Raw genomic sequence first — 143,297 nt, forward strand, 5'->3', positions numbered from 1 at the left:
TCTTGCCTGGAGAATCCCATGGAAGAGCCTGGCAGGGGTAGAGCCTGCAGTCCATAGGGTTGCACAGAGTTGCACACGACTGAAGTGAGTTAGCACTCACGCATGCACCCAGGCCACAGCTCAGATCAATTAAATCAGAATCCCCAGGGTAGATCCAGGCTTCGGGGTTTTCTAAACCTCACCTGGTGATTCTAACGTGTGGTCAGCCTTGAGGAAGAGTGAGGCAACTTGTTGAAAATGCAGCTTCACCTTCAGTAGATCCAGGATAGGGCTGAAAGTCTGCATTTTTAATAAATGTCCAGGTGTTGCTCATGCTGCTGGTCCATGGACCATACTTGGAGAAGCAAAGTCCAGAGGAGAGAAAGAACCTGTTACTATCATCTCTGAGGCTGGGCACATTCAGGATGTTTTAACTAGGCAGTTAATGGTTCATCCTCAGGTTTGCATCCTCCCTCTCTGTTACCAGTGTTACCAGCAGGTCATCCTGAATAAAGCACTGTTCTCATCATCTCTGCTGCCATGCCTGTGGGCATCCAGGGACCACTGCAGTGCTCATTGCCAAGTGTAGCCCCTGCAGGCCCCAAGCTGCTTTGTCAGGCAGGAGCCAAGCACACCATCCGCCACCCCTCATTTCCTTCATCTCCATTCTGGTCTTTAGCAAATAGCGTCAGATATGATAGATTTTTGTTTGCAAAACCAGCCTCAAGGCTGGAAATTGACATCTCCATTTCTCTGTTGCATCCTTTATATCTTACTGCCTTTTTGCCCATGATTTTCCCTTGTCAGTTGGCCGCATGGTGTTTCAATCAATTCATGCATTGACTGAGAACCTACTGTGTGCAAAGAGGATGAGAGTTTGCTCTATGATGTTGAGCAAGTCTTTTACTCACTCTAACTGTGCAGCTTATGGGTCAGGACATTTTTTTAGTCACTTAGTGTCCTCAGATCCTAGCACAGTGCCTGGCAAGTAGACTGCTCAACCAGCATTTGGTAAATGGATGCTGCTGAATGAATGAAGTCAGGACCTCTGAGAGCCTCAGTTTCTTTGCCTATAGAATGGGAGTGGTAAGGCCTGTTTCATAAGGGTGTAGTGAGGCTCATTATTAGTGGGGAGGCCTCCCACTTTGGCCACCTGATGTGAAGAGCTGACTCATTGGGAAAGAGCCTGATGCTGAGGAAAATTGAAGGCCAAAGGAGAAGGGGGTGGCAGAGGATGAGATGGTTAGATAGCACCGTCAACTCAATGGACATGAATTTGAGCATACTCTGGGAGATAGTGGAGGACAGAGGAGCCCGGCACGCTATAGTCCTTGGAGTTGCAAAGAGTTGGACATGACCTAGTGACTGAACAGCAACAAACTGACCCAAAGATATAGAAGCAAGTCACTGGAGAAGTGAAGCTAGAACCCAGGTCTATTACACCCAGAAAACTCCATTCAGTGCAAGAGAACCATTTGCTCTCAAGGAACACTGGCCAGACTGGAAGTGAGCCTGGATCCAGAAGTCATGGCTAGGAGAAGGGCCTGTGAGTTGGAGAGGAAAAGAGCCAGGGGCAGCTTCAGATCTGGCAAAGGGATGTAGCCCAGGAGCCAGGTCAGCGTTGGCATCTTTGAAAATTGTCTTAGCAGGTAGGGAAGCCAGAGTGAGGTGTGAGCCTTCCTTTCCTTTCCTGAAGTATCTGCTCAGAAAGGTTAGCCAGCAAAAGTGGGCACTGATGCCAAGCTAGAGGTTGGCACACTGGGGCCAGGTCCCTGGCACAGAGGAATCCAGTCTGGGGCAGACTTCTCTGCTGGCCAAGTGCAACTCTTCCAAGGGCCATCCACATCATCCACCTTTGCATCTGAGCATCCTTTGTGCTTTTCAGACCCTTGTCTGTGGCAACCTTTCCTAGCATCACTGTCCCAGGCCAGCTCAAACTCCATCTTCTGCTTGGGTGAAGGGGTGAGAGGGTGTCTTGTAGGAGCACAGCCATGAAAGGCTACAGGTTGATGTCATCGCCGAGACCAGGAAGCTGGGATTATGCATCTCATTGCAACCAGCCCTCCCGGGGCCAACCTACAGTCTAGTGCCTGGTGTTGCAGGAAGTCCTGGTATAGGATAAATGTGCTAACACCAATGCAGGTGCATAAAGACATGTTAGTTCTTCCCCTTCTACACACCCATAGCTGTGGAACCCTTTCCTCATTGCTCTAAGTTGTGCTTAATGTCTAAGGACTTTAACTTCCTGAGATTCAACGGATTTATGATTCTAAGCATTCTTAGTTCCAGGTGTCCAAAATTTTATGATTAATGGGTCCCAAGTTTACTTAAACCCTTTCAGTTCAAGTGACAGAAAATCTCTTCCACCTGATCTCCTAGAAGAAAAGTCCAAAAGTAGACTAGGACTTAAGGCATAGTTTGATCTAGGAGCTCAAGTCAAATCTCTCTCTGTCCCCCAGTTCATGGTGACATTGAAACACTTTATTCTTGGAATTGACATGGTGGCATTGTGGCTGCTAGTAACACAAAGCCTGTAGTTTCTTAGTTCCAAGTCCTGCAGGAAAAGCAGTCTCTTCCGGGCTTCCTCTAACTTCTCATATCAGACCCAGCAATTTGACAAAAAGCCCAGGACTGAAATCTCACAAGGCTGGATTTGCCACGAGTCTATCCTTGAATAAATCCCTGTAGCCAAGAGGATGATGGAATACCCTGATTGGCTTAGGCCTGGGTCACATGTATGTTGCTCTCACCCAAATCACGTGGCCTGAAGGGGAATGGTGGTTCTCCGTTGGAAACCAGTGGGCAGCTAGCAAAAGAATGGTGAACAGATGCAGGAAGGCAGAAATTAAAAAGTGTCCCCACACTGAGACTCTGAGGCTATGGAGATGAGTGATCCCATGAGAACTTGATACAAAGATTCAGGGGATCCCTAAAGCTCGCCTCTCAGATTTGAGACAATGGGTGGGACTGGAAGGTGGGGGTGAAGGTAACTCTTCAGTCTCCCAGGTTAAATGAATTCCATGTCCCTTTATTCTTCTTTACATTCAATTCGTGGAACCTGAGTATTCTTACATCTCTTCTCCGCTGTTATTTTGAAAATAGCATGGCTATGTCTCCTATGGGGAAGATGGAGAGTGAGCTGAAGGCTCTGTGATTAGTGGCTGTGGGGAAGGAAGCTGGGGAGCCTGTCTGGCGGCTTCAGGGGGTAGTCAGTTATCAGTTTGAATCTGTAAGAGGAAAGGTAGAGTCTTAAGCACAGCATAGAGGATTGAATCAACTCAATCCTCAATCAGCATTGAGGATTGGCCTCAACTCCTCACTCTCCGGATTAGTATTTCACATTTCACACCCTTGCCAGGGCTACATGAGTCTACTTCCTTACCACGTGACCCTGAGCTTGGCCAGGTGACCTGCTCTGGCCAATGGGATGGCAGCAGATACAATGAGGAGAAGAGGCTTGGGGTGTGTTTATGTGGCTGTGCTTGTCCTTTTTGCACTCCTGCAGTTGCTGGAAAAGGAACTTCACTGTGGTACCTACAGCCTCCTTCATAACACATGGAGATGTGAGCTGGCTCACGACCTGAAGCAGAGCTCTCCAGCCAGTGTCTAGACCCATGAGTAACATGTGAGTGTTAATGTTAAGTGCCACTGAGACTTTTTTCCGCTGTGCTGGGTCTTCGTTGCTGTGCACGTGGGCTCTCTCTAGATGCAGTGAGAAGGGGCCACTCTCTAGTTGTGGTGCACGGGCTTCTCATCAAGGCAGCTTCTCTTGTCGCAGAACATGGGATCTGGGTGCTCAAGCCTAGTAGTCATGGCGCACGGACTTAGTGCCCTACAGCAGGCGGAATCTTCTGGGACCAGGGATTGAACCTGTGTCCCCTGCATTGGCAGGTGGCTTTTAAACCACTGGACCACCAGGGAAGTCCACCACTGAGATTTTGGAGTGGTTTGTCATGCAGTATTATTATGGCGATAGCTGCCTAATCAAGGTGGCAAGGAGGACAGAGAGCTCTGGGTGCAGAGAGAGTGTGTGTGCAAAGCCCAGCCCTAAACTGGGACCTTGGGGACTCCCAGGATTAGGAATTGGGAGCCCAAGATCTACAGTCTTTCTATAAAGTGTCATATGATCATGGGAAAGTCAGCCTTCAATGAGTCTTTGTTGTTGTTCAGTCGCTATGTCGTGTCCGACTCTGCAGCCCCATGGACTGCAGCACACCATGCTTTCCTGTCCTACACTATCTCCTGGAGTTTGCTCAAACTCATGTCCATTGAGTCCATGAGCCTCAATTGCCTCATTCCTAAAATGAAAAGAATGTCTGCCTCTGACTTCTGAGCTCAGTGTCCAGGTCCTGGAGCAGATGGTCCTAGAACTCCAGGCTCCACAGCTGCTCATGATCTGTCCCTCCCCGCCCCCAGCCTCTTCCTGGGAAGTGCCCACCTCCACCCCTCACAGAGTCTTCACACAACCTCGCACCCTATGCACACTCACACAACAGACTTTATATAGAAAACAAGTCAGACTGTGACAAATGCAGAAATAGATGTGCGAAATCATTCTAGGAGCAAAGAGGAGAGAGAGTTGAAGACTCTCTGTGGGAAAGGGTGGGGTGGGCTGGGGGTGGCTCCATCATGGAAGGCCTGAGTTGTGCTTCGAGGATGAGAGATATTTCAGCTGCTGCAGAAGAAGAGAAAGAGGATTTCAGGCAGATGGAAGGTTGTGAGTAAAGGCTGAGAGGCACGAAGGAGCCTGGTGTGCTTGAGAGATGACAGGTTAACTCTTCAACTAGGACCAGTTCAGGGCTTCTGGGGGTGAGGAAGGGGGCTGCTGGATGACAGGGTTGGGGAGAGGCCATTGAGGAGAAAGGCCATATGCAGGGTCAGGACTGCGTCCTGCAGGCAATGGGATGGGGTGGGGGCATGGAAAGATTGGAGCAGCAGACCCTCTTTCAGGGAATATCAAGCATCATCAGGGCTTCCTGTGAGCTTGAGAGCTCTTCTGGCTTCCTCTAGACCCCCATATAAGGTCCAGTAGAAGGCAAGGCTTAGATTCAGGGCTTTTGTAGGCTGACCTTGGGCTGCCCATATGCTACTGCTGCTGCTGCTAAGTCGCTTCAGTTGTGTCCGACTCTGTGCGACCCCATAGACGGCAGCCCACTAGGCTTCCCCATCCCTGGGATTCTCCAGGCAAGAACACTGGAGTGGGTTGCCATTTCCTTCTCCAGTGCATGAAAGTAAAAAGTGAAAGTGAAGTTGCTCAGCATGTCCGACTCTTAGCAACCCCATGGACTGCAGCCCACCAGGCTCCTCCATCCATGGATTTTCCAGGCAAGAGTACTGGAATAGGGGGGCTGCCTATATACACAAAGGGAATAGAAGGATGAGAAGGTACGGAGAATGTGACAATTCAGGGAGGGAGATAAAAATCAGCTCCGAGTTTTACAGGAAAAACAAAGAGGAAAAGCATTTGCCAGTCAATCCACCCAAAGCCAAAGCCAAAGCCAAAAGAGAACAGACCACACCACCTCTGGCCCTCTTGCCTTACATGTGATGAGGTGCTACTGTCCCCAGCAGGAAGGAGAGTGTGGGCTCAGAAGTCAGTTGGGCCTTACAAACTCTGATCTCTCTGAGTCATATTTTCCTCAAAAAGGAGATGATTACTCTCCAAGGGCTATTGTGACGATTAAAGAAGATGGTGCATGTAAAACACTTGGCATGGGCTTGTCACACAGTAAGTGCTCAATCAATGTTTACTGTGGCCATTATCAAGGGAAGGAAGACGTGTAAAGGAGGGAGGGGGGGATTTGGGGATGTCAGGGAAGAGATAGACAGGAAACAAGGAGGAGGAAGGGAGGCGGGGAGGGTAAGGACATGCCATCAGCCTGCATCCCCAGGCACAGCCAACTCTGCTGGCCTGGCCCCCAGCTACTCCCATGCGGCCGTTAAGACTACTCACACATTCCTTTTGCATCCTTCCTCCACATCTGTCACATGGCCCTGGATGCCAGCAAGAACAGCTGTCCCCAGACGTGCAGCTGCAAAATGAGGACCCGGCGGTGTCGTGAAGGACATAGAGGCCACGGAGGGGTGCCCCAGAGGAAGCAAATACACCACTGCAATCCCTGTGCTGGATGGGCCTCAGTCTCCCCATGGGAAATGAGAAGCTAGGAGATGACGTGGCATTTTGTATTGGGGATGCCAGTCCCATGATGTGTCTGTAGCCAGAGGCCTTGGCCCCTATATTTTGTCCTGGAAGGTACAGGTAGGACCCTGCCCTCCTGGGTCCCGGGACCTGTCCCACTATTTTTGTGGGATGGCCCTTCTAGTTGGCATGAGTGAATCTCATCAGACAAAGCAGTTCTCAGACTGGAACGCGAGCTCTGTCTTAGGATCTCTCCTTGGGTAGACTGGGCTCCAAGAGAGAGGCAGTAACTTCCCTAAGGATGAACAGGGAGATGAGTGTAGTTGTTTTAGACCTAGAATGTGACTTAAGTGCCACTGTTAGGGGCTCTGAGAGTGGGCACTCAACAGGGACCAAGTTCACCAGGGAGCAGTAAACTAGATAAATGTGGCATCTTTGACATCAGGCAAATCTTGGTTCAAATCCTCTTCATCACTCTTTCTGTGACCTTAACCAAGTCTTTTATCCTCCCCAGCCCACCAGATGTGAAGAGTCAACTCATTGGAAAAGACCCTGATGCTGGGAAAAATTGAAGGCAGGAGGAGAAGGGGGTAACAGAGGATGAGATGGTTGGATGGCATCATCAGCTCAATGGACATGAGTCTGAGCAAACTCCGGAAGACAATGAAGAACAGAGGAGTTGGAGTGCTGCAGTCCATGGGGCTGCAAAGAGTCGGACATGACTCAGTGACCGAACAACAACGAAAGATCAGAATAAGAATGTGGTAAGGAACTCAGGCTATGGAATCTAACTGCTAGGGGTTGAGTCCTCAGTACTTACCTGCTATGTGATCTAAAGGAGCTTATTCTCTGAGCCTCACCTGGAAATGAGGATAAGAGGATTCTTATCCCATGAGGATTCACCTCATGGGGTGAGTTTAAATGAAGTAATGCATGTACGAGGCCTGGCACTCAATAAATGGTTCAGTTCAGTTCAGTTCAGTCGCTCAGTCGTGTCTGACTCTTTGCGACCCCATGAATTACGGCACACCAGGCCTCCCTGTCCATCACCAACTCCTGGAGTTCACTCAGACTTACGTCCATTGAGTCCGTGATGCCATCCAGCCATTCATTATTATTAGTGCTGATGTTGTTAGCAAAATCCCTTGGTGCCTAAAAGGTATTTTAACTGCCTGGGCACTAAAGATCTGTCCACTAGCCTTTCCTTCCAGCTCAAGGACCCTGGCCACCAAGTTCTCTGGTACAGATTGTTCCTCGCCCTGCCCACAGTGGATGTGCTAGAATAGGAGCTGGCACTGGGGCAGCCCATCAGAGCTGCACAGATTCCTGACTGGGAAAATGCCAGAAAAGCTCTTTCTTGCTGTCACTGCAGAGGCTAAGATGGAACCTAGTGGTCAGGGTTATTAAAGTTGGCCTGCCTCCTGGCGCCAGAGGGCCAGCCATCCTGGCAGGGGGAGAGGGAGCTGCTGGCCAACTTGTGCCAGGAAGCCGAGACCAGAGGAAACAAAGGAGCCAGGAAGGGTGGGAAGACAGGGTTGGCACTGCATGCTGAGTCATAAAAGAGCTCACACACAAAGAGGTGCATCAGAAGCTTGGGCAGCCCCATTGGACACTCAGAAATCCTCACCAGGTGTAACTGAGTTGCTCTTGAGCCTCAGCATTCCTCACATTGCACATCACACCGCCTCCAAGTGGCCAAAATGTCCCTCATCCCTTGGCCCTTGCCTCAACAGTGGCTCAGGTGTTTGGAAGAATGGCACCAGCTACTGTCCATGGTCCTGAAACACCCTTCAAAGAAAAGGACTGCACTTGGGGACTTCTATTCAGCCTCTCCCAGGAGCTCTGAATCAGGCAATGATCTTTTTTTCCTGTGTTTGTGGTTTCTTTTACTGATGAAGAACCAGCAGACTCTAGGCTTAACTATGTAACTGGTTTCATATTCTTTCAGCAGTTAAACTTGGGGATTCTATATTTCCTACCCACTCTACACTCATTCCCTCCACCCCTATTCTCCTGGAGGATCACAGTTAGAGGGGCTCTAGAGTTCATCTAGGCTCATGCCCTCACTTGGAACGAGAGGCCAGAATGAAAAGTGCAGCAAGACCACAGTATAAGTTATAGCGAATTTGGGGTCAGCCTCCAGGTCTCCTAACTAGCCACCTACTTCGTTCCCCATTTCCCCACATTTCCACTCCACTGCCAAGGGAAAGAGGACCCACAAAAGCATGGAACCTCTTTCTAGGGCTCTTTCTATACAGAACACAATAGTGACCATGTATTTCCAGCTCACGCTGTGCTGTTAGCTGGGCTAATGTGCGCTTCTGTGTAGCAACTCCCTCCTTGGGGAGGTGTGGCTGCTGTTGCCAGTTTACAGGTAAAGAAATGAGCTCAGAGACATGAAAGGATTTTCCCAAAGCCACAGCGCTAGTATGTGACTGAGCCGGGATTAAAACCAGAACTTTTGGGGGTATTTCTGACCTCTCCCTTTCAAGCCAGTTCTAACAAAAAACCTGCAGGGAATCTACTTAAAACCGTCAACCTGGAGGTTATACTTTTTCCTTCCACAAAATGAGACAGTCTCTGGCTAATGCCACACTGTACATATCTTTGGCAGGGTCCTGCTCTTCCCTGCCAGTGCTTCAGCCCTGCTTTGTGCACTGCCCCTCGGGATCTCAGCCCTCACTGACTTTCACTTCTGAAGGCCTCTACTTGGTCTTCTCCAGATGCTGAAGTCAGAGCAAAGGCCCCTAGAAACATGGATGGGGAATGAGGGGACCATCGTGTTGGGAGAGGATTATGTGGCAGTGTGAATACTGATGATGCTGTAATTGGTTCCTTCTTTCAGAGCTGGGGTGTCTGCAAGCCCAGGCTCTGGGACTAATTGTTGCAGGCAATTAATAACTTGGATTGTATTCACTCTGGCACAGGCTCCTCCTTGGAGGAGGCAGGCAAGGCTGGGAAAGGAGTGCTAAGCCTGCTGCTTGCAGGATTCTGGAGGAGGCAGGAGGGATGGGCTGCCATCTGTCTAGACTCCCCAGGCCCTTTCTGCAGCACCCCCACCCTAGTCTGGCCCTATCACCTTTCTCCAGACCCCTTTTTCGTCTCTTGAATTATTGGCCCCTATATCCTCTTCTCCCATAAACTCATACTCACCTCTTGAATAGAACTTCAGGGAGAAGGGCACTGGTGAGTGGAAAGGGTGTCTTGGAAGAAGCTCGAGACTGAACCCTGGAGGCCTGGGTCCAACCCAAGCTCTTCCACTGACTTGCTACGTGACCTTGAGTCAGAAATTCATTCACTATGAACTTGGGCATGTTTCCTGAGCTCTTTTGCATCCATTTCGTCACATGATGTGCAATCAACCTTGAAAGTCATGGAAACAGGGATTGATCATTCTATCTAGCATATGGCTCTCTAACTATATATAACTATATATATATATATGACTAATTATCAAATTGTTACCTATAAATCTGTGCTCCATCTCTGCTGAAAAGATAACTGCAGGCATATTATAGGCAGAATTCACTATTACTCCCACTTTACAGTTGAGGAAACTAGTCTCAGAGAAGTGAAATGACCTGTCAAAGGCCATACAATTAATAAAAGACTCATAGGAAAATCAAACTCAGATTCCTAAATCTAGACCTCTTTACAGCACAGCCCAGTTCACTTACCTCTACCCAGTGGCTCCCTGGAGAAGGTGAGATTAGAGGGAAATCTCTAATTTCTTTGGATTGGGGCCAAACTTGGTGTGTTAGCAGATTGAAGAGAGAAACACGTACAAATGTAGTTACTCTATTCCTTGATGTGGGAACAAAGGAGAAATTGCCTTAATCTACCGCAGTTTTTAGAATAAACACCCCCATCCCTCTGAATACACTCTTCTTAGCTGCTCAGCCATCTAGTGGGAGGACTTAATCTGTACGTATTGCCCCCTCGCCAGGGTCAGGGTGAAGAAGTAAGAGGTATTATGCTCATCTGTAGGTCACTCTCCCCCAACAGGTAATAAGAAGGAGAAGAAACAGCAGGAGGTCGAGACAGAGGGGGAGGGAGGAAGAAGCAGCAGCTAATATTTAGAGCTTAGATTGTGCCATGCACTGTGCTAAGTACTATTTTTGCACTGAGATGATCTCATTTAGTAAAACTTTTTAGCCACTGCTGTGAGATAGGTACTTTTATCATCTTCATTTTATAGATGAGATGATTAAGGCTCAGCAAGGTGAAGCGACTTTCCCAAGGTCACAGAGCTGGTAAGGGATAGAACAGAAATATGGCTTTACTGAGGGTAGTAGTATCAGAGGCTGGGCTCAGAGGCCCTGCTTCAGATACGGTTGGAGAGAAAATAGAAATAAAGGGATCAGAGCTAAGGACAAAGCAGCCCTTTATGGCCCCATCTCCTAACAAAAGAAGGCTTTTCAATTAGTCGTGAAGACAGAGAATAGGGGAAGCAGCTTATCAGCACCAAGAGGCATTTAAATCAGACCTGGAAGAACTTTCAACAGCCAGGGCTGGGGGTGGGGGCGGGGCAGAGGAACATCAACCCTCATTCTCTGCAGCCTTGAGGTTGGGTGGGTCATTTGACTACTGGAGTCATCTTTAAGTAATACCTGAGTGAAAGAGGGCTTCAGGGAGTTGCCCTGACGCTGGGCAGGGATCTTTGGGTCCAGCATTCCTAGGCTCCTATAAAGAAGCATCCTCTCCTGGAATAGAGGGAAGGGAGTCTGAGGATGAGGTGCCAGGAGGGAATTCTCATGACTTTCCACACCAGCGCCAGCTCCTGCTGCCACCACCAGTTCCACTTTATGGCAGGCATATTTCAAAGGCCCGGTTCCATTTGCATTTTTAAAACCCCGCTGATGGCCTGAGAAAATTGCATCCTTCCAGTGTTCCTGGGTACTGCACTCCCCACCTCCTCCTCCACTCCACTGAGTCTCTGCCTCTGTACCTTCTGTTTGTAGAGGATCCCCCATCAAGGGCTTAGCAAACCCAGCTGCCACTGCAGATCACCTGGAGGTCCTAGAATGCCAGGGAGGACTCTGAGGAGGGTGTGACCGAGGTGGCCACAGCTGTGCCCACATAGACAGCATGAAGGTAGGACCCAAATCTGCTAAAATTAGTTCCCAGGGAAGTGAGGGCTGTGTCCCCAGGCATGGGCTGAGGGTGGCACATGGGGCGCATCAATGTCACTCCCTGTGGACTAGTCCGACTGGGAGGAACAACAGTGCCACAGGCTTGGAGAACTTTGAGGAGATTCCTGGAAGCAGCTTTCAAACCAGTGGAAAAGAGTAAGCCATTCACCCAGCAAAGAAAACCCTTTGCTCTCAGCTGGGCTTGGGAACACACTTTGTGTCTCCCGTAGTGCTCCCTTAAAAACAAATCTTTTCCTTGTTCTCCTTCCTCCCACCCTCTCCCATGGCACCGGGTTCTTTGCCTTCCCTCGGATGTGGCTAGAGGGGCCAGAGGTTTGCGTGGCCATGCTGAGTCTGTTCTTCTGTGCTCATGTGTCAGATTTGGCCTCTGATCTGGGGGCTGTAATACACACACACTCTCCACTTCTCCGGAGAGGTCTCCTGTCTCTCCCTGCTCACAGCTCAGCGTGGTACCCTTAAAACAGGAACTTTCCTAAACCCTAATGTCTTCAAGGCCAGATGGGACCACTGTGAGTTCCCTGATAGCCTTGGCCAGCCTGGCAATGACTCCCTCGACGATCCTGAGTACATAGGGAGTGAGTGCTGGGGTAGGGACACCGGCTCGGGCCATTTGCTTTTGCATAGATGAGCTCTCAGGGCATCCAGAATCATAAATACCAATGTGTCCAGTTGGCAGTCAGCCAGTGGGTACAGCTAGGAGGCTGCACACCAGAGAGACAGAGCAGGGGTGGCAGATGAGGAACAAACAGAAGCTCCACTCAGCCCTGTGGCATTAGAGGTGCTCCCAGTTTGGTTTTCTTCTTTTAAAAAGAAGGGCTGTGGAATGGACATGGGTTGAGCTCCCTGGTGCTTCATTTTAGAATTCAACCCTGTTTCTATCTGCCCCATAAGCTAGGAACTTCCTAGAGGCAGCCTGGGTTGGGAAGATCCCCTGGAGAAGGAAATGGCAACCCAGTCCAGTATTCTTGCCTGGAGAATTCCATGGACAGAGGAGCCTGGCAGGCTATACAGTCTATGGGGTCGCAAGAGTCCAACACGACTTAGCGAATAAACGACCACCACTTTCTAGAGGCAGGGGTTGCCTTTCTCCCACCTCTGCATTTCCTGTTTTGCTCTCAGCATACACTCGGAGGATGTATGATAAACACCTGGCTCACCCCTCACACAACAGAAACAATGGCTTCCCTTCTTTCGAGCTTCAATAAGTAAAACCCCTCCAGCCCACCGCTGGGGGCTGGCAGCGGGTCCTGTTTTGAGGCATCTCCCCGCCTTGGTTCTCCCTGGGTGGCCCCAATGTCAATGTCCGCTGAGTATTTCTCTACTGATGCAGAGAAATGAGCCAGGCAATAGGTCTGGCCCCTTCTCCTTATGGCCGGTGAACGAGGGGATACAGGCAGATCGTGAACTAAAGCTGGAGGGAAGCCCGGTCCGGGAGCTGGCATGGCTCTGGGCTCTAGTGCCAGAGAGGTGAATGGAGGAGAGAGGAGGGGACGGTGCCAGGAGCCTGGGTTTGGCAGCTCCCTCCGGAGAGGACCTGGGGATGCCCTCGAATGTCCAGGAGGCTGGTGACCTGCCAAGACTGGGCGGACGGGGAGAAGAGTGCAGGCGGGGAGAGAGGTGGGAACCTAGGAAAAGGGGCAGCGGCCGGGTAGGGGCCGGGTCTGGGCCCTTTGCAGAGTCGAGGGTTGACCCACAGGGGTCGCTGCGCCGCTCGCAGCCCCCTCCTGCGGGTTTTGGGAGCCCGGTTGTACCATCGCGCGGCTCTCGCAGGGGGAGCGGCGGCCACGGCGGCGCCTGGCGGCGGGCTTCGGAGACAGCAGCACGCGGCGGAGCGCAGGCCCTCGTCGGCTACTGACGCAAAGCCCGGCGGCGTGGAGGCCGGCGGCGCCAGGGTCTGGGGGGCGGCGCGGCACCAGAGCCTACCCTTCACACCCCCGCGCCCGGTGGTAGGAGCCCGGACCCAAACAAAGGCGGGCGGCGAATAAAAGGCGGCGGCAGCAAGCTGAGCTCCGGATTGCGCGCTGGGGAATGAGACACACACCCGGCAGTGCACCGTCTGTGCGCTCTGGAGCGGAGCGGGGAACCCTGGCCTCTCGCAGCTCTTAAGAGCTTCTCTCTGCGACTCCCGCGACGGGACAAGTCCGCACGGCAAGGTGGCCGCAGCCCTGGGCCCCTCCGGTGCGTCTCCCTCCCGCGCCCGCGGCTCAACCAGCTCAGCTTGGCCAGCCGAGGTGAGTGCGACGGCCGCTGGGCACCATCCGTCTCGGAGCTGGGGAGTGCATGGCTCGGAGGGGGGCGGTGTCATCCGCGCCGCCCCCACCCTGGCCTGCGCGGGTCTGTATGTGAAGTTCTCCCGCTGTCCAGCCAGCCCGGCAGGAGGGCCTTGGACCCTCCGGGAAAGCCAGTTGGTAGGGGGCAGAGCCCAGAGCTAGCCCTCGCCCCCCGCGGCCGAGCTCCAGCTCCGCACCAACTCCCCGCGGGACCCTAGCACCAGCCAGGTTAATGTCCACAAACAGCGAGGCTTCCGACCTCTAGTCCCCTGCAAGTCCCCGCGGGAGTACAACTGATTCCAAAAGTTGAGCATCAGCCTGAAGCCGCCAGGGATCAGGCTCTCACCCAGTTGGAGCTCACGAAGGGGGTTGGGAAAGGTTAATGACCTCCTCTCCAGCCACTTTCTGCCAGAGCACACTCATGCTCTCGGCGGGACATTCTCGGAGTCCTCGGGCCCAATTAACCTGGCCACAGGTCCAGTCCGGAGCGCGGGAGCTCTGGGGCACACCTGATGGGCGTTGGAAGCTGAGCGCGAGAGGGTTTGCGGGCTCTGCGGAGAGCGCTAATGAGGGTGGAGATGGGGTGGGCAGCCGGGCTGTGGTGGTGGAGCTGAGGGCCTGGGAAAGATTCTCGGCGCGAGTGGCGCCCACTCTTGTGAGCCAACCCCGCCGTGGGAGAACTTTTCCCAACTCCCCGGGAGGCCCGCAGCTGGGCTAGGAAGGCGCCTCCGAGGAGCCGTCCTTTCCTCGCCTCCTCTCTGCTGCACGGTTTGGCCCTACGTTCCTCTTGAGACTGGGCGCAGGTCCCGCCCGTAGAGGCCCGGGGTCAGTACCGCGGACAGCGCCTGGAGGCGGCCTTGGAGACTCACAACCCCGTCTCGCGCGCCCACGTGCCACGGACCCAGGCACACACCAACGCAGAGTCCATGCACACACGCACACCGATCTACCCGCAAACCACACACCTATAAACAATCCCCGCACAGATTCATAGTCCACTCACGCAATGTACATCCACCCACACTCCACACAGTCCGCACACACAGGGAAGATTCACCAGCACGTGGACACACACATTTTCTCACAAGCACCAGCAAGCAGAGAAATGTCTTCACTCAGGTCCTGCTGTTTCCGGACATCTAAGCCTCGGACTCCAGATCTCATCTCTGGCTACTCACAGGGATGCCCAGTGATCGCCCCCTCCTGCAGACACAGCCCCCCACCCCTACCCCACAAATGCACACACACCCTTTGGGGGAAAGCAGCAGGTCACAAAGCAAGCCCTCCCCTCCCCCTTCTCCAATGCAGACCTGGTCAGGAACCAGGGTGTCTGCTGAATGGAGGGCGTAACCTGGCCCAGTGGAAGCTGCAGACAGAAGCCCAGCCTTACAGAATCTTGGTACTGGGCTCAGAGTCCATTTTGCTCAGCTCACCACCTTCATGCCTGCTCCCCTTTCTTACTCCAGACAAAGCTCCTGCAACCAAGGTCCACACCCCGTCTCTCTGCATCATTCTTTGTTTGCACTTTCTGTCTCTTTGTTTCCCTGTTCTCTTCCCCTTCCCTATGTTTATCTCCCCCCTCCCCCCACCACTGCCCTCTTTGTCTTTCCCAATTCTTCTTTCCCAGCTGCCTTCACTCTCTCCTTAACTTTCCTGCAGCCTGGGCCTGATCCAGTCAGTCTTTGCTCCAATGCGGAACGGCTGACCCTTAGGGGGAGCTGACTCCATTCTCTAAGTGGACTCCATGCCCCCATACCTCTGACCCTCCTCCCCATGGGGAGTTCTGCTCCCTCCCTGAGGAAATCCCCAGAGCCAGACACCCCAGATCCCTCTCAGTCTTCGAGGGGCCAGGATTCTTCAGTTCTGGAATCACAGCAAGTCCCTTAAAATCCAGAAACTGAGCTGAGAGAGGAAGAATCCAAGTGAAGTGGTAGAAGGAGTAGAAATAGGGGGCCAGTCCTAAACTCAGCTTGGCCACAGGCTCCCAGTGCGTCCTTGTGCAAATGCCCTTCTCTGAGCCTTAGGCTTTCCCGTCTATACAAGGATAGGCTGGTTGAGGTGACCTTCAAGCATCCCAGTTTGGCCCTAATAATGTGGGACACTGGTGTTTCTTTGAGTCTCTTGAGTGTGAGTGGGACTGAAAATTATGATTCTAACCCCAGAGTTTATGGTAGTTTTCCCTTTCTTCAGAGCATTCACCACCAGTGAAGGCATCCTGTCCCCTGAGCAACAGATGTTCAGATGACTTCCTTTGTAGGACCAGAGATGTCAAGTAATATTCATGAGGTCACAATATTCAAATGGTCACTGAAGTGCTATTTCCACTGGGCCAGGCATTGCTTCTATGTCACTTTATCCTCTGCATAAACCCCTGGTTCTGCTGGTGGAAGATTAGTGAATGAACGAATAAATGAGTAGAAAAGTCAGGACTAAAACCTGGATTGCCTGACCCTCAGGATCTTGGAATTTTGGTTTAAGCCCTTTTCCCTGATAGTTTTGGAGAAGGAAATGGCAACCCACTCCAATATTCTTGCTCGGGAAATCACATAGACAGAGGAGCCTGGTGGGGCTACAGTCCTTCGGGCCACAAAAGAGTCGGATACAACTTAGTAACTAAACGACAGCCCTCATCCCCTCTTTTCCACTGCCACTCACCTGGTCATTCAAAGGCAGATGGAATTGTCTAAGAGCCTTCCTCCCTTAAGGCAGACTCTAGGCTGGTTGCAAATGACCACAGAGACGTGACTGCCTTGCTGAGAGCAGCTTTAGAGGCTGTTCCTGGTGGGTAGAGGCTTGGCCATCAGCTCCAAGTCCCAAAGACGCTACCAAGTAGGCTGGCTGTGGGCAGCTGGCCAGGATCTGCAGCCGGGAGGGAAGATAGTCATCGCTACCATTTGGCTGAGCAACCCTTTCTCACAGCCCCATAAGCTGGGGACTGCAAAAATCACCTTTACAGATGAGCAAAGCAAGATGCTAAAAGATGAGGTGGTTTCCCTAAGGGCAATCAGTAAGCCCACTCTTAGTCATAAAAATAGGCACCCCAAAATGGTGGTGGTGGTGGCAGTCATTGATACTGATGTTATTGGTATTGATAATGTTGTTAGCTCTATGATGACTAGAAACTCTGATTTGGTTATTTGGTCCCTTTTCCCCCTCTCCCCTCTTTTCTCCCACCGGAACCTCTTACACTCTTCCCCCACCCGCGTATGGAGAAGCTGAGGGCTGGGACAGTGAGGCAGGGGTGTCTGATTGCCTGTTACTCTTAGTCAAGGCAGAGGGCTCATTATTTGAAATCTTCCTCCTCTTGCCCACCCTCCCCCAACCTGAGCGTGTCTCCTGCCAGAGAAGCCTGGAGCGGTGTCAGAGTCTGTCAAAACACCCTTCCAAGCTGGGTTCTAAACGCAAAGCCCAGGGAAAATAAATAAAGAGGGCAGTGTTGGCCCAAAATAGAAACACGCACCAACTCACAAATACGCATGTTTTCCAAAAGTCGCATTTCACAGGCAAGACAGTGCGATGCTCGCTCCAGCTGCTCGACTAAGGCTGGAGGCAGGGATGCTGCCAGAACTGGTCCAGGAAAGGTGGCAGAACCTCCCGCAGTGAGCTCAACTCTCTGCCTGGCCATGGGGGAGACCAGACGGCTGCTCCCGCTCCACACCAGCTGGAAGGTAGAAGGGTGGGAGGACTGTGATGGATGTGTCTGGTAGTCAGGACTCTGGAAATGAGCACCAAACAGGACTGATGGCCTTGCTTCCTCTGCTTTACAGTGGGTGCAGCAGGCTTGTAATAGCAGTCCCGATAATAACTGCCTTTCATTGAGTATCTACTGTGTGCCACATGCTAAGTGTTATACTCGATCTGTCTCAACCTCACAATCATCTCATGGCATATGGATTGTTATCCCCATTTAATATGTGGGGAAACCAAGGTTCAGAGAAGTGAAGAGGTTTGCTTAAGGCCACACAGCTAGAAGGGGCCAACTTGGGGTCAGATTTTCATCTGCGTGAACCAAGAACCCTTATTTTGTCCAGTACCCTGCATTGTTTTAGGGCTTCCCTGGTAGCTCAGCTGGTAAAGAATCCGCCTGCAATGCAGGAGACCCAGTTTGATTCCTGGGTCGAGAAGATCTGCTGGAGAAGGGATAGGCTACCCACTCCAGTATTCTTGGACTTCCCTGGTGGCTCAGCTGGTAAAGAATCTGCCTGCAGTGCAGGAGACCTGTGTTTGATCCCTGGGTTGGAAGATCTCCTGGAGAAGGGAACGACTACCCACTCCAGTATTCTGGCCAGGAAAATGCCATGGATCATATAGTCCATGGGGTTATAAAGAGTCGGACATGACTGAGCAACTTTGACTTTCTTCCTGCATAGTTTCTGCTATTCATTCAGTATATATTTTTTGTCAAGAAACCCATGAATGTGATGATTTTCAAAAGAGTGTAAATTCCTCTGCCGGTTGGGTCAGGTGTAAGGGTGGAGTTTAGCTTTGGCCATCCTAGGCTTGGTATTCAGGGCTTCTGGACTGGGGCTGGGACTGGGTCTTAACCTTTACATCTTGGATTCTGTCCCCAACCATGAGAACCCAGACCTGTCTGCCTGGGGGATAGGCTCAGGCAGGAGCCCCACTGTGAAGCCTGGACTATGAAAAATGATTTAACTCAAGAGATTAGGGCTGCAAGAGGTGTCTGTAGACAGGAAGTTATTTCAGAGAGGGTTAGTGAATTGCCCAGCATCACACAGCATGTTGGTGGCAGAGCCTGAATCTCAGAATCCCAGGCTTGTGTGCCATGTGGCCAGGCTAGACTCCTTGAGTGTATGGGAAGCACCCAATGAAGGGGGTTGAACAGGTGCAGGCAGTTAACATAACATTCCCTTCCAAGCACAGAGGTGAGATGTAGCCGGTTTTCACTGCCAAGTCTTCTGCTCCACATACCCCTGATATCAGGACTAACCCTGCTGATTTGCGCAGGTGCCTGCATTCATCCACGTGAACAATGGCACGGGAAGGTACAGAATATTTGCCACAAGTTAGGCACTCTGCTGAAAGCTTTGTTGTTGTTTAGTCACTAAGTCATGTCTGACTTTTGCAACCCCATGGACTGTAGCCCTACAGGCTCCTCTGTCCATAGGATTTCCCAGGAAAAAATACTGGAGTAGGTTGCCATTTCCATCTCCAGGGCATCTTCCCAATCCAGGAACTGAACCTGAGGCTTCTGCATTGGCAGGCGGATTCTTTACCTCTGAACCACCAGGGAAACTTATCATGGGCTAATTGATGTAATCCCCACAACAACCCTGGAGGTAGGTATGCTTATTCTGCTTTGCAATTGAAGGACCCAGGCTTGAGAGGTTGACTTACTTGCCCAAAGCGACACAGCTAGGAAAGAGGCAGATGGAGCCCTGCAGAGGCTGCACTAGCTGGTTTATTCTGGTGGTTAGAGGGAGAAGGTTTGAAATCAAAGCCATGGGGAAGGAGAAGCTGATGGGCAGCAGCAGGCTATTTATGTTATACCTCCAGGCCTTGTCATGCTTGCTGGCATTAGTGCTGGCAGAAGCTGCTGCTGCTGCTAAGTCGCTTCAGTCGTGTCCGACTCTATGTGGCCTCATAGACAGCAGCCCACCAGGCTCCCCCATCCCTGGGATTCTCCAGACAAGAACACTGGAGTGGGTTGCCATTTCCTTCTCCAATGCATGAAAGTGAAGTCGCTCAGTTGTGTCCGACTCTTAGCGACCCCATGGACGGCAGCTTACCAGGCTCCTCCGTCCATGGGATTTTCCAGGTAAGAGTACTGGAGTGGGTTGCCATTGCCTTCTGCGGCAGAAGCTGAGCCTCTACCAAAACCTGGAAGGAAGAAGCCCAGCAGAGGGTCCTGGGCCCAGCTCCTGGTATGTTAGTGAAGCGGAGGGTCTGGATATGTTTCTCCTTGAACTCAAGGGAAAGAGCCTGCTAGGCTTGTGGAACCCCTGTAGACACCCTTCGTTCTGGCATCCTGCTTTCTCTCCTTGCTCCTCCGAGGGAAGTAGACTGAGAACCTGGGAAATTTGGAAAGGGCCATGGGGTGGAGATTAGAGTCTTGCTGTATCAGTGAACTTGACCATTGGGAATGAGGAGGTGGTGGGGACAATGGGAAGGATTGGCTTGAATTTAGATGCCAGCAGGTACCATCCAAGTCTCTTATAGGGAGCATTCCTTGGAATTGGGAAATGACGACCTGGGAGACAATGTCCAGAGGCTTAAATCTCCTCTACCAGAAAAAGCCTTCTCCTTAATCCCCCACCCCACAAATGTCTACCTGAGCACCCCACTGTGTGCTAGGCATGCAGAAGTGGAAAAACTTCAGTCTCTGTCCTTGCAGAGCCCACCAGAGTCTCCCAGGCCTGCCCCACACCCCCTGCCTCGACCAGAGGTGATGGGTAAGTGAGAGGTCACTCAGGTTCCCCAGCAGAAGTGGAAGAGGGACCCAAGTGTCCTCTGGGGCTCAGAGAACATGATCCAGGCAAGTGGTCACTTCATAGTGAGAAGGAAATTTCCTCTGAGTGGCATCTGGGTGCCCTCCCCGGCTTGATGTCTTGGTGGGAGAGGGGGCGTGGTAGCGAAAGCTCATTCCCACCCAGCCATCTGCTCGAGGCATCCAGCACACACACTGGCACCTGGATGATGTGTCCTTTGCCAAACCTTGTTAATAGAGGAGACATGACTGCCAGCTGGAAGCCACTCCTGTCATGAAGGAGAATGTGGTGATCTTGTTGTCTCGGGGGAAGGCAGCTTAAATGGGGCTCGGAGTTGGAACGGTTGTAGCAGACTAGTGTTCCTAGGATGTTTGGGGGAGGAGTGTTTCATCCCTGTCTCCCCACGGTATCGGCCTTTGCACTGTCCTGGAGGATTTCTCCTGTTCTTAGTTGGGAGAGTTCTGCAGGGTGATCACCTGGTGATAATGACAATTATAATAATGGCTGACATATTTTGACTGTTTACTGCCTGCCAGGCTTTGGGCTTTGTAGGTATTATCTTAGTGCATCCTCACACCTGCTCTATGAGATGCAGGGCTGCTGCGGCTGCTAAGTCGCTTCAGTTGTGTCTGACTCTGTTCGACCCCATAGACGCCAGCCCACTAGGCTCCTCTGTCCCTGGGATTTTCCAGGCAAGAGTACTGGAGTGGGTTGCCATTGCCTTCTCTGGATGCAGGGCTAGGTCTCTTCGATTGTGTCCTACTCTTTGCCACTCTATGGACTGTAACCTGCCAGGCTCCCTTGTCCATGGGATTCTCCAGGCAAGAATACTGGAGAGGGTTGCTGTGCCCTCTTCCCAGGGGATCTTCCCAACCCAGAGATCAAACCCAAGTCTCTTAGGTCTCCTGCATTGGCAGGCGGGTTCTTTACCACTAGTGCCACCTGGGAAGCCCTGCTCTATGAGATAGCTACCATTATTATTCTATTTTAAGGATGAGAACTGTGAAGCATAGAGAGACTAAAGAGATTGCCAGTAAGCCTCAGAGACAGGACTCAAACTGAGGCAAGCTGGACTCAGTACCACGATCATGACCGCCATAAAATGACTGAGGCTCACACTTTGGCCTTGATTTGGGTCCTTGCAGATGAACAGGACTGAAATCAAACTACCTTTTGGATCCTTCAGTAATCTGGGTAGTTTGTACCTGTGGGCTCGGGCTGAGTCCTGGTTGACAGGGTGACATGGATTGACCATTTGCTCCTTGACAGCCAACTCACTGAACGGATCACTTTTCAGAGATCCAGATGCAGGCAACATCTGGCAGACTGGCAGGGTTATTCTGGCTTTCATCCAGAAGTTTCCCCTTTTCATCCCATGTCGATACAGCTGGGACTTGCATCCCTCTGGACATAATCATATGTGCGAACTTTCTGTTTGAAATACTGTTTGCTGGTTTTTAAAACATCATCTTGTGACTTCACAAAGGCAGGATGTTGGTTTTGGTTCTTCTCTGCAATCTGGGCCTGAGAGACATTCAGCTAAGCTAGAGAGAAATCAGGCTTTGATTTCTCAGCAGCCAGAGTTGGGGGGGGAACCCTTCCTTTCTCCAACCGGAGAAGCTGGGAAGAGGCTGGCTGCAGAAGGGTGTTACAGGTTAGTAGCTGCTGCATGTTCCCTGCAAGGGTTCCTGACTTGGTGACCTGCTCTTCCAGAGGCTTCGAGTGGGTGATTTCAGAGTAACGGAGTTAGGAATTTGTGATGAAGAGGGCTGTGTCAGCTGAGGGCACTCTTGGGCATTAATGAGAGTGAAAATAAATCTGTGGTGGGAAAGTTCCTGGAGCCTTGGGGAGGAAAGGAGTTCAAGACGTCCCAGAGTGAAGATAATGATGGTTTAACAGAAAGTCCTTAGCAAGTACCAATAAGTGAGCAAATGAGGATGACAAGTGAATGAATGAATGAGTATGTAAATGTGTTCATGATGAGTGGGGCTGATGGACTTTGACTTCAGCCTGGATTTGGCAGGATCTGACCCCAAGTACTGACAAGGCAAAGAATACTGTTCTTGTCCACTGGAAGACCCTTCAGCTCAGGATTAGGCAGAGGTAGTCTGGCTGAATTCTTGAACCTTGCCCTCTCACTACACACCCCTCCCCCACCCTGTCCTGCAGGACCCTCTGACCCCTGGGCTCCTCTAGTTCCCGGCTGTGGCAAGGCCTGGAACTCAGGAGACTGCAAAGCTGATGCAGGCTGCAGCCCCAGCACCCCCAAAAGTCTGCAGCTCTCTTCACCTTCCCAACTGCTCCCCCAGCCCTGAGCCACCCCCTCTTCTCTGTTATCACAGTTCTGTGTCCTGGCTTTTTGAGGACTCCAAAGTAAGAGAACTAGGAAATAACTGAAATCTCATTTAGTCCAGCCCTCCCATTTTACAGAAAGGCAAACTGAGGCTCTCGAAGGAATAAAGACTAGCCCCAGGTCACGAGTAAATAGGAGACTGAGCCCTATTATTGTGGGAGGATTTGGAAGGTTCCTGTGAGAGCTGGGATAACACTGCACCATTGAGTGGGGTTGGAGGGGGACAGAAGGGGCTGGAGATTCTGGGGCTTGGGTGGTTTTGTCAGGTTTTTCCTGGCTCCTGGTGCCAGGAGCAGCAGTTATGAGTTCCTGGGACCTTGAGTCTCCCAAATGTTTCATGGGAGAGGCAGCAGAGTTGGGGAGAGGTGCTACTTGGGGGTCTGCTCTCCTCTTGGACCTTCTGCTCTAGCAGCTTATCTCCAGCCCTCCATTCCTGTCTCCACAGGCAGCTGCACCATCATGGCAGGTGGGCTGAGGGCCAGCGTCAGACCCTCCCTTCCCACACTGCCAGGGCCTCTGTTCTGGTCCCAGGTGTGGAGGGTACCAAGTGTACCTCCCTCTCCACTATATGCACTTGAGCTGTCAATCAGCAGGATAGCCAGGAAGCCCTTCCCCTGTGCAGGCACTGAAGGTATGTTTCCATCTGGACACCCGAGATGGACACATGGACAGAGGAGCCTGGGGCTACAGCCCCTCGGGTTGCAAATAGTCAGACACATCTAAAGTGACAGCACACGCACCCAAGGTGGTGAAGTTGGGAGTCAGACCTGGGTGCTTTTTCTCTCCTCCCTTCCCTGGAGCCAGGGTTGTGCCTGTGGCCAGAATGACTCCTGGGGACAGACACTGGGGTGGAAGGTGGGGGGATATGCCCCTGCACCAGTGGAGATTGGGAAGGCTGACTCTAGAACTCTTGAGAGTTTCCAACATGTGAGACTCAAAACCTAAGATAGTGAGATTGGGACTGAGCTTATCAGAAATCAGATTCAAATAACTCCCTTTACTTCTTTTAGCCTTAGTTTTCTTGTTTGCAAATTGGAAATAGTTCCTGAGACGAGAAAACCTGTGTGAAAATCATCTACAAGCTCTAAGTTGCTGCAGAGATGCAGCATCATTCAATCCCTCAGGATGAGAGGATCAAGGTCAGGATCAAGGCTGGGAATGTGAGCGCCCCGGCGGTTGCCAGCATCTCCTTGATGTGCGCTTTCATTGGGTGCTGGCCTCCTGGGCTTTCCTCTAGCCCTGGCAGCAGGGGCTAGGGGTGCCCCCAGTGCTCAGAAGGGGAGGTTCCTCCTAAGGTTCCTCACTTTCTTTCTGAGCAATGAGTCTGGGGGTAGAGCCCCTTCCTAGAACTCCATCCCTAACTAGTTGTAGTGTCCCGCATTCCCTGCCATGGGTTTGAGCACTTTGCAGTGTCTGCTTTCTTTCAGGTTTCAATTTACCCTTAAGCTTTTCTTTCATGGTATGGGGCCAAGAAGAGTCTTTGCAGTGTCCCCAGATCCACAGATGAGTTCTGGGTGTGTATGGTGAGGGGAAGACGGGGCAGTGGTCTCTGGAGCTTTCCCCAGAGCTAAGAACTGGCAGGTTACCACCTACTATGTCCCAGCGAAGCTGACGGCATCCACCCTGCATATGTTATTTGGCCTTTCCTGCTTCTAGGCTTGATGTTTTATCAGGACCCCACAGTGTGCCCCCACCCAGTTATACATTAACTTCTGAATAGGGATGAAGGGGACCCCCTTCTCCTTTCCCCGTCTCCCCATCTTGGGCAACAGCTAAGAATCAGAGGGTTTAGAGAGCATTTCTCCCTACCCACCATCTGACAGATGGGGGACCACCCAGAGATGTTCAGTGACTTGTTCTAGGTAACGCAGCAGGCTGGTGGCAGGGCAGGTCCCACTGCTGCCCCAGGACCCATCCCCTGCTGATGCCTCCTCCCTTGTCCCTGAGCTTCAGCTCGCAGGAAGCGCTGGCTGGAGCTGGAGAGGAGACACAAGGGGAATTGTTTTACATTTTTGTTAATCGGGTCTCAGAGAGAGAGAAGGGCTCTGAGCTCATCAGCCAGGAAGGAATCCAATTTGGCTTTTATGGCCATGGTTATTGGTTGTATTTTGTGGGGATCTTTTTATTTTTTATTAATCCAGCATTCTGGAGGCTGGGGAGTGGATTGGTTGCTGGGCCCCTTGGGCCCTCCTGCTTTCTTGGAGTTCCAGGCAGCAGCCAGGGGGAGAGGTGGTGGAAGAAGCAACCTGGACAGTTGGGTCCAGGCATGCAGTGGGGGGTTTTCAGGAACCTTCTGATCCTTCAGGTGAGGGGTGTCTGGGGGCCTGGCTGTATTTCACAGATTCTGTAAATATTGCTGGTTTTATTAAGCTTTTGTGTCTTGTTCTCAGAGATGCAAGACTGCTTGGTGGGTCTGGGCCTTAAAGCCTGAGTTGTGCAGGCAGAACAGAGTGGGGAGGGAGGGACAAGAGTGGGTCAGTGGGTGAGATACTCTGAACAGTGGAGCTCAGTGGCTAAAAGGACAGGCTCTGACTTGGGCCAGCAGAGGCTCAGGTCTCAGCCCGCTCCTGAAAACTGCCTTATAGAGCTGAGGCTGGGTCAGATGAGTCCACAAGCAAAGCACCGGTGCCAGCACACAGCAGCTTGGTGCTGTGCCAGCCCCTTGCACAGGGTCTTCTCTTTTCTTTTGCTGCCTGGCCCCACCAGGAAGAGCTGGATGGCAGACCTGAATGTCATCATTTCTTCCCTCCCAGGGCCAGAGGAAGGGGCACTTGGTTGGAGGACTGAGTCCTGGCCAGAGATCCAGAAGCCTGAGTCCATCCTCAGAGTCAGGGGCAGGCAGGACTAGCCTGAGGAGAGGCTAGTGTGAGCACCAGCAGGGGGAAGGCCAAAGGCAAAGTCATCTGATGGAGGAAGACACTGGGAACTGGGAGGGTGGCCAAGGCAGCAGGGTATTGCACAGAATAGTCCTGAACCACCTCCAAAAGAATCACATGGGAGGTGGTATAAATGCAGGTTCCTAGGTACCACCCCCGAGCATGATTGATGGGATCTAGTGCCTGGCCCAGGAGTTTGCATTTTAACAAGCCTGCCCGGCTTCTGATCCATATTAAAGCCTGAGGCTGATGTGTGTGTGTGTGCGTGTTAAGACACTTTAGTCGTGTCCAACTCTTTGCAACCCTATGGACCATAGCCCGCCAGGCTCCTCTGTCCATGGGATTCTCCAGGCAAGAATACTAGAGTGGGTTTCCATTTCCTCCTCCAGGGGATCTTCATAATCCAGGCAGGGATTGAACCCTCCTGTTTAGGCAGGCAGATTCTTACCCACTAGCGTCACCTAGGAAGGAGAGCTGATGTAGCAAAGAATAAGAGTCAGTTCTAGCTGACTTGCCAACCTGCCTATGCACATGGGCCGGGTTTGGGGCACTTCTCATCTTTGAGGCTTTTCATGACCGTGACTCAGCAAGCAGGGTGTCACCACCCCATTTTACAGATGAAGAAACTGAGACTTGCCCAAGCCACCCAGCTAGTAGCAGAGGCAGAGTTTGAACTCAGGACTGCTGCTGCCCTTTTTCCCCAAAACCAGGCCCTGGTGCTCTTAGTTCCAGACATCCCTCCTTCTGTTGGGGGACCAGTTCTGTTCCACTGAGCCCACCAGAGAGAGAACATGTGGAATGGGGGAAACCTAGGCTGTTGTGACAATTAATGTTGGTTTCTCTGGTGCTGCTATGTTTCCCTGGGTGATATATAGATGAGATCAAAGCTTGTTTGCCTGATATATATCGAGCTGTTGGGCTTACGAGTCAGTGCCCGCAGTTTCCTCACCAGCTGTCAGCCTGGGGAGCCCAGCCGTCCTTCATGTGCTCCATCTTTGCAGCCTGGTCTCTGAGAAATGAGGGGTCTGGACAGGCTCCCACGTAGAGCCCCCCTCCCAACCCTCTTCCCTCTCCCACCCCTACCTGGGCTTACAATAAATAAGCCCAGATTTTCTTTGGGGAAGAAGGGGTCACTCTAAGTTTCCTGCCCTCTGCTGGCACATTTAGCCAATGAGGATGGTGTTTCTTGGGGGGCAGGAGGTCTGATGGGGAGTAAGTAGGTACACGTGTTTTCTTCAGCTGCAGCTGCAAAGCCAGACTTCCTCAGGGCTGGGGCAGGGAGGATGGGAGTAGTAGATTTAAGGTCTTCTTGGGGGAGAGGCTCAGAAAGTCACCCAGCCACACTCTTCTGTGGATTTGGAGAGCTCTGGAGAACAGAGCTTCTTTGCTAGCTCTGTTCCCATTTTTGTCTGAGATTCTGGGTAGGACTTGGGGCTTCTTGAGAGAAGTTTCTAGGAGGGTTGTAGGATGCAGATGCTACAGTGGGGCTCCCTGCTTCACTCACACTTACCCTCTAGGGAAATTATATTAGTGAGTGCTCTTCCAGAGAAGCAGAACCAATAGGATGTAGATTAAGTAATTAGGTAGGTAGGTAGTATTAGTTGCTTAGTCATATCCGACTCTTTGCGACCCCATGGACAACAGCCTGCCAGACTCCTCTGTCCATGGAGTTTTCCAGGCAGGAATACTGGCATGGGTTGCCATTCCCTTCTCCAGGGAATCTTCCCTACCTAGGGATTGAACGTGGGTCTCCTGCATTGCAGGCAGATTCTTTAACATCTGAGCCACCAGGGAAGCCCCGGTAGGTAGGTAGGTAGGTAGATATAGGGATAGAGAAGTTGAGACTTCAAGGTCTGCAGTTGGCAAGCTGGGACCCAGGAGAGCTGATGCTGTAGTTCCAGTCTGTGTCCAAAGGTCTGAGAGCTAGGACAGCTGGTGATGTAACCTCCCATCTGAAAGCCAACAGACTAGAGACCCAGGAGGAGCCAGTGTTTCAGTCTGAGTCTGAAGGCTGGAAAAGATCAATGTCCCAGCTCAGGCAGTCAGCAGGGAGCATTCCCTTTCACTTAGCCCTTTTGTTCCATTCAGGTCTTCAACTGATTGGATATGGCCCACCTGTGTTAGGATCATCTGCTTTACACAGTCTGTACATTCAGAATCATGTTTGGTCAGATGCATGGCATCCCATGGGGTTTCCCAGGTGGTGCTAGTGGTAAAGAACCTGCCTGCCAATGCAGGAGACATAAGAGACATGGGTTTGATTGCTGGGTCGGGAGGATCCCCTGGAGGAGGGCATAGCAACACACTCCAGTATTCATGCCTGGAGAATCCCATGGACAGAGGAGCCTGGTGGGCTACAGCCCATGGGGTCTCAAAGGACTTGAAGCAACACGGCTGAAGCGACTTAGCACGGACGCGCTGGCATCCCATGGCCCAGTCAAGCTGACATACAAAATTAACTGTCACACCCATGCTTTCCTTGAAGGGAAGGCCAGGCTTCCAAGACTGCTGGAGCCTTCCTTTGCATCATGCCCTGAGCTGCCTGAAACCTACCAAAGGGTGAATTGCTGAGACCTGTGTGATTTCAGGTCTTATGGGGATGCTGCTGCTGCTGCTACTGCTGCTAAGTCGCTTCAGTCATGTCTGACTCTGTGCGGCCCCATAGATGGCAGCCCACCAGGCTCCCCCATCCCTGGGATTCTCCAGGCAAGAATACTGGAGTGGGTTGCCATTTCCTTCTCCAATGCATGAAAGTGAAAAGTGAAAGTGAAGTCGCTCAGTTGTGTCCAACTCTTAGCGACCCCATGGACTGCAGCCTACCAGGCTCCTCCGTCCATGGGATTTTCCAGGCAAGAGTACTGGAGTGGGGTGCCATTGCCTTCTCCGGGGATGCTGCAGTCTTACTAAAAGGCAATGGGTTTCTTCAGTGAGAACCGACACCTCGGTTCTCAAGGAACTGCAAGAATGCTTGGAATGGTAAACAGAACACAGGCTTTAGGATTGGTAGACCTGAGGTTCAAATGCTAGTTCCACCCCTTATTAAGCTGTGTGACCACAAGACAGTCGCTTAACCTCTATGATTGTTTATTACTCTGTAAAATGGGGAACTTATAAAGCCTCCCCTGCGGGGCTGATATATGAGAGGGTGTTTGCACACAGTAGATGCACAGCTAATTATGTTAGGCTTCTCTTCCTGGATGTCAGTTTCTGTATTGAGCTAGTTGGACTTTCAGCTTCACCCCATCTGTGTGATTCTGGTGCAGTTCTGCCACCGTGTCTGCAGTGTATCTGCAGCCTCCCTGCCTGAGATGGAGTATCCTGGTCTCCGAGAAGAATTTGGAATTCTGGATGGCAGGCACATAGCTGGGGCACATAGAAGGTGGCAGACTCTCAGAAGCTGGGGTATTAGGATTTAGGATAGTGGCACCAAGGAGGGACCAAGTCCTCCTCTTTCCTTTCATCTCTTTCCCACCCAGATGAGCTGAATTCACCAAAGGGGAGATCCATAACCAGGGAGTGGAGAAGGGTACAATATCCCCACTCCAGCACATCAGGAGAAAATGGAGCTGTTCGACTCAAAATACCTCATTTTGAATTTCTGCCTGAATCTCTCAGCCCAAGAGTAAGAGAATCAAAGACCCCAAGATGTTTTCAAGGACCAGGGAGGCAAAACACCCTGAGACAAGAAGAAAAAGCTGATTAGCTCCTAATTGCCGTTAAATTATATATACATATATGTGTTTTAAGCCGAATCTGCATGGCTAATGTGATTTTTTGATTACATTTTAATAGTCTGGCTGGGATGGGGGAATGAAGAAGGAAGGGTTCTGTCACCCTTCGCCATAAGGAGGGAAGTTGTAAACAGGGATACAGGAAGGCTCGGGGGTGGGTCCACATCCCTGGGATCCTTTCTGGAGAATAGCAGGGCCCAGTATGGGGCTGGGGGTGTCTTTGAGGCAATACTGCTTCCCACCCTAAGTCCCATTCTGTCCGAATGGGGAAGTCCATCTGCCTTGTGACTTGACAAATGCCTCTTTCCTAGACCTTAAAAATAGCTTCCCTGTATTGGCTCTGTGGGTCCCCATGTCATCTTCCCCAGGCCTAGTTGTTCCCTCGGACTGCCCAGTAATGACTTTTAAAATCTTAAAAGAAAAAGAAATATAACCTTGGATAAGACTGTTTGCTGGGCTTCATTTCTAAGCTGTGAAATGAAGTAGTTGGACCAGTGCTCTGAAGCCTTCTGGGTCTGATAAGCCAGGATCTCCTTCCTGGTCATTTTAAAGACCCCCCAACCCCCACCGCCCCCCCCGCCCCCCCCCCCCCCCCGCCCCCCGTCCATCTCAGGGGAACAGAAGACTCCACAGTGACTCACTCACTGGGCATTTACCACCTCCCGCTCTCCCTAGGTCCTTCTGCTTTCTAACCAGGGTCTCTCTTGCTGCAATACTCCCTGTTTCTTTTTGGAGGACAGAGCCCCACCTCCTCCGATGCCTATTATAGTAACTCCTCAAAGAGTTGAAGGCTGTTAGCAAAATCCCTTCTACACACATACATACATGTCCTATTTTAAACATGTTTTTAAATAACATTTATAATTCTAAAAGGCAGGCTGTACCTGATCATTGTAGAAATATTGGAAAGAGACAAGTATAAAGAAGAAAATAAAAATCACTCATAATTCTCCTAGTCAGAGATAATCACTATTAATGGGTTCTTTAAAATGCATATATATGTAGTTTTTTTTTTTTTTCCTGTTATAAAATTGGGATTAGGCTGCAAATGTGGCCTGGGCTTGCCTCAGGCTTGGCCCTTGAAACTGGGCCAGGTTCTTTTTCTCCTAGGCCCCACCCAGCCACCCCCACCCCGCCACTAGTGTCTGCTGTTCCCCTTTAGGTGGCTGTCTCATTTGCCTTTCCCAAGAGGAGGGAGACCATGTTCCATGGATGTGTCCACCTTGGTTCATGAGATCCCAGGAGTCCCAGAATTTAATTCTGACTATCTCTGAGTGTGTGTAAGTGTGTGTGACAGACACAGATGGAAAGGGAGGGAGAAAGCACACACGCAGGTCGCTGAGCAGGAACACCCTAATGGGAGATCATACAGGCTGGATCACAGTCCCCGGTGATCACAGTCCGACTTCGGGCTCTTTGTCTGAGCCAGTGACAAATATCAAAGAAGCCATCCTTATCTCCTTTCCACGGAGCAGCTGGAGCTCTTCACTAAGCTAATCAATTCCCATCATTTGAAAAAGGAAAACAAATTTGTGATTTGTTGCCCATCCTGGGAGCGGGTGCTGAGAACAGGGTTGTCAGCTGAGGCATTAGTGTCAGACCCCAGCTGCTAGCTGGGTTGGTGGAGACTCTCAGATTGTACCCATCCCCCCTTGGCCTGCAGACTCGGGCTTCTCAAAGAGTCTGGGGGTGTCACAGCTGGAGGGACCTGGGCTTTTACCATTCCACTGCCAGATGGGGGAGACAATATCTCCCATATCCCAGATGGGGGAGACAGGGCACCAAGAGGTGGCCGGGACCAGGGCCACATGGAAAGTTGGAGGCTGAGCTGGGTCTGGAGCCATGTGTGGTATCCCACATGGCAGTTTTTCTTTTCAGGAGTAGACTGGGAAGGAGGGCATGGAAGTGGATGGGGGGAGGGGAGTGACAGTAAAAGAAGCCGTCAGGTCTACTTCCTGCTCATCTGTCTCATCCTCTCCAGGATCCTTCACACCCAAGACAGAAGAAACCACACTCTCTGGCCTATGTTTATATTATTTGGTATCTGACTGTCCTCTGTCCAAGGAGAATCCAGGCGGTATTTCTACCTAATATCTAACCCAGATGCTTCTGCTGCTTCTGAGATTCGCTTTCCTTCTTTCATTTAACAAATACCCGCGAACTACTGACACACACCCCGGCCCCCAGGCAGGAATATTTTAGACCATGGGAACCCAGCAGGGAACACGACAGTCAAGTCCCTGCTCCCTTGGAATTTATGTCTACTGGGCTATGGGGCTCTCACTGGGAGACCAAATGGCTGTGCTTAATTTTCTGATCACTTAAATCTAGCAAGCACAGACTGCAGGACACAAAGTCATGTGGGACAGATTTCCATTGCAATTGTTCACTTATTATTGCTATGGAACAGCTAACCCAAAACCTAGTGATGTATGGCAGCTGACATACTATGTTCATGGATACTGTGGGCCAGAATAGAGCACAGGAGAGGGTGGCTTAGCTCAACTCCACAGTTCCCAAGTCTCAACTGGGACAACTAGAAGGTTGGGTATTACTTGGTGGCTAGGGGCCCAGAATCACTGAAGACATTTTCACTCATATCTGGTAGTTGATGATGGCTGTCAACTAGGTTGTCCGCAGGAGCTCCTATGTGTAGTCTCTGCATGGGCTAGTTTGGGTTTCCTTACAGCATGGTGGCTAGGTTCCAGGGATGAATGTCCCAAGAAAGCCAGGTGGAAGCTGCATCTTCATTTTAACCCAGCCTCAGAAGTCACAGAGCATCTAGATTCAAGGGAAGGAATGAAGATATAACTTCTTGGTGGGAGAAGTCTTATTACAGTCACATCATGAGAACATTGAGATGGGAGACATTGTCGTGGCCATCTTTGGCAAATACAATGGGCCACATGGATGTTTTAGGAGTCCAAAGCCTTTTGTGAGGAAGCAGAGTGTAAAAGAACAGTGGCTATCATTTCTCAAGCACTTATACCTCCTAGGCACTATGGTCAGCCTGCTGTTTATATCATCAAGCAACCTCTGTGGTGAGTACTGTTAGCCTTGTCTTGCAGATGGAAAAACTGAAGCTCAGAAGTATACTGCCTGCCTTAAGTCATACAACTGGGATTTGCATCCAAGTCTGTGTGCCTCCCAAATCATGACCTTTACCACTGCTACAGTGCCTCTCCCTGCCTGTCCTTGAGTAAATTTTTATCCCAGAAGTGTGGTGAGAAGCTTGAACACATATCTTGGAAGGGGTTGGGGTGGCTAGTGTTCAGATCTGGGAAGTCTTCTTGGCAGAGGTGACACTTGAACAAGGTCTTGAAAGATGTTTTAAACTTGGACTTCTGGGGCAGAAAGCAGCATTCCTGGTGAGGTAACAATGGGCTAGCAGGATCATTCAGGGAGTGCTGACATGACCCAGAATCCTGGTCTTAGACCTACTTATATGCCAACACATTGAAAACTGTACCCTGGGTAAGGGTCTGGGGGCCAGTGGATGGATTTAGTCCCCAGAAAAAATGCAAGCATCCAGTGTCCCTCTCTACTATACTACCATCAACTTCCTCCTTCAGCAGTTAGGGATGGAGTGGAGGCTCCCACACACAACCCCCACCTCCATGTGCAGATTTGCGTTTGCCCTTTGGAGATAGGGTGAGCCTGAGCTGCCTCTGGTTTACTCCCACGAGTTTCTGCTGGTGCAAACTGAGCCTCAGAGCAGGTACCATCCCCTCAGGAGGCTAGGTTTAGGGTGTCAGAAATGAGAAATTTAATTATTGCATCCGTAGGAATCTCTAATATTTCTGGAGCAGTTCCTGCCCCTTCCAGTCTCTCTCCCTTTCAAGTCTTCCTCTCTCATCCACACTTGGCACCCTCTCCCTCACTCTTCTGTTTTTCTCTTCCTTTATTTCCCTATTTGCATCTATCTCCAACCCCTGCCCCCTAACTCCACTCTCCTGTCTCCTGTTTTCAATTTTCTCTGTCTCTCATCTCTCCCAGGTCCTGTCTGTCTTTCTCTCTCTGTTTCCCTCCTTCCCCTTGCCCTCTCTTCTCCACTTTCTTTGGGATGATGGCAGCCTGTTCTCTTCCCGGACAGACCGTCTAATTGAAATGGAGCATTCTAGAGAATGTTAATAGGAAAAGCAGCATTAATTAGCCAATGCTGGCATAATTAGCTTCCTTCTCTCACTGCCTGGCGTCTAACTAGATAATGAGTCTCTTTCCGTCCAAACAGAGGGCAGGCAGGACAAGGGGGCAGGCCATACCTGAGGATACCGGGGGGGCCTCCTGCCTTTGGGCCACCCTGCTGGAGTCCTCAGACTGCCCTCTCCTGCCAGGCCCTCCTGCTGCTTGTGCCCACATCTTGGGGAGACAGATGCCCGGCCTCTGTCTGTGCCCAAAGTTTTGACGTCCCTGGAGTTGCATATTAAGTGGTCTGAGCCCGACAAACAGTGGCTGCAGCTGCAGCATCCCAAAGAGGGGGTGGGGAGTATTGAGAGTTCTTGAGGACTATGACAGGCATCTAGTGCTGTCAGAGCCACGTGGGCAATGGCTGAGCACATTACAGTCCCCAGAGAGGAGCAAAGAAATGTATTCATGTGGTATATGATAACAAACAAACCACACAGACTGCAGGGTGCTTCCTCCCTAGACCTTCCCCACAATCGTGTGAGGCAGAAGCGGCCACCTGTGCTTAATAGACAAAAACTCTGAGGCTCACTCCCTTGCCAGTGTTCACACTACCAGGACCCAAACAAGGGTCCAGTTCCAGAGAGCGTGTTCTTTCCCTTCTACCCTGATACTTTTGGACAACTTTGTAGTTGCTCGTTAAATAAAAGTGATTGCGACAAAGTCACATCTCACATTGGCTTTGAGTTCTAAAATCAGAGAATGCAGCAAAAATTGGGAAATGATGCATAATCAAAATTCCCCTCGAATATCCCTTTCTTGTGGAGGAATATCTCTTCTGTTTGCAACTGGGCACTGATTCTCCTTTTTCAGTGGCCTTGAAAGCCCTATCTAGTTGGGAGCTGTGACGGGCAAAGAAAAAGGATTTTTTCTTTCTGTTTTGTACACATGTGGTTGAATTCAGTTAAGTGCAGCTAAGTGCCTGTTTGATGCGATTCCATTGTAGGATCTGTCTTGGTTATGAGTGGGCAAGGTTAACACTCGGGGTGGGCGACTGCAGCTATGGGAGCACCATCCTCTCCTTCTCTGTAGCCTGCTCACCCTCTCCCTCTCCTGTAGGCTATGGACTCAGAGGATGACCCCTTGCTGCAAGATGTGTGGCTAGAGGAGGAGCAGGAAGAGGAGGAGGAAACAATGGGTGAGGCCTTTAGGAGGGGCCAGAAGAAGCTGGGGCCCCACGCTGGAGCAGGGAGGCAGTGTTGCTGGCGGCGCTGGACCTTGCCGTCCCGGCCCCCAGCCTTGGGCTTCTGGAGTACCCTGGGCTGGGCCTTCACCAATCCGTGCTGTGCAGGGCTGGTGCTCTTTCTGGGCTGCAGCATCCCCATGGCCTTGTCAGCCTTCATGTTCCTCTACTACCCGCCACTGGACATTGACATCTCCTACAATGCCTTTGAGATCCGCAACCATGAGGCCTCCCAGCGTTTTGACGCCCTCGCGCTGGCGCTCAAATCCCAGTTTGGGTCCTGGGGGCGCAACCGACGCGACCTGGCCGACTTCACTTCTGAGACACTTCAGCGCCTCATCACAGAGCAGTTGCAGCAGCTACATCTAGGGAACCGCTCGCGGCCGGCCGCCCGCGGCCCACACACGGTGGTCGCTGTAGCTACACAGAACGGCTTGTTGTGGGACACCGCCACCGCCCAGAAGCCAACAGCCAATCGAAGCGGGCGTCTACGGCGAGAGGCTCCACCCCTGGAGAGGCCGGCAGCCAACCAGAGTGAAGCCCCGATAAACCTGGGGCCAGACACGAGTGGGCGACGTCCACCCAGTTCCCCGCCCCCCACAGCAGCCACGGCCAATCAGAGCCGTGCCCGCCGTGGCGCCTCGCGCTGGGACTACTCACGCTCCTATGTGAGCGCCAACACCCAGACGCATGCGCACTGGCGCATCGAGCTCATCTTCCTGGCACGTGGTGACGCCGAGCGCAACATTTTCACGAGTGAGCGGCTGGTCACAATCCACGAGATTGAGCGCAAGATCATGGATCACCCGGGCTTCCGGGAGTTCTGCTGGAAGCCCCATGAAGTGCTCAAGGACCTGCCGCTCGGCTCCTACTCTTACTGCTCCCCGCCCAGCTCACTCATGACCTACTTCTTCCCCACTGAGAGGGGTGGCAAGATTTACTATGATGGCATGGGCCAGGACCTGGCCGACATCCGGGGTGAGCAGCCCTAGGTGGGCTGGGGTGGGGCCTATAGGGACCTGGTCTGAAGGACCCTGGAGGCGGGGCTTGTGAGGGGTGGAGACTGAGAATAGGTGGGGCTTGGGATGAAGTGGCATGGTTAATGAGGTGGGGGCGGGGCTTGGAGGTTAAAGAAGGCTTGACTCTGCAGTACTCTCCAGGTTGGTAAGAGGATGGAGTTGGAATTGGCTGTGAAGTGGAGTCAGGCTGGAGCTGAGTGCTGGGCAGGCCTGCAGGCCATTTATTGAAGAAGGGCAGGGAGAGGGTTGGGTGTGAGATGGGATCTGAGGGAGGCAAGGAAGGAGGTGCATACCTAGATTGATGGAGATTGGGAGTTACACTATGCCCAGAGTTAGATAAAGCTTGGGCTGGGGCTGGGGCATGACGTTGGTTAGAGGGGAGCTGGCATGTGGTTACAGAGCACTGGGCATTTGGAGAGAGGCTGAGGTTGCAGGAAGATCAAGGTGGATTCGTTTGAGGTACATTAGGGATGAGAGTTGAGAAAGGATGGGGAGGGGACAGAGGCTGGCTGTGGGGGCAGAGCTTCGGTATGTCTTTTAAGGGGGACATGGCAGGGTTCTAAGTAGATGAAGGTGGGACTGGGATGGGAAGGAGTTACAGGACTGCAGAGACTGAGCCTTGGTATTAGGTGAAGTTCAAGCTGAAATGAAGGTGTAAACTTAGTGGGAGCCGCCTGAGCAGATCTTGGGGGGCTGCTCTTTTTGGGCAGCAGTGATTTCTCTAAACCATCCCTCTGTCCTGTTAGAGACAGTTGGAGGCAGCCCAAGCTGGGACAGTTTTCCATTTCCTTAAAAAGGGGGTGAGATGTTCAGGACGGCAGGATGACCCTGATGGAAGGTTTGTGGGAGCTGACTTACTGAGCTCCTTGGACCTCTTGACCCCTGCCCCTGCAGGCTCCCTAGAGCTGGCCATGACTCACCCAGAGTTCTACTGGTACGTGGACGAGGGCCTCTCCGCAGAAAACCTCAAGAGCTCCCTTCTACGCAGCGAGATCCTCTTTGGAGCACCCCTGCCCAACTACTACTCTGTGGACGATCGCTGGGAGGAGCAGCGGGCTAAGTTTCAGAGCTTTGTGGTCACCTATGTGGCCATGCTGGCCAAGCAGTCCACTAGGTAGGCAGTCCAGCTGCATCTGATGTGTGCCTGTCCTTGTTTGAACCAGGAAAGGGCTGTATTAAGGTAGGGAATTGGTTTCCAGGTGGTTCTTTCTCATACATCCCAGATCCCCTTCTGCAACCTTTTCCCTGGAAGTCTTTCTTTTCAAATCAGAGGCAGAGCCAGATACATCCTCATCATCACTCTGACAGATGAAAGGACGCTTTTCTTGATCAGTGCTAATGGTTAGTGAACATGACAGCTTTGGAGAACTTCTGCCCTGGAGGTCTTGGGTGTTGATTTTCTCCTGCAATGGTGCTAGAAGGCTTTCTGGAAAGAGTATTAACCAGGGAGTAAGGAGTTCCTCTCTGCCTTTACTATCCAAGGAGATAGTGGGCAAGTCACTTCACTTCTCTGGGCCTCTGTTACTGCTAAAATGGGAATGATGAGTCCTGCTACCCTTCTGCGGTCATTAGAAGGAGATGAGTTAAGAGATGTGACAGAGATTTTGGGCAGTAGGTGCTCTGATTGTCTTCCAGTCCTTGGGATGTGTGTCTGAGAAACAACTGGGCCCCTCCCCACCAGGTAAAATCATTTGATAGTTCATCTGTCAGTCCTGCGGGGTAATAACTCCAATGCCTTTCAGTCTCTTGCCCTGACAAGTCAACCCCTGGCACAGGAGGAATCATTCTGTCTGAAAGACCCTCGTTCCTTTATTGAACAGCTACTGTAATAATCAAAGCTAACATTTATTGTGCTTGCCCCGTGCCACATACTGTCCTAAGCCATTTATACACACCATCTAACTTAATTCTTACACCAGCCTGACGAGAGAGGAGCTGTTAGGATTTTCTCCATCCTATAGATGAGGAAACTGAGGCACAGTACAATTAAGTAAACTGTCAAAAGTTTTGAGGCTCATCAGTGGTGGAATGGGATTAAAATCCAGGGTTTCTAATGCAGTGCCCTAGCGCTATGTGTTTTTACAGCAGTTGCTGTACTGAGTCTTCTTGCAGCTGTGCTTCATTGCCAGGCAAACCCCTGTTCATCTACTAAGATCCAACCTGGCTATTTTTTTACTTGAGATTGCATTAAATTATCACCATACCCATTTCCACAGACTCTTTGCTTCTCCATAAGACAGGCACAGGCTTTGTAGTAAGATATATCTGGGGTCAGATCCCAGTTACTCCACCTGGATGGGAGTTTCAACGGGCTGTTTCACCTCTCTGAGCCTCAATTTCGTCATAGTGCTTGTCACTCTGTATTTTACTTTTTTAATTCCTTGTCATTCAAAGTGCAAGTCGAATTAGCATTAACATCACCTGGAGACTTGTTAAAAATGTAGAATATCAAGGCTTTTCCCAGACCTATAGAGTTTGCAGGTGACTTATTTGGATATATAAGTCTGAAAAAGTTCTGGTTTAATTATTTCTCAGTAGAGTGTGAGTTTGTTGAGGACTGGGATTGTTACTGCTTCCTTTTCTGTAGGCGTAGCCCCTAGCACAGTACCTCTTTGTCTGAGGAATGAATGGGTGGCTGGCTGGATGGAGGTACCTTAGGGAATGGTCCTTGGCTGGGTTGGGAATCTGGGAAGGGCTGGCAGTTAACTTCTGCTTAATACATTCAGCTGCTGAGACAAAACCCCTGTCCTGGGTTAAAAAAAAACAATTCTCTTTCCCTTACCATCCCCCTAGAGCTTCATAGGAATGGTGATAACCAGGGCCTCTGTAGTCTTAACGTTAATGCCTTTAGATCAATAAAATCTTTTTTTTTTTTTTAATCAGTCTATTACTTGTTACCTGAGAAATGACAACATACATCTTGACTTATTACAAAGAATACTACAAATTATCACTTTTACTGCTTCTCTGATAATACCAGAATCTTAGAACTCATTCATTGCATTTATACCCCTTCAGTCTTTTGCCTTATTGTTACATGCATTTTAATTCTATATACATTTTAAACCTCATAAGACATTACATTTTTATTTTACTCAGTCAGAATCCATATTTACTCACATATTTATGTTTTCTGTTGCTCTTCATTACTTTCTACAATTTCATGTTTCCCTCTGGGATCATTTTTCTTGTATCTGAAGAATTCTCTTTAGTATTTTTTTTTAGTGCAGGTTTGCTAGTGATAAATTCTCTGTTTGTCTAGAAGGCATCTTTATTTTACTTTCATTTTTGAAATATATTTCTTCTGGTATAGAATTTACAGTTATTTTCTTTAATACTTTAAAAGATATCAGTCCATTGTGTTTTGACTTTCATCATTTTGGAGGGGGGGAGTCAGCTGTAAATCTTTTTGTTGCCCCTTTGAACAATTGTCTTTTTTTTCCCCTGGCTACTTTTAAGATTTCTCTTTGTTTTTGGTTTCAACAATCTTACTACTGTATTTTGATACGGTTTTCTTTGTATTTGTTCTGCTTGAGGTGCACAGACCTTGAATCTGCTGGTATATAACTCATCACTTTTAGGAATTTCTGGGCTATTATGACTTCAAATATTGCTTCTACCCCATTCTCTGTCCTATCTCCTTTAAGGATTCTAACTACATAAATGTTAGATATTTTCAAAGTCTCATGTGTTTTCTTTTATTTATGACTATGATAATAAAATATGGGAGCTGGAAAGATAAGCTGAAGAGTCTGGGTAATCAGCATGCTGCTCTCTTCATTTTAAAAATTTAATTAAAAATTTTTAATATAATTTTAAAAGTTACACTCCATGTACAGTTATTGCAAAATATTGGCTATATTACCCATGCTGTACAATACATTCCTATAGCTTATCTTATATGAGTCCCATATGTTCTCAGGTTTTTCTTTGCTTTGCATGTTTTGGTTTAGATATTCCAATTCACTGATCCTGTCTTCCGTTGTATCTAATTTGATGTTTAATATCTCTTGAGATTTCAAAGTTAATGTTTTTCTGTTGAGGATTTCCAGTAATTCTTTATTATAGATCTAAATCCTTGGTGAAATTTTTCACCATTTAATTTATTTGGTGCATATTCTCCTCTGTGTTCTGAAGCATATTAAGTTAGATTATTATGGATGAAAGTAAAAGTAGCTCAGTCACGTCCAACTCTTTGCAACCCCATGGACTATACAGTCCATGGAATTCTCCAGGCCAGAATACTGGAGTATTCCCTTCTCTGGGGGATCTTCCCAACCCAGGGATTGAACCCAGGTCTCCCACATTGCAGACCAATTCTTTACCAGCTTAGGTTATTATGGATATCTTTTGGTTTTTTCCCTGTGGTCTGTTCTTTCACTTGGTTTTTGGTCATGTGGTCTTGCCTGTGGGTATGCCTGGTAATTTTTACTGAGTAATGAATATTGTATGTAAAAACATAGAGGTCCAGATGATGTTATTTCTTCCAGAGAAAGTTTATCTTTCCCTCCACTAGGCAGATGGTGTTGTGGCTGATCACCTTAAACAAACAGCAGATACACAGAGTTGAGGCTGGTTTGTAGTCCTGAAAAGTCACAGCCTACCTCTAGTTTGCCCTTGGTTCTCTAGGATTTTCACCTGAGAGCCTAGTGTATTCTGCAGAGCCCATTTCCCCTGACATGTTCCAAACCCTAAGCTTTGTCTCTCAAAAGAGCTAAAAATATCTCTTCTCTGGTTTTTCTGAGGCTTTCTGCTTAAGTTTGTAGCCTCATACTCTAGACTGCCCCAGTATTTGGCAGAAGTGCTGCAGAAGAAACTGGTTTTATGCTTTGCTGGTCTGCAAGTCTCTACCCACAGCTCTGCTAGTTTTTCTGACTCCCTGCTTAGATTTTCAGCCTCCTGCCTGTGTTCAGAATTAGCAGATACCTCCAGGGTAAACACAGCTGTAGAAAGGAAGCTTATCTTTTGTAGGTTCTTCCCTTTCTAGAGTCTCAGCTCTCTAGTTTCATTGCTTCAGGAAATCTCTAATATCATCAAATAGATGATTTCTCAGTTTTATTTGATTTCTTAGTAGTTCTAAGCAGGAATATTGGTCTTGCATGAGCTATTCCTTTCTACTCAAGAGTAGAAGTTTGGGCCTATGTCTTTTTATAGCTGGAAACTAAAAGAGGACCTAGAACCTAGAAAGTGTTCTATAAATGCTATACAAATGAATGAATGAATGAACAATTGACCAAACTTTCAGTTTTCTATTCTAATGAAAGCTCAATTAACCCTTTGTTGAATTTAATTCAAAAAAGTAGTCAATCCAAAGATCTTTTCTACATTTTTTTAAGTGTCCTGTTTGACTTTTTAAAACAGCTTTGAGTTGATATTCACTAGCTGCATATATTTAAAGTTTACAATTTGATTAGTTTTGACCCATGTATACACTATGAAACCTTTATCACAATCAAGTTAATGAATGGATCCATCACCCTCAGAAGTTTACTCATGTTCCTTTGACAGTCACTCCATCCTGCCTCACCTTCCTTCCCATTCCACCCCAGGACCACTTTCTCTTTTCTATCACTATATATTGGTTTTCATTTTCTGATTTTGTATATATGGCATCATATAGAATGCACAGTTTTGACTGATCTCATTCACTCAGCCTAATTGTTTTGAACTGTATCCATGTTGTTGCATGTATTGACAGTTTATTCTTTTTAAGTGCTAAGTAGTATCACTGTGTGGAGATGCCACCTTTTGTTCATCCACTCACTTGTTTATGGGTATTTGGGTTATTTCCAGGTTTGGCTATTGTAGATAGAGATGCTACAAAGCCTTTGTGTGAACAAATGCCTTCATTTGTCTCAGATAAATATCTGGGAGTGGTATGACTAGATCATATGATAGGTGTATATTTAACTTTAAAAAAAAAAAAACATGAATGTATTTTTTTTTTAAGATTTTTTTATGTGGATCATTTGTTTAAAATCTTTTTTGAATTTGTTACAATACTCCTTCTGTTTTATGCTTTGGTTTGTTGGCCGCATGGTCTGTGAGATTTGAGCTCCCCCACCAGGGCTTGAACCTACACCCCCTGCACTGGAAGGCAAAGTCTTAACCAATGAACTTCAGGGAAGTCCCCATGTGAGTTTAACTTTTTAAGAAACTGTCAGATTGTTTTCCAAATTAATTGTACCATTTTACATTCTCACCCAGTGTATAAGAATTCCAGTTCCTCCACAAACTCTCTAACACTTGATATGGTCAGTTTGAAAGTGAAAGTGTTAGTCACTCAGTTCTGTCCAACTCTTTGTGACCCCATGGACCATAGCCCACCAGACTCCTCTCCAAGGGGTTCTTCCTGACCCAGGGATTGAACCTGGGTCTCCTGCACTACAGGCATATTCTTTACCATCTAAGCCACCAGGGAAGTCCATGGTCATTTTAAAAAGTCTAAATTAGCCATTCTGTGTAGTGATATCTCATTGTGATTTTAACTTGGATTTCCGTACTTCCTAGTGATGTTCACATGCTTATTTGACATCCATTTGTCTTTGTTGGTGAACAATTTAGATCTTTTGACTATTTTAATACTGGCTTTACATTTAGTTCTGTGATATTCCATTTTTAGTTCATCTTTGTATATGGTGTAAGACATACACTACATATACTTTATATATAGCATAACATGCTGATATTTATTATTTTGTATGGATAGCCAGTTGTTCCAGCATCATTTGTTTAAAAGATCATTCTTTCTTCACTGAATTGGCTTAGAATCTTGGACAAAAGTCTTTTGTCTATATATATGTGGGTCTATTTCTGGACTCTGTTCTATTCCATCAACCAATTTTTTTACATTTTATTTACACATTGGTATTACACTGTCTTGATTATGGTAGCTTTATGCCATGTCTTGTCCAAGTGTTGGTCTTCCAACTTTTTGTTCTTTTTCAAAGTTATTTTAGTTATTCTGGGGCCTTTACATTTCCCTATGAATTTTATTTTGTGTTATTTATTTATTATTTCTTAATGGTTGGTTCTCTTTTTTGGGGGGGGGCCATACCATGTGGCATGCAGGAGCTTAACTCCCTGACCAGGTTGGAACCCATGCCCCGTGCAATGGAAGTACAGAAAACTAACCACTGGACTTCCAGGGAATCCCCTTCCAGTGAATTTCAGAAGCAGCTTATCCATTTCTCCAAATAAAAGTCCACTGGGATCCTGATTATGTTTATGTCAAATACTTGGATCAGTTTGAGGAGAAATGACATCTTAACAGTATTGAGTCTTATGACCAATTAACCTGGTGAATCTGATATCTTTTGTCAGATTTGTCCCTATTTCACATTCTTATTCTATTGTAAATGATATTTTTAAAAATTTCCTTGTTAGTTGAAAGTATATCAGTTGTTAGTTGCTTGTATTGGGTTGACCAAAAAGTTTTTTTGGGTTTTTCTATACCATGTATGGATGTGAGGGTTGGACCATAAAGAAAGCTGAGTGCTGAAGAATTTATGCTTTTGAATTGTGATGCTAGAGAAGACTCTTGAGAGTCCCTTGGACTGCAAGGAGATCAAATCAATAAATCCTAAAAAAAAATCAATCTTGTATATTCATTGGAATGACTGATGCTGAAACTGAAGCTCCAATATTTTGGCCACCTGATGCAAAGAACCAACTCATTGGAAAAGACCCTGATATTGGAAGGATTGAGGGCAGAAGGAGAAGAGGGCGGCAGAGGATAAGATGGTTAGATAGCATCACCAACTCAATGGACATAAATTTGAATAAACTCTAGGAGATAGCGAAGGACAGGGAAGCCTGGTGTGCTACAGTCCATGGGTTCACAAAGAGTCAAACAAGACTTTGTGACTGAACAACAACAATACCATGGAAAGCCCAGATGAACATTTTGGCCAACTCAATATATAGAAATATAATTGACTTTGGGTCCTGCGACCTTGATAAGCTCCCTTATAAGTTCTAGAAATTTTTTCATAGGTTCTATTTAATTTTCTACATAATCAATCATGTCTTTTGCTAATAAAGATAGTTTTACTTCTTCCTTTCCAATTTGGATTTCTTTTACTTCTTTCTCTTGCCTGAATGCACTGGCTAGAACCTCCAATACAATGTTGAATGAAAGTGATGAGAATGGACAACCTTTCATTATCCCTGACTGAAGTCTGTAGGTGTTTTTGTAGATGTCTCTTATCAGGTTACAGAGAAGGCAATGGCACCCCATTCCAGTATTCTTGCCTGGAAAATCCCATGGATGGAGGAGCCTGGTAGGCTGCAGTCCATGGGGTCGCTAAGAGTCGGACATGACTGAGCTACTTCACTTTCACTTTTCACTTCCATGCATTGGAGAAGGAAATGGCAGCCCACTCCAATGTTCTTGCCTGGAGAATTCCAGGGACGGGGGAGCCTGGTGGGCTGCCGTCTATGGGGTCACACAGAGTCGAACACGACTGAAGTGACTTATCAGGTTAAGGAAGCTCCCTTCTATTCCTAATTTGCTGATAAGTTATTTTTTTAAATCGGTAATGAATATTGGACTTATCTCAAATATTTTTCTGCATCTAGAGAGAGAACATACATTTTTCATTTTTAGTTTAATATGATGAATTATATTAATTGAGTTTTAAAGTTTAAACCATCCTTGCATTCTTGGGGCAGATCGCCCTTGGGATTATCCTTTTTATATAGTGTTAGATTCTATTCGTATTCTTTGTTCATTGGCATGTTAATGATGGATACTGGGCTGTAGTTTTCTTGTAGTATCTTTGTTTGATTTTGATATCAAAATGTCTTCAAGAATGAGGTAGGAAATATTCTCTTCAGTTTTCTGGAAGGTTTGTATGGAACTGGTATTATTCTTCCTTAAATGTTTGGTAGAATTTATCAATGCAACTGTCTGAATTTGGAGTTTTCTTTAGGGGAAGGTTTTAACTATAAATTCAATTCTTTTTGATTAAAAAAATGTTTGGGGCCATGCCATGTAGCATGCAGGGTATTAGTTCCCAACCAGGGATCAAATCTGTGCCCCCTGCAATGAAAGTACAGAATCTTAACCACTGGATTGCCAGGAAAGTCCCTACAAACTCAATTTTTAAATATACATATAGAGCTTCCCTAGTGGCTCAGACGGTAAACAATCTGCCCATAATGTGGGAGACCCGGATTTGATCCTGGGGTCAGGAAGATCCCCTGGAGAAGGGAATGGCTACCCACTCCAGTATTCTTGCCTGGAGAATTCCATGGACAGAGGGGCCTGGCGGGTTGCAGTCCATGGGGTTGCAAAGAGTCAGACACAACTGAGCAACTAACACTTTTGTAGGGCTATTAAAGTTATTTCTATATTCTTACACAAGCTTTGGTAGTATATTTCATGAAATTTGTCCATTTCATTTAAATGGTAAAAATTTGTTGGTGCAAGGTCAGTTCAGTCGTTCAGTCGTGTCCGACTCTTTGCAACCCCATAAATCGCAGCACGCCAGGCCTCCCTGTCCCTCACCATCTCCCAGAGTTCACTCAATCTCATGTCCATCAAGTCGGTGATGCCATCCATCCATCTCATCCTCTGTCGTCCCCTTTTCCTCCTGCCCCCAATCCCTCCCAGCATCAGAGTCTTTTCCAATGAGTCAACTCTTAGAATGAGGTGGCCAAAGTACTGGAGTTTCAGCTTTAGCATCATTCCTTCCAAAGAACACCCAGGGCTGATCTCCTTCAGAATGGACTGGTTGGATCTCCTTGCAGTCCAAGGGACTCTCAAGAGTCTTCTCCAACACCACAGTTCAAAAGCATCAATTCTTCAGCACTCGGCTGTCTTCATGGTCCAACTCTTGCATCCATACATGACCACTGGAAAAACCATAGCCTTGACTAGTCGGACCTTTGTTGGTGCAAGGTAATTCATAATAAATATTCCCTTATGAGTGGTATCACCTCCTTCGTGTGTGTCTTATCTCCTTTTTTCATGATCAGTCTGGCTAGAAATTTATCAATCTTATTGGTCCTCTCAAAGAGCTAGATTTTGGTTTCTTTGATATTTATTGTCTTTCTGTTTGTTTATATACTTATACTCTGATCTACATTATTTCCCTTCTTCCATTTACATTATGTATAATTTTCTCTTGTTTTGCTTTCTTGCAGCAGAAGCTGAGGTCATTGATTCGAAAACTGTATTCTTTTCTAATACAGGTGTTTATTGCTATAAAATTCCCCTTAAGCGTCATTTTAGCACATCTCACACATTTTGACATGTGCTTTCATTTTCACTCAGTTCAAATACTCTCAATTTTCCCTTTTGATCTCTTCTTTGATCCCTATATTATTTAAAAGTTTGTTAGTCTCCAAATGTTTAGGAATTTCCCAGATAGTGTTTTGTCACTAATTTTTAATTTAATTCCATTGTGGTCATAGAACATACTTTTTACGACTTAAGTTATTCTAAATTTTCTGAGTCTTATTTATGGTCTAGAGTGTGGTTTGTCCTGATGAATGTTGCCTATGCACTTAAATGTATTCTGCTGTTATTGGGTGGAGTGTTCTATAAATGTCAATTAAGTCAGGTTGGTTGATTGTGTTGTTAAAGTCTTCTGTATCCATACTGATCTTCTGTCTAATTGTTCTAGCAGTTATTGAGAAAGGGATTTTGAAATGGCCAACTATGATTGCAGGTTTGTCTATTTCTTTCTTAATTTCTGTCAGTTTTTGCTTCATGTATTTTAAAACTCTGTTATTAGGTCCAAAGCAATTAGTATTGTTGCATTCTTTTAACGAACTGAGCCCTTTATAATTTTTAAATGACTTTCTTTATTTATAGTAATATTCTTTGCTCTGAAATTTATTTCATTTATTATTAATTTAACCACTCCAGCTTTCTTTTGATTCATGTCAGCATGGTACTTTTTTCTGTACTTTTATTTTTAACCTATTTGTGTCAACATTGAATGTGAGTTTCTTATAGGCAGCTGGGTCTTGATTTTTTAATCTAATCTGACTGCCTCTGCCTTTTATTTGGGATATTTAGACCTTTTGCAAGAGGCAGTGATTAAGACCATCCCCAAGAAAAAGAAATGCAAAAAGGCAAAATGGTTGTCTGAGGAGGCCTTACAAATAGCTGAGAAAAGAAGAGAAGCTAAAGGCAAAGGAGAAAAGGAAAGATATACCCATTTGAATGCAGAGTTCCAAAGAATAGTAAGGAGAGATAAGAAAGCCTTCCTCAGTGATCAATGCAGAGAATAGAGGAAAATAATAGAATGGGAACGACTAGAGATTTCTTCAAGAAAATTGCTTTTTCCAGTGGTCATGTATGGATGTGAGAGTTGGACTATGAAGAAAGCTTAGCCCCAAAGAATTGATGCTTTTGAACTGTGGTGTTAGATAAGACTCTTGAGAGTCCCTTGGACTGCAAGGAGATCCAACCAGTCCGCCCTAAAGGAAATCAGTTCTGAATATTCATTGAAAGGACTGATGCTGAAGCTGAAACTCCCATACTTTGGCCACCTGATGCGAAGAACCGACTCATTGGAAAAGACCTTGATGCTGGGAAAGATTGAAGGCAGGAGGAGAAGGGGATGACAGAGGATGAGATGGTTGGATGGCATCACCAACTCTGTGGACATGAGTTTGAGTAAGCTCTGGGATGGACAGGGAAGCCTGGCGTACTGCAGTCCATGGAGTCTCAAAGAGTCGGACATGACTGAGGGGCTGAACTAAACTGAGACCTTTTACAGTTAGTATGTTGTTAACATGGTTAGACTTAAGACAATTTTATTTTATTCTCTTTGCCCCATATATTCTTAGTTCCTTTTTCCTCTCTCTGCCTTCTTTTGGACTGAGAATTTTTTATTATTCCATTTTATTTCCTTTGGTTTTTTTTAGCTATAAATATTTAATTTAGGAAATGGCAACCCACTCCAGTATTCTTGCCTGGAGAATCCCATGGACGGAGGAGCTTGGTGGGCTACAGTCCACGGGTCACAAAGAGCTGGAAAACAACTGAGCGACTTAACTCATTTTCAGGGTTTATAGTACACATCCTTAAGTTATCAGTGTACCTTCAAATGATGTTAAACCACTTCATGTATCAGTTAAGTTTAGTTCAGTCACTCAGTTGTGTCCGACTCTTTGTGACCCTATGAATTGCAGCATGCCAGGCCTCCCTGTCCATCACCAGCTCCCGGAATTTACTCAGACTCATGTCCATCGAGTCAGTGATGCCATCCAGCCATCTCATCCTCTGTCATCCCCTTCTCCTCCTGCCCCCAATCCCTCCCAGCATCAGGGTCTTTTCAAATGAGTCAGCTCTTCACATGAGGTGGCCAAAGTATTGGAGTTTCAGCTTTAGCATCAGTCCTTCCAATGAACACCCAGGACTGATCTCCTTTAGGATGGACTGGTTGGATCTCCTTGCAGTCCAACTTCATGTATAGTGTATAGTGTATACTATATATGAATAGTATACCACCATTTCCTTTCTCCTGACCTTTATACTATTGTTGTCATATATTTTATTTTCATATATGTTATAAACCCCACACTACATTACTGTTATTTCTGTTTAAATGGTCAGCCATCATTTTAAAAGATTTATGTAATAAGACATTTTTACACACTTATTCATGCTGTTACCATCTCTGGTCCTTTTTATTCCTTTGTGTAGGTGTGTACTTCCATTTGTAATAATTTGCCTTCTCCCTGAAGAATTTCCTTTAACATCTCTTGTAATGAAGGTGTACTGAAGATGAATTCATTTGGGTTTTGTATACTGAAAAAAAAAATCTTTATTTTACCTTTGTTTTTGAAATATATATTTCAAATGATAGAATTCTGGGCTGACTTTTTTCCTCAGTCGGTAAAGGATCTTGCTCCACTGTCTTCTCACTTGCATTGTTTCTGAAGAGAAATCTCCTGTCATTCTTACTTTCGTTCCTCTTTTTCCCTCAGTCTGCTTTCAAGATTTTATCTTGGTCACTTATTTTGAGCGATTTGATTATGATGTGCATTGTTGTTTTAGTCACGATTTTTTGTGCTTGGGGGTCTGCTGCTCAAGCTTTTTGAATCAAGGGGTTTATCATTTTCATCAGGTTTGGGAAACTTTCAGGCTCTTTTAAGATGTCTGTTAACCCATATATTGCTTGCTCATTCACTCATTTGTGTCTCTTTGCGACCCCATGGGCTGTAGCCAGCCAGGCTTCTCTGTCCATGGAATTTTCCAGGCAAGAATACTGGCGTGGGTTGCCATTTTGTACTCCAGGGGATCTTCCTGACCCAGTGATTGAACCCGTGTCTCTTGTGTCTCCTGCTCTGGCAGGTGGGCTCTTTACCATTGCACCGTATATTAGGATGCACCAAAGCCTGGAAGCTTTCTCAAGCCAGTATGTCAGAGTGACCATAAAGCCCATTTTATTTATCTCTTAGAGATCACCATTCTTTGTTGTCATGTCCAGAATCTTGTTTCATGTATTTTCTTTCTCTCTCTCTTTTTTTAATTGTTAGTTTCACGAGAGGAAATGTAGATTTCATCTTGTTACTCCTCTTGACCAGGAACAGATCTCACCCCTCTTGGTATTTTAAAAATCAACTTCACCAACCTGGTTAAGTTTTTCTAATAGCTTCTGTTAAACGGGCACTGAATAGCACTGTAAGACTTGAGTATCTGGAAGCTGATTTGAATTTAGAATTTTGTTGTGAACAATTGAGAATTGAGGATAATGAGAATGACATAGAATTCAGCTATAATTGACTATTATCTGTGTGGAGCAGCAATCTCAACCTCACTGATAATTCAGTCCCACCCGAGACATGCTGGTTTCACTTGTCTAGAGTATGACCTGGACATCAGGATTCTTGAAAGCCCCCAGGTGACCATAATGTACAACCAAGGTAAAGAGCCACTGAGGAGGTATATGGTTCGTGGTCCTCCTCCATCTCTGATCCACTCTGTCTTTCCTCCCTCTGTGTCCTCCCTTCCCAGCAAAGTCCAGGTCCTGTATGGAGGCACAGACCTCTTTGATTATGAGGTTCGCAGAACCTTCAACAACGACATGCTCCTGGCCTTCATCAGCAGCAGCTGTATCGCTGCCCTCGTCTACATTCTCACCTCCTGCTCAGGTACGGTTTCTCCAGCAGCACCGCATGGAGCCAGCCCTTTCGTTCCTCCCAGTGTGCTTCTCTCTGGACAAAGCCTTCCTGCTTGGGAATGCCGCAAATGGGCTTGAATCCACTGTATCAGAGCTGGCAGTGGGACAGCTGCTCAGACATCACCTTCTAACCCTGGGCAGGGTGACTGAGGTGCAGAGGCAGACTGGGCCATGCCCCAGGGCCCGCTCCCCAAGGACCTCCTACAGTTGAACCTTTTGTTCTTTGACGGTCTTTTTCTTGTTGATAAGCTTTGTGGAGTCTGGAGTATTGGACACTTTATGGATTACTCCTTAGCCTGTTTATTATTATAATTTAGTATTTATTTATTTGGCTGTAACGGGTCTTGTGAACCGTGGGATCCTCATTGTGTCGTGCGGGATCTTTTGTTGCAGTATAAATTGTTTGTTGCAGCTCATGGGTTTCTCTATAGTTGTGGCTCACGGGCTCTCTAGTTGATGGTGTGTGAGCTCCAGAGCGCATGGGCTCAGTAGTTGCCACACACCCACTTAGTTGCCCTGTGGCATGTGGGATCTTAGTTCCCCAACCAGGGATCAAACCTGCATCCCCTGCACTGGAAGGTAGCTTCCCAAGCACTGGACCACTGCCAGGGAAGTCCCACCCTTAGCCTGTTTTAAAGTCCCAGCTGCCATTAGACTCCCAGTTCACTTTTCCACTGTCCTCTCCCCATGCACCCTAGCTGCTGCTTTCTGTGTATACAGGAGGTGCTCTTCATTGGCCAAGTGAATGAGAGATTGGTCATACCTTCAAAAATGGAAAAGACATTCACTCATCCATGTAACAAATATTAACTGGGCACCAACTATGTGCCAGATGCTCTCAGGTGCCAGAGTTCTAGTAGTGAACATCACTGATGTACTTCTTGCCTCCTGCTGCTGCTGCTAAGTCACTTCAGTCGTGTCCAACTCTGTGCGACCCCATAGACGGCAGCCCACCAGGCTCCCTCGTCCCTGGGATTCTCCAGGCAAGAACACTGGAGTGGGTTGCCATTTCCTTCTCCAATGTATGAAAGTGAAAAGTGAAAGTAAAGTCGCTCAGTCGTGTCCGACCCTCAGCGACCCCATGGACTGCAGCCCACCAGGCTCCTCCGTCCATGGGATTTTCCAGGCAAGAGTACTGGAGTGGGGTGCCATTGCCTTCTTGCCTCCATGGAACCTCTAATTTACTGGGTGACAGATGTTAAAAATATAATGATTCCCTATTAGCATATGAAGTAAGCTCTGCAAAGATGAGGGCCCATGAACAACCTGACTTACTCATCAAGGGCTTCATCTGCTACTCAGGCCTCCTGCCCAGCACCTTCTCTGGGCATAGAGAACTATACTGGGCTCAAATGGGGTGGTGAAGGTGCCCCTGGGGATGGGGGTGTATGAGGCAGGACCAAACCAGGGCCAGAGACACTGTGTCTGTGTCTGTGTTCTGTTGGGTCCCCCCACTCCATTCCCTGTGCTTCTTGCCTGCCCAGTGTTCCTGTCCTTCTTCGGGATTGCCAGCATCGGCCTCAGTTGCCTGGTGGCGCTCTTCCTGTACCACGTGGTCTTCGGTATCCAGTATTTGGGCATCCTCAATGGGGTGGCTGCCTTTGTGATAGTGGGCATCGGTGAGTTGATTCTGTTGCCATGGTAATGGGCCTCCCACTTGGAAATTTGACCCCCAAAGGGCCTTTTACAGGATGCAAAGTCTGGCTTCCATGGGGGCTCTAAAAAGTCCTCTCTCAGACCTCAGAGCCTTGGACTTGGGGTGGAGGGTGGGTAGAGTATGAGTGGTGAGTGGTTCTGGGCATATGGTGGGTGGAACCCCCCAGAGGTGGAAGGAGTGGGTGGATATGCTGGGTAAAGAAAGGTTAAGCATGGTGGGAAAGGTGAGGGGTGGTGAAGATTTGGAGGAAAGGATCTAGTTCTGGTGAGGGAGGGGGCCGTGCAGCATGAGAGTGGGTCTTGGGTTCATGGCCCAGGTTGCATCTGACCTGGAGACAGCAGAGTAACCCAGCTGGCCCGGCCCCCTCCCATAGGCGTGGACGACGTCTTTGTGTTCATCAACACCTACCGCCAGGCCACCCACCTGGAAGACCCTCAACTGCGGATGATTCACACCATCCAGACGGCAGGCAAGGCCACCTTCTTCACCTCGCTGACCACGGCCGCTGCCTATGCAGCTAACGTCTTCTCCCAGGTGGGAGCCAGCCCTCCAGCCTGGCCTGGCGTCCCCTGCCCCCCACCCCTGCCCATGCATACCTGGACCCTGGTCTCCGCTCTTCCCACCCACCCCTTCTCTTGGGGCCACGCAGCTTCCACCTCAAGGTACTTGCCACGTCCCTAGAGTCCATGTTTTGTTACTAATCACCATCACCAGAACTTAACAAATGGGAGAATTCTAGTGATACAAATTGTGTTTCTTATTGATGCTCATTACTGATAATCCACTCTCAGCCCTGAAGGGCATTTAGCAGTTGTTTCCAAAGGTCCCCCAGCTGCTACATGGTAAGCCTGCCCATGACTCCTGACCCCAGTGCAGGGCCCTCTCCACCCACCAGCTGCATACGGCATTGTTATCCCTCACATGCACTTCCCTCTCGCTGGCCCCACACTCCTTCCTGTCTGAGCTGGGCTTAAGAGAAGGATCCTAGGCCAGGTCCTGGGTGCCAGCAGAGCCTGAAAGGCAGTGAGCCTGTCTGAGTCTGAGAGGTCTTATGACCTGGACTGAGGATCCTGTCTAGAAACCACTAGATGCTCTGGGATTCTCCAGACTTTACTAGAGAACCACGCCCAGAAAACAAGCTGAGCTGGATTTCCATCCCTCCTCTGCCATTTTCTGGCTGTGTGACCTTAGGCAGCTTGTTTAACTTCTGTGAGCCTCACTCTCCTCACGTGTGGATCATCAGAGAATGGAATGAGATGCTTGTGAAAGTGTTCCACAGACAGTGAAGGAAGGCCTGTGTGCTTGTTGGCTGCAGCTTCCTTCTGACGGCCACACCCTGCGCAGGTGCCCGTGACACTCCTGGGGCACACCCTGTGGCAGCTGTCTGTTCCCCTCTGCTAGCGTGTGCCCTGCTCTGACAGTGTGTGTTTTCCTCTGTCCTTCCTGTAATGAGTTACGGTGCGCTTGCTCTATGCTGGGCACTGTTACGGGCAGAGGGCTGCAGTGTCGAGCAGAGGCTGGACTCTTCCTCTCTGCCACACCCCTGGCTCCAGCCCAGCCATCTGACATCCTCCTAGGCCGGTGCCTTCATTCCCGCAGCCTCAGCCTTCGCATCCTGCCTCAGTCTGGGGGTGGTCAGGGCCCAGTGCTGCAGAGTCCCTGGGCTCCTTGGGCTCCAGGCCTGATCCCCGCCCATCGCCCCCACCTTTCCATCCCCAGATCCCGGCTGTCCACGACTTCGGCCTGTTCATGTCTCTGATCGTGTCCTGCTGCTGGCTGGCAGTGCTCTTCACCATGCCTGCAGCCCTGGGCATCTGGAGCCTTTACATGGCACCGCTGGAGAGTGCCTGCCAGGCCAGGTGAGCCGGGCAGGTGAGGGAGGCACAGGGACTGTGTCCTGCTCTCACGGAGTAGCCATGGCAGACCCTTGGGGGGCCATTCAGCACACCATCCTGTCTCCCAGAAGCCTGGTGATTCACTACTGAGCACCTTCTGTGTGCCCCGTCCTATGCTAGCACTTCTGTGTACTCCTGTCTAATAGTTACATTTGATCACCTACTGTGTACCAGAAAGTGGGCAGAGTGCTTTTGTACAAGATCTTACTGCCATCCCCAGGGACCCTAGGAGCTGGGTCCTCTTATTTCACCCGTTTTGTAAAATGTCTGTAGACAAGGAGGCAAAGGCTTGGAGACGCTGGGCAGCTTTCTCAAAGTTATCCATTTAATAGGCAGCAGAGCGGAAATTTAGATCCCCGTAATCTGACTCTGGATCCCATGCTCTTAGCCACCACGTTAAATGTCCTCTGGGTTCTCATCTTGAGAGAGGAACCGTATTTAGACCCAGCGAGCCAGGTGCAAAGTTGATTGGATCAGTACAAAGCTGCTGCAGCTGAAGGTAGAGGGCTTGGGGTCTTGTGGGCCAAGCCAGCAGGGTTAAGGCAGGGGGCACATTGGTCAAATGGAATCCGGCCTGAGTGGCTGTCTGGGTTGGGAGTACTAGGGAATGATAGAGGGTCTGGCCTTGGTGCAGGGCATGCAAATGCAGGACTGTCAGGGGTCCATGACAGTGTCCACTTGACCATGGTGAGACGAGGGGCAGGAAGGAGATGAGAGGCCAGCAGGGAGCTCAGATTAAGGTCTGGGAAGGACTCCTTAGCTCTCCCACGCATACCTTTGCTTCAGGGTCTCCATGTATGGTGGTTCAGGTTGGGCACTGCACAAGAGCCCTCTAGCTGAGGCACAGTCATCTGCACTGTGGCCATTCAGGTTTGACTGTTTCTATGACAGTTTTGTGACATAGAAGCAAAGTGACTTGGGTAAAAGCCTCCTTTTCCCTAATTTCTACAGAGATACCAACTAAGCCCACCCTGTCCCTTCCCCTAGTCTAGGGTAAGGGATGTAGCCTCAGCCTCCTTGCCTGGAAACTGTGGGCCTTTGGACATGTAACTTAACCTCTCTGCACCTCAGTTTCCTGTTCTGTAAAATGGGTACTACAACCCTGTGGGGATTCATAAGAGAATCCACGAGGAGCTCTAGCTCAGTCTCTGGCACTGAGCACTCCTGGCACATTCGCTGTGTGCACTGTTCTTGCCCCCAGTCTCCAGGGTGAGCGTTGGTCCCCCACATTCACTCCAGCTAAGGCCTCAGCTGCACACTCAGCCCAGCCCCGCTTCCCCATCCCCCTGGTCTCAGGGCCCCAGGCACTCTACAGCACAGGCGTGATCCCTCTGCTGCAGTCACCTCGATGCTTGGGCAGCTGTGTGCCATCATCTGCTGTCCCTAGGGATGACTACTGTCACCATTTGTCTCCCCAGAGGAACTGTGGTACCCGAGGGCCCTGGGGGAGATGACACTGGTGAGAATTCAGGCACAGGCTCCTGGAAGCCTGGGAGGCATGTCCTGTGGGTTGTCAGTAGCAGCGTGATGCCTGGTTCACATGTAGCCCGGACATGCAGCCTGGACTCCCAGGACCCACCCTTCCCCCACTCTGTCTGCAGCTGCAACCAGAAGTGTGGCCGCAGGAGTTCCCTGCACTTCCCTGGGGACGTGTTCACGGCTCCTGAGCGGGTTGGGGGCGGCCCTGCACAGGGCCCCATGCCCTACCTGGACGATGACATCCCCCTGCTGAGTGTGGAGGAGGAGCCAGGTGAGGGGGGGTGCGGGCCTGCTGCTGAATCTGCGGGACCCAGGCACTGCCTCTGTCAGGGGAAGTACCTTGACAAGCTGGTGCGAGGACCATCTGGTCCTGAGGTGGGGGTGGGACGAGACTGGGAGGATCCCCGTCAAGCATCTGAGCTTCCCTGGAGGGGGTGTGGACCAGGGGGACTTTGACCCACTTCTGGGCCAGCCCTCTGATGGGCCGCTGCTCTGCCCTGCAGTGTCGCTGGAGCTGGGAGATGTGTCCCTGGTGTCTGTGCCCCCCGAGGGCTTGCAGCCGGCTCCCAACGGGGGCAGCCGGGGGCAGCTCATTGCCCAGCTGCAGGAGCTGCTGCACCACTGGGTCCTGTGGTCGGCCGTCAAGAGCCGTTGGGTGATTGTGGGTAAGTGGGCTCTCCACTCTCCTTCCCCCATCTCGCAGTGTCTCCCAGCGCCTGAGATGTGGAGAACAGACTTCCCCCTGGCCATTTTCTCAAAGAACACGCAGGTCTTGGGAGCCCGCCCCTTGTCCCACAGATGAGCTAGAGGTCAGAGACCCGGGCTCAGGTCGCTCACTCTCTCGGAGCCTCACCCCCTCCCTGCAGAGAATAAAGCCAGTCTCACGATAGCTGTCGCTTATTGAACACCTCCTACGTCCTGGTCATCATGCTGGACAGCAGAGCAGAGTGCCCAGTGCTTGGGCTCTGGCATTGGACCAGCTTGGCTAATTGGGATCCTGACTCTGCCACATTCTAGCAGTGCCACCTGGACTGGGGCAGTTAGTCTGTGCCTCAGTTTCCTATCTTATGACTGAGAAGAAGAAGAGTATCTAGTAAGGCTGTTGTAAGGAAACGACAGTATGTGTAAAGGATTTAGCCCAGTGTGAGGCATGCAGTAGTGCTCCATGAAAGTTAAGTGCTATTATTATTATCGTTGTAAAGATTTAGGTCTGTGTAAGACCAAATGGATGTGCGGGCTCTTTATAGACTGTTCAGGGCTCTAAGATGATGGCTGCTTCTTGTCCAGGAATGTGAGCTGGAACTTGAAGTCCGACCCCTGGTGACATGCATGACAACCGGCCCCTACCTTCAAGGGAGTGATCCCCGGCAGCCTCACCCACAGGCTGGCATGCTGGGCCTCTGCCCATTCCCTTGGGATATCTGCCCTCCTCCCCACAGCAGGAGCAGCTCTTTCCCAGGGCTCTGGAGGCCCCGGCTGTGCATGTGTCCCCCCGCCACAGGGCCCCAGCCCTGCCTAGTGCAGTGTCCTTTCCTCGCAGGGCTCTTTGTCTCCATCCTCGTCCTGTCCCTGGTGTTCGCCAGCCGGCTCCGCCCCGCCAGCCGGGCCCCACTGCTCTTCCGGCCCGATACCAACATCCAGGTGCTGCTGGACCTCAAGTACAACCTGAGCGCCGAGGGCATCTCCTGCATCACCTGTTCAGGTGAGGTTTCCTGCCGGGGTGTCCTCTTTGGAGTCCAGATCCCCAGGACTAGAGATGCCAGGCTCCCCATCACCGTGTGAACTTAGGAAATCAACTCCACCTCTAAAAAGTGTTAGTCACTCAGTCACGTCCGACTCTTTGCACCCCCATGGACTATAGCCGCACCAGTCTCCTCTGTCCATGGGATTCTCCAGGCAAGAATACTGGAGTGGGTAGCCATTCCCTTCTCCAGGGAATCTTCCCTACCCAGGGATCAAACCCAGGTCTTCCACACTCTAGGCAGATTCTTTATCATCTGAGCCACCAGGGAGTCTCAGTGTTTCCACATTTCATTAAATGAATACTTCTGGGTACCAGCTGTGCTGGTGCTGGGGAGGCCACAGTGGGCAGGACAGGCTTCCCAAGCACAGGAATTCACTCCACTGCTATGGAGGCCATGTAATAGTAGATCTGAGCTGTGGTGGACGAAAAGCAGGGTGCCTGGGGAGCTCAGCATCATGGAGATCTTCCTGGAGGAGGGACTATCTAAGCCAAGACTCGTGGAATGGGAAGGACTTGGCCTGGCTGGGAGGGGAGAGGAGGGAAGTGGTCTAGGCAGAGGGGAGCACCAGAGGTGGGAAAGACTAGGACCAGGTTTGAGGGAGGTAGTTGCATGAGCCAAAGCTAGCCAGATGGGCCTGGTGGGCTACAGTGTGATGTCTGGATTACATTGTCATTGTCATTGTCACTGGAAGTTAGTGGAGGGCTTTACGCAGAGAGGGACCAGGTGCTGTCTGGTTGGAGGGCTGCGTAGAGCATGGCTGGGAGTCCAGGTAGGAGGCTGGTGTAGTCATCTTGACAAGAGACTGTAGGGGCTGGAGCCAGCGTGGTTGATGGTGTAGTGAAGTCAAGAGGTTTTTAGGAGATGACATCCACAGGACTTGGTGATGGAGCATGTGCCAGGGATGAGCAAAGAGGTGAGATAAAGATGTCTGCTTGTCTTAGAGTTAGTCTGATGAGGTCCAGGGTAGGGCGAGGGAAGTCGACTCAAGGTCATACCGCTTTGCCGGGTGGTTAGAAACCAAATGAGAAGACGCTTGGGTGAGTGCTCCCAGCTCCTGGGGGAAGACCCGCTGACTGCTGTAATTGCCTTCATGTAATTGGGGCGGTGTTCAGATTAACCTGGCCTTCCCCTTGGTGATTGCATGAGCCGAATGCATGATAATCGACAGCGGCTTAGGGAGGTGCCTGAGGATCCCCTCTTGAATTGGAGCTGACCTGGCCACATCCCCTCCGCCACTCCCACCTGCCTGGGCATTGAATTTCATTCCATTCTCACTGCCCCTGCAAGGCCTTCTGCCATCCCTTGGGGCCTGGAGGCCGAAAGCCACATCTGCTCCCATTTCACAGATGGACAGACCCTGGGATGATCCCAAAGTTCCTGGAAACATCTGGAGAAGGGCCAAGACCCCAGCCAGAGTTCAGCCCCTGGCCCCTTGTATCTCTCAGCCTCTGAGCTGCCTCTTAAAGGGGCCCTTCATGTTGTAGCAAAAAGAGCTTCGGCTATAGGGGCAGACAGGACCTGTCCTGCTGGCCTCCGCCTCTCACTTCCCCTACAGGTCATGTAACCTCCTCGAACCTCTGCTTGCTTCTCTGTCAAATGGGGTTAATAATAACCACCTCCTAGAATTACTGTGAGGATCGCATTTTTGAAAGTGTAAAATGTAGCTCATTAAAAAAACAAAACCAACAAAAAATTCATCTACAATGCTTGGGGCAAAACAGGCAGTCTCCCCTCATCTCTGCCGTTTCTAATTATTCCTATTTATGGAGCATTCAGCACGAGCCAGACACGTTGCTAAGCCCATGAGATGCAGCGTCCCCTTTGATCCCTCAACCACCCTCCAGAGGTAACCCTTGGGAGTGTCATCCCATTTGACAGGGGGAAAGTGAGGCAAGATGAGGGTGAGTAGGGAAAGCTTCTGAGTGTCTTTCTCGGGGTAAGGCTGGTGGGTACCTTTCTTTTGCCTTAAGATTCTTATGCATTTGGCATTTCTTCAGTTCTCCCCACGTTTGTTTTAGAAAAAACCTTTTCCCCAGACACCCTGACACTACCCCCTTTTCTAAAGGCTCCAGGGCCTGTGTCCCTGGGATCGTCACTGTCCCAACCTCAGCCGAGCCCAGCCAGGGAGGCCCTCCTGTCCCTGACACGACGCGGGGGGTAGGTCTGTTCCAGGAGAAGCCCCACAGCCTGCAGAACAATATCCGGACGTCCCTGGAGAAGAAGAAGCGGGGTTCTGGGGTGTCCTGGGCCAGCCGGCCTGAGGCCATGCTGCAGGGTCAGTGGGGAATGTGGACTGTCTGGGTGGGGGTGTCAGGATGTCCTGGTACAAGGGTGCGGGGGTCTTGCAGGGAGAGCAGATAAAATCCCTTCTTTGATTCTCCTTCAAGAACAACAGGGTTGGGTTGGGGGTGGGGGTAGGGGAGTGAACTTGAGGCCCTCGCCCAGCATCCCACCAGCTCTCCTCGGCCAGAACAAGGCGATGCCCTCCTGCCACACCCCAGCCTGGCCTGTGCTGCCACACGAACCCGCCTTGTGTGCCGGACCATCCTGATTTGGGGGAGGGGGCCTCCTGAACACTGGAGCCTAGCTTATCCCTTCTGGTGTTCCCGTCAGAGGGGGTATGCTGGGATACATGTGGGAATTAACCCCCCGCAGTTAACCCCCAGAATTAACCCCCAGGGCAGTTCCATATGTCCTTGTCACCCCACAACCATCATCACCCCCTCTGTGCCCACCATCGTCATCACCAATGTGGCCCCACCTTTCACACTGTGCTCCCGTCATTGGCATCACTGCCACTTCCCTAGTCCATACTGGCACATCTTTACCATGGCTTCCACCTGCACTGTCACTTCCTCCACACCTGCCACCTCCCATCCAGTGTCCACCACCACCTGCCCTCCATCTATGTCACTGCGCCATCCCCGTGTTCACCACCACCACCTGCCCCTCCACCACTGCGGTGGGCTTGGTCCAGTATACAGGAACAGAGCCAACACTTGGAGATGAGCCCGAGATCAGGCTCAGCTCCTCAGCCAGTGGAGCAGAGGCTGGGCTGCTGCAGGATCAGGGGATGCTAGCCGAGGTGATCGTCCCCCCTCCTCCACCCCTCCTTTGTCCCTAGACTCCCCAGGCACCGTGTACGTCTCCAAGGTGAAGAACAAAGGCCGCCCGACTGTCTACAGGTTCTCCCTCAATGCCAGCCTGCCTGCCCCTTGGCAGACCGTGTCCCTTGGGGACGGGGAGGTGCCCTCCTTCCAGGTGAGCCTGGGCTCTCATGCAGTGAGCTGCCACGACCAGGGAAGGGGCCCTTAGTGCTGCATTGGTGGGCACTGGCCACGTCGGGGTAGGGGCAGGGTCTGCAAGGATGGACCTGCTCCAGGCAAATGAGGACCCTCTCCTGCCATCAGCCAGGCCCACAGCAGGGACCTGCAGAGTGGTGAAAGCAGGGCTGCTGAGTCAGCCAGGCCTGGGTTCGAGTTCTGGCTGTGCCATTTATAACCTGTGTGTCTTTGGGAAGATTACTTCATCTCTCTGAGCCTCAGCTTCCTCATCTATGTAATGGGGGTATGAAAGGTACCACCCTGGGTTGCTGGAGGTACTTGAGACAAGGCCTGTGAGTTCTGTAACACCTGGAATGTAGTAAGCACTCGGTGAACGGGAGCCATGAGTTAGACTGTCGTTTTCAGCCTCTGTTCTAACACCCCCAGAAAAGGGTCTCCCAGGGCCAACCCAGGCCTCTGATTTTTTCCTCTCAAACATCATTGGTGTTTCTTTAACATGTTACACCTCCAGGGTGACAGTTACCCATGTCAACTCATGTCAATCTGATCAGGGTTTGTATTTCCGTTTGAAAGATGGAGTGTGTGAGGTATTCCCTGGCTCTGACCTTTACACTAATGTTTACAAGGTGATTCCCACTGCCTGGAGAGCCTGCCTTCCAGCTTAAAGCACGACTGGCTCCCCGTTCAGGTTTCTTAACATAATGTCACCTCCTCCCTGGGCCATGTCCTGGAAATAATTCTCAGTTCACCCTCCTCTTCTACTGCCCCATTCCTCCTGGGTCTTATCATGCTAATGTTTAAGTCTAAGCCCTTAAAAGAATCTGAAGCCATCGTCACTCGTGGCTCTAGGAGGGCAGGGACCAAGCCCATCTGGTTCAGTGTTGTATTCACAGCCCAGCTCAGGGCTGGCTTGGAGTAAATCCTCAGTTGAAGAAGGACTGAGGCTCAGAGAGAGAGAGGGAAGGGTTTGCCTCACCTTTAAACTCGAACCCAAGCCTCCTGGGTTCTGCCCAGAGCTCTTCCCCTGACTCTGGGGGCTGGAACAGGGGCAGGGGGTGGGGAGGTCTCCCAGGAGGGAGGGGACCCAGCCTGAGGCCCAGCCCAGGCAGAGGCAGCCTCCCGGAGTCACCTGTCTTGTCTCTGTCAATCCACTGCTTAGGTGTATAGAGCGCCTTTTGGTAACTTCACCAAGAAGCTGACCGCTTGTATGTCTACAGTAGGGCTGCTCCAGGCGGCGAGCCCCTCCCGCAAGTGGATGGTGACGACCTTGGCCTGCGACACCAAACGGGGCTGGAAGCTTGACTTCAGCTTCTACGTGGCCGCCAAGGAGCAGCAGCACACCCGGTAACAGAGCCTTGCAGACGAGCCGGTTCCCACTCGTTTGCCCCTCCCACCAGGGATGTCCGCAGGCCGCTGTCCAGGGACTTCCCTGTTGGTCTGGTGGTTAAGACTTCGCCTGCCAGTGCAGGGAGACCAAGTTCAATCCCTAGTCAGTGAAGCTACAATCCTACATGCCTCAGGGGCATAAAACCAAAACCAAAAACAGAAGCAATATTGTAACAAAGTCAATAAAGACTTTAAAAAGTGGTCCACATTAAAAAACAAAATTCTTTTAAAAAGAAACCCCTACCTATTTCCACATGTGTGCTTAGACAGTCTCCCCCCCAGAGCTGGGGATCGGGGAACACCAAGATGCCAGGCCCACAGTTCTCTCCCCTATCTGCCCCTTATCCTCTGAGTGGCTCTGTGAGAGACGCTGTCTGCCTGCCCCTTGGCACACCAGGCAGTTCCCAGCTCAGAGCTCCTGCATTTGCTGTTCCCTGGACCTATGGTGCTCTTCCCCAGCTCCTCCAGAACCACAGGACCACAAGGGAAGTCCATGACTGACTCCTCAAGATTTAGGTCCTTACCCAGATACTCCCCACCCACGGCTGTCTCTGACCAGACCGCCCTCCCACAGCTGAAACAGCCACACCCCATCTCTCCCCATACATCACCCAGCTGCTCTCTTTCTGGTTCCCATCACCTCCTGGAAGCATACTGACAGCTGGTTCGTTACCTGTCTTTGCTCAGGAGAATGTAGGCCTCCTGCCGTATCCCCTCACCTGGTCCAGAGCCTGGCACACAGCAGGTGCTCAGGAAACGCTTGCTGGGTAAATGAGTGAAGGAAAGAATGAGTACACGCCGCCTACCTCTCCAAGGCTCTATCCACACTCTCAGTGCATACAGTTAATTCAGAGGTTATTTATTTAGTGTTGCTCCTCCCTAAAGAATCTGCCTGCAATGCAGGAGACCCAGGTTTGATCCCTGGGTCAGGAAGATCCTCTGGAGGAGGGCAAGCAACCCACTCCAGTATTCTCGCCTGGGAAATCCCATGGACAGAGGAGCCTGGCGGGCTATATTCCATGGAGTGGCAGAGTCAGACACGACTGAGCAGCTAACACCCCCTGAGACTGTAAGGTGACAGGAGAGAGCCCGTGTCTGTTGTCCTTATCTACTGTATACACATGCCCTGCCTAGCGCCTGGCATGAAGTCACTGTCCCCAAATACTTAATGAGCAACTGTGTGCTGTGCCTTGAGGGGTCTCCGAGCCAGCTGGGGGCATCTTTTCCCAGGTTCCTCCCCCTGTTCTGACCACTGAGGCTATGTTCGCTGAGGGCCTTACTCTCTCATCCATTCATTCATTTAATAAACCTTGAGCACTGACAGTGGGCCGGCATGTGGCTAGTGCTGGGGATGGTAAACAAGACAGATGTGACTCCTGCCCTCGGGCTGACTAGCAGGAGACAACAGCTAGCAAGTCAAGCGCAATGTCATTACAAATTACAATACGTGCTCCGAAAGGAAGAGCCCGCTGCCATCGCAGTCCAGATAACGGCAGTGCAGGGCCTGCGCTTCTGCCACCAGGGACCATGGTCTGTTTGGCAGGGCCTGGCCTTGGGGCAGCGAGCACCCACATGAGGCTGGACTCAGCTTGGGACCGGGGGTTGACCAAGATGGGCTCACTGGGCCATTCCAGCTTGGCCCACCTGGCTCAGGAGGTGGGGTCCTTCTGCCTGCCCTCTAGGGCTAGGCTCCCTCTGCAGATACACAATAGCCACTGGGGTCATGCTGCCTGGATGAGCTTAGAGCATTCTATAAAGCACCTGGAACTACATCAAGAAAGTGTTAGTCGCTCAGTCGTGTCTGACTCTTTGTGGCCCCATGGACTTCCCTGTAGCCAGCCAGGCTCCCCTGTCCATGGAATTCTCCAGGAAAATAATACTGGAATGAGTTGCCATTCCCTTCTCCAGGGGATCTTTCCAACCCAAAGATCGAACCCAGGTCTCCTGCATTACATGCAGATTCTTTACCATTGAGCCACCAGGGAATCCCAGAGCTACATAAAGTCCAGTGGTAAATAAGCTGACCGTGGAATCCTTTCTTCAAACAGAATCTTGAGCTCTGTAACTGTTCAGTTTAAGGTGGGGCTGGGGGCTTCTGGGCAATGACCCCAAGGCTGGCCCTGAGGTCATTCAGAATTCTTGCACCCCTGGAGGGCTTCCCAGGTGGCGTTATGGTAAAGAACCTGCCAATGCAGGAGACGTCAGAGATGCTGGTTTGATCCCTGGGTTGTTCTTCTGGCCTCTGCACGCCTTTGCCTCTCCTTCCCAACCCCTCCTAGCCCTCCTGGCCCTCCCATCCTCAGTCCCGGCCTCCTTTGCCTCCACAGGAAGTTGTATTTTGCCCAGTCCCACAAGCCCCCTTTCCACGGGCGTGTGTGTGTGGCACCTCCTGGCTGCTTGCTCAGCTCCAGCCCCGATGGGCCGACCAAAGGGTTCTTCTACGTGCCCAGCGAGAAAGGTATGTGCAGGGAGGCTGCTGTGGGGCCTCGGGAGGCTGGGCCTGGCCTTTCTGTATAGCTGTGCCTCCCTCTGCAGCACCCAAGGCCCGCCTCTCCGCCACCTTCGGCTTCAACCCCTGCATAAACACGGGCTGTGGGAAGCCAGCAGTGCGGCCACTGGTGGACACGGGGGCCATGGTCTTTGTGGTCTTTGGCATCATTGGCATCAACCGCACACGGCAGGTGGACAACCACGTCATCGGAGACCCGGTGCGTGCACCCACGCTGGACAGCTGCCAGAGGGCTCCGCCACAGCAGGCTGATGAACAGCTACCAGTGCAGGGACCACCAGCCCAGCTCCCCACCCCCACCCTTAGCTCCTTGACCGCTCACCCAGCCCAGACAGGACCTCCCCGGACCCCTGGGGCATCATTTCTCTTGAGGATGGAGCAGGGTCGAGCTTTTAGAATCACCCAGGAATCTGGGACCAAGCCAGCTGCCCTGCATCACTAGGGGTGGAACAGAGGGGAGGGCAACAGGTGGGTAAACCCTCCCTGTCCTCCTGCAGGGGGCCTCTCCCCCACCCCATGCCCATAGCCCTTGTTGTGTGCCTCAGCCAGGGTGCCCTCGCCTGGAGTAGTCTTCCTCTTTGTACATGTTTGTGCTGGTGCGGGGCTCTTGGGCGCTGGAGGAGAAAGGATCTGACAGAGAGAGGTGTGACTTGGTCTGTGCCTGGCACATGATGGGGGCTGAGATGTGGTTGAAAGGACTGTGGATGTAGGTCTCGTTGGTCGTAACCTCTGCCTCGGGAATTCAGCCAGCCGGGTATACAGGGTGTCAGACACTAAGTAATTTGAGAGCCAGGTGGAGTCAGAGGAGTTGTATCCAGTCTGGACCATGAGTCCGCAGGGGTTCAGAAGAGGGACGGGGAGGTGGGGAGAAGAGGAAGCAGGTGATGGAGGGCAGGGGTGGGAGTCAGCTATGCGGAGGGAGAGGGGAAAGCAAGGGCCCAGGTGAGCATGCTGTGAGTAAAATTAAGGAAGGGAGACTGAGGGGGTCCGTGGGGGTGGGCAGTGATGGGAGCAGAGGAGCTGCTGGGGGTGGGGCAGAGCAGACTCAGGCAGGACCGTGGGCAACCAGGCAGAGGGTTTGAGTGCTGGCCAGGATGGTTGCAGGAGCTGCCGGAGGCTCCTCCCCAGGGTGGGGCCAGGACTGAGTCCCTGACTCACTGAGCAGCTGCACTGGCTTGTGTCTCCTTGGGAAAGGGCAGCGTCATCTATGACAGCAGCTTTGACCTCTTCAAAGAAATTGGGCACCTGTGTCGCCTCTGCAAGGCCATAGCGGGGAACTCGGAGTTGGTGAAGCCGGGCGGGGCCCAGTGCCTGCCCTCAGGTGGGTGTGAGGTCCAAGGTGGGGACAGCCCCCAGGACACACATGCCTGGAGTTGGGGTGTCTGTGGACTCTCGTCTGTGTGTGTGTGTGTGTGTGTGTGTCCACGCGGGGGTGGGAGCTATGTGAACCTTCCAGATAAGAGTAGTCTCATCCCTGAGGATGAACTGGCAGAGAGTCCACAGGCCTGGGGAGGTGTGAAGTGTGCAGGGCACACCTGTGGGAGGAGCTTTCCCAAAATTGGGGGTGAGGTCTGGGGCCAACCCCTCAGTAGAAACCTGGGTCAGACTAGGGTTCTTCCTGAAAAGGCATGCATGTGCTGCATGCTAAGTCACTTCAGTCATGTCTGACTCTTTGCAACCCATGGACTGTAGCTCACCAGACTCCTCTGTCTATGGGATTTCCCAGGCAAGAATACTGGGGTGGGTTGCCATTTCCTCCTCCAGGGGACCTTCCCGACCCAGGGATTGAACCCTCATTTCTTATGTCTCCTGCGCTGGCAGGTGGGTTCTGAGAAGGCACAGGATTTCAGTTTCTGCCCCAATGGCAAATGGGTATTGTAGGTTTCCCAGTGACATTGCTAGTAGTTTCAGACGTTTTTTAAACTAGGTTGGGGGGAAAGCGTGTGCCCCTGGTGTGTACACACTCAGATGGGTAGGTACACATGGGTGGGTGGGATGGGGGAAAAGATGCTCCCATCCCGGGTCCCCACAACCCCCTCTCCGCCATCCCTGCAGGCTACAGCATCTCCTCCTTCCTGCACATGCTGCACCCCGAGTGCAAGGAGCTGCCCGAACCCCACCTGCTCCCGGGGCAGCTGTCACATGGGGCCGTAGGCATCAAAGATGGCCGCGTGCAGTGGATCTCCATGGCCTTCGAGTCGGTGAGCCCTGGGTGGACCAACCGGGCACGGGGCAGCATGCCAACCTAACAGAGTGCAGTGTCACCACTGATCTCTAGCCCCCGTCCCAGAGCAGAGCAGAGAGCGTTCTCCTTAGAGGGGAGACTGAGGCCAAGAGGGATGAAATTGCTTGCCCAAGGTCACGGGATTCATGAGTGCCAGCATCAAGTGCAAAACCAGGCTGTCTGACCACCAGGCTGGGCCTTTCTGCCACACAGAGCGCCAGGCAGCTCTTACCTCCCTTCTTCCCCAAAGGCTCAGGGTTCACATCGTTCCATGGGGGTAGGTGACAGTTCAAGATGTTCCCCTCTGCCACTGGGAGGGGCCAGGTTCTGGGCCACAGAGCCCCTGTGCTGGGTCCCCCCAGGAGAGATGGAAGCCAGGGGACCAGCCATCCCCACACCCCACTGCTTCCTCTCTCTCATCCCTGATGCTCCCTGGGCTCCACCAAGGAAGCACCCATATACACACACCCATGTATACCCACCTGTACACACACATGCACATCCCAACCTAGGCATCAGGCCTGGCCCTGGCACCTGGCATGCTATGAGTCTTGCCCCATGCTGAGCCCCAAGGTCCAGCCCTGGCTCTGATCTTGCTGTGCTCTTTGTCCTTGAGCGGGACAGTCATCTCCTCCAGCCTCCTGCTCCTCCTCTAAAGATTAAGGTTTCAGTTCCCTGCCCACCCGCTGGCAGTCATCAGGAAGCTAGGGTCTATCACATACGTGAAGGCATCAGGGAACGAGAAGAATATGACAAGGTGACAAGCCAGCAATTTTTGTTCTCTGGCCCCTGCCCTGCTTTCCATCCCACCACCTGTTCCCCTCAGTGCATGTACAGCCTCACCTCCAGCCACAGGAAGGAAGACCCAGAGCCCCTCCAAGCCTTTAAGGGGCCCCAGACTAATGCAGAAGCCACTCAAAGCCCCAAGTAGTTTTTTTAAATTGCAGTAAAATATACATCATATGGCCCTCTTAACCATTTGTAAGTGTATGCTGCTGCTGCCGCCGCTGCTGCTGCTAAATCACTTCAGTCGTGTCTGACTCTGTGCGACCCCATAGACGGCAGCCCACCAGGCTCCCCCGTCCCTGGGATTCTCCAGGCAAGAACACTGGAGTGGGTTGCCATTTCCTTCCCCAATGTAAGTGTATAGTTCAGTAATATTAAGCACATTCACAGTGATGCAAATGTCACTAACGTCCATCTCTAAAATCTTTCATCTTGCAAAAGTGAAACTGTTCCCAATAAATGTAGACTCCCCAGGGGCCCCCTCCAGCCACCACTCTGTTTCTTTCCCCATGGATTTGACCACTCTCATCCCTCACACAGCACTGGCTTTTTATGATTGGTTCATTCCACTTAGCATAAAACTCTTCAGGTTCATCTGTGCTGTAGCCTGTGTCCAAATTTCCTTCCTTTTTAAGGCTGAAGCCACAGACAGTTTGAAGAATCCCTGCTTAGGTCCCTCCACATGACAGGACATCACTTCCCACCCCACCAGCACTCAGACACACACCTGCACACAGACTCATTGTGAATCGGTTTGTGCTCAGGGAGGGCAGAATTGGATCAATGAAGTAATATACATGAAAGTTCCAGAGCTGGGCACTGTGAATCAGATAGGCCACCTGCCCTCCCAGACTCACAGTCCAGCCAGGAGAAGGTGGGGGCAGCTTGCCAGACAGTGATGAGAACAATGATGGAAAGCATCAAGGGCTTAAAGAGCCCAGAGGATGCCTGTCTTGGGGCATCAAGGAAGGCTTCCTGGAGGAGACAGAACCCTACTTGAAGGAGGGGCAGAAGCCGGCTCTGTGGGCAGAGGAAACAGCATGGGCCAACTATGGGACTCAGAGCCAGGGACTCTGGGAGTTGGAGGTGGTCCTGTTGGAGTGGGGCAGGGATGGAATGGGGCAGGGCCTTCGGTTGCTTTGGGACGTGCTGCCACTGCTGTGAGAGTCACACGTGCACCTGGAGGCTGGTGGGAGGTGGTCTCGGATGGGCTCACCCTTCACCCCTCATGCAGCACACTCCATTTGCAAGTGTCCAGGGATCAGCTGCATTTGTTATAGAGCTGACCGGCCATCGCCAGGGCAGCATAATAGGCCTCAGCCACCAACCCATCTCACTGGCTCATGTCCCCGCAGACCACGTACAAGGGCAAGTCCTCCTTCCAGACCTACTCAGACTACCTCCGCTGGGAGAACTTCCTGCAGCAGCAGCTGAAGACACTCCCTGAGGGCTCAGCCCTGCACCACGGCTTCCAGACCTGCGAGCACTGGAAGCAGATCTTCATGGAGATCATAGGCGAGCGGCAGCCCCTCCCCCAGGGCCCCGGCACAGCGGGCGGTGGCAGGTGACCCAGACCAGGGAGGCTACGGCCTGGCCTGTCTGAGCCATGCTTGTCTTCTCAATTCTGGCCAAGAGCCCTGGAGGAACTGGAATCACACAGTGGCCGCCAACACCGATTAGAGACCAGAGTTTGGGTCCCCTCCTGCCTGGGGGCATCTGGCCACATCCTCTGATCCTGAGTTTGCCCACTTAAAAAGAAATGGTAATGATGGTAATGGCCATCATAGCCAGCGGTCATTACCATTACCAGTGACTGCTGTAAGCAGCCATCTGTCATTAGGAGGCCTTCTCAATGCTAAGCCCTGGCTGAGGCCTGGCCCGTGTTATCTCTTTAAACTCCAAATGAGGCCTAGGGAGTAGGTACTGTTATTATCCCCTTTTACAAATGAAGAAATGGGGATTCAGAGAGGGCATGTGGCTGAAAGTCACCAGAGGGACACAGCTGGCTGTGGCGGTGCTGATCTGCGTGACCCCTGTACCTCTGAACCATGAGGGTGAGGGGGTTGTGGGTGCCCTGTGCTGCAGCCCAGCTGAGGGCCCTTGCTTCTCCCTCGCAGGGGTGCAGAGCGCCCTGTATGGCCTGGCCCTGTCCCTGCTCATCTGTGTGGCCGCCGTGGCTGTGTTCACCACCCACGTGCTACTCCTGCTGCCTGTGCTCCTTAGCATCTTGGGTAAGTGGGCCGGGGGCCAGGAGCGGGCAGGGGTCTCACTGGCGGTCTCAAGTTTTTCTCCACCCTTAACTGTCTCATCTCTTCAGTGAAGGTTTCCCGACACACATACACCCCTCACCCCAGGCCAAAAGAGCCTCTGTGACAATTGTTCCTAGGGCCGTGCACTCCCCAAGAGGAGGCAGGTGGCACCAGGTGGCAGGTCTCAGCCCAGGGATGTGTTGCTGCCCCCTGTCACCTCTTTCAGGCCCCCTCAGCCCTCTTAGGCCCTGTCCCTCCTCATCTCGCCAGTCACCAGAGTTGAGGGATCTACCATAGACTTCATCGCCTTCCCCAGAGACCCTCTGAATTTGCCCAGCCCCCTTCCAGGGCTGTATGGGTGGGGCCAGGTCCAAGCTACCTCCCCGCCGCCCCCTGCAGGCATCGTGTGCCTCGTGGTGACCATCATGTACTGGAGCGGCTGGGAGATGGGCGCCGTGGAGGCGATCTCCCTGTCCATTCTTGTCGGCTCCTCCGTGGATTACTGCGTCCATCTGGTTGAGGGCTACCTGTTGGCTGGAGAGAATCTGCCCCCCCACCAGGCTGAGGTGAGCCCCACACCTTCCCCACCCATCCCTAAGATATCTTCTCCCTCCCCAGTGCCACTGATGAAGACCCCCAAGGGTCGCTGGACACCATGGTGTCCGATTCCCATCCAGCATGTGTTGCAGGAGCCTCCGTTTCCAGGGCCATTCTCCACACCAGGGGACTCGAGCTCTTAGGCAGCTGCACCCAGCATGATTGTGGGCCGTGGATGGGTCCACTCCCCCAGCTCTGTCTCCCTAAGTGAGCATGAGGAGTTGGGCCAGGCGCTGTCCAAGGGCCCTTCCTGTTTCTCGAGTCCCTGATTCCCAGTCTCATTCTCAAGCCCAGGAAGCAGGTCTGAGCCCTTCTAGTTGTGACCCTGAGGCCACCCCACCCTCACTGGACCTTGTGGCTTAGGGAAGACATACCCATGTGCTCAGTGCCAAAACCAGCTCTAGGTCTCATAAAGTTTTTGGTTTTCCCCAGTTTGGAATTGTTTTGGTGTGAAACATTTATAAATACATAAATTAAATCAGTTATACATTTAGCTGCTCTGGGTCAAAAGAAGGAATCAGTTCCAATCAGGGCTCCCATGTTCGAGGACTGACCGTGCAGATCATCAGTGTTCTGGTTGTCATAGGGATGTTTAACCAGCCCCTACTCTGTGCCCAGCGCTGGGCACTGCTGCAGGGGAGCGGGTTTTATGTCCCCGCAGAGCCGTCGGAGCAGGTGCTGTTATTACCCGCCTCTCACCCTCCCCCCACCCAACACACACATATTTATGAAAGTGGAATCAGAGCCCTGCAGGGGCAAGGCTGGCCTTGGACAGCATGTGTGTGTTTCCCAGGGCCCAACCCCCCATCCCAAGCCCCAGGCAGGGAGTGATCCCTTCCGGGGGGCCCCAGCGTTCTTTCACTTACCCCCAGGACGCCCACTCGCAGCGCCAGTGGCGGACGCTGGAGGCCGTGCGGCATGTGGGCGTGGCCATCGTCTCCAGCGCCCTCACCACAGTCATCGCCACGGTGCCCCTCTTCTTCTGCATCATCGCCCCGTTTGCCAAGTTCGGCAAGATCGTCGCCCTCAACACAGGCGTCTCCATCCTCTACACGCTCACGGTCAGCACAGCCCTGCTCGGCATCATGGCGCCCGGCTCCTTCACGCGGACCAGGACTTCCTTCCTCAAAGCCCTGGGCGCTGTGCTCCTGGCGGGGGCCCTGGGGCTGGGCGCCTGCCTTCTGCTCCTCCGGAGTGGCTATAAGATCCCCCTGCCCAATGGGACCTCCCTATAGCCCTGGCACTACATCTGGACTTGCACACCTTTGGTCCAGTAGGTGGGGGACGAGATGCTTGTTCTCTGCGCCCAGAGGCACATTGTTCGCAGCTCGGCTACAACTCCTTATGTTCCCAAACGTCTGGGCCAGACGTCACCCACCTGTGTGACCCACACTGCCTTCATCACAGTGCCAGCCCCTGCTGGGTGGTGAAGCTGGCTGCCACTCCCCACTGCTGGACACTGGCAGCTGCCCTGCCTCTCCCTGTTAGGGGAAGAGACCAGCCCTCCTCCTGAACCTGGTTCCCAGGGGAGTCAGGTGATTTTTGCAGGGGGCTTCCCTCTGCAGAATTTCCACATTGCCTCAGTGCTCACAAGAACTTTCTGATGTGGTTGTTACAGGGCCCCCATTCTATGGATGTGAAAACCAAGGCATCAGAAGGCGAAGTAACTGACCTGTAGCTGGGTCAGTGGCACAGCCAGAGTGGCCTCCCTCGGGAACTCTGCAGGAAGAGCACAGAGGGTTCAAGGGCAGGGCCTCACACCCCCTGCCCCCCCCTCCCCAACAGTTTTATGGCGGCCAGTGCTGGGTGGTCCTGTGGCCTCCCTAGGCCTTTAGGTCCTGGCCTGGGAGGACAGAAGGACCAGCCTGGGTTACTGCATGTCCTAACCCCGGCCCCAGACTCAAGGGGCTCTGCTCTCTGGAAAGCCATGGGGCCCCAGCACAGCCTTCCTCACAAATTTAAGCCCTCCACCTCCCCAACCTGACTCTGTGGGTGGAATTTAGGGGAGGAGGCAGCCCCTGGGATGGGGAGCTGGCCATGCCTGCCTCCTGCTCACAGCAGATGGCTCTTATTAAAGTGAAATGAAACTGCAGACCGCCGCCATTAACACGAGCATTTTAAGCATTGCTGGCTCCATTGTATTCTTCAAATTGCAATAACTAAGTGTTTGCATGGTGCCGTTGGGAACCTGGCTGAGGCGGGCGCTGGGCCTGGAAGGAGATGGAGGTGGAGTGGAAGGGGCAGGAGCCTCTGGGGTAGGGTCACAGAGTACTCTGGGAGCCCAGAGTCAGGCTGGGGAACTCTGGGGCAAGGCACCATAGGAGTGGAGCCCATTTGGCTCCCTACCAGGACACTTATTAGCCCCTTCAATGTTCCCAGTACCGTGCTGTGACCTTCTTCCTTGGGACAGACATTGGCCCAGGGCATTAGGAAGCTGGACACAGACTGAGCTGGGACTGACCCCTTAGGGTGGGTGGATGGTTTCCTGGTGAGCTCACCTGGTCATCTGTAAATATTAACAGGGAGGCTGGGCATGCAGGATAGACCTGCAACAACCTGTCACCACCAGTGCGTGCCTGGCACCCAACAGAGGCTCAGTATTTGCTGAGGGAGCATCAGATTTTGGTTCCCACTCTCCATGGTGAAGACAGACACCAAACACCAGGTTAATGGTATAAGCTGACATATAGCTCTTAGCATACCAGTTGCTCTTCTTAGGGTTTGTCTTAGTAACAAAGTGCTTCAGACCGGGTAGCTTATAAAGACAGAGGTTTATTTTCTCACAGTTCCAGAGGCTGGAAATCTGATGGAAGGTGTAAACAGAGAGGGTTGTTCTGGAGGTTGAGGGGGACTCTGCTCCATCCCCCTCTCCTGGGTTCTTTCTGCTGGTGGCTGGCCATCCTTGGCATTCATTGGCTTGTAGAGACATCACTCCAGTCTCTGTCTCCATCTCACTTGCCCGTCTTCTCTCTGTGTAGGTCACATTGCCTTCAGTTGTATCAGATCCTAATGACCTCATCTTAATTTGGTCACCTGCAAAGATTCTATTTCCAAATAAGCTCACATCTGGGACCTCTCTGGTGGTCCAGTGGCTAAGACTGCACTCCCAAGGCAGGGGTTCAATCCCTGGTCGTGGAACTAGACCCCACATGTTGCAACTAAGGAGTTCACACACCGCAACTAAAGAACCTGCATGGTGCATCGAAGATTGAAAATCCCATGTGCCACAACTAAGACATGGCACAGCCAAAATAAAATATTTAAAAAACAAAACAAGCTCACATTCATGGGAACCAGGGTTAGCCTCAACATATCTTTTGGGAGGAACACAATTCAACTCATAACAAGGCTCAACATGCATCAGCTCAGTTGTTAACCTTAGGGAGGGGGTGCTTGGACCCATTTTACGCCTGGGGAAACCAAGGCTCAAGAGATTGCCTTGCCTGAGTCAGGCAGCTGCTGGTGGGAGAGCCAGAGTTTGACCCCAACCAGCCTGTCCCTGGTGGTTCAGACAGTCAAGAATCCACCTACAATGCAGGAGATCCAGGTTCAGTCCCTGGGTCAGGAAGATTCCCTGGAGAAGGGAATGACTACCCACTCCAGTAGTCTTGCCTGGAGAATCCCACAGACAGAGAAGCCTGGCGGGCTACAGTCCATGGAGTCGCAAAGAGTCGGACATGACTGAGTAACACACACACACAGCCTGTCCCAGAGTGTGTGCTCATCCCTGAGGGTGTGCAGCCTCTCGGGGAATTGTAACAAAGGGTGGTGATGGCACAGGGGCACTCTTATCAAGTGGCTTCTTAGAGAATCTGGATGGAAACCCTTCAATTTGTACAATACTTCACCCCTGAGAATTTCCCCATCAGCCTGTCTGAAACCTGAGCCATCAGAGGCCTGGCAGAGAGCACTGTGGCTGAAGGAGCTGGTCAAGGATTTAGGCAGGTCAGCCAGGGCTCCAGCAGCACTTGTAGGGGGTGAGGTAGAGGGCAGAAGGCCACAACTGCAGAGTTGAACATCTTCCAATAACAGGAAGGAAGGAAAAGGCAAACTTATAGGAAAAGACCAGGTGGGAGGGGGTGGGGCAGAGAGGGAGCTGGCAAGTTGACAAGACGTCCCAGAAGGTGCTCAGAGAAAAGACTGCCATCTCCAAGTCCTTGTCCTGAGACCTTCCCAATAACCTAGTATTAACTTGGAGGTATGGTCATTTGCATATCATTTGGATGCAGTCCAGGTCATGCCCATTTGTCAGGAAACCCTCACTAAGCCCATTTCCTTGCTTTTAAGAAACAGCTCCTCTTCCTTCCCCTTGGTCTTGATCTTTACAAAGTGCTTTGGGGGTGTCAGGCAGGCAGGACAAGGGTGAAGGAGGCCAGGCCCTGGTGTCGCTGTCACCTCCCTCCAACAGGTGACTAGGGCTCCTCTACATCAATACAACTCTCTCATGACCCTCACAGTGCTCCTTGGAGCGAGTTCCCATTTTACAGATGAAGACTGTGAGCCCCAGAGGAGGCAGTGACAGTGCACGGCCAGGCTGCCTGGGTCCCTGCCCATCTCTGCTTCCCTGCTGGGTCCACTCTCTGTGGATGGTGTTCTTTATCTCCTCATAATATGTCCTGGTTCCTCAGGCCAGCATGGCAACTGCCCTGTCCAGCTCTGGGTCAGTACTTCTCTCTCTCCTTGGGGCAGGGCTGGGGCAGGGCTGGGGGAAGGATATGTGCTCAGTCATTCAGTCGTGTCCGACTCTTGGCAACCCCATGAACTGCAGCCCACCAGGCTCTTCTGTCCATGGAACTCTCCAGGCAAGAATACTGGAGTGGGTTGCCATTTCCTCCTCCAGAGGATCTTCCTGACCCAGGGATCAATCCGGCGTCTCCTGCATTGGCAGGCAGATTCTTTACCATCAGTCACCTGGGAAACGCACAAGGGGAAGGATGCTGGTGACTATGTGTGAGCTCTGGGGAAACTTGGCTACACCCTTTGCTGCCTGCTGCTGCTGCTGCTAAGTCGCTTCAGTTGTGTCCGACTCTGTACGACCCCATAGATGGCAGCCCACTAGGCTCCTCTGTCCCTGGGATTCTCCAGGCAAGAGTATTGGAGTGGGTTGCCATTGCCTTCTCTCCTTCACTGCCTACTTGGCTACAAATAATTCCCCCCTCATCTTGTTTGCAAATATTGGCTCCACAGAGTCCCAGAGGCAGTAACTCCCGTGAAAAGGACCTTGACCTTCCTTCACCCGCTAACGCACAGCTCACGGTCTTAATGAGCTTTTGCTGAGCACTAATGAGATGCCCTTCATTAGATCGGGCACAGCAGTTAGTCTGGGATCTGCGAGGATGTGCAGGCATTCAGCGGGCCGAGGAGGGGCAGAGGGCCTGAGGGGATCCCGTGGAGAGGGACCCCTGTCACTTACAAAGGTTCCCTGAGCCCCTGCTTCTCTCTCCTTCCCTTGGAAGCCAGGAAATCGATGGCAGCCAGTGCTTTAAAGTGCTGGCCACGTCCCAGGCCCTATCGGTTCACTCTCAGGAGTTCTTGCAGCATTCCTCAGAAGGGAATGTCTTTGTCCCATTTCACTGCGAAGAAAGAACCAAACCCTAGGGACTTCCCTGGTGGTCCAGTGGCTAAGACTCTGTGTTCCCAATGCAGGGGGCCTGGGTTCACTCTCTGGTCGGAGAGCTATATCCCACGTGCCACAACTAAAGATCCCATGCGTGCATATGTGCTAAGTTTCTTCAGTCATGCCTGACTCTTTGCAACCCCATGGACTGTAACCCACCAGGCTCTTCTCTCCATGGGATTCTCCAGGCAAGAATACTGGAACGGGTTGCCATGCCCTCCTCTAGGGATTTTCCCAACCCAGGGATCAAACTCCTGCATTGGGAGGTGGGTTCTTTACCTCTAGCACCAATCAGGAAGCCCTAAAATATCCTTATACTGCAACTAAGATCCTATGTAGCCCCCCCCAAAAAAATTAACCCCAGAGACATGAAGTAACTAGCCGGAGGTCACACAGCTTGTGAGTTATAGAGCTGGAATTCCCGCCTAGGGCGAACAGCTCCTGAGTACATGCCCTCTCTCTAATACAACCTCACCTGCAAACAGATTTGATTTGCAGAAGCAGCCAGCCCCAGGCCAGCTGGGCAGCCAGGGTCCTCCCTCCTTCACGTTTGTCCACCTGCTTGCTTCTCTGAGAGGAAAGAGCACCAGACTGAGAGTTCAGCGTTCGAGTCTGGGCTCCAGCCAAGGTGACCTGGAGCAAGTCACTGCACAGTTTCAATCCTCTGGAAAGTGAGGAGGGGACAGCATGACATCCAAGGCTCTGCCTCCTCCTACTTCTATGCTGCCGGATTTGAGTCTCCTTAAGTCAATCTGCCCCAGGGCCCATCCTCCGCCCATCTTCTCCTCTGAGCCTCTCCTGTCTCCTCATTGTTCACATCCAATGAGCAGGAGGCTGCACATTGGAGCTGTTGTCTGTTCAACAATGATTAACTGAACACTTACTATGTGTCACGCACTGTTCCAGACCTCGGTGATCCAAGGAAACACAAAAACAAATCCAGATCTGACTCCATGGACATTGCAGTTGAGGTAGGGAAAATCTCTTTAGTAAAAGAACCCTCAGATACATAACCACAAACCAGAGGGCTGTGAGGGAGAGCAGTAAAGGGCCCCAAGCCTTGTGACAGGGACCCCTGGGGATGTGGCTTCTGCATGGAGGTTTAAAGGATGAGGACCATTTCCCCTGCTCTGAAGGGGTTGTTCCCTCCAAGCACAGGCCTCCTTGAGCCACAGAACAGCCTCCCGCACAGCACAGGCCTCCTTGAGCCACAGAACAGCCTCCCGCAGACTGATGCTAAGACCTGAAAGGACGGATTCATTGTATCTTAAGGGTCAAGGCTGGAGCTTCTGCAGACAGGGAAAGTGGTGACAGGCTGGGTCAAGAGAGCATCTGGCTATTCTAGCTCAGTCACACACCCACACCCTACCCAGTGACCCGAGAGGGAGGCATGGAGTGGCCCTCTACACACGGTTCTCAGACCAACCTCAGTCACTGGGAGGAGGGGAGGAGGAGAGGGGAGGGAGGGAGGAGGGAAGAGGGGGAGAGAAGGGAGGTGGGGAGGGAGGGAGGGGAAGAGGGGGAGAGGAGGGAGGAAGTGAAGGGAGGGGAGGAGTGGGAGGGGAGAGAGGGAAGGAGGAGGAGAGGGAGGGAGGAAGGAGGGGAGGGGAGGGGAGGGAGGGAGGAGGGGAGGGAGGAGGGGGAGGTGCCTAGGCAGAACTGAGTCCCCTTTTCCTGCTGGGCCTTCCAGAGGACTTCAGAGTGGCATTCCTGCCCACTCCAGCTGGCAAAATACTATTGCCTTTGGCATTCAAGGCTCGGAGGAGCCCTGTGAAAAGCAATCCACTCCAAATAGACTTAAAATATGAGCCCAGAAGGCAGAGGCTGTGAGTCCACAGACCACCATGCCTGGGGGGCTCAAGCTGGTGTAGGGCCTGAGGTCTTTGCCCAGCCCTGCCCTCCAAGGCTGCATGGATTTGCCTGAGACTGTTCAGTCGTGTAGACTCTTTGTGACCCCATGGACTATAGCCCACCAGGCTCCTCTGTCTATGGAATTTTCCAGGCAAGAGTACTGGAGTGGGTTGCCAGGGTGGAGTGTAAACTGGCTCTACCATCGCGGAAGGGAATTTAGCGGTAACTATCAAATCACAGCGACACGATCCTTTTTTTTTTTTTTTTTTTAATTTGACTGCACTAGGTCTTAGCTGTGGCCTGTGAACCCTTAACTGCAGCATATGGGATCTAGCTCCCTGACCAGGGATCAAACCCAGGTCCCCTGCCTTGGGATCGAGGAGTCTTAGCCACTGGACCACCAGGGGAGTCCCAGCATGATCCTTTTATTCAGCAGTCCCACTTCTGAGAATTTATCCTGCAGAGAAACTTACACTTGGCAAGGTTTTCACTGAAGCCTTGTCCAGTATATCCAAAGACTGGGAGCTCCTCAATGTCCCTCAGCTCAGTAACCAATGAAATAAGTTACAATCAGTCCTTTCAGACAATAGGATATTCTGTGACTGTAAACAAAGAATGAGGAAGATTTGTAAGTGCCAGTATGAGAAAAACCATGAAGGTCTATTAAATGAGAAGAAAGTTGCAAAAAATGTGTGTAAAACACCTTGAAAAATGGGTGGGAGAGAGAAAGAATGCTCATTTTCCTTGTATATATATAAAGAAACTAGAGGAAACACACAAAAAAATCTAAGGCAGTGGTTACTTGTGGGAATTGGGATGTGGGGACTAGGCAGATGGCAGACAGACAAGGGAGGAAGACTTTTATTACAAATCTTTTCACACTCTTGGATTTTTTGACTACAGGAATATATTACCTGGATTTTTTTTTTTTTTTTTTTTAAGCAAAGGAGAGACATGGTCTTCATTTGCTTCTTAGAAAACTCATTCTTACTGCGGAGCAGAGGATGCACTCAGGAGGGTGGAGAGCAGTGAGGAAAGAAGAAAGGAGTGCCCCTCCCAGAGAAGACATCAATAAACTTCACCTGAAGTTCTCTGAACCCAGACACTGCCAGGATCCAGGAGGGGGGTAACAGCAGGCTCCCTGCTACCTTCTCTGAGTAGAGATGTGGGCCATCAGCCCCTCTAGTGACGTTCCAGAGCCCCTGGAGTGCTCAGGAGTGTGGCAGTGTTTGACGCTGCTCCCGCACCTCCTTGTAGTTGAGCCGGAAAAGGGAATGACTGGAAGGGAGCAGCGCTGGGTAATAGAAAGAGCACAGAGTTGGGCTCTGTGACCCCCCTGGTGTGGCGTTCTAGAAATTGGGATTAGTATCCTCATTCTGCCTCCATTAACTATGTGAATTAGAGCAAGTCCCTTCCTCTATTTTGGCCTGTTTGTTCACCCATTAAATAGACAAATAATATCTACCATGCATGATTGTTGTGTTTAAATGAGGTAATACATGCAAGGGTTTGTGCATAGCGATAGCTGCTAAACCACCATCATTTTCATTGTCATTAGAACAGAGTTCTCCCAACTCAGGATAGCATTTATGTGCTTGGAGTATCAAAGCACTTCAATAAATATGAACTATTCCCTCTCCAGTTTGTTTCTCTCAGACTATGGGTGGAATACGCCTTCTTGTCCCACTGATGTTGGGTCTGGCCATGTGACTTGCATTATCCACTGGGATGTCGGCAAGAGTCAAGCAAGCAAAGGCTTGAAGCATGCCGGTCCAAGGGGACTTGCCCTCTGCGCTTCTGCCTTTCCATGGGATGAGCATGCCCAGTAGGTTGAGAGACACATGGAGCAGACTTGACCCAACAGTAGCTTGGAGCCAAGCCCACATGACCCTGGCATGGCTCACCCATCTCTCAGCTGACATCAGTTAATGATTGTTTTAAGCCACAGAGATTGGGGAGATTTGTTACACAACATTATTGCAGCAACAGCTGGTGGAAGCATTGTTCATTGCATTCATAATAAAGTTGATTCTTTCTACAGATTCACAGTCCTTTTGGACCTCACTGATACTTTCCCTGTTTCCATTGCATGCCACTGCCTCCTCTTTGCATTTCGGGCTTCAGCCAAACCAATCTTCTTTCAGTTCCTGATGGTCCAGGCTTTGCACATGCTGTTCTCTCTGCCTGGATGCTCCTCCTCTCCTTCCAGCATCTTCATGAAAGTGTTAGTCACTCTGTTGTGTCTGACTCTTTGCGACCCCATGGACTGTAGCCTACCAGGCTTCTCCATTCATAGGATTTTCCATGCAAGAATACTGGAGTGGGTTGCCATTTCCTTCTCCACAGAATCTTCCCAACCCAGGGATTGAACCCAGGTCTCCTTCATTGCAGGGAGACTCTTTACTGTCTGAGCCACCAGGGAAGTCAAGCACCTTCCTGCTGCTACTGCTGCTGCTAAGTCACTTCAGTCGTGTCTGACTCTGTGTGACCCCATAGACGGCAGCCCACCAGGCTCTGCCGTCCCTGGAATTCTCCAGGCAAGAACACTGGAGTGGGTTGCCATTTCCTTCTCCAATGCATGAAAGTGAAAAGTGAAAAGTGAAAGTGAAGTCGCTCAGTCGTGTCCGACTCTTAGGGACCTCATGGACTGCAGCCTACCAGGCTCCTCCATCCATGGGATTTTCCAGGCAAGAGTACTGGAGTGGGGTGCCATTGCCTTCTCCGAAGCACCTTCCTAGTTCCTCCTAATACTTCAGGCCTCAACTTTCTCCTAGAAGCCTTGATTGGTGCCTCGAGTCTGGGCCAGTTGTCCTGGGATGTGACCTCACAGCACTTTGTATTTCCTGGCCCTGGCTGTTTCCTGACCTCCTACTTGCCTCTCTCCTCATTTGGACACACTCCCTGAAGGCAAAGCCTGGTATCCCCAGTTCCTGATATACAGTGTGTTCATTGTAAATGTTTATTGACTGAATGAATTTCCTACCCTTTCAAGCCTCAATCTGCCCACCTGTTAAAGGGGAATAATCACATCAGAACTGGGGCAGAGGGAGTTCCTTGGCTAAGACTTCACCTTTCAATGCAGGGAGTACAGGCTCAATCCCTGGTTGAGGAGCAAAGATCCCACATGTCTTGTGGCCAAAAAGCCAAAACATAAAACCAAAGCAATATTGTAACATATTCAGTAGTTCAGTTCAGTCGCTCAGTCGTGTCCGACTCTTTGCAACCCCATGAACCACAGCACGCCAGGACTCCCTGTCCATCACCAACTCCTGGAGTTCACCCAAACCCATGTCCATCGAGTCGATGATGCCATCCAACCATCTCATCCTCTGTCATCCCCTTCTCCTCCTGCCTCAATCTTTCCCAGCATCAGGGTCTTTTCCAATGAGTCAGCTCTTCGCATGAAGTGGCCAAAGTATTGGAGTTTCAGCTTCAACATCAGTCCTTCCAGTGAACACCCAGGACTGATCTCCTTTAGGATGGACTGGTTGGATGTCCTTGCTGTCCAAGGGACTCTCAAGAGTCTTCTCCAACACCACAGTTCAAAAGGATCAATTCTTCAGTGCTCAGCTTTCTTTATAGTCCAACTCTCACATCCATACATGACCACTGGAAAAACCATAGCCTTGACTAGACAGACCTTTGTTGGCAAAGTAATGTCTCTGCTTTTTAATATGCTGTCTAGGTTGGTCATAACTTTTGTTCCAAGGAGTAAGTGTCTTTTAATTTCATGGCTGCAATCAGCATCTGCAGTGATTTTGGAGCCCAGAAAAATAAAGTCTGACACTGTTTCCACTGTTTCCCCATCTATTTGCCATGAAGCCATGGGACCAGATGCCATGATCTTAGTTTTCTGAATGTTGAGCTTTAAGCCAACTTTTCCACTCTCCTCTTGCACTTTCATCAAGAGGCTCTTTAGTTCTTCTTCACTTTCTGCCATAAGGGTGGTGTCATCTGCATATCTGAGGTTATTGATATTTCTCCGGGCAATCTTGATAAAGACTTTAAAAAAGGAACTGGGGCAGAGTGATGCCTGTATCTTGTTTTGCTATAGGGGGAGAGGTTAGCAGGTACCTTATACTCTCCAGCAACTTGTATCCGTTCCTTGCTTTCAGATAGCTTCCCTGCCTTTTCTCAAAGGGATTCGAGGTGAAAGACACAGATTGTCAGTGGAAGATCAATGAAGCCTTTGTTCTGCACATCTATCTACCTAACAGAGATGCTGCTTGTGCTCACTTGGCTTGACTGGGGAAAGAAGAAGGGCTTCTCACTGGGTCGTCCCCACTCACTCCACTGCCAGCTGGAGCATCTTCAGAACTGACCTGCCTTGTCCTGTGAGAACAGGCAGAAACAGGGCAGGAGAGAGAATGATGGAGGGGAAAAAGCTGAGACATAACTGGGTCTCCTCCAATGCCTTCTCCCCACCCATAAGCTCATTTCAACCCACCTTGGAAGGAAGGTGTGTCCCCAGTTCTCAGAAGAGAAAGTGACTCTCCCACCTTCCCATGGGCAGTGGGAGTCTAACCCAGGTTAGTTTCTACTACACGCAGCTGCCCCCATGGAGAGCAATGACCTGGAGCACCTTGGTGTTGCAGGTGGTGTCAATGAGGACAGAGAGCACCAATGACTTCATTACAGTAAAAGAGACTCCCTAAACTGTGTACAGCTCTATGAAATTCACAAAAGGCTGCCACATTCAGAATCTCATAGGTTCCTCACAACTTTGCAAGGCAGGCTTCTTACTACCCCGTTTTACAGAGGAGAAAATTGAGGCTCAGCAGAGTGAAGTGACTTCTCCCAGGCTCCCCTGGAAAAGGAAATGGCAACCCACTCTAGTATTCTTGCCTGGAAAATCCCACGAACAGTGGAACCTGGAGGGCTACAGTCCATGAGGTCGCAAAGAATCAGATACAACTGAGCATGCATGCACTCACGCACCCAGTAGGGCCCTAGTCCCAGGGAGACTCGGAAGAATCTGACACCATGGAACACATCCTTTCCATGTGGTGTGGCAGTATAACCATGAGGCTGCCTGGGCACCACCTATCCCTGTGCAACCTTGTAGAAGCCACACGTTCTCTCTGAGCCTCAGTATACTAGTTATTTATTGCCACCTAATAAACCACTTCAAAATCCAGTGACTTAAAACAATAACCATTTGTTTAGCTCATGATTCTGTGAGGTAATTAAATTAATCTGGGCTAATATGGGGAGTTTTTCTGATCCTAGAGGCCTCCCACATGTGTGTAGTCAGCTGTAGGTTAGCTGAGTGGTTTTGCTTTAGGGTTGGCTGGTGTCAGGCTAGGGGAGCGAGGGTCACAGGCCACATGTAACTCACCAGGCTTGTTCACAAGGCAGTGTCAGCTTCCTGGGGAATGAGTGACTGTGCACAAGACCTCCTGTTACGACTTGAACTTCACTCAACCTTCCTGTTATGGGTTGAATCCCAGAAGACAGGATTATCAAGCTTTGTTTCAGAAAAAGAGAGAAAGCAAGAGGGGAAGGGAGAAGGAAGGAAACACACTTTTGCCAACCCCAAAATGCAAAATCTAGTGTGACATTCAACTAAATGAACAATTTATAGATAATTCACAATGCTCATACCATTAAGCAAATGCACTTTAAATTGATTTCAAATTAGTAAGCTAATGATTTCCCCAGGTCCAGTCTCTGCCAGCCCCCAGTGCAGTGTTTTTAATAAGAAGTAGGTGTGCAGTAACAGCCTCTTTATTCCATAATTGAAGCCATAATTGAACTTGAGGTCATATTCAAGGGCCCTATTGATCTACATAGGGAAGGAAAGTGCTGACAGCGACCATCTTCGGGCCAGAGGGGTGGGGTGGGCCACGGCAGAATCCCGCAGCTGTAGTAGACTTGGAGAACACTTCCTGTGTGACCTGCAGGGAGACTTGATGGCTGATGGGGATGTTAAGTAAACTTGAGACAGGCAGGGCTCTCAATCCCAGTCCTGTAGCGGCTCCCTAAAGTCACGTCAAGGATCCACGTGCACCTTCAGGGCCCCAGGGTAAACACTGCACTCTCTTTTGTCCCGCCATGCCTATCTGACCCCCAACTCTCCAGGCCAAGGGCATTCAAGCCTAGGTACAAACACAAATGTGTTCTACTCTGCCTTTTCATTCCAAGGGTCAAGTCCTTGAACCCTCGGTCCAACCAAGAAAGGCAAGGTGGGGCCTCCCTGGTTGCTCAGTGGGAAGAATCTGCCTGCCAATGCAGGAGAAATAAGTTCGATCCCTGATCCTGGAAGCAGCTAAGCCTGAGTGCCACAACTACTGAGCCTGTGCTCTACAGCCTGGGAACCACATTTACTGAAGCCTGCACCATCTAGAGCCTGTGCTCTGCAACAAGAGAAGCCACTGCAATGAGAAGACCATGCATCACAACTAGAGAGTAGCCCCTGCTTGCCACAACTAGAGAAAAGCCCACCCGGCAACGAAGACCTAGCACAGCCAAACATATGTAAATAAAAACAAACATTCAAATACAAAAGAGAAAAGGAAGGGTGGAAGGTCTTTGGTTCTTGTTGGCATAACCCCAACTGCCCTCATTTCATGAGGCACAAACCATTATCCATCTCTACTGCTGTCTCTGAAGAGATATGAGAAGCTTTGACTCATCTCAAAAGGACATTAGAGCCTCATTTTATTCTTCACCAGCCATTTTGGCTGTTCTAAATCCAGAGATCTTTTCTCCAGAGAATATGCCAGACAAGCAGAGGTTGGAGGAGAAGGGGAGAGAGAGAGAGAACATTCACAAGGGTGAGTGGATTGTGGACACTTGGTCTCCTAATGAATGGATCAATGTTTAGGACAATCCATAAAGTGCTCCCTCTGTGCTCTTGAAATTGTCGAGCTGTCTATAATACAGTTCAAATTTGAACCCTAAATTATTTAAACACCGTATATTAGCAGTAGATATAAGGCTCCAAAATCTCATAAAAACTCATAAAATTGGGAAAGGCAAGAGGGGAGCAGAACAAAGGAGAAGGAGCTTACTCTTTTCCCTGCTACCTGTCCCCCTCCCATTCTTGGAGCACAAAGCTCCTTACAGATTTTTCAACTAGCCTTTGCATGTGTAGCGCCTCCAGGATTTCTCCACTGGCACTGGGGGTCAATTCCATGCTCCCTACTCTCCTTGGCCAGATTCTTCTCTCAGACAGGTTGTGGCCTGGGGTGTGGAGGAAGAAGGGAAAATTATTCATCTTAAACTTTGCATTACTTCATTCAGATTCCATTACAGCAGTCAGTCATAGTGATAACCAAAAAGAAGAAAAGTGTGAGGGAAGAATGTCTCTAGTTTCTAGAAAGAGATTAGTAGAGAATAGTCATCTAATCAATATTGATCAATAAAGTGTCCCAGAAAAATCTAAAGCCACATTACTTAAACAAACCTTCCCTAGAACATCTCTGTCAATCAGAGAATGCAGAAAAGGCAAAATCAGAAAGGAGGGATTAATGTCTTTTTTTTTTTTTAGTTACTGTAAAGTAAAACAACCACTATGGCCAGCAATTCCAATCCTGAGTACATACCCAACCTAAATGAGTGCTTTGTCCTCAAGGGACATGTGCAAGAATATTCATGGCTTTATTCACAACAGCCTCAAACTGGAAACAACCCAAATGTTCATCAGCAGTAGAATGGATCAATCAGCAGTGCTTTATTCGCACAAAACAATACTATACAGCACTAAAGAAGAATGAACTACTAACAAGCAACAACATGGATGAATCCTAAGACACCATGCTGAATGAAAGAAGCCAGACACAGTAGAGTGCCTACTGAATGATCCCATTTCTATAAAGTTCAAGAACAAGAAAAACTGGTCTATACCAACAGGTGTCAGAAAAGTGGTCATCCTTAGTGAGAGTTAACACAGGGAGGTGGTGCTGGAAATGTTATTTATTTTCATCTGGATGGTGATTACATGCACATATACAACATATTTTAAGTTGTATATTTCAGATTTGTGTACATTACATGTTACACCTCAAAAGTTTTAATTTATTTTAACAGTAATTCTTAACTGTTAGTTTTTATAATTTTATTTATTTCCTTATTTAATTTTGGCTGTGCTGAGTCTTTGTTGCTGGAGGGCTTTTCTCTAGTTGTGGCGAGTGGGGGCTACTCTCTAGTTTCGGTGTGGGCTTCTCATTGTGGTGGCTTCTCTTGTGAATTGTGGACTCCGGGGCACAGGGCTCAGTAGTTGTGACTCTCTGGCTCTAGAGCACAGGCTCAATAGTTGAGGCGCATAGCCTTAGTTGCTCTGCAGCATGTGGGATCTTCCCAGATCAGGGATCCAACCTGTGTCTCCTGCACTGGCAGGCAGACCCTTTACTACTGAGCCACCAGGGAAGCCCCACCTCAGGATTTTTAACAAATATTTTTAAATCATCACACCATCACTCAAAAACTTAAATTATCATGTGTCCTTCACTTCTAGAGGGTCACAACATTCACAGAGTTTGTGCTTTACTTTCTACCTTGAGAGAAATGGTAACATACTTGCCCATAGCACAAATGAGGATGCAGGGACATTGAATGCACCATTACAGACCATGCAGTCCAAGGCTGGGTGGATAGGTGTCATGGTGAGTGCAGACAGTGATCTGTGATCTGTGTCATATCTGTACTTTCTCATGGCATTATTGATGTGGTTCACAGTTGAGGCTGTATACATCCCTTCCAGTTACAAAAGGGCTCACCATCCCATTGCCCTGCCACTCTTCCTGGAGCAGAGTAGGATGGCTGTTACAGCAGCTCCAGGATGAACTTTCGAGAGATGCCAAATGAAAATTAAATTAGAGCCCAGCCTTGTGGTTTCCAGTAGCTATCATTGCAGTGTGACCCATCTGTGTCAGGGCATGGTGACCACAAGCTGCCAGGCAGCTCCCAGAGGCTGTTGAAACACTTTGAATAGAGGTGCCCCTGCATGAAGCGCAGGCTCCCGGCTGAGTCTATTGTTTCAGCACCAGGGACAGCGGCTCGTGTATTAACTAGTTCTGGAAATAGACTGGGAGGGCAAAACGTATTTGCAGAAAGCACTCTTCCCACGGTTTGCTATTTACACACAACGCTACTGCTTCCAGCTTTGTATAACAAATTAAATTCTGTCAGCATTAAAAATGTGTGTGTGATGAGAAGATTTATTTGGAAAACATGCAACATTTACCTCCCTTCCACCCCTACCTCCTTCCTCCAATCCAGGTGTTCCCCAAGGGAACTGCACTTCAGGGAATGCCCAGGTAAGTGGAGTTTCTCATATTCAGAATTGTCAGTGGAATACCTGGGTAGAACAGCGCCCCTGGGACTCAACTTACTTTCCTTCTGAAACCTAGATGCAAGAATACCATTCACTCTGAGAGTGAAAAGGGGGGTTATTTAGAAACCTTTTCTTTAAAATATGGGTACCATGAATTCATTCATTCATTCAACTAATATTTCTGGAAGGCCTACTGTGTGCCAGGCTTCATGCTAAGCACTGGAAATGCAATAATGAACCAAATGAAGTCCCTGCTCTTATGGAGACTACATTCTCATAAGAGGTAAAGACCATAAACATCTGTAACTAGGATAATTTCACTGGTAGCTCAGCTGGTAAAGAGTCTGCCTGCAGTGCAGGAGACCCCGGTTCAATTCCTGGGTCAGGAAGATTCCCCTGGAGAAGGGATAAGCTAACCACTTCAGTATTCTTGGGCTTCCCTGGTGGTTCAGATGATAAAGAATCCACCTGCAATGCAGGAGACCTGGGTTTGATCCCTGGGTTGGGAAGATTCCCTGGAGGAGGGCATGGCAACCCCCTCAAGTATGGGCTTCCCTAGTAGCTCAGTTGGTAAAGAATCTGCCTGCAGTGCAGGAGACCCGGGTTCAATCCCTGGGTCAGGAAGATCCCCTGGAGAAGGAAACGGAAAACCATTTCAGTATATTCTTGCTTAAAAAATCCCATGGACAGAGGAGCCCGGAGGGCTACAGTCCATGGGATTGCAAGAGTCGGACATGACTTAGTGACTAAACCATTAAACCAGGATAATTTGAGTTCATTGCAAGTTCCAATGAAGAAAGCAAAGTAGTGGACTGAACAGTGACTGAGAACTACTCTAGCTAGGATGGTCAGGAAAGGCCACTCTGAAGAGACAATGTTTGAGTTGAGACCTGAACAATGACAAGGAGCCAGACTTGTGAAGACCTAACAGAAAGGCATTCCAGCAAAGTGGTACAGCATCTTCAAAGGTGTTGAGGTAGAAACAAATGTGGCATGTCCAAAGGGTGGGAAGGAGGCTCGTGCAGCTGGGGTACAGTGCATGAGGATGAAGACATGGAGGAAATAAGCTTGGAAAGGTAGGAGGGGACCATGTCCCACGGAGCTTGTAGATCATATAAGGAGTCTGGATCTCAAGCATAGAAGTGATATGGTCTGATTCATGTTTAAAACCATCTGCATTTTTTTACCTGCTATATGGAGAATGGGCTAATGAATGGGAGGAGAAGCTGGAAGACCATGTTAAGCTGTTGCAATGGTCCACTGAGAGACGATGGTGATGGAAACCCCTCCTTACTTCTCTACATGTGTAATTTGATCTCCAAAATTAAGGATGGCCTAGGCCTCTGAGTTATCCATGCTTCCTCGTCCAGTCCCTCCTCTAACCAATGCCATTCATTTGTGAGATATTATGAGAGAACACTGTTCATGGGGCTCATGAACAGGACATGGGGTTCATGAACAGGTCAGGGAAGCCTGGCGTGCTGCATTTCATGGGGTCACAAAGAGTCGGAAATGATTTAGTGACTAAACAATGAGAGAACACACACAAAGTCACATATTATATTCTATTTACTGTTGAAAGGGGCTTCTTAGGTAGCACTAGAGGTAAAGAACCTGCTTACCAATGCAAGAGATTTAAGAGACGCAGGTTCAATCCTTGGGTCGGGAAGATCCCTTAGAGGAGGGCATAGCAACCCACTCCAGTATTCATGCCTGGAGAATCCCATGGACAGAGGAGCCTGGTAGGCTATAGTCCACAGGGTTGCAAAGAGATGGACACTATTGAAGTGACTTAGCATGCATGCACACTGTTGAAAAAGTGAGTGAAATGATACTTCAGAGCTACTTGGCTCATCTAGAAATGAAATCTGTTGCCTTTTTTATGCCAACTCTTCCCAAACCCTCAGTTCATGGGCTGCCACTTGGGGAGGAAGGGTATACAGAGCATTTAATCCTGTCCTCATGCTTCATCATCTGAGAAACAGACCTCACCTGATGGGATGCTCATGGGAGAGACTATATCCTATCAATTTTGTGGTGAACAAACCGTTAATGTATATGATATTTAAAGCATTACTACAACAGGGATACTCCTTCCCAGACTAGCTAGAAGGCCCAAAGAGACCACAAATGCATAATGAGCAAGACCAACTAGGCTCATCAGCCATAAGTACCTTGAGAATTTGCATCCGTACAACCACCAGGAAGGGAGCAAACTGAACAATGAGAAGAAAAACAAAGATCAGTTTGCTTACCATCAGAGCCCATGGTGCTTGGTCTCATATCATTTACTAACTCATTTGAGGATATGAGGCAAATCCCTTTATTTTCCCAGGCCTCATTTTTCTCAGCTGTAAAATGAGGGGGGTTGCTTAAACTCCATGATGCTCTAGCTCCAGCAGTCCGTAAATCTGTCAACAATGACCTAGGACCTGAATTTCCCATTTTCTAGATCTCCTTTGGTCCTCCCAAACCTCCCCCTACCACCCCCCCCCCAAATATGTATCATTGTGCCCACTTTTCAGGATGGGTAAATTGAGACCATGAGATCACCAGGACTAGTCACAAATTTACAAATTGATTTAGAGGGGGTCGGGTTCCTTTACAACTCACTCAGGGAAATCCTAACTCTTCCCAGGGGACCTGCCAGAAGCTCACTCTGTAAGGGCTTATTCCCCTTACCCCATTCAAGCCCTGGCTCTCCTGCAACCCCTCCGGTCATCCCTAGGAGGTGTGCTAGGACCTCAAGGTGCCTGTGCTCCACACAGCCTCTCCATATGTATACTTATTTTGACTTCAGGGTCACTGGCAAATCCCATCATGGCCAAGCCCTTCCACTGGGCTCATAATTGGAATCTGCCAGCTCATTTGCATGGGGAAGGGGAGGAAGACACATTGGGCTTTATCCACCACTCCTGATTTAGTAGGTGTTCCCTTTTGCAGCTCTTGAGCCTGGAGGAATTTCTGTGTGCCTCTGTTTGTTGTGGAAATTACCACTCACCCATACATATACATCTGCAAGAGAGCCTCTTGTCATCTCTAATAGTTCCACAGGCTGCACTGAGCAAAGCCTGGACAGAGCTGAGGCTGTTTTGGAGACGCCGAGACCTCCATTCTTATACTAACATCAGAGGAATTTTGACCACCCAAAGAGCTCAAGTCACAGCTTTCAGTCTTCAAGAGTTTGCAAGTGTGCCCAGCACTGTGCTTGGGGTTCCCTATGCACCGTCTCATTTAATCCTCACAATAACCCATGGTTTCCATATTTTAGTTGAGAAAACTGAGGTTAGGAGAGATTTAAGGGACTTGTTTAAAATCATAAGAATGAAAAGCAGCTTCCCTTAATTAGCCCAATTCTAGGACATTTCCATGATTATTGGGTTCTTTGGGGAATAAAATTATGGTGGGAGGAGAGGAAGGAATGGGAGTGATAAACTTCATGGAGGGTAGAGACCCCCACAAAGCAGCCCTGGAAACTGTTCTGCCTTCCTGCCAGATGTTCCCTGGAAACTGTTCTGCCTTCCACTGGAGGAATTTTCTCCCCGCATAGAATGAGACTGGGGGCTCAAAATCTCGGCCTTCTTGCTTATACCTTTGGGATATAGTCATACCTTTCCCCCGGGCTCTGTTGTTAAGAATCCTTTTCTTTGTGTCAGAAACATGAAATCCTAGACAAGACCTGGTTGGGGGCATGACTCTACCCATAGCAAAAGCAATATTGTTAGAACTCTGTCTCTTTCCAACTCTAAGCTCTGCGTGAGTCTGCTTGGAATCATTCTGCAAGTAGGCTTGCCACAGCTGGCAGCAAACAAGGTTAGCCTGGACCCAGAATCTCATCCTTCCAGAAAATTCCTCTCCCAAATGCATAGATCAACACCTAGAAGAACTCTAATAGCCCTGCTTGGGTCATATATCTACCCTTGAACATTTCACTGTTGCCAGAGGGATGGAGTATCTCATTAACCAGCATAGATGGGGTGACCACCCCTGGGGAAAAAACAGGGGCACCATAATCAACAAGCACACCGAGACTGAGTGTGTGTGTATTATGTTTTTCCCTACATGGCCTTTGCAATAACTCCCATCTTGCACACTCTTTTAGAATGTGATATTGACACTCCTCCTATCTATGGTTGAGTTTATGTCCCTTCCCCTTGAATCTGGGCAGACTTTGTGTCTGCCTTGACCAATAGAACATGGCAAAAATGACACTGTCCTCATTTCCAAGTTCAGTCCTTAGAAACTTTCACCTCTTGCCTCTTGAGACACTCACCTGTGAAGACCTGGACCTCCATTTAAGAAGTTCAAGGCTGTCGCTGTGAGGAAACCCAGGCCACCTGGAGAGGCCACAGGCAGGTGTTCTGACTGCCCCAGCAGTGGTCTTAGTGGACAACCAACATCAACCATAGACATGTGAGTGATGACACCTCAAGAGGATTCCTGTCCCTGGATTGAGCCCTCCTAGGTGAGACCCCTGGAGAAGGCAATGGCACCCCACTCCAGTACTCTTGCCTGGAAAATCCCATGGACAGAGGAGCCTAGTGACCATTGGATCACTAAGAGTCGGACACGACTGAGCAACTTCACTTTCACTTTTCACTTTCATGCATTGGAGAAGGAAATGGCAATCCACTCCAGTGTTCTTGCCTGGAGAATCCCAGGGACAGGGGAGCCTGGTGGGCTGCCGTCTATGGGGTCGCACAGAGTCGGACACAACTGAAACGACTTAGCAGCAGCAGCAGCAGGTGAGGCCCCAGACATCATGCAAACAAACAAGCCACCCTATTGTGCCCTCCCCCAAATTCCTCACCAAAGAATCTGTACTCTATGAGCATAATAAAATGGTTGTCTTAAGTCACTGAGCCTGGGGTAATGGGTTCTGGAGCAAAAGATAATTAGAACACATACTTGTGTGTATGTGTGTAGGCATATGTGTATGTGTGAGAGTAGTGTGTTGGGGAGGTTGTTTCTCATAGGAATTAGAATAAGGGGGATGGGCAAGCATGTTAGACAAACAAGCACTCTATCTAACACCTTCAGGACTGCCCACGGTGCCCACCATTTTTAATATACCAACTTTTATTAGTGGGAGGAACAATCGTGTGACATACTTGATGCACAAGTTGGTGTGTTCCAGGTATTGAGCCTCACATTGTGCAGTTAGCTTGGCAGAGTGTTAAAGCACTGAACTTGGCTCTTGTCTTCTTTCTATCCAGTGAACTGCCGCTCATCTAAGTGAAGTGTCCCCAGGCAGGGTCTCCATGCTGCCCAAGTCCAGGCTTTGCCACTTATCTCATCTTCCTTGTAAATTGTGTCCTTGCATTGCAATACCTCAGCAGCATTGACCTTGAGGTCCTTGTACCTTTCACCCACCAGACCCAGGCCAGTCGTTCTTACAGACTCTCCAGCCCCTCCCCAGGCTCCTCTCACTTCCCTGTCCCCCCTGTAGCCTTTTGGATCCTCATTTAGGAGCCCACTCTAAACTCTGCTCCTCTTCTTTCTCTTCTGTCCTTATTCCTTTCAAGCTCTGCGAAGCTATGCTGCCTCTGAGGTTTTTCTTTCCTCTTTTCTGAACACCTAGCTTCTCCAGAAGGCCCCAGTTTCTTCCTCCTCTACTTCCCAGAGTCATCAATCCACTGCCTCCCCCAGGCAGCACAGCATTGAGACTAAGAGTGTAAGCTCTAGGTCAACCTGTGGCTCAGGCTCTGGGCTCTACCACCTGCCAGCTGTGCACCTTTTGACTCACTAGTCACTCTTACCATGCCTGCTGTCCCATCTATGAAAAAGAGATGACAATAGCCCCCATCTTCTGGTTGCTCTGAGAATTAACAAGATAACCCAGGTGAAGGGTACTGCACTTCACTTGGCTCCTCTTAATTGAAATGAGACAAGAGCTCTAAAACTCTTCCTTTAAATATGAATTCCAACAGTTCCAGGTTCTGTCATCCACATGAGAAAAGAGGCAGAGCTTACCACCCTTCTCTGGTTTCACAAAGACACTCACAAATGGAAAAATCCATTTAAACATTATTCAGTTCTGTTCAGTTCAGTCGCTCAGTCATGTCCGACTCTTTGTGACCCCATGAATTGCAGCATGCCAGGCCTCCCTGTCCATCACCAACTCCCGGAGTTCACTCATACTCACGTCCACTGAGTTGGTGATGCCATCCAGCCATCTCACCCTCTGTCATCCCCTTCTCCCGCCTCCAATCCCTCCCAACATCAGAGTCCTCTCATGAGTCAACTCTTCACATGAGGTGGCCAAAGTATTGGAGTTTCAGCTTTAACATCAGTCCTTCCAAAGAACACCCAGGACTGATCTCCTTTAGGATAGACTGGTTGGATCTCCTTGCAATCCAAGGGACTCTCAAGAGTCTTCTCCAACACCACAATTCAAAAGCATCAATTCTTCGGCACTCAACTTTCTTCACAGTTCAACTCTCACATCCATACATGACTACTGGAAAAACCATAGCCTTGACTAGGGGGACCTTTGTTGGCAAAGTAATGTCTCTGCTTTTGAATATGCTATCTAGGTTGGTCATAACTTTCCTTCCAAGGAATAAGAGTCTTTTAATTTCATGGCTGCAATTAGCATCTGCAGTGATTTTGGAGCCCAGAAAAATAAAGTCTGACACTGTTTCCACTATTTCCCCATCTATTTCCCATGAAGTGATGGGACCGGATGCCATGATCTTTGTTTTCTGAATGTTGAGATTTAAGCCAACTTTTTCACTCTCCTCTTTACCTGGGTAATAAATTCATTAAGTAGAACAATCAGAATTGTGGGGGGTTTAAGAGTAAAAACTGTTTTTAAAACTGTTAAAAAACCACAGCACTATTCACAGTAGTCAAGACATGGAAACAATCTAAATGTGCATGAACAGATGACTGCATAAAGAAAATCTGGTACGTAAGTACAATGGAATACTGCTGGAGTGCACGCTCAGGTGCTCAGGTGTGTCCGACTCTTTGCAACCCCATGGACTATAGCCCACCAGCCTCCTCTGTCTGTGGGATTCTCCAGGTAAGAATAATGAAGTGAGTTGCCATTTCCTACTCCAGGGGATCTTCCCAACCTGGGGATCAAACCAGTGTCTCTTGCATCTTCTGCATTGGCAGGCAGATTCTTTACCACTTGTGCTACCTGGGAAGCCCACAAAGGAATACTACTCAGCCATAAAAAATATGAAATAATTCCATTTGCAGTAACATGGATGCAACTAGCGGTTATCATACTGAGCGAAGAAAGTCAGAAAGAGAAAGACAAATACCATATGATATCTTATACGTGGAATCTAAAATGTGACACAGACTTCTCTGGTGGTGCAGTGGATAAGCATCCATCTGCCAATGCAGGGCATATGGGTTTGATCCCTGGCCTGGGAAGATTCCACCTGCCTCGGAGCAACTAAGCCCATGTATCACAACTACTGAAGCTCTCACAGCCTAGAGCTGCACACTGCAACTCCTGAGCCTTCTTGCTACAACTACTGAAGGCCAAATGCCCAGTCTGTCCTCCACAACAACAGAAGCCACCACAATGAAGAGTAGCCCTTGCTCACTGCAACTAGAGAAAGCCTGCTCGCATCAACAAAGACCCAGTGCAGCCAAAAATAAATAGATGTAAAATATGACATAAAGGAATCTATCTACAAAACAGAAACAGCTTCATGGACATAGAGAACAGACTTGCGGTCGCTAAGGGGGACAGGGTTAGGGGATGGGAGGGGTGAGAGACTGAGGTTGGCAGATGTAAATTGTTATATACAGAATAGATAAACAACAAAGTCCTACTGTTTAGCACAAGGTACTATATTCAGTATCCTATAATAAACCATAATGGAAAATAACATTAAAAAAATAATGTGGAAATATGTATAACCGAATCACTTTGCTGTACAGCAGAAATTAACACAACATTATAAATCAACTATACTTAAGTAAATAGAGTAAAAACTGTTTACCATGGAGTGTTGCAACCATCTCTGAAGTCAAGGTGCCATATAAAACTCTTTTGTTAGGAATAACATTTACAAGAATGGGCTTTTGATGCAGAATAGAATCTGCTTTCCTATAGCTGCAGGGAAAATGGAAAGGGATTTTTTTTTTTAACATCTTATCTTGCTGAGATTTCTTTCACCAGAAGTTATAGAACACACAGTTTCAAGAACCAATATTGGAATTCTATTAGTCTACACGGAGGGGGGATTAAAAAGCCAGCTTGAGGAGGTCAAAACTTTCAATATGAAAGAGAAGATGATAGACTGGTGTTATTAAATGAAATGTGGGGTACTTGGTAATTTTTATTCATACATAGTACATAATAACCTTCTACACATTAGGTATTAAGTTTTCTTTGTCCTTATGACATGTGAAAGTGAAAGTTTCTCAGTCTTGTCTGACTCTTTGCCACCCTGTGGATTATATAGTCCATGGAATTCTCCAGGCCAGAATATTGGAGTGGGTAGCCGTTCCCTTCTCTAGGGGATTGTCCCAACCCAGGGATCAAACCCAGGTCTCCTGCATTGCAGGTGGATTCTTTACTAGCTGAGCCTCAAGGGAAGCCCAAGAATACTGGAGTGGGTAGCCTATCCCTTCTCCAGGGGATCTTCCCAACCCAAGAATCAAACCGGGGTCTCCTGCATTGCAGGTGGATTCTTTACCAGCCGAGCTACCTAGGAAGCCTCAAGCTATCATCCAAATGGTTAGAGTTACCATGATGAAGACACACAGTCCAGCAACCAAAAATTATTTTAAGTTATTTAAAATTCTATCACATATCTCAGGCCTTTTGGAGGGGACACATATCAGAAAATGTTTCCTGTTTCCTTTTCTCTCCCACCTACACCCCTATGTCCTTAGTGCCTTTTATTTGCCTGGTGCCTCCTTCCTCTCAAATCACCCCGGTCCTGCCTCCAACTCCAAATCTGCATATTTTCTGGCTGCTCCTCCCATTCTCCATGACTCTATATTCTCAAAAGCCAAGAATCCAGTCTGATAACACTAGGGCTCTCCCTGGAGTTGGGGCAGGGACTGACTGGGGTAGAAGATGCCAGTAGATGATGCCAAAACCCTCTTTTAGCAAGCAAGGCAGGGAGAGGCTAAGGACACTCCCAGGTGAACTCTTTTTTGTGCTATCACATGCCTGTTAGTGTGATAAAGCCACTCAGTAGCTAGCATGTCTCTTCTTTCTAGCCGCATCAGCATGACTGACTTGACGTTTATTATACATCACCCCAACTCCAGTCCTCCAGGGACTGTGGCAAATCACAGAGTTGGAAGGTGGTGAGTGGGAGGGAAAAGGTTTTGCTTCTCCTCAGCCCAGGCTGTTGGCAGCACAACAGCTTTTCATCTCAACCTAACAGCTGGGACACTGGCCCTACCACCAACTCCCAGTGCAAATTGGAATGAGTCACCGGTGTCTTATTAGCCAGCCTTGCCTGACCCAGATACAGGTGAGGCTGAAACAAGGTAGCACTTTGGAAATCTCCCTTCCCCTTTCCCCACCTAGACATCTCTTCCCCACTTACACACCACAGCATCCATCATGCCCACCACAAAAAGAAGAATGACTTCTTCTTTTTAAAACTTTTTATTTTGTATTGAGGTATAGCCAATTAACAATGTTATGATACTTCCAAGAGAACAGCGAAGGGACTCAGCCATACATATACATGTATCCATTCTCCCCCAGGATGAGATGGTTAGATGGCATCACCGACTCAATGGACATGAGTTTGAGCAAGCTCCAGGAGTTAGTGATGGACAGGGAATTCTGGCGTGCTGTAGTCCATGGGGTCACAAAGAGTCGGACACGACTGAGCAACTGAACTGAACTGAATTCTCCCCCAAACTCCCCTCCCATCCAGGCTGTCACATATCACTGAGCAGAGTTCCCTGTGCTATACAGTAAGTCCTTGTTGGTCATTCATTTTAAATATAGCAGTGTGTACATGTCCATCCCAAACTCCCTAACTATCCCTTTCCAATTACTTCTTTGCTTTAATAATTGCCTCTGAAACATCCCCTGTGAGCAGAGAGGGATGCTTCTGCACTGAGATGTTGGCTTCTTGACTACAGAAAGTTTGTCTGACATATTAGGTACTCAGTTGCTGAATGAATTAATTAGCACCCACTAAGACAAAAGCATAGATTTAGATTACGTTATGGTTACTGACTAATTGGAAAAGACTCTGATGCTGGGAGGGATTGGGGACAGGAGGAAAAGGGGATGGCAGAGGATGAGATGGCTAGATGGCATCACCAACTCGATGGACATGAGTTTGAGTGAACTCTGGGAGATGGTGATGGACAGGGAGGCCTGGCGTGCTGCGATTCATGGGGTCGCAAAGAGTCGGATATGACTGAGCGACTGAACTGAACTGAACTGAACTGATGGTTACCAGTGAGGAAGGGATAGCTAGGGAGTTTGCAATGGACATGTACACACTGCTATATTTAAAATGGATAACCAACAAGGACCTACTGTATAGCACAGGGAACTCTGCTCAAGGTTATGTGGCAGCCTGGATGGGACAGGAGTTTGAGGGATAATGTATATGTGTATATGTATGGCTGAGTCCCTTTGCTGTCCACCTGAAACTATCACAACATTGTTAATGAGCTATGATGGTGGTGGTTTAATTGTTAAGTCAAGGCTGATTCTTTTGTGGATTCAGACTGCAGCCCACCAAACTCGTCTGTCCATGACATTTTCCAGGGAAGAATACTGGAGTGGGTAGCCATTTTCTTCTCCAGGGGATCTTTCCAACCCAGGGGTCAAACCCACATTTCCTGTATTGCAGGCTAATTCTTTACCACTGAGCCACCAGGAAGCCCTGTTAATTGGCTTATTAAAATATATAAAATTTATATATATAAAATCTATATAAAATTTAAAAAAATTTTAAAGTTAGATCATGTAACTTGCTTGGACGGCAAGGTGATCAAACCAGTCAATCCTAAAGGAAATCAACCCTGAATATTCATTGGAAGAACTGATGCTGAATCTGAAGCTCCATTACTTTGGCCTCCTGATGTAGAGTCGACTCCTTGAAAAGACCCTGATTCCAGGAAAGACTGAGGGCAAAAGGAGAAGGGGGCAAAAGAGAATGAGATGATTGGATGGCATCATCGACTCAATGGACATGAGCTTGGGCAAACTCCGGGAGATGGCGAAGGACAGGAAATCCTGGCGTGCTGCAGTCCATGCAGAGTCAGACAAGATTTAGCGACTGAACAGCAACAACAACTTGCTGACAGCTGATAGCAAGTTTTTGAAGAAATTGGATACAATGGTTATTCATTCATCCACTTGACAAATCCTGGTTGAGCTTCTGTGTGAGGCATTGGGCTGGGTGCCAGGATACAGGTGAACAGGGCAGTAACTGTCTCTGGTCGTCTCTGGTCTGACATCAGACACCCTGCCCCATGTCTGAGCAGAACATACTCACCCGCTGGGCCTCTTCTCCAATGAACCAGCTCTCTCCAGGCCCCCCATCCTACCCTTCCCGCCTTCCCCGACAGAAACTCACAAAATGAGAGACCAGAGGTGACAAAGCGAGTGTCACTGAAAATGGCCATTATCAGATTAGACAAACCCCAGGGCCTCCAGCCAGCACCGCCCACAGCACCAGCTACTAATTTACTAGGATGAAAAGGCTCATTCATATTTCATTTCAGGCCCTCAGCCGCCTCAGCTGTCATTTCTGTCTTCCCTGGGCCCATTTTGCACCTCTCTGCTTAGAGAACGGCCTCGACCAAAAGTGGCACAGGGTCCTGAGCTGACAGCCTCTTTGCCCAAAGCCTTCCCCAGCCCCACCATCATACATGCCCCCATTCTGTGATGGGCTCTGGCTCTCCTCTGAGCCCAGCCCTCACCTTCCGTCTCTTCCCATGGACCAGAAGAACTATCCACCCCCTCACCAGGAAGGGCACCCGCCTCCCAGGCCCCCACTCTAGTGTCCCCAACTCCCCCAAGGTCCTGTGCCTGCCACAAACCTGACAGCATCAGCAGATTACCGCAGGGATGGGGGAGCCGATTCGAGTCCCTGCAGGCGAATCTAAGACAAGATCGGGGATTTTCAAGCATAAAAAGGACCTCCGAGATAAGAAAATTGCTATTCATTTTCTCCCTTCGACAAAGTGATCGGCATTTGCCTTTTTTCTGCCTCTTTGCAGAACAAAGTAGAAACTAAGGCAGTCAGAGGGCTTGGCAGGACCCAACAGGCTACTGAAACTGCAAGATTTTATTAGCTTGCTCTGGACAGGCAGGAGGATGAGGGAGTCGACTAAACAGTACAGGGGGTGGGGAGTAGTGGGCAGGTGTACCCCCATCTCTGTCCTAAAATAGCCCAACTAGTGCTGCAGAAGCAGCAAATGGGAGTGGAGGTCCTGAGCCTCTGGGGACCCAGGGAATGAGGGAGCCGTGTTCCAGTTCAGCTCCGCTCTAGTGACCTTGGACTTAGCTCACTGAGTTGTAAAGAGAAGGAATTGGATCAGATCAGTGATTTTCAAGACAGACCGTGTAGAACATACGTCTCCCAGAGTGATGTCAGGGCAGAAGGAGACGAGGAGAGAATTGGTGAACAGAGTTTGGGGGTGGCCCCAGCCTAACCCAGAGATTCCCAAGACAACCTGATAATCTAGTCAAGGGGCCCCAGCCTACCCCCAGCCTACCCTCTGAGTCCCAGTCTTCAGGATGGGGCCTGGGAATCTGCATTTTCCAAAAGCTCTCCTGGTGAGTCATGAACCACGTTTGAAGACAGCTGAGCTGGGGGGTGGGGTGCGGTGCCTCTCTGAGGCTTCCAAAGCAATGAGGAAAGGAGTGTGAGGGTCAAGGCAGTCTGGGGCGCACTTCCACTGTCCCCCATGGGAGAGCACACGCAGGGACATGGGCTCATGGGCTTGAGACTAGCTGGTATGGGACAGGCATTATCTGCCTCCCCGAAGGCTTCTTTGCTCAGACACCACGCTTGCAAGCTCCTGCGAGGGGTCCCCTGGAGCACTGAAGTGTCTGTTTACAGTTCATTAGCTACTTGACAGAGAGGCTCCAGGAGCGAGAGACATAAGAGGAAGTGTCAGGGCCCAGTCCGCCGCAGATCCGTCAGAAATGAAGATAAAGCTGCTGGGAGATGAGGAGGTCTGACGGTGGTGACAGCAGTGACAGAGATTCCAGCGGCGCCTGGGCTCCCAGGTGGCCCAGGAATCCAGTTCAGCCTGTCTTTCGGAGGCACTACCCCTCAGCCCACCCAGCTGGCCTGAGACCTTGTGTCTGGCCTCCCCAGAGCCCCTTGCTGCCCAGTCTGCTGGCTCCCATGGCTACTCATGTCCCAGAAACAACCAAGGTGTCCAGAAAGCGGGGATTGGCTAGGAGAATGATTTCATGGCCCCTCTATGGGGTATTATCTCACCACTAAAAATTCTATTTACAAGGAACTAGTGACATGACTGAGTGACTTCAATCATTACATGGAGAAGGCAATGGTGCCCCACTCCAGTACTCTTGCCTGGAAAATCCCATGAACAGAAGAACCTGGTAGGCTGCAGTCCATGGGGTCGCTAAGAGTCAGACACGATTGAGCAACTTCACTTTCACTTTTCGCTTTTATGCATTGGAGAAGGAAATGGCAACCCACTCCAGTGTTCTTGCCTGGAGAATCCCAGGGACGGAGGAGCCTGGTGGGCTGCCGTCTATGGGGTCACACAGAGTCAGACACAACTGAAGCGACTTAGCAGCAGCAGCAGTCATTACATGGGAAAATACTTATAGGCTGTAAGAGTAAGTGTCATGGGGAAGCAAAATGCAAAATTGTATAGACAGTATCAACGCTGTGAAATGGAAAGTACACATAGGGGAAAAAAAAAAAATACTGAGAGGAAATACTTCCAAAAAAAAAAAAAAAGTTGATGGTGGTGATGGCTGAGTGCTCTCCTTTTCTACATTTCTCCAATTTTCCACACTGAGCATGATTTCTTTTGTAATGGTGACATCAAACTATTTTTAAGCAAGACATGCATGTGTGTGTGCTAAGTCCCTTCAGTCGTGTCTGACTCTTTACGACCCCGTGGACTGTAGCCTGCCAAGCTCTCTGTCCATGGGATTCTCCAGGCAAGAATACTGGAGTAAGCTGCCATGCCCTCCTCCAGGGGATCTCCTCAACCCAGGGACTGAACCTGAGTCTGATGTCTCCTGCCTTTGTAGGCAGGTTCTTTACCACTGGTGCCACCTGGGAAGCCCTTAAGCAAGAAAACTTGAAGTTAATTCACCTTCTCAGCTTGTTCCAGGGCAAGGACAGGCCTGGCATGGGAACATGGGATTCAGAGAGTCTCAGCTCTCCCTGCCCTAAGCCCAGCCTTTTTGAAGCCCAAACCCATATTTTCCAGGCTTTCCAGATGGCATAGTGATAAAGTATCTGCCTGCCAATACAGGAGATGCAGGTTTGATCCCTGGGTCAGGAAGATCCCCTGGAGGAGGAAATAGCAACCCACTCCAGTATTCTTGCCTGGGAAATCCCTTGGACAGAGGAGTCTGGCAGGCTGTAATCCAAAGGGTTGCAAAGAGTCGGACATTGATTGAGAGACTAAGGATGCACGCACATATGTTTCCTACCCTGAACTTGGGGCCTGAGCTCATCACTCACCCTTGGAGCCCATTACTGACCCAGGAGCCCAAGGCAGAAGCCTGAGTTTCCACACTCACCCTCCAGTCACATTTTGAGATCAAGGGGAGTTTCCTGGGCCACGACTCTCAGCCCATCACCTCACACCTGAGGACAGCCTCGTATCCTCTACACTCACCAGAGGGGGGAACCTGTGTGGGATAATTGAAGGTGGCAGAGCATCCTTCCTGCTTTGGCCCCTAAGGCCCAGGGATAGAGACATGAGAGACGGAACTCAGATCAGAGTTTGGGGGAACAGAAGTAAGTGTGGGGGGGTTGAGGGCAGCTGCTATAGTAGTTTTCAGCAAGCCCTTAGTGACAGTAATGGCAGGAAACATTAATGAGCCCTTCCATGGGCTGTAGTGGGGTTGAACAGTGGCTCTTCCCACCCCAAAGATGTGTTCACCTGGAACCTGCAAATATGAACTTGCTTGGGAAAAGGCTCCTGACAGAATTAAACTAAGAAGCTTGAGATGAGATGGTCCTGGATTGACTGGGCAGCCACACGCATCCTCATAAGAGACAGACAAGATACACAGACACTTGGAGGAGAAGGTGATGTGAAGATGGGGGCAGAGATCCAGGCCATGTGTCCACAAGCCCCAAGATAACTGGCAGCCACCAGAAGCTAGGACAGAAGCAGGGAACAGATTCTCCCTCCAAGCCTCCAGAAGTAATCAACCCTGCTGACACCTTGATTCTGAAATCCTGGCATTCAGAACCCAAGGCAACACATATCTGCTGTTTAAGCCACCCAGTTAGTGATCATTTCTTTTTGGCAGGTTTAGGAAACGAATACATGGCCAAGCCCTTTATACCATCATTTGTCTGATGAGATAGGCTCTTTTATCATCTGCATCTAACAAACGGGGAAAATGAGGTTCAGAGTGGTTAAGTAACTTTTCTAAGGTCACACAGCAGTGAGCACTTGGTTGGGACAGGGGCCTGGATCTGTCATCCTTCTGAGTCCCTAACAGTGCTGAGAGCTGTGTTAAGGGGCTTTAGACATGTGATTCCCAGCTCTGGACTCAGGCCTTAGCTATATCACTTCCAGGCTGTGTGACCCCACACAAGTTACTTAATGTCTCTGATCCGCAGTTTCCTCACTTTCAAACTGGAGGGACTATCAGAAGCTATCCTCAGGGCTGTCATAATGATATGAAAACTAATATGGGGGGCTTCCCCGGTGGTCCAGTGATTAAGACCCCACACTTCTAATGCACGGAGTGCTGGTTCAATCCCTGGTTGGGGAACTTAGATCCATATGCCTTGTGGCACAGCCAAAAAAAAGGAAGAAAGAAAAAGAAAAGTAGTATGAAGTTTTGCAGCAGGTAACCTCCCTTGGGGACACCCTTGGTACCCTGCCCACTCCCAAGAAACCTCCCCCCACCTCCGCCCCGAGGCCAACAGGAGCCCAGCCTTCCCCTGCTAGTGCACTCCAGAAGTTCCCAGCTTCCAACCAGCCCTGCGGCTCCGCTCTAACAGCAAAAGCAAATTATGCTCGTAAATTAGGGTTCAGCTAATTGTGAGTTTACCGGCCGGTAGTAGACATGCCTTTAAAATCCTGTCTGTAAACACACAGCGGCCCCACTGAGCAAGTGCCTAGCTGTATAAAACTCTTTTAGGCAGAAATATATGGGCTGTGGCAGCTGGCTCTCCAGGACAGAATCTCATTCGTTTTGTTTTTCTCTCCTCCCTGTGCTAAATGTCGCCGAGTGCAGCTAAGCCGCAGCATAGCAGCTCCTCTCACTCTGCCCATAAATCCTTGTCTTGTGAGTGCAACTGAGCACGCCCACCTGACGGCAGCACAGAGGCTACTGGGTGGGGGCTGCCCCTTGCCCAGACCCCACCTCCAGAAAACGGAAGACTCTGCCCTCCTAACTTGGTGGGGGAGGGGTCCCCTGGAGGCCGGGGCTGGCGGGCAGTCTGGGAAAACATACTCTGGCCTGGGAGGCAAGACCCAGATGATTTTTAGTACAAACCCCATGCCCCATCCTCACCAGGGAAAATTAGAACTGAGCTGAATTGTTCAACAGAAGTGCATACATTTTTTTTTAATGTGGACCATTTTTTCAAGATTTTATTGAATTTGTTTCAATATTGCTTCTGTTTAATGTTTTAGTTGTTTGGCCTCGAGGGCTGTGGGGCCTTAGTTCCCCAGCCAGGGATCAAACTCTCACTCCCTGAGTTAGAAGGCGAAGTCTTAACCACTAGACCACCAGGGAAGTCCCAGCACATACACTTTTGAAGACAAACTGCATGGGAGTTGGGGGTGGGGGTGGTTGAGGGCAGGTCCCTGGGGGAGGGGGCTCAGGGGAGTGACCTGGAGGCTAGGGGGTGAGTCTCCTGCTTTGTTCCGCCACCTCCTACATTCTTCAGGAGCTAGTGAGCAGAACGTCTCCCCAAGCTGGACAGGACCTTCTTTGAGGGGGCGATGAGGGAAGGCTGCTGCCCCACCAATCTGTGGGAAGAAGAGCTCTGGCTTTGCAGTCAAGCTGTCTGGGTTCATATCCACAGTTGGAGAGTGCCAACTACGTGCCAGGCACCTTGCTGGTCTTACTGATTCCATCCTCACTCTGTGGTAGGTGTGATGGATATCCTCCCATTTCGCAGATGAGGAAACTGAGGCACAAAGACATAATGAAATCTGCTTAAGGTCAGCTGATAGATGAGGGAGACAGCATTTACATCTGAGTGCCATCTCCTGGTTCTTAAGCACCATAACATTTCCTCTATTAGACCTGAAGATGGCAAGTCAATGGTCCTGACCACTCATACATCAAATCCAACCTGATGCCTGGTCTTATAAAGTTTTATGGGAACACGGTTGCACCCATCTGTTTGCACATCATCTATGACTGTCTTCAAGCTGGTAGGGTAGAGTTGAGCAGTTGCCCGCAAAGCTGAAACTATTTACTATCTGATTTTTCACAGAAAAGCTTTGCTAAGGCTGCTCCTAAGACAATTTTCTCATCTGAGCAATGGCAAGAGCACAAGGCTCCTCAGGATGTCGTGTGGATGAAATTAAATCACCTTCACTCACATCAGAGAATGCCCCGAACATAGCCAGGCTCAAGAGTGCTCACTCCCTTTCTTCTCCCAGCTCTCTCCATCTTCACCCCACATACGTATCCTTGGCTTTCACCGTCCCCCACCAATCTAGGCACCAGGGCTCCCCCCATTGCCCCCAGGGCCTGGATACAAGCCAGAGAAGGCGGGGCTGATCTAGTGACTCCAGATGATGGCGGACTCCAGACCAAACTTCTCCTGTCCCTCCTCTTGCTCACACTACACCAGCAAGCCAATTAACCCGCACCCTAGCCTCAGCTCAGTGGAAAATACTTCACTTTAAGAACTGAAAGCTATTTAAAAAAAAAAAATGTTGTTATTCTATTGAAACTAAATCCCCAAATGACTTGTCTCCAACGGTGCAGCCACACACCATGGAGGAAAGTTACTAAACAAACATTCTCTCATTTGCACAGGATCTAGCCCTGACCCACTTCTGGGTCTTGCTGTTCTAAGGAGCCTGTTTATGGTTTTATCTGTTTATCAGGAACCCCAAATTTCCCCCTGTGTTACAAAGGTTGGACTCTCTTCAGCTCCAAGCAGACACTCGGTTTGTTATTTAAATTATGCGGTTTCCATATTTGAACACTTGAATTCCATTTTATTTACAATGATTTAACAAGCATATAGAGCACTGAGGTTGCCAGGTACAGTTGTGTGTGCCATGTGCTGCACAGGTCTATGAGGTTCACACTTTGTGTTCTCGGATTTGTTTGTGAATTAGGATGACTGTCTTCTCAGTTGGCAGTAGAATATCTTGAGGAAGGGGCTCCCTTTCTGAATTTGCTCAAAGGGTCCTGACTTGGGAATCCGCTAGGTGACAGTGGGGGTGGAGAGGAAGGGAGAATGTTCTGGACCGAACACGTCATGTGAAAAAGCCAGGAGGTGGTACAGAGCAGGACCGCCCTCTAAGGCCGTGTCCTAGCTGATTCCCTTCCTCAGCACAGCTAGGTTCTACCTCCCTGAAGGAGTGTTTTGTACGCTGTCCTGAACATCCATCTCGGAGGGAAGGAGCTGTGTGTCCTGCCTTGGCAGAGGACTAGGGAGAACATTTCAGCTTATTCTTTGGTAATGACCTGCGTGGTAGAACAGGGCCAGTTGCTAAGTACGCTTAATGCTTCAGGCTCAATCACAGGCGCCCATGACCCAGAACACACTGTGTCTGGAAGAATGGCTGGGGCAAGCAGCTCCACAGGCAGCTCAGCCACACAGCCAGACATGGACTGAACCACACCCAGCCCCAGATCCTGGTCTCAGCAGGCTGCACCCACCCCCATCTCCCTCCACCTGTAGGCCCTGGGCCAGGGGCTCCAGGGTTCAGCCCCACCTTGTCCCAGGCCTCTGCCCAGCTAAGCAGCAGACCAGTCCAGTTCTTAAGAGCAGTGGCTGCCTGTGTTTGCTTCATTTCTGCTATCTCTGAGCTGTGTGACACTGGGTAAGTTAATAAACCTCTCTGAGCCTCTGTTTCCTTGTCTATTAAATGGCATAATAAGAGTACCTACCTCACAGGGCTGTTCATCCATGTAGCAATTATTAATAGAGTTCAAGGGAACAGGAACCTGCCTTCTCTGAACTCGGGTGTCTTGTGAAAATCCAGTAAAAAAACCCATATTCCGAGTGCAAGACACAGCCTGGTTCACAGGAGGCCTTGTGATCTGCTTGACTATGTTCCTCTTTTATCATGTTACTGCCCTCAAGACAAGGAAGGCAGCAAATCTGGGTTCAGTAAATGTGAACAGAAAGAAAGTTCCAGCAAATCATGGCTGCGAAGCACAGGGCTCAGCTGTCCTGTCCTGGAATTCTGAGGGTCTGTAGGGAGAGCCGAGCCATGTGAGGGCCTCAGTTCCAGTGGCAGTGGAGACAATTCACTCTCTGCTTCAGCATCAGGGTGGCAGGATAATGTATTGGGATGCTGAGCTGTGTGTACCACACACACACACACACACACACACACACGTGGCTTGATTTTTCCTTGCCTGGAGTAGGCAGTGGGTGCACAGAGGAGAATGCAGAAGCCCTCACACTCTGGGGGAAAGTCTCAGTCCTTTGAAGAGATAATGCCCCTGAGGAAATGGGAGCTGGGGCTTTTGAGGCCAAAAAGAGAGAGGCCAGAGTGAGACAGCCCAGAGGGGAAACGTGTGGAGGTCCTAGGGAACCACTATCTCCTGCACACTGAGCCCATGGGCCCCATAAAGGCCCCACCCTGGAGCCAGAGGTGCAGCATGGGACCCAAGTAAACACATGACCCAGGCTGGCCAATGGGTTCATTCCATCCCCTTGGCCACCATGGTTCATGGATTTAAGTAGCAGCTACAAGACCTAGGCCTTGGAGGATGTGAGGCTAAAGCTGCCTTGCCACCATAAAGCGAAGCCCATCTGAAGCTAACACAGTGGAAGTTGCCAGCGAATGACAGAGAACTGGGTGTCTAGGCACCGGAAGCCAGATGAAGGCTTAGACTTCTCTGCTAATGGAGGCAATCCATTTTCTTTTTGGTTAGATCAGATTGGGCTGGATTTACCCTGATTGGCAGCAGCCTCCCAGAGCCTGGTGTTGGTAAGGATACTGTGGTGTGTTTGGGGCCAGTGGAGGGACTGACAAGAGCAGTTTTCTGGGTCTACCGTACATGTCTAAAGGAAAAGATGGGAGCATGAATGTCACATATGGGCCACCCTGGCCTGGAGGCACCAGCAGAAGCAATCAGACTGTGGGTAAGGACACTGATGAAACTTGAGGTTGAGAGATCACCAGTGATGAGGCTCAAGGCAGTGGGTGTCAGGGTCTAAACTGCAAGCTCCAGAAGCAGACTCTCTGTAGCTTCAGACCCCAGTTCTGCCTTTAATCAGCTGTGGAACCCTGGGCAATTCACTGCATCACCCTGTGCCTTGGTTTACCTGTCTGTAGAATGGGGATAAAGAAAAACACCTACCTTATTAGAGTTTTGGAGAGGAACTCATAGTGCATTCTCATTCTTGTTGTTCAGTTGCTATGTCATATCCGACTCTTTTCCACCCCATGAACTGCAGCACACCAGGCTCATCTGTCTTCCATCGTCTCCCAGAGTTCGCTCAGATTTGTGTCTATTGAGTCAGTGATCCTATCTAACCATCTCATCCTCTACCATCCCCTTCCCTTTTGCCTTCAATCTTTTCCAGCATCAGGGTCTTTTCCAATGAATTGGCTCTTCACATCAGGTGGCCAAAGTACTGAAGCTTTAGCATCAGTTCTTCCAATGAATATTCAGAGTTGATTTCCTTTAGAATCAACTGGTTTGATCTTGCAATCCAAGGGACTCTCAAGAGTCTTCTCCAACACCACAGTTCAAAAGCATCAATTCTCTGGCACTCAGCCTTCTTTTTGGTCCAACTCTCACATCCGTACACGACTACTGGAAAACCATAGGTTTGATTATATGGACCTTTGTTGGCAAAGTGTGTTCTCAGTAAGCATTGAATTCATTAAGCATTAGATTCATATAGTTAGTGTTAGTTGAATTTATTCAGAAACTCTTGCTTTCTCTCCCATACAAATGTAGACACACACACACACACACACACACCCCTTTTCCTGGCCTCCTCTTTAGACACAGGAGAATTGCTGGAGTGAGGGTGGCGGACATGTCTTGGGAAGATGTGGCTTCACCACCAAGCTTCTCAGAACCACCAACCGTGATTGTAGGTCTCTCTGTGAGCTCCTGAGAGTGCAGGCGGCCTCAGCAGAAGTTACATTTGCTCCAGAGCTGAAGCCAGTGCCACATAGAACCAAAAAGATTCTTTAAAAAGAGCCCTCCTGCAATGCTGGTGAATGGAGTAGCTTTGGTTCCCGTGGAGACAAAGGGAAATTACAAGCTCTAAGAGATTAGGTGGCTGTAGGTTGGCGGGAGCCGTGCGAAAAGATCTTTGTTCTGGAAGACCTGGGGCTAAGCATCCACCCCCTGCACATTCAGCGGCTCTGGCCGAGGCAGGGAGCTCCAGGCTTGCCCTCTCAGCCTTGTCACCTCCAATTTAGGGCTTTTCAAGTCAAGGGACCAGGGGTCTCTGAACCATCACCTGAGATGCTCTCGAAGTTCTTTGGGGCACGTCTCACAATTTAAAAAACAAATCAATTGTTCTATTAGTGTAGGGCAATGCAGTTTAAATTTTTCTCTATTTCCAACATTTTGTTTAGTTCTTTTGTGTTACCTTGAAAATAATCATGGCTAATCCTTATGTAGCTCTTACCATGGGCCAGACACTTTACAAATATTAATCCTTGAAATGCTCCTGACAGATCTCCAAGGGACCAGAACAGGTAAGAGATCTGAGGCTCAGAGAGGTTAAATCACTTGCCCAGGGTCACACAGCTAGGAAGTAACAGAGATTGCTTATAGTAACAGAGATTGCTGACCTCTCCTCCACACTGCCTTGCATAAATGTGACCGCCTGTCTTTGGGCTTTATAGATGATTGATTGATGATGGAGTGGGTGATGGAGAGGGAAGCCTGGTGTGCTGCAGTCCATGGGGTAGCGAAGAGTCAGACATGACTGGGCAACTAAACTGAACTGAACTGAAGTGATTGATCACTGCTTTCAGCCACCGTCCCACTCACCCCATCTGAAAACACAGGAAGAACATGGCCATCTCAAGCCAAAGGGAGAGACTTCAGAAGGAACCTGCCCTGCTGCCACCTTGACCTTGGACTTCCAGACTCCAAACTGTGAGAGAATAAATGGCTGTTGTTTAAGCCACTCAGCCCGTGGTCCTTTTATATGGCAGCCCCAGGACACAAACGTAGTGCTCACACCACAACCCCAAAGGGCAACCTTCCTTACTTACACCCTCACCCATGGGACCAAGGTCAAAAATAGCAGGGGCACAAATCCCCTTATTTTTCCTGCTTCATCCTCTCTACAACCCTCCCCTTGGAAAGGAAGTCCTCTTCTTCCACCCCAAAAAGTGTGTTGTTTTTGCAAAAAGTCTTCCCCAAACAAGGCATGTAATAGGTCAACAGACTGTATCTAAACACTATTTTTGTAGAAGAAAGTCAACTTTGCAGGCCCAGTCCTGTCTGGACCTTTCTGTCCTTGGTTCTTCTAACCTCCACGCAGTTCACCCTGGGCCCCGAATTTCCCTGACCCCAGAGTGAGTCCAGCACCCCTAGCCCTAGAGTCTCTGCTGGAATCTGGGGTCTCTGAGATGGGGAGGAGTCTCAGGAATCAGAGCCTATCCAGAGTGAGCTCAGTACGAAATGGTGGCTGGCTGAGATTCATTTTTTTTCCTTTGATAAATCTGTTATTGAAGTTTAAAGTACATACTGCCAGTAAAATACATACACTGGCCGTCTGTGGTTAAGAGTTCACCTTCCAGTGTAGGGGATGTGGGGTAGATCCCTGATCAGGGAGCTAAGATTTCACAGGCCACCCCAGCCAAAAACCATAACATAAAGCAGAAGCAGTATTGTAACAAATTCAATACAGAATTTAAAAATGGTCCACAAAAAAAATCTTTAATAAAATAAAATAAAATATATATGGAAAGGTGTTTAGTTCAGTTCAGTCGCTCAGTCGTGTCTGATTTTTTGCGACCCCATGGACTGCAGCACGCCAGGCTTCCCTATCCATCACCAACTCCCAGAGCTTCCTCAAATTCATGTCCATCAAGTTGGTGATGCCATCCAACTATCTCATCCTCTGTCCTAAGTGTTCAGCTCAACAAATTTTCTTAGTAACAGCCCCAGAGAGACAGTACCTCGATCTAGCTACAGAAGACAAGCAGCACCCCAGACAGAGGTCCTTTTCCTGCCCCTTTCTTATCACAGCCCCCAGAGGGAAACCTGGCAGCACCACCCTTAGACCCAGGAAGTGTCCTGTGGAAGACCCCACCCTTTGGAGAACTTTCCTTGAAATTCCTTAGTTCCCCGCCCATGGTGGCTGGGATGGCCAGGGCAGGCAGTGCTTCCTGACCAAGGTCCATACGCACCCGGGTGACTGTTTCTCCTTGGACGTTCTCTGGCCTCGTGTGGGCTTCACAGGTGGTGCAGTGGTAATGCAGGGAACGCTGGAGACACAGGTTTTATCCCTGGGTTGGGAAGATTCCCTGGAGGAGGGAAATGGCAACCCACTCCAGTATTCTTGCCTAAAAAATCTCATGGACAGAGGAGCCTGGTGGGCTACAGTACCTGGGATCGCAAAGAATCAGACGAGACTGAAGCGACTTAGCATGTACACAAATGGGGCCCCCTGCCCTGCACATGGGGTCAAGTGGATACCCAAGCAGCCCTGGAACTCACGCCTATGGGTTGCCCTGGGGATCCATGGCGAAGCCCTGGTTCTAGGAGGGTGGCCTCGCATGCAATCCACTCCTCCTGGTCAGAGGATATTTCTTTGTGAGATCGTACAAAACTGGGCCACTGGAATGATGGTGATATGCTGATTTAGAACGACTCTTCACCCTGACACAGATCTAGCTCAAGGCTCTGGGCTACCATTGGTCTACTGCCCACCTTAGCTGTGCGTTAGCTTTTGCCCATCTGTCCCCTGGCTGCAGTGTTTCCTCCAGTTTGCAGCACCAAGGGTGGCAGGGCTGGTGGCAAGCATCCTTGACCCTATGTTCCCCAATTCCCTGGCACCCAGGTTGGTCACCCTCCTCCTCCATAGGGTTCCACGTGTCAGGCAGTCCTCTGAGCATTGCTGTGCCCATCTCCTCCAAGAGCTTCTGAGACCACTGCTCCACAAGGCCAGTGGGCCCTTCTTGCTGGTGTCCTCTCCTTGTCTATCAACATGGTGACATTATGCTCTACTGGTCTGCGGCCATGCTGGACAAAGGATGAATACTCCTTGCATGAAGGGGACCTCCTTTTTTGCTTGGTCCCAGGGCCCCTGCCTGTCTCCCTATTTGGTGGTGGTGTAGATGGCAGGGGTACCATCAACAATAAAAGAGATTGCATTTCAGGAATGCAATGATTATGACCCCAAAATTCAAGAGAAGACATGTTTAAAAGATGTGCTGTACATTTGGTATCAAAGCCCAGATAGACCTAGCATTGCCCCTCAAGGCCTTCTCACTTACTCGCTGAGTAAGACTTGCATTTGTGGTCATCAACACCAAAGTTCAGGAACGACATCTGAGAGAGTCATCAGAAGTCGGGATTCACAGGCAGCACGACAGACGACACAGCATCCCAAGTGATGCTATAAGCAGAGCCGTGTAAATGGCACCAGGGTACTGCGGGGATGGGAAGATCTATACTGTTTCAATAATAACGGCTTCCAGAGAGCCATAGCACTGTGAATCACAACAGCACTGTTACATTTTCCTCCTGGTGGAGAAATAAAATTAGCCAGGAATGGCACACTGGATGGTAAAGAACGTGAAGAGAGGGTTTCTGGATCTAAACGGAAGAGATGGTGCCTGGGCACTATGAAGAAACTTTACCAGAAAGTAAAGGACCTGGGGGCTTCCCTGGTGGTCCAATGGCTAAGATTCCATGCTATCAGTGCAGGGAGTCCAGGTTCAATCCCTGGTCAGAGAACTAGATCCCTCATGCTGCAACTAAAGATCCTGCATGCTGCAAGGAAGATCAAAGATTCTGCATGCCAAAACTAAGGCCTAGTGCAACCAAATAAATAAGTAAATAAAATATTTTAAAAAAATAGAGAAACTGACCATATAATAAATAAGTATATAAGTAATTCTTTTCTCTCTGTCATTCTACATCTTCATCAATAAATCACCATGCCTTGTGAGAGAACATGGGTTTTGTAATATATTTTCATTAAATTGTTTATATAAACAAAAGTCTTGCAAGAATTATTTCCCCAGTATCTTGCACACCATAGTGGTAGCCTGACACCTCAAAGTAGAATTGCTGAATCACACAGGTTCAGTTTCAGGAGATTTTGCCAATTTTCCTAAATAGTTCTACCAATCTACACCTATATCAGCAATGTAATAGAGTTCCTATTGCTCTATATCCTTGTCAACACTTGGCCTTGTTTTTTTGTTTTTCTTGTTAGTCATTGTGGTTGGGGTATGCTGCTGCTGCTGTTGCTGCTGCTAAGTCACTTCATTCGTGTCCAACTCTGTGCGACCCCATAGACGGCAGCCCACCAGGCTCCCCCGTCCCTGGGATTCTCCAGGCAAGAACACTGGAGTGGGTTGCCATTTCCTTCTCCAATGCATGAAAGGGAAAAGTGAAAGTGAAGTCGCTCAGTCGTGCCCGACTCCCAATGACCCCATGGACTGTAGCCCACCAGGCTCCTCCATCCATGGGATTTTCCAGGCAAGAGTACTGGAGTGGGGTGCCATTGCCTTCTCCAATAGTAGGATCTTATTACGGTTTTAATTGCATTTCCTTGGTAATTCATGAAGTGGAGCACCTTGTCATATTTTCATTAGCCATTAGCTTCTTTCTTCATAACGATTTGTAGGTGTTCTTCATATATCTCTGGTGGCTCCGATGGTAAAGATTTGCCTACAATGCAGGAGACTCAGGTTCAATCCCTGGGTCAGGAAGATCCCCTGGAGAAAGGAATGGCTACCCACTCCAATATTATTGCCTAAAAAAATCCCATGGGCAGAGGAACCTGATGGGCTATAGTCCATGGGGCTGCAAAGAGTAAGACACAGCTGAGCTACTAACACTTTTCAAAAGTTTTCATGTAGTGTGGCTGTGAGTTCTTGATCAGATATATGTATTACAGATATCTTCTCCCATCCTGTGGCCTGTACACCCCTGCCTCAGAACTCTTGACCTTTCAGGGGTCCTGGGGCTCACATTCACTTGTGCTGTTTGGACCTTCTTAGGAATGGGAGATCTCACTCCTTCCCAGGGACTCCTGGGACTGAAGGTGGAGGAGAGAGTGCTGTCAGTGGGAGGAGTGCTTGGGAGACATTGACCGCTAATGACATTGGAGGCCGCCCATATGAGTTTCGGATCACAGCTCCAGCAGCCCTGGGTGGAGTCAAGGCTCCTCCAGCTGTCAACCAGGTGACCCTGGGTAGATATCTCCATCTCAGCTACTGGTCCTTTCAGCATCAGAGTCATGTATTGGGCTCATTAGAACGCAGCGGGCTGGGCCCCACCCCAGATGAGAATTTGCGTTTCTAACAAGCGATGTTGGTCAGGAGACCCCACCTTCAGTGCCCTTGTGTTAAGCCTGGTGGCCTGTACACCCCTGCCTCAGATTCAGGAGGGAAATAGAAGCCAAGTCACTGACGCATCTGCTTGCCTCCTGATCTGACCCTCTGAGAGGTGCATGTAGGTGCTTCTCCAGCAGGGCCCAGCTCTAGGATGCTAGATGTACATGTAAGGGCTGTTTCCACAGACCCCACTGAGACCTCACAGAAGCCAGTGGGTCCTGCAGTCAGCCAGATCCCAGCATCTCACTCTGTCTTGGATGACCTGGGAAAGTAGCTTCATGATTATAACCTCCTATCTGTAAACATAGCCATAGTGTCAGGACCTGTTGGGAGGCATGAGTGACGTGATATATACACAGTGCTCGACACAACACCTGCCGCTGCGGAAGCCCTCCATACAAGCCCTCCATACAAGCCCTCCATACATGCCCTCCATACATGCCCTCCATACAAGCCCTCCATACAAGCCCTCCATACGTGCTGGTCACCACCACCACCACCACTACCATGCGTTCACACTCAGTCACTTCAGTCATATCCGACTCTTTGCAGCCCTATGGACTCTAGCCTGCCAGCCTCCTCTGTCCATGGGATTTTCCAGGCAAGAATACTGGAGTGGGTTGCCATGCCTTCCTCCAGGGGATCTTCCTGACCCAGGGATTGAACCTGTGTCTCAATTCTCCTGCATTGGCAGGCGGGTCCTTTACCATTAGCGCCACCTGGGACCCATCATCGTAATCATTCCTGTGTTCTGGCTCTAAAGAACAGTGAAAGTGAAAATCGCTCAGCTGTGTCTGATTCTTTGTGACCCCATGGACTATACAGTCCATATAATACTCCAGGCCAGAACACTGGAGTTGGTAGCCTTTCCCTTCTCCAGGGGATCTTCCCAACCCAGGGATCAAATCTAGATCTCCCGCATTGCAAGTGGATTCTTTACCAGCTGAACCACCAGGGAAGCCCAAGAATACTGTAGTGGGTAGCTTATCCCTTCTCCAGCAGATCTCCCAACCCAGGAATCCAACTGGGGTGTCCTGCATTGCACGCAGATTCTTTACCAACTGAGCAAAAACAAAATAATGGAATGATCAGGTGGTGCTTTTTCTCTAGACAATAGTAACCTCTGGTAGAATAGAGGAGAATGCAATATTCAAACTGCTCCAGCGCCCCCTCTGCCCCCTCCAATGTGTGCGCACACACAGAAAGACACGAACACACAAATATACACTCCCACATACACACAGATCAAGGCACACTCACCAACACACTTGGTGCCTCATGGTAAATCTGAGACCCTTTGTGGTTGAGCCAATAACAGTCTGACTACCTTCTCAGTTCAGTTCAGTTCAGTTGCTCAGTCGTGTCCAACTCTTTGCGACCCCATGAATCACAGCATGCCAGGTCTCCCTGTCCATCACCAACTCCCAGAGTTGACTGAGACTCACGTCCATCGAGTCAGTGATGCCATCCAGCCATCTCATCCTCTGTCGTCCCCTTCTCCTCCTGCCCCCAATCCCTCCCAGCATCAGTCTTTTCCAATGAGTCAACTCTTCGCATGAGGTGGCCAAAGTACTGGAGTTTCAGCTTTAGCATCATTCCTTCCAAAGAAATCCCAGGGCTGATCTCCTTCAGAATGGACTGGTTGGATCTCCTTGCAGTCCAAGGGACTCTCAAGAGTCTTCTCCAACACCACAGTTCAAAAGCATCAATTCTTCGGTGCTCAGCCTTCTTCACAGTCCAACTCTCACATCCATACATGACCACAGGAAAAACCATAGCCTTGATTAGACGGACCTTTGTTGGCAAAGTAATGTCTCTGCTTTTTAATATGCTATCTAGGTTGGTCATAACTTTGCTTTCAAGGAGTAAGCGTCTTTTAATTTCATGGCTGCAGTCACCATCTGCAGTGATTTTGGAGCCCCCCAAAATAAAGTCTGACACTGTTTCCACTGTTTCCCCATCTATTTCCCATGAAGTGATGGGACCGGATGCCATGATCTTTGTTTTCTGAATGTTGAGCTTTAAGCCAACTTTTTCACTCTCCACTTTCACTTTCATCAAGAGGCTTTTAAGTTCCTCTTCACTTTCTGCCATAAGGGTGGTGTCATCTTCGTATCTGAGGTTATTGATATTTCTCCCGGCAATCTTGATTCCAGCTTGTGTTTCTTCCAGTCCAGTGTTTCTCATGATGTACTCTGCATATAAGTTAAATAAGCAGGATGACAATATACAGCCTTGATGTACTCCTTTTCCTATTTGGAACCAGACTGTTGTTCCATGTCCAGTTCTAACTGTTGTTTCCTGACCTGCATACAGATTTTTCAGGAGGCAGGTCAGGTGGTCTGGTATTCCCATCTCTTTCAGAATTTTCCACAGTTTATTGTGATCCACACAGTCAAAGGCTTTGGCATAGACAATAAAGCAGAAATAGATGTTTTTCTGGAACTCTCTTGCTTTTTTGATGATCCAGCGGATGTTGGCAATTTGATCTCTGGTTCCTCTGCCTTTTCTAAAACCAGCTTGAACATCAGGAAGTTCACGGTTCAAGTATTGCTGAAGCCTGGCTTGGAGAATTTTGAGCATTACTTTACTAGCATGTGAGATGAGTGCAATTGTGCAGTAGTTTGAGCCTTCTTTGGCATTGCCTTTCTTTGGGATTGGAATGAAAACTGACCTTTTCCAGTCCTGTGGCCACTTCTGAGTTTTCCAAGTTTGCTGGCATATTGAGTGCAGCACTTTGATAGCATCATCTTTCAGGATTTGAAATAGCTCAACTGGAATTCCATCACCTCCACTAGCTTTGTTCGTAGTGATGCTTTCTAAGGCCCACTTGACTTCACATTCCAGGATGTCTGGCTCTAGGTGAGTGATCACACCATCGTGATTATCTGGGTCGTGAAGATCTTTTTTGTACAGTTCTTCTGTGTATTCTTGCCACCTCTTCTTAATATCTTCTGCTTCTGTTAGGTCCATACCATTTCTGCTCTTTATCGAGCCCATCTTTGCCTGAAATGTTCCCTTGGTATCTCTAATTTTCTTGAAGAGATCTCTAGTCTTTCCCATTATGTTGTTTTCCTCTATTTCTTTGCATTGATTGACTACCTTCTCAGCACGGGACAAATGCAGCATGCTATTGCATCAACATGCCTGCAGGGGGAGCCCTGCATGACACAACCAGCCGACGGCAGTGATGGTAACCAGACACGCTCGCGAGCGCGCGCGCGCGCACACACACACACACATTCCTAAAGACTCCAGCTTCCCCCTTCTGTTCCTCTTCGTCCTGCCCCTACACTCCCCATCCACCCTCATTCCATCTGAGATGCGGGAACGTGTAGAAAGAGGGCTGAGGACAGCAGAAAGGACAGGAACGAGAGACAAGGCTTCCGCTGGGTGCCAGTGTTCTTCATCCTTGTCTTAGGTGATGACAGAGGCAGGGAGAGAAAGCAGCAAAGAGGGCAATTTCTGGAACTAGACTGCCTGCGTTTGCGCAGAGCCTCTAACACTCACTTGCTGTGTGACCTTGGGCAAGCTCCTTAACCTCTCTGGGCCTCCCTTTTCTCATCTGTATAGTAAGGATGGTGATTATACTTCCTACAAGGTTGTTATGAAGAGTAATCAAGTTTCAGTACCCAAAGCCTGTCTGGCACACAGTAGGCCCATGACAAATGTTAGCTAATGTTATTATTCCCATGACAACCCAGGTGGAAGAGACTGGTACCCATTTTATCTGGTGAGGAGCTATGCTCAGAGAGTTAAAACACACAGGAAAGTAACGGGATGGGGATTCAGAGCCAGGCTGTCTCATCACCCACCAAAAGCTTTTCCTTCTTCACCTGAGCGGCCTCCTCGCCTTCCCAAATCTGCGAGTCCCGCGCACGGCCCATCTCCATCCACACCAACTCCATCCTTCCAGATTTGTTGTCGTTGTTCAGTCTCTAAGTCGCGTCCGACTCTTTGTGACCCTGTGGACTGCAACATGCCAGGCTTCCCAGTCCTCCACTGTCTCCTGGAGTTTGCGCAAGTCCATGTCCATTGAATCAGTGATGCTATCTAACCATTTCATCCTTCCAGATGCTCAGGCTAAAAACCTTAGTGTCATCCCTGATCTTTCTCTCTCAGCTCTCACCTCAGCCAACCCACCAGCAAGTCCAGTCAGCACCACCCTCAAAATGTATCCAGAATCCGATGCTCCCTTCCCACCTCCCACACTGGCCCAAGCCTGGAGTATGACTGGGTTTCCCCACTGCTCTCCAGCATCCATCCTTCCAGCCCCAGCAGACTCCTCTACAGAAAAAACAGGCTGTTTAACAAGGATTCTGTTAAATCTAAGTCAGATCATGCTCCTGCTCTGTTTAAAACCTCTCAGCGGCTCCCATCTCACTCAGGTCAAGGTCAAAGCCCTTGGGGTGGCCCTAAATTCCTGCATGCTCTGACACCCAGCCACTCTCACCTGACCTCCTTCCCACCCTCACAACTCCTGCTCCAGCCATGTTGGATTCCTGATGTTCCTCAAACACACTGCCTGATCCATCTCTTCTACCTGGAATGCTCTCACCCTACAGACCCACATGGCTCACACCTACCCCTGCTTCAAGTTCTTGCCCCACAGGCTATCTCCTCAATGGGCCTTCATTTACCACTGTACTTAAAATTGCAACACTCCCAACAAGCCCCATCTCTTGCTTTACTTTGTCACCACTTCATAAAGCACTGTTATTTCCCATTTATTTATCTTGATCTATTTTCTTTTTCTGCCCTGGAATCTAAGCTCCACAAAGGCAGGAATACTTCCTTGCTCTATTGCCAGTGCCTTAAACTGGGCCTGCAACATAGCAAGTGCTTGGTGGATGTTTGTTGAATGAGTGAATGACCCAGCAGAGCTTGGAGAGAGAGCCATGCTCAGCTTGGTCCCTGGAGGTTGTCATGAATGTGCCCACACTAGCCTGCCCAGGGCAGGAGTTCAGTGAGCAGGCACGGGATCTGGGTCCCCCTGCCTTTCAGTGTGTAGCTGGTGGTAGTGGTTTAGTTAAGTCATGTCTGACACTTTGACTCCATGGACTGTAGATCGCCAGGCTCCTCTGTCTTTGGGGTTTCCCTGGCAAGAATACTGGAGAGAGCTGCCATTTCCTTCTTCAGGGAATCTCCCTGGCCCAAGGATCGAACCCAGGTCTCTGTCATTGCAGGTGGCTGGTTAGCAGTTTAAGAACATCTCTTCTGAATCATTTTCATTTAGATTTTCTTGAAGCACCTGTCAGCTAGGGGAGACCTCAGTCCCCAAACGCAGCCATGTTCAGGGGGTGAGGAGTCTTTCCGTACCACTGCTGGAGCCAGCAAAAGGTCATTTGTGTCCAGGACAAGCCACCGGAGGAGAAAGGATGGCAGAGATACAACCCGGAGAGAGAACAGAGAAGAGAAGATAAATGCCTTTGTTACTTACTTTTCCTTGCACCTACACAATAGCAAGAATAATGGAAATCGAAATAGAAGGTGAAAAAAAAATCACCCAGAGTCTTGACATCCTGCACAAATCATGCTGTGATTTATTTGTGATATATTTATTTGCGATGAGAGGCCCTGGGCAAAGGCTGCAGGCAGTAGTTCCAGGGACACAGAGCAGGGGACTGGGTTCCAGGGCTGCCTGCCGAGTTCCCAGCCTCACGGTCGAGGTGCCAGATGAACCAGAGCAGAAGCAGGGCGGGTTTCCATTTCCCCTCTGGATAATGCGACAGAATGACTGGCATCTGAAAAACACAGGCAGTGCACTCAGGAAGAGGCAGGTGCTGGAGTCGGGGGAGAAGGAGGCAGGCTCTGGCACCAGACGGAGTCAATTTCAATTCTACCTCTTCCTATCTGAGTGAACTAGGGCAAGCTACTTAACCTCTCTGAGTCTCAGCTTCAACTTTTGCAAGATGGATCTACTCTTACACTACAAGGTTATTATGGAGATTATCTAATAGAATATCTACATATTTATATTTAGATATTTATATATAATGGGCTTCCCAGGTGGCTCAGTGGTAAAGAACCCACCTGCAATGCAGGAGATGATGGGGACACATGTTTGATCCCTGGGTCAGGAAGATCCCCTAGAGGAGGAAACGGCAGCCCACTCCAGTATTCTTGCCTGGGAAATCCTATGGACAGAGGAGCCTGGTGGGCTTCAGTCCATGAGGTCACAAAGAGTCAGACGTGACTGAGCCTGCATGCTATGCTATGTAGGTATAGTAATATATCTAAATATATATTTATGTTATATACATATAGTTTAGCACACATGTATATATCATTTTACATATGCAGTAAACCCTCTGTCAATGATAGCTGCTATTACTATTACTACTACTACCGTTCGTACTCACTTGTGTCTGACTCTGCGACCCCATGGATTGTAGCCCACCAGGCTCCTCTGTTCATGGGATTCTCCAGGCAAGGATACTGGAGTGGGTTGCCATTTCCTCCTCCAGGGAATCTTCCTGACCCAGGGATCAAACCCTCTTCTCTTAGGTCTCCTGCATTAGCAGGTGGATTCTTTACTACTAGCACCACCTGGGAAGCCTACTTCTATTATTATTCTATTAAAGGGATTCCCTGGTGGCTCAGAAGGTAAAGAATTTGCTGCAGTGCAGGAGACCCAAGTTCAATCCCTGGATTGGGAAGATCCCCTGGAGAAGGGAATGGCAACCCACTCCAGTATTCTTACTTAAAAAAATCCCATAGACAGAGGAGACTGGTGGGCTACAGTCCATAGAGCTGCAAAGAGTCAGACACGACTGAGTGACTAATACTTTTCAAAGAGAATAACAGAATAAAGAGAAAGAAATCAGAATGAAAATGCTTTTCTTCCCATGTGCTTAACCGAGGTTTTGAACCCTGTAGACAGAGGAGGGAACTTCTTTAGAACAGATTATTCAAAGCACAAGAAAATGGTTGTTTTCCAGAGGGGAGAAAAAGGCATTTAGCATATCACACAGACACACATATTTTCTTTAATCAAAATCAGGCTAATGTGATCACCGAGCCTCTGAGTAGGGCTCCTGTTCATTTTCCCTCTGCAGGGCTTCATAGGCAGAATTCTCTCCTCAGACTCTAAAATCCCACCAAGTGGGGAACCGACAGCTCAGAAAATTGCAAGAACCCTGTGACTGAAGGAAATATGCAGCTTGGGAGGTAAATGAGCTGCTGAATTCTATCTGCCCCCTATTTCCTTACCAGTGCCACCCTGGAAGGAGTGGCTGGCTTGAGGGAGCATGGCCATGTGATAGGGGACAAGAGGTGCCACCTGGACCACACAGGCTCTGTGGTCCAGAGCCCAGCCTCCTTGCCTCCTGGGCATGAGTGGCCCTGGGCCCATCCTTTGAGATCTGCGAGGCTCAGCTTCCCCATCTCTAAATGGGGCTTATTAGAGTCTCTACTACCTGGGCTGCTGGCAGGCCCTAAATGAGACAGTGTGTGCAAATCAAATACATGATAAGATGCTCTCAGAGTGGATGCTGTGGGGCCCTTTGGCACTCACCCCTCCTACAAAAGCCGATGGTCCCTACAGATCCTTTCCCTAAGTCTTCACTCACTGCAGCATCTCTCACAGGGATGATGGGCAGGAGTTGGTAGATAAATATTCATTTTCTTTGCCTCTCACCTAAGGCACCTTTGAGGTCTGCTCTTCCAAGACTTCCAGAGACCCTCCAGGGAATGAGCCCCATTGCCCACAGTGGTCACCTGCTCGTTAACACAATTGGTATTGCCTTCCTTCCCCTACTCCTCCAACCTCACTTCTCCCAGCCAGTGTTTCCTGAGATCACCTCCCAAATAAACTACTGCACTCATGTCTCTGTCCCTGGACTTGCCTCTAGGATAACTCAACTTAAGACAGTGCTCAATAGATGCCAGTGATTAAAGTAGTGAGAAGCGGCAGTATCTGGAGTCTGAGATCCCAGCAGAACATCTAGTTAACATCCAGTCTAATGCTCAAGAGGCAGGCTAGAGAAGACTGTTGGGCATCAGCCACAGAGACAAGAGAAGGCTTTTTGATTGCTGTTTGGTTTTTATTTTCTGAAGATTTATAGAAAGATATAAGTTGGCCAGACCCTGGTCATCAAGTGTGGAAACAGAACCGATATTAGAGTCAACCAAAACCCATCCCAGAAAGTACTGTATCTCAGGAGACCTTTATAATGAGATCTGTAGTCAACCTTCCCTCCGTCTCTCGGGGTATGTAGTTACTGAGAATTACCACTGAGTTTTGTTTCCAGTCTGCCTTGTGCTTCTGGAAAGCTGCAGAAAGACACTTTAAAGCTGATTCTTTAAGATGTGACTCTCTGTTTTTGTCCTTGCTGGTGAACTCTTGACTGTACTGAGTGTGACAGTCTCCCCTTAAGGTCATGAAGATTTCAACCCATTCTGAGGATGGCACCTGCATTTCCAGTTTCAAGTCTTAACTAGGAGTATTGTTTCTCTTTCGTTTATCTATCACATATTTATTTGGGGCCAAGGAGAGGAGAGACACATTCTAGGGGCTTTTGGTGTGGGTGTCAGCCAAAAGGAAATTGTAGAGACTGCTTTCATTCAAATTTACAAGGGAATGTTGGGGAAGAAAAGAAAAGTGGTTGGACAGATAGCTGGAAGCACAGACATTTCAGGGCAAGTGGGGAAGAGGGAATCTGTGCCAAGATTAAGAAGGGGCCAACTGAGAAATGGAAGGGATACAGACAGGATCACCTGTAAAGTCAGGAAAAAGAACTTCAAAAGTTGGGGGTGGGGCGGGAAGATTTTTCACTATTAAATTAAAAGAGTTTAATGATAATACACAGTATGGTCAAAGATTAGGGGAAACAAGTGCTATCTATCCCAACTCATGGGTGTGATTTGATAAAATTTTTCAGGAGGGCAATTTAGTAATGCTCACCCAGTCTTTAAAACACATACACCCTTTTGGAGCAATTTTGCTCTCAGTCATTTATTGTTAGATTTCGCTTCTGAAATGCTCTTTGTAACTCTGTTCCTAACAGGGGAAAATTAGGCTGAATCTATATGTGTTCTAAAAAATTCCAACAATAGGCATTTAGTTCCATAAATTATGGTTTTATCCAGACTGCAGAATACCAAGAAACTATTCCCACTGACAGTGTGAATGTTTATTGATATGAGAATGGACTCGACAACACAGCCAATGAGAAAATAAATCACAGAGCCACGTGTTAAGTGTGATCTCCATTCTTTATTCTGGTTGTTAATAGATATTGATTAAAAGTCTATAAGAACAGCACCACAGTATCAATAGAGGTTCCTCTTGGTGATGAGTAGTGAGGGGTAGTGAGGCGGTCCATGGTGGGGGATCAGCTTCCACCTGACCCTAAATGCCACCTGCGACTGATGCCCACCCAGGTGGTGCCGGCATCCCATAACCCCTTCTTTTTATTTATTTATTTATGGCTGTTCTGGGTCTTCACTGCTGTTCGGGCATTTCTCTCGCTGCAGCAAGTGAGGACTACTTTCCAATTGTGGTGCAGGGTCTTCTCTTTGCGGTGGCTTCTCCGGTTGCAGAGCAGTACACAGGCTTCAGAAGTTGCAGAACATGGACTCAGTAGTTACGGCTCCTGGACTCTAGAGCACAGGCTCAGTAGTGGTGGTGGATGAACTTAGTTACTCCACAGCATACAGGATCTTCCTGGACCAAGGATCAAACCTGTGTCTCCTTACTGGCAGGCAGATTCTTTACCACTAAGCCACGAAGGAAGCCCCTGTAAGCCCTTCTAATGTACTTTTCCTATTGCAGAAGTTGGGGTGTCTCCTCCCAGATCTCACTATATTTCCCAGACCCCCTCAAAGCTTAGAAACTTCAGTGATCTTGCCAGTTTAAAAATACTCCTGTGGACTGAATTGTGTCTCCCAAAATTGATATGTTGAAGCTTAACCACCCCCTCAACCAAAAGTGATGGCATTTGGAGATGTGGCCTTTGGAAGGTGATTAGGCTTAGATGAAGTCATGAGAGTGGGACCCATATGATGGGATCAGTGCTCTTATTAGAAGAGACACCAAATAATTCTCTGCCATGTGAGAATACAGCGAGTGAGAAGGCAGCCATCTGCAAGCCAGGAGGAGAGCCCTCACCAAGAACCACATCAGCCAGCACCTTGATCTTAGATTTCTCAGCCTCCATAACTGAGATAAGTGAGAGATAAATACCTTTTATTCAAGCTACCCAGTCTATGGTATTTTTCTATAGCAGCCTGAACGCATACCACATCTGTGTTTTATGTAGCAAGCCAGATTTCTGAAATCTGATTCTTTTTCACTTCTTTTTTTTTAAATTTTATTTTGTTTTTAAACTTTATATAATTGTATTAGTTTTGCCAAATATCAAAATGAATCCATCACAGGTATACATGTGCTCCCCATCCTGAACCCTCCTCCCTCCTCCCTCCCCATACCATCCCTCTGGGTCGTCCCAGTGCACTAGCCCCAAGCATCCAGTATCGTGCATCGAACCTGGACTGGCATCTCATTTCATACATGATATTTTACATGTTTCAATGTCATTCTCCCAAATCTTCCCACCCTCTCCCTCTCTCACAGAGTCCATAAGACTGTTCTATACATCAGTGTCTCTTTTGCTGTCTCGTACACAGGGTTATTGTTATCATCTTTCTAAATTCCATATATATGCGTTAGTATACTGTATTGGTGTTTTTCCTTCTGGCTTACTTCACTCTGTATAATAGGCTCCAGTTTCATCCACCTCATTAGAACTGATTCAAATGAATTCTTTTTAATGGCTGAGTAATACTCCATTGTGTATATGTACCATAGCTTTCTTATCCATTCATCTGCTGATGGACATCTAGGTTGCTTCCATGTCCTGGCTAAGATTAACTTCTAAACACTGACCTTCATGGGGCTTGACTGCTTTGGCTGTTTCTGTCTGGTGGCTATGGCCTCATTCCCGGGCAGTTCCAGTGGCCTGGACTCCAGTGACCTGGAAGGGCTCAGGAACCCAGTATTGTTGATGTGGATGGTAGCAAGTGTATCCTGATTCAGCAGCTGGGTTGGGGCAGTGGCGATGCTGGTCTTGGCAGGGGTTTGAATTTGGAACAGCAACCCCTCAATTCTACAAGAGGCTTCTTGACCATAGAAGTGACAATCCCTGGGGGTTCCCAGGTGGCACAGTGATAAAGAATCTGCCTGCCAGTTCGGGAGAAGTGACAGCCTCCTTGTTGGTGGCCCAGTTCTGCTGCTTGACTGCAGGAATCAATCCTGAAAGGTCAAACTGGAGTCTGGGCCTCCAGCCCCTAATGATTCTATAGACCACTGAAGATCCGGTGAAACATCCCTTCTCTGCTCTGAAACTAGCCTGAGTGTCCTCATCTCATTACTCCTAACAAAGGGGAGTTGGGGCTGGGTTCTCTCTTCCCCTCTACCCTATTTTACAGCCTGAGCTCAAAACCCAACTTCCCTTGGAAACCTCCCTTTGATTCTCAAAAAGTCTCAACAGCGACTACTCCATCCTTTGTGCTCCTGGCATAATCTATCCTAATGTAAGGTGATCTTTCTGCCTGACCAGGATGGGACGTCTACCAGGGCCTCAGGGGACAGAAAGTCACAAAGGTCTTATTTCAAAGATCTAGGTCACCATATCTGAATTTTTCTGATATGCAGATGTTATCATGTACTATTAATATCATAAAAGAAGCTTCAGAAATAAAGCTATAAGATGGTGAAGGTGAAACCAGAGGCAGCATGGAAAGCTATGCTGAAACCAAGAACAAACTAGAGCAACTGACTCCCCAAAAAGAAGTGTTTGGGTTTTACCATTGGGTCCTTGATGAGTCTCCTGGATAAGTATCATCTGATACCATAATCCCTTACCACACAAGGTTACTGAGTACTTGAAACAATTATTCCAAACCGACATGTGCTCTAAGGATAAAGCAAAGCATAAGCGAAGAACCGACTCATTGGAAAAGACCCTGATGCTGGGAAAGATTGAAGGAAGAAGGAGAAGGGGATGGCAGAGGATGAGATGGTTGGATGGCATCACTGACTCGATGGACATGAGTTTGAGCAAGCTCTGCAAGTTGGTGATGGACAGGGAAGCCTGATGTGCTGTGGTCCATGGGGTCACAAAGAGTCGGACACAACTGAGCGACTAAACTAACTGAACTAAGAATAAAATACACACCAGACTCCTGAGAGTCTGCCAAAAAAAAAAAAATAAAGAAGAATGTGAAATATTGCATTAGTTGTTTTTCTATTGATTGCAGGCCAAAATGATGGTAGCTTGGATTTTTTTGTTGTTACTGTTGTTCAGTCGCTAATTTGTGTCCTATTTTTTGCGACTCTATGGACTGCAACACATCAGGCTCCTCTGTCCTCCACTGTCTCTCGGAGTTTGCTGAAATTCATGTCCATTGGGTCAGTGATGCTATGTAACCATCTCATCGTCTGCTACCTCCTTCTCCTTTTGCCTTCACTCTTTCCTAGCATCAGCCATCTTGGATATAGTGTGTTAAACTAAATATATTATTAAAGCTCATATTACCTGTCCTTCTTGCTTTTTGAATGTGGCTGATAGAAAAATTTTAAATTCTGCATGTGCCTGGCATTCTATTTCTAATAGACGATGGTGCTGCCCTAGAGCACCTCAGGGAATAGGGAGGGACAGGAGCCTGAGCTTGAGGGTCGGGAAGCGAGTACACTAAAGGGAGATGAAGAGAGGTGGGGAGAGAAGGTAGATTTTTCAGAAAATTCACAGTAAATTAAAAAGGAACCATGGAAAAATGGCTTGAGGGGAAGAGAGAGTCCAGGGAATGTATTTTAGGATGAGGAATCTGTGGATGCTGGCTGAAAATTAGGGTCCAAGAGTGGGAAAGAAAATCTGCCAGAGGGAGGAAAATTTATTGAGCAGTCCCAGAGTGGGAATGGAGGATGGGGACAGACACTGAACTCCTAGGGAGGAGGAGTGTTTATGGGCATTAATCCCTTAACTGAAAAGGCAGGCTGAAACAGTACAGTGTGAAACAAGACGTGTGTGTAATATACACACACACCAAAGACGGAATAATCACCAAAGACATGCATGCTGCTTTCTAGGAAGTGGGACTGCTGTTTCCTCTCAAGTGGATTTTTCTGTGTCTTCCCAGTCTCTTTCATTGTCCAGGTATTTATTGATTGTGTAATTACAGAATCCAAGAGGCTTAGGAAGCTTCTGGGTTGCAGAAGGACACACAGAAAGCAGTTGTTTTGAGTCCCCTGAGACTCACCCCAGGCTTAGAATTCAGAATCTTGGGGTGGGGGCTCCCCAATAATTTTGAAGGCAGCCCTGCTCAGAACCTCTCTGGCTCTGCTGCACAACCCATAAAGCTGCCTGGAGGCACAATGAAGCTTTGTAATACAGATGTGGGCTTTGGTTCCTGGCCCGGGTGCCATCCATCTCTCAGATCGATGGCCTCTCCAGGGTTGCTGGCTCAGCAACCAGTTCTCAGGCAGCGGCAAAGAAGCCTGGGAAGGCTTCTGGGTTTCGAAGCTGAGTCCAGGGAGCCTCCCAAGCAGGCCTGAAACTGAGGGGACAGTGTCAGTCACCAGTCTGGCAGATGCCCCAGAAGTACAGTTGCTTAAATTCCTTCAGCCCTCTCACCTTTAATCCCCTGGTTGGCCAGAGCTGGTTGGGGTCATCCCACTCCATGTTGAGTTCAGGATAAAATGAGCTCACAAGTAACTTAGGGAGAACTAATTATGGGCCCGGAGCTGGGGAGGCATTGGGCATACCCCATCCCACTGACTTTTTTTTTTTAATAATTTTATTTATTTATTTATTTTCGGCTGTGCTGGGTCTTCGTTGCTGTGCGAACTTTTCTCTCGTTGTGGAGAGAGAGGTGCTACACTTTGTTGCAGTGCTCCGGCTTCTCTTGTTGCAGAGCACAGGCTCTAGAGTACTCAGGCATCAGGAGTTGCAGCATTTTAGAGCACAGGCTCAGTAGTTGCGACTCTGTGGCACGTGGGGTCTTCCTGGGCCAGGAATTGAACCTGTGTCTCTTGCATTGGCAGGTGGATTCTTTACCACTGAGTTACCAGAGAAGCCCCCCACTGACTTTTCATAACAACCCCACTGATGCTGATACCTTTTACTTCCCATTTTACAGATGAGGAAACAGAGACTCAGAGAAGTTAAGCCACTTGCCCAAGGGCACAAAGACCCAAGGCTGATCACTTAGTGGCAAAGTCAGAACTCAAGCCAATCTCAGAATAGGCTCTGTGTTCACCTCAGAGCCCATCCTGAGATTTCTCATTTACCTGCTTTTACCCTTGACCTGCATATTTGAGTCTTAGGGAAAAAGGGTTTGGACTTTAGGAATGAGCAGAATTTTGCATCTCTCTCTCCATTACCCGGCAGAAAGATGGAGAGTGCCTGGGGCTGGCCTCCTGCAGAAAGAAGTTCAGGGGGGGCCCTTTTAGGGAAGGGATCCCTGCGAGGAGGCCAGAAGTAACTATATTCAATATGGCATCACTTTTGACTTGTGGAAACTTGCCAAATGATTACAAACTAAATCTCCAAATGACAAAATAATGAGCAACTCATTTGAAATGCAAAATATTGGTAAATAGGTAAATCTCTGGTGAGAAGACAGAATAAATGGCACTTGGATGACATTTTGTGATTAAATTAAATGGCAACAGACTCGTGAATAATGTACCTAGAGATGTCTGGGGAGGGCAGTTTTTTCCCCTGAAGCTCAGGACATCGAGCCCCAGCTGTTTCCAGTTCCAGTCTAGGAGCTCAGCTGTCAGTCATGGGCTCTGGGATTTGAGGTGGGCAACTGGCCGGTCTACTCCACCAGGGACCTGCAGAGACAGCAGGGCCTGCCTTGTCCTTCCAGGAACCAACCCCATGTCTGACGGTGCCAGAGGAACCTTCACAGTGTTTAGTCCACTTCTGCACCTAGGGAAGCTGAGAGCCAGAAGAGGCAAGACACTCATCCAAGGGTGACCAGCAGAGCCAGGACTAGGACCCAGGTCTTCTGACCTGAAGCCCAGAGACCTGCCTTCTGCTCCACATCTCTCTTTAGCCCAGTAGTGACTAGTCTCCAGAGACGACCCCCCAAATAAACTGTACCTCCCAATGAGTGGTCCCCACCCCTTGAATCTGGGCTGGGCTGTGACTTGCTGTTGACCAATAGAACATGATGGAAGTAACGCTGTATGACCTCCAAGGCTAGGTAACAAGAAACCTTGTAACCTCTACCCAGGCTTATTGGATGCTTGCTCTGGGGAAAGCCAGACACCCTGTAAGAAGTCCAACTATGCTCCAGGCTGTGAGGATACCCCAGCTAGCCACGTGAAGAGTGTGCACAAAGAGAGGGACACGGCCAGGCAGCCCCCAGCTCTTCCAGCATCTCAACTGAGACACCAGAGATGCACATGAAGAAGTCATCTTAGATAACCAGCCCTGTCGGGCTTTCAGATGACTCCACCCAATCTGCCATCTGGGCTGTGACCCCTCGAGAGATCCCAGTGGAAATTCACCCAGCTCAGATATGCAGATGACACCACCCTTATGGCAGAAAGTGAAGAGGAACTAAAAAGCCTCTTGATAAAAGTGAAAGAAGAGAGTGAAAAAGTTGGCTTAAAGCTCAACATTCAGAAAACTAAGATCATGGCATCTGGTCTCATTACTTCGTGGAAAATAGATGGGGAAACAGTGGAAACAGTGTCAGACTTTATTTTGGGGGGCTCCAAAGTCACCGCAGATGGTGATTGCAGCCATGAAATTAAAAGGTGCTTCCTCCTTGGAAGGAAAGTTATGACCAACCTAGATAGCATATTAAAAAGCAGAGACATTACTTTGCCAACAAAAGTCTGTCTAGTCAAGGCTATGGTTTTTCCAGTGGTCATGCATGGATGTGAGAGTTGGACTGTCAAGAAAGCTGAGCGTCAAAGAATTGATGCTTTTGAACTGTGGTGCTGAAGAAGACTCTTGAGAGTCCCTTGGACTGCAAGGAGATCCAACCAGTCCATTCCAAAGGAAATCAGTCCTGGGTGTTCATTGGAAGGACTGATGCTGAAGCTGAAACTCCAGTACTTTGGAAAGGACTGATGCTGAAGCTGAAACTCCAGTACTTTGGCCACCTCATGCAAAGAGTTGACTCACTGGAAAAGACTCTGATGCTGGGAGGGATTGGGGGCAGGAGGAGAAGGGGACAACAGAGGATGACATGGCTGGATGACATCACCGACTTGGTGGACATGAGTTTGAGTGAACTCTGGGAGTTGGTGATGGACAGGGAGGCCTGGCGTGCTGTGATTCATGGGGTCTCGAAGAGTCGGATACAACTGAGCAACTGAACTGAACTGAACTGAGTCTCATCAACCCACAGAAACGTGAACATAAGTAATAAATTAGTGGGGGACTTCCCTGGTGGTCCAGTGGTTGAGAATCCATCTGCCAATGCAGGGGATGTGAGTTCAATCCCTGGTGCAGGAACTAAGATTCTGCATGCAGAGGGCAACTAAGCTCATGTATCATAATTACTGAGCCTGCTCGTGGCAACTACTGAAGTCCATGCACCCTAGAGCCTGTGCAGACAAGAGAAGCCACCACAGTGAGAAGCCCGTGCCCTGCAACTAGATAAGGTAGAACACAGCAATGAAGACCCAGTGCAGCCAAAAGTTTAAAAATAAATTAAAAATAAAGTAATAAATTATTGGGACTTCTGTGAGGTCCAGTGGTTAAAATTCCATGCTCCCAATGCAAGGATACAGAGGGCTCGGGTTCAATCCCTGCTTAGGGAACTGGGGCCACAACTGAGAGTTCACACGCAATAACTAAAGATTCTGTATGCCACTATGAAGACGGAAGATCCCACACACTGCAACTAAGACCTGGCACAGCCAAATAAATAAATGCATGAAAATAACTTTGTTTTTAAAAAAAGGCATCTCTTTAAAAAAAAAAATACTGAGTCATAGCACTGGCTAGGTGGCGATAGTTTGCAGGGCTGAGACCAGGTTCTCCAGAAAGCTGCATATGCTCTGAGTCAGCGTCCAGTTCATGGTGCCATTTCTCCAACAGCCAAGATTCATGACCCAGGAATCAAGGGCCAGAAATGAGAGTGGTACCACCCACTATGACCCCTTAGTGATCTGATAGCAAAATGCTTGCTTCCTCTCCCCGTGACTTTATGCTCTGCTGGCCTAGAGGTCTTACTTACGAATGGACAGATGGTTCCACTAGGAGACACATGATGGTTCCACTGAACAAGAAGTTGACTGCCACCTGGTCACTTCGGAGTCCTCATGCCTCTCAATCAACAGGCAAATAAGAGAGTTACAGTGTTAGCTAAAGTAATTGATCCTGGTTACCAAGAGGAAATTGGACTGCTGCACCACAGTGGAAGTAAGGAAGAGTATTGCTGTTGTTCAGTTGCTAAGTCGTGCCCAACTCCTTCCAACCTCATGGACTGTAGCCTGCCAGGCTCATCTGTCCGTGGGATTTCCCAGGCAAGAATACTGAAGTGGGTTGCTATTTCCTTCTTCAAGGGATCTTCTTGACCCAGGGATGGAACTTGCATCTCCTGCATCAGCAGGTGGATTCTTTACCACTGAGCCACCAGGGAAGCCCAAGGAAGAGCATGCCAACTGAAAATTGTCACTTGCCATCTGCGACTACAAGGATTAAGTCACTAGCCGCTGCAGCCACTGACCTTCAACATACCCTGAACTCTTTTTAGGAATGAGCACTCTGTGCTCTAGAGAAAACTGGCAGAACAGGCCTTTGGATAGTCAGGTATTTTTAGGAGAAGATTTTATGACCCCAATTCTTGCATGTCTTCATACCTAGAAAAGCACTAAAATCATTAATGATTACATTTGCTCCTCACGACTAGCAACAAGCCTCTGCCAAAAGGTGAGCTGGACTGCACCTACCTCCCTTCACTAAAATCACACATAACACTGACCATCCCCCACCTCTTTGGAACAGTTTCTCAGAGCTATCTGAAATTCTCTCTCCCTGGCAATAGTCCTGATTTTGCCCCAAATAAAACTTAACCCACAAATCATGATGTACATTTTTATTTTCAGTTGACAAGTATGTCTAGAATACAAAAGACCCCTCAGGATATCTTTTAGGATTACCATGCCCTTAGATTAAAGTCACTGAAAAACTACCACAACTCAGTCCAGGCAAGACTACCTACATTGAGGTGCTTCCTGAAGGCCAAGGGAATACAAATATAGAGTCAAGGAAGGTAGTTATAAATACCAACTATGACCATGTGACCAGTTTAAAAAAATCAAGGACTTTAAGTGTCATGAGCATTTCCACCTTATTTGTTATATTTGTGTGTATATATGCATAGATTAAGCAAATATCTTTGTTTCTTTTCTTATTCCTTTATCATGTAACATAAAATGCACTGACTTTATGTCAGTACTTAGATATTGTTAATTTTACATCATAGTATTTAAGTTATAGGATATCAGAAAAAAGAGTAAATATCACTCAAGAAACTTACCTCTTCTTCTGGGCAAGAGATCAGTGCATTTTCAGTTGTATGAAGCATAGTTCTACCAAGTTAGGTGGACTTATGACCTTGCTATTGTCTTTATTCAGAAATTAGGTACGGTTTAAGGGGATGTGTATGGGCGCCAAGTTGATAAGAGTTGGACTTCTGACAGTTAATTTTACCTAACTAGGTTGGTCTGAGGGTTGACCAGATAGTAAAACATTATTGCTATCTCACATGTCTGTGAGGACATCTCCAGAAGAGACAAGCATTTGAATTGGAAGACTAAGTAAAGAAAGATCACCCTTCACCAACATAGGTGGGCATGATTCAATCCATCTAGGGCCTGAATAGAATGAAGAGGCAGAGGAAGTGTAAACTTCCTCTCTTTGCTTGAGCTGGGACACCCATCTTCTCCTGCCCTGGACATCAGTGCTCCTGGCTGTGGGGCCTTCAGACACAGACCAAGACTCACACCATAGGTCCCCTAATTCTCAGGTTTGGGAACTCAGACTTACACCATCGACATCCCTGATTCTCAGGCTTTCAGTCCCCACTGAATTATACCACCAGCTTTCCTGGTTCTCCAGCTTACAGATGACAGATGGTGGAACTTCTCAACCTCTGTTATTGTGTGAGCCAATTCCTATAAAAAAATCTCTCTATCTCTTTTATATATACATATATCCCATTGATTCTGTTTCCTTGGAGAATGCTGACTAATCCAGCTACTAAGTTTGGGGCCAGTTTTTTTATACAGCACTTTATAATCAGCATGTAAGTGACCTTCACAAAGAGAAAGAGTTGTCAGACAGCTCTAGCAGTGGGAGATCAGGGTGTCCAGGCCCCTCCTTCTGAGTTTAACATGGGTTAAATCTGAACCCTAGGTCTCCCATGAGGCCTGCTGTTTCCCAGGTCCAAGGAAACCTGTCAGAGGTCCTAGAGACACTGACCCTTTGGTTTATTTATTCAACAAATATGAATGAAGTTCCACCGTGTGAGCAGTAAAGGTACAGTTGGGAGGCAAACAGACACTGATTTCGCTCTCCTGGGGCTTACAGCTCAGCAGGAAAGACAGACACGAGTCAGGTAGCCCTAGGGGTCCAGTTAGAGAGACAAGTGTTCAGATTCCATGAGAGGCGGCCCTGCCCGCCCTCCTGAATCCCCATCCAGTACCCACTGCCGCAAAGGAGATGACACATGACAAGCCACCTGGGGAGGCTCCCAGTGTGCCTTACCTTTGGGCTGGTGTGAGAAGATTAAATAAGAAAAATGTTCATAAATTACTCCTTGCAAGTGGGTGGTGCCTAATGCTCAGTAAATGGCAGCTGTTGCTTTTATTTTCATTACTACCATGGTCATTAACGAAAGTCATACAGAGTGAAATAAGTCAGAAAGAGGAAAACGAATATCTTTAATGCATATGTGTGGAATAAATTAATTCATATGTGTGGAATCTAGAAAAATGGTACAGATGAACCTATTTGCAGGGCAGGAATAGAGATGGAGATGTAGTGAACGGACTTATGAACAGAGTGGGGGAAGGGGAGGGTGGGACAAATTGAGAGATTAAGATTGACACATACATACTATCATGTGTAAAACAGATAGGTAGTGGGAAGCTGCTGTTTAGCACAGGGAACTCAGTTCCGTGCTCTATGGTGACCTAGACAGGTGGGATGGCGGTCGGGGGTAGGATGGGGGTGGGCAGTGGGAGGGAGGTCCACGAGGGAGGGGATATATGTATACATATAGCTCATTCACTTTGTTGTACACCAGAAACTAACACAACATTGTAAAGCAATTATACTCTCATAAATGTTTAAAAAGTGGATGTGCTTTATAAGAGTCTTCTATTTTTCCCAAATTAATGGAGCACCTGTGGAGTATCTTTCCACCACCTACTTTGTCACCTGTTTGCAGTGGGATCCTCTCCAAGCTCCTGAAGCTTAACATCCCCAGATCTTCCTCCTGTCAGTCTTTTTCCCAACGCTGCTCATCCTGACCTCTCAGCTCTGCCAGTGGCTCCAGTATCCATGACTTGGGGACATTTGAGCCAGTTCTCTTGTAAACGGGGTGGGAGGGAGCTCAGGGGGGAGTAAAGAGAGTAGGCTTCTCCAAGCCCAGGAGGATAGTGCTCCAAGATAGTTTTGATTTCCTATTACAGGATTCTTTTCAATAAAGGCACCTGTGTAAATGCACACATAAATTGCCCTGGAGAAGGAAATGGCAACCCACACCAGTATAGTTGCCTGGAAAATCCCATGGACAGAGAACCCTGGTGGGCTACAGTCCATGGGGTCACCAAAGAGTCAGACATAACTTAGCAACTAAACTACAACACATACATTGATGTAATTTTTAGACTTAAAATTTTTCCCCATAAATCACTATCAAATATCATTGCAGTTCTTTGGAGACAGTTGGTGTTTGAATCCTGGTTCTGTCAGGATTCACTAGCTTTGTGCCATTCAATCTCTCTGTGCCTCAGTTTTCCCATCTGTAAAATGGGAATTATAGCAGTGCCAAACACACAGGATTGAAGCAAATTAAATGAATCAGCAGTACAGACAAAGCCCTTAGAACAACCAGGTTAGCAACTATTTGATGAATGTTAGCTACTGTTTCCATTTCCTCCCCAAGAAATGGCTTTGGTGCAGGTATTACCAGGACAGGCTAGTTGAGGCTGAGGCTGGTGGTAGAACCTGTTTCTCCCTTTCTACCACTGGAAAACCAGGTCCTGGTTCTTCTCTGACATACTCTGGGGTCTTGGGCACCTCTGATGGGCTGTGGATGTCCCCACCCACATCCCAGGGGTTTTGGACAAGATGGGTGTGAGAAAGTTCTGAGAATGACAAATCACAGAATAAGCACAGCAGTGGAGTAAGCTCCCTGGCCTCCTGGTCTTCTGGCCTCCTGAATTGAGGCTGAGCAACTGAAGCCTCTAAAGAGATGAGAGGGAGGGACAGGTAGCAACATACGCAGGGAAGGTGCAAACAAAGGGCCCCCAGGACATCTGAAATCCCACGACCTTTCCTTACCACCTGCCCCCGCCCCGCATCCCTGCATGCAGGTTAGGCCTTGCGAGGTCTGGGCCTCCAGGGCCGAGTTGTGCAGGACAGGGAGGCCTGTCCTACTGAGGAAACACCGCCTCCCTGCAGTTCCAGAGGTTTCCAGAAAACCACTGGGAGGATTACAGGGGCCAGCAGGAGGAGTGCCAAGTTCACAGTCCTACCCCAGAGCCCAGGCTTCCTCCCTGTCAGCAGCCCGCCCAGTTCAAGGGAAAACTAGAGTCACAAGCCCCTGTCAGGTGCAGCCACATCCAGAGATGGGCAAGAAGAGAGGGCAGGCAAGGCCCCTTGCTGGGTGACAGAGCTGGGAGCTTGGGCACGGGACAGTGAGCCAGGCAGTTATCCAGACCAGGGTTCAAGTCCCTCCTCTGCCTCTCACTCAGTGTGTGAACTTGGGCAAATCACTCAGTCTCTCCAAGCCTCAGTTTCCATTTCTGTAAAATGGGTATAAATAACCATCAATCACGAGACTGTGTATGAAGGGTGTTCACAAGTGACGAGCACTTTATAATTATTACTGCTGCTGTTGTTGTTGTTGGCCTAGTGAGTCTGAAAGGGAGGTGAGCTTGTCACTCATTGTGAATTTCTCTCTCCCAACCCAGGGACACCAGTGACTTGTGTGAAGCTTCCCCCAGGATGTCTGCCTCAGAGATGGAAAGGGCAGGGTGGAGAGGAGGTTGGCTATAGACCCAGAGCCAAGGGTCAGAGGCTCCTGGAGATGTCTGGCCAGTGGGAAACAAGGACATAGATTGAATAGCATCTGCAAGAGTCTGTTGCCAAGAGACAAAAGGATGTTTTCCTCTGGGAAGCTGAAATGCCCTTGTCTCCCATCCCCTTCCCTCAGATGCTACACACATTTATTCCTACCATGGTCCCTTCTGCCCAGAGGTCTGAGCAGAGTTCTCCAAACAAACCCAGCTGTGGGGAAAGACTGGGGGCACAGGGCTGAGAGGAGAGAGCCAAACCTGGGCTTCACTGCTGAAATGGCAAACTGACCTCGACTTCCATTTCCCCAGGACACCTGGATGTGTCTGGGGAAGGAGAGCCTGAGTGGGGAGTTTGGAGCCTCTGACTGTAGGTCCATCTCCACCCCATGAAGGTGACATTGTTACAATGGGGGTGCTACTCTTAGAGGCCCCCACACCTCTAAGTGGGACTGCTATGAGGCTAAAATAACATGAAAGCTTTCCAGCACAGAGGCTGTGTTCCAGCACCCTTAGGCAGTGGTATTGAGGTGCCTTCTGTGATTATAGGTAATAGCTCTATGAAGGCATTAAGTTATTACACAGCGTTGTCATTAAGCTACTTTGTGTCACTGAATTTAACTCCCACCCCCTCCCCCAGTGATAGGAAGAGATTCCAGAGCCAACAGTTGGGGGCTGAGAGTCCTGCCCAGGGGATTCTGGGAACTTGGGGGCTGAGAGTCCCACCCAGGGAATGCTGGGAACTTCCTTTTCTTTTCTCCTAAAAGAGGCTCTTGATCTCTGTACTCACTGGCTCCTTCTTGAGCCTAGAAATTATGGGAAAGGAAAGAAATATTTCAGCTAACAAATTGTCGAGCCTCTGTCTCTAGTCACTAGTCGAGGGAATTTATCTCACATAAATATGAGAGAGAAGAAGGCTCTCACTGAAATGCAAATCAAAACTACAATGAGATATCACCTCACACCAGTCAGAATAGCCATCATTAAAAGGTCTACAAATAATAACTGCTAGAGACGGTGTGGAGAAAAGGAAACCCTCCTACCTTACTAATGGGAATGTAAATTAGTGCAGCCACTATGGAGCACAGTGTGGAAGTTCCTTAAAAGCTAAAAATAGAGCTGCCATATGACCCAGCAATCCCACTACTGGGCATATAGCCTGAGAAAACCATAATTCAAAAGGACACATGTACCCCAACACTCATTGCAGCACTATTTACAACAGCCAGGACATGGAAACAAGCTAAATGTCCAGCAGATGAATGGCATAGACAATCTGATTTACAAAGCAGAAATAGAAACACAGACGAAGAGAACCAATGTATGGATACCAAGGGGGAAGGGGGAGGTGGGATGAATTGGGAGATTAGGGCTGATATATATACTGTCAATACTATGCTTAAATAGATAACCAGCGAGAACCCACTGTATAGGTGGCCTAAACAGGAAGGAAAACCGAAAAAAGAGAGGGATATATGTAAACATATAGCTGATTCACTTTCCTATACAGCAGAAACTAGCCTAGGCTTCTCTGATGGATCAGTGGTAAGGAATCCACCTGCAAAGCAGGAGAATGCCTGCAGTGCAGGAGATGTGAGTTCAATCCCTGGTTTGGGAAGATCCCTTGGAGAAGGAAATGGCAACCCACTCCAGTATTCTTGCCTGGGAAGTCCCATAGACAGAGGAGCCTGGGTGGGCTACAGTCTAAGGGATCACAAAGAGTCAGACATGACTGAGCGACTACCACCAGAAACTAACACAGCATTGTAAAACAACTATACTCCAATAAATAAATTATAAAATAATTTAAAAACATTTAAAAAGAAAACTCTGACCTACTCTCATTAGCCCTCAAGTGTGTCTGCCCTGAGATGCCATTAGCCTCTAGCACAGGGACATCTGTGTTTCAACCTCAGGGCCTTTGCATATGCTCTTCCTGCTTCCTGCAAATTCTTCCTCCAAGATATTCACACAGCTTACCCCTGTTCACTCAGGTTTCTATTCACAGGTTCTCTCCTTGATGTTCTTATAAAGAACATTTCCCAGTGCCCTTCATCTCATCTTACTTAGTATTTCTTCCCTGGCTCTTCTCACTGTTTCTTATTATACCATTGGTGAGCAGTATACCATGATACCATATATATTCATTGGTCTGGTTTTGGCCCATCTCACCCACTGAAGTCTAAGTTCCCAGATGGCAGGAATAGCATCTCACACACGACTCTGTTTCCAGCACTGAGAACAGAGCCAAGCTCAGATTAAGTGCTAAGCAAATATTTAATAATGAATATCTGAAATAGATATTTATGCTTTCATTCTCTCCTCAGCAACATACTGAGTGACATCTGCCCCAAAGTTCTGAAACTTTAACAATAATGAGACCCAGGTCTGCCCCCAGGGAGTTCACATTCCAATAGGAAGCAGAGACATTGGTGGCAAAGGGTGAGCGCAAAGCCAGGAGGCTGGACTCACATTCATCAACTAACATTCATCTCTCCAGCCCTGACATCTCCCTTGAGCTCCAGACTCAGACATCAGCTGCTTTCTTGAAATTTCCACAAGGATGGGAATTCAAAGCAGAAATTTCAATTTCCCTCCCCACCTGCTCCTCCCTGTTTGTTCCCCATCTCGGCTGCTCAGAACAAAAATCCAGGCATCATCTTGCCTTGTTCTCTCTATCCTCACCCTGTATCAAATGGGAAGTCCAGTCTGCTCGTTCTCCCGGTCACGTTCCAATTCTAACTGCTTCCTCATACATCCTGTCCTTACTTTCCTTTTCCAAGTCAACTCCGTAACTGATTCCAGCTCCCCCCACCACTCAACAGCCAGAGGGACCGTTTTAAAATGTGAATCAGGGACTTCCCTGGTGGTCCAGGGGCTGGGACTCTGCACTCCCAGTACAGAGGACCCGGGTTCCATTCCTGGTAGGGGAATTGGACCGTATATCCTGCAACTAAGACTCACCACAGCCAAATAAATAAATATTTTTTTTTTAATTCATGAATCAGATAATGTGGCCCCTCCCCTTACCCAAAAGCTTCCGATGTCTCCCAATGCATCTCCCATCCCATCTCTTTGCCTGTTGGTTTCTCTGACTTTATCCCACACAACATCCCATGCGAGCCACCACCCTCACCCTGGCTCTCCTGTTGCTTTGCAGACACTCCAGCCTCAATACTTCTGCCTCAGGGCCTTTGCACTTGCTATTTCCCTTCCCAAAACACTTTTCCCCCAGATCCTTGCAAAGTCAGCTCTGTCTCATCATTCAGCTCTCAGGTCATTCATTTCCTCAAAGAGACTGCCCCTGGCTACCAGATAAGCCCACCCACTCCCAGTCACTTTTACCTCATCACCCAACTGGGCCCCCTTTGGAACATCATCTGACACTGAACAGTGACACACTGTTCACCTGTGTGTTCATAAAGTGTGCATCTCAGCCATTCACTGGGGAGGGGGAATTCAGGGCAGGGAAACCAGGCTGTGGAGAGGTTGTAGAAGGAAGATGGCAAGTCCTGTTTAATTTTGTTGAGTTCAAGGGGCCTGGGGTTGTCCAGGCAAGGATGCCCAATGGGCAGAGGACTTATGGGTTTGGAACTCAGGAAAGTGTTCAGAGTTAGAGATGGGAATCTGGATAAGCTCCCTGAGAAGGGAGTGAAGAGTGTGGTGGAGTAACACAAGAGGGAGTTGGGAGCTACAGCAGGTTCCAAGTACTTGCTAGGAAGACCTAGAAAGAAGAGGCTGATCAGATAAACCTATGGGGGCAGTAGAGCATCTGCCCTGGGAAACCTGCCCTGGTGGTCCTCACAGAGAAGGACTGGGAGGAAGCTGCAAAACAGGACCCACCCCACCTCACATGATCTCCCAGAAAAGCAGTCCCTTCTCTTCTGCAGACAAAGATCTGAAATGTCAACAGAACCACAGTTGGGGCCCAACCCAAGCCACTCTCTTCACCCCGCTCCACAGGGACAGCTCTATTGGCCCTGGGACATTGATTCTCCTGCCCCTTGGCTCTCACAGAGGCCCTGCCAATCGATGACACTGAATGGAGTCAATAGGGCAGGGCAGGGGGCCCCAGGCAGAGACCACATCATGGTGGTGTCACCGTGGTGGTGTCTGCCCACGTCAGCAGAGACTGATTCTCATTAACCCAATGGGCTCTCCTGGAGCCTCCCCACTTGGACTCAACTCACAGGTTTCTGGCTCTGATCTCCCTTTGCCCTTGACTCCTTGCTAGCAAGAGCTGAATGGGGAGCACACGGGGAGTGGGTGACCTGGGCCAAGCATGTGGGCCTTGGGAGCCAAGAGGGAGGGCTATTGGAGTGGCCCCTGCCGATCAGTCCCAGTTCCTGGAGGGGGAGGGTGGCTGTCCCAAGGGCCCAGTAACCAATTCATTGGAAAAGACTCTGATGCTGGGAAAGACTCAGGGCAGGAGGAGAAGGGGGCGACAGAGGATGAGATGGTTGGATGGCATCACTGACTCAATGGACATGAGTTCGAGCAAACTCCAAGAGATGGTACAGGACAAGGAAGCCCGGCATGCTGCAGTTCATGGGGTCACAAAGAGTTGGACGTGACTGAGCAGCTGAACAACAAGTAGCCTCAGCTCCCAGAATACTGTAGGTCAAAGGGTCAGCAAGAGCAGCGTCACCTAGTGGTTAGGGTCTCCGGCTGACCCTAGGCCAGGTACCTGAGCCTCAGCCTCTCCATCTATAAAGTGAAAAGTGAAAGTATTAGTTGCTCCGTGTGTCCGACTCTTTGCGACTCCATGGACTGTAACCCTCCAGGCTCCTGTGTTTATGGAATTTCTCCAGGCAAGAATACTGGAGTGGATAGCCATTCCCTTCTCCAGGGGAATCTTTCTGACCCTGAGATTGAACCTGGGTCTCCTGCATTGCAGGCAGATTCTTCACCATCTGAGCCACCAGGGAAGCCTTCCATCTATAAAGTGGGGATAATAAATAGTACCTACTCCTAAAGGGCTCTGGTGAGGACTAAAGAAGATGATACATGTAAAATGCTCGGCATAGTGCCTGGTTCATAATAAGTGCTCGAGAAGGGAAGGGGCTCATCTTCCCTACTGCAATCCGTCATCTTTGTTCAGATGAGGTAGAGATGTAGAAAAGAGGGCCACAGGGTTCCCCAGTGGATAAATCCCAATTTCATTTCCTCCCAGAATGTTTGGCTCAGGGGAGCCTGTGTTCCATGTTACTCAGAACATTCTCCAGAGTCAGCTATCAAAGGCTAGAGACATATTGCTGCTTACTGTACCCACCTCCCACTCAGAAGGTTATGTCCAGGTGCCCTGCCTTTAGCCCCAGAAGCCCCTCCCCATGGCAACCCCTCCACCGGTGATCCAGAACCGCTTCCTCCTCAAAGATCCCAATCAGGAGGCTCCCTGACAACTTTCAGGGACTCTGGAACTTTCAGGGTCTCTGGTCAGAGGAGGAGGGGATGGAGGGTGGGAGGGGAACAGGAGGGAGCCAGCAGCAGCATATGCCAACTGGAGCCCGGGTCCCCCTGGGCCTCCCCAGGAAAAGGAGGAGACCTGGGCACTGGGCCAACCCCTCCACCCCACCCCCCAGCCTCTGAAAGAAACAGATTCTTGCTCCCTCCTCTCTCCAGATGCAGTGGGTTTTACATGACAACTTGTAAATTTAACGACATCTTTCCCAGGTGGGCCGGAGGAGGGGTGGCACCCCCTCCAGAGCAGAGTGTTGCCAGTAGCTGTTGCCAACCTACCAGGTGGGCAGAACCCATCTCTGCTCCACTTGATAGATTCAAAAACTGAGAATCAGAGAGGTTGAGTGCCTGGCTCAAGGTCACACATCTGTGGGGAGAAAGGGAAGTCCAGGTTTCTGACTCCAAGTCCAGTGTGCTCCACAGGTTTGGGGAGGGATGGAGAAAGAGTCTCTTGGGGGAATGATATGAGGTCACCTGCTCCTGGCCACCTAGGGCCCTGAGTACTTGGCCCCCTGCAGGACCGCTGCAGGCTGGGTCCCTGTGGGATGGCCCTGCTTTCCAGGGAGTACAGACACAAGTGGAACAGCATGGTGGGAATCAGAAGGGGGCACTGGCCTCGATTCCAGCCTATCGCCCCATGTGACCTTGGATGGATCTCTTCTTTGCTCTGAGCCTCATTCTCTCCAGCTATAAAATGGAGAGATTTCATTAACAGACATTTTTTTGTTCTCAATTTCAAAGGGATGGTCCCATACCCTCAGTTTATGGAAAATGTCTCACTCAAGGTCACACAGCTTCTTTGTGGCAGAGCCAGACTAAGATCTGGTACTGGATCAGAGTTGGGCCACCAGTCCAGTCATAGGCTTCCTTCCGTCGGCCAGTCCTGACACCTCTGCCCAGACAGCGCTGGGCCACACCCAACCCTCCAGTTTCTCCCAGGAACCACTTCTTCCATCGAGCGTGCAGCTTGAATACAACTTTGCCCCGGCTTTGGGCTTGCAGCTGTGTTCGCAGGCTCCAAGGCACTTTTCTTAACAGGGAAGTGGCAGCTGGCCCTATGGAGGGACAGGAGGGCTTCTGCTCACTCCTTCCCATCTCCTCTGAAAGCCCTCCCTCCTCGTAGTGAGGGGTTTACTGGTGGCCAAGATGCCAGAAAGGCTCAGACTGAGATTTCACAAACACCAACAGTAGCCCCAGACCTGGGGCAAGCCCAAGAGAAGACACCCTCCCCTCCATCAGAGCAAAGGGGGCCCACAGCTCTGATTAAGTATAACTGTTTTGACATGATTTTTTTTTAAGGGTTTTTATAATATTGCTCTTGGAACTGTTTGGCTACCCGGCACTGATGTAATTGGCAGTTGGCTGTGCCTTCCCATCCATGCCCTTGTCTACCCGGGATCTCTCACCAAGTGAGAAAAATGTGGCTGACAAATTGCTTTCTCGTGTAATGACACTTTTATGAATACCAAATGCGGTAATTAATGCCGTTGACCTAACGTTACATTTTGTAGACATTTAACGTTTATTAATTTCGATTTCGCAGTTTTCTTTTCCCATTTCATAGCCAATAAATATTTTAAGGTCTCAGATTTTTTTTTTGCAGGATCCTTAAAAGCTCGTAGGTCCAGAGAACTAGTGTGACCTTGAGAAAGGGGCTGAACCTCTCTGGGCCTCAGTTTCCCCAACCTGCTGTCCGGGGGCCCTGCCAGCTTACAGTGAATCCAGCAGCACTGACCCACCCCCAGGATCAACAGTTTAGAACCTTGTCTAGTAAGGCCAAGCCCCACAGGGCTGCCAGCCCCACAGTGCAGAGATGCTCAGAACCACCTAAAGACAGAAACAAAGACCTCCCTCTCAACCATGAAGAGCAAAGCAATAAAAAATGTTGTTTTGCCAGTCAGTTGAATTTCATTTGTGTGGTTTGGAGTGTATTTTCTAGTTAATGAACCTGCCACATTTACGACCTCCCTTTTTCAATTGAATGGAAAGAAAGGGGGAAAAAAAGGGGGAAAGGTTGCAATATTTTCCCCATACTGCCAGCCAGCTGACAGCTGCAGGTCTGGGCAGCTGCACCAGGGCAAGGCCCCCCTGCAAGTGCTGGTACCTGCAGTGTAAGTGATCTGGGTTAGACCTCAGGGAGAGGGTCCCAACATAGGGAAGCCCCCTCCCACTGCCCAACCCCCACCTGCAAGGAGTTTTCCTGGGTAGAGGTGCCTGGGTCTACTTCCTCCTCTGCCAGGCAGACTGGGTAATGACAGCTGACTCATGGGGGTCACCATGATTGGGTCCTGAATGACCCATGACAGGGGGAACCATGGCCTCAGCCACACACACACACACACACACACACACATACACGACCACCGAGGGGATGGGCTTCTGCTAGCAAGCCCCTATCCAAGCTGGAAAGATCCCTCCTCCTCTCTAAGACCTCCCTCCATCATCCCCACGCCCTTCTCGCTGTCCTCTCAGCCCTGTCTAAACTCTGCAGTAGTGAACCGTGTCTCCCTCCATCCACTCATGCACATTTATTCACATTTACCAAGTCAAGTGGAAGGGACACTGCAGTGCGCCAGCAAATCACAACTCTTGTGCCCTTGGAATTTACAACGTACTAGAGAAATAGATAGGCAAGGCGGTTACAGAGAGTGATCCAAAGCTCTGATGGAGGAAA

At 49.2% G+C, this 143,297-nt stretch overlaps 1 protein-coding gene across 7 annotated transcripts; it reads left to right on the forward strand.

Moving 5' to 3' along the window:
* Positions 1–13,287: 13,287 nt before the first annotated feature.
* DISP3 (dispatched RND transporter family member 3) lies at positions 13,288–71,416 on the forward strand. Of its 7 annotated transcripts, XM_086342619.1 has the most exons (21): positions 13,288–13,502; positions 34,195–35,296; positions 36,232–36,451; positions 49,316–49,452; positions 50,966–51,100; positions 51,512–51,672; positions 52,858–52,997; positions 54,635–54,783; positions 55,016–55,177; positions 56,053–56,214; positions 58,419–58,532; positions 59,382–59,518; positions 60,701–60,885; positions 63,255–63,385; positions 63,463–63,635; positions 64,631–64,757; positions 65,492–65,637; positions 67,802–67,961; positions 68,564–68,677; positions 69,095–69,261; positions 70,165–71,416. In XM_086342619.1, the coding sequence occupies exons 2-21, from the start codon at positions 34,198–34,200 to the stop codon at positions 70,525–70,527; spliced, it is 4,182 nt and encodes a 1,393-aa protein (XP_086198745.1). In that variant the 5' UTR covers positions 13,288–13,502; positions 34,195–34,197; the 3' UTR covers positions 70,528–71,416. The 7 variants fall into 7 exon arrangements, 5 of the variants coding, with proteins under 5 accessions (XP_086198745.1, XP_086198747.1, XP_086198750.1 ...); XM_086342620.1 differs by lacking the exons at positions 13,288–13,502; positions 34,195–35,296 and adding an exon at positions 35,542–35,796; XM_086342621.1 differs by lacking the exons at positions 34,195–35,296; positions 36,232–36,451 and having other exon boundaries at positions 13,363–13,502.
* The last annotated feature ends 71,881 nt before the right edge of the window (positions 71,417–143,297 follow it).

The sequence above is a fragment of the Bos grunniens genome, chromosome 16 (assembly GCF_055505025.1).
Source record: "Bos grunniens cultivar Pamir isolate PY7600 chromosome 16, Bosgru_T2T1.0, whole genome shotgun sequence".
NCBI lineage: Eukaryota > Metazoa > Chordata > Mammalia > Artiodactyla > Bovidae > Bos > Bos grunniens.

Bases quoted from the DNA above. Each gene is read 5' to 3' on its own strand.
- DISP3 (XM_086342619.1), top strand. From the start codon at position 34,198: ATGGACTCAGAGGATGACCCCTTGCTGCAAGATGTGTGGCTAGAGGAG. The intron at 56,215-58,418 runs GTGAGGTTTCCT...CGCGGGGGGTAG, and splicing joins CTCCTGCATCACCTGTTCAG to GTCTGTTCCAGGAGAAGCCC. The intron at 65,638-67,801 runs GTGAGCCCTGGG...ATGTCCCCGCAG, and splicing joins TCTCCATGGCCTTCGAGTCG to ACCACGTACAAGGGCAAGTC.